The sequence below is a fragment of the Heterocephalus glaber genome, unplaced genomic scaffold (genome assembly GCF_053883595.1).
Source record: "Heterocephalus glaber isolate CG9 unplaced genomic scaffold, H.glaber_assembly_v1.0 deba00001463, whole genome shotgun sequence".
Taxonomy (NCBI): domain Eukaryota; kingdom Metazoa; phylum Chordata; class Mammalia; order Rodentia; family Bathyergidae; genus Heterocephalus; species Heterocephalus glaber.
In genome coordinates, this window is record NW_028258310.1 from 14704537 (window position 1) to 14848715 (window position 144179).

Consider the following 144179-nt stretch of genomic DNA (forward strand, 5'->3'; position numbering starts at 1 on the left):
GCCAACAATTGGCCATTTAACAAAAGCAGTGGAAACCCAAGGCTAATCATTGCCAATTTAGCATGGGCCACTTTAACAAGTGCTCTCCAGATGACAGAAGCAACACATTCTATCTGTATTCACACCTATACACCCCCAACCTCTCCTTGCCCTTCCCCCTCTGGTTTCCAAGTTGTGCTCTGACTTCTTGGAAGTAGGTATAATAGTAATTATCTCACTTCCTCCTCATCCTTAGCACATTCAGTTTACAAAATTTCATTTCTGCAATCACATCTTAACATAACATGACTAAAGTTTTCTCCTCAGGGTTTTATGTAAGAGATATTTTCTAGTAAGTGCAGTTGCAAACCTACTATATAAGAACCATCATAATTCCAGAGTCATGTGTTTTTGGAAAGATCAATCTATTGCTTGCAAATTTTGCTGTTTATCTCACTATTGATCCTTTTGAATAATAGATTCTTAGGCCCAAGACACCTCCTAATTCAGGATTAAAACACCACCTAAGATCTAAACCATGGTTTTATCCTGGTTTTACTAAAAAGTCATTGTGGGCAAAACAAGCTGCCATAAACTTATGAACCAAGAAGTGGTGAATATATTTTTTTAAATTTTTAAATTTTTTAATTTTTTCCCCATTAACTTTATTGGTACATTTTAGGTATACAATACAGTTACACTCATCATTCGGATCTTGTACCATTACATGAGTCTCTTGGTTCTTATTTTTTTTCCCCTTCCCTTGCCCTCCCTTCACCCCCTCCACCCTTCCCTATTTGCAAAGACCTTGTTTCCATTTTTTCCCTCTTCTCATATTTTTTCCTTTCCCTTTTTTCCCTTCCCCTACCCCTCCCAATTCCCCTGCTCTTTTAGACCTTTTCTTCCTGTTACACAATATCAGTTATACATTTTTAAAATTACAATATTAAGATCTAGGAGACATTACCACAGATTTTACAGAATTTAAAAGGATATAGACAGCATATTACAAAAATCTTTTTAAAAATAAATTTGACAACTTCTAAGAAGTAACTTAGAAGACAAATTAATGAAACTAACTCTGGAGGAAATATAAAATTTGAATAGCACCTATTAAAGAAAGTATATTCCTAGCTTGAAAACCTGCCTATATGGCAACAGTAGGCTCATAAACATTTTAACTGATAAATTATATCAAACATTTAAAGCAGAAAAAAGAAGGAACACTTCTACCCTCATTTTAGGAAATCAACATTGTGCTAATCCTAAAACTGGATAAAGATAATAGAAGAAAAAAGTATGAACATAGATAGAAATTTGTTTAACAAAACAAACTCTTAGAAGTCAGATCTGGCAGGATGTAGAAAGTGGTTTTATTATAGGGATGGCAGTGTTGGTTCAGCATTGGAAGATCCACCCCCAAAAGTCATCGTTTTAACAGAGGAAAGGAGAAAGCCATATGATCCTGTCACTAGTTGGAGAAAGAGTGTTGGACTAAATTCTACAGCTGTTCATGGTAAAAGCTATCAGGAGAATAGAAGTAGAACAGAACCTTCTCAACAGATTAAAGACATGTACTCCATACTTCCAGCGAGAATGCCTTATATGAATGGAGAAGATACAATGTTTTTTCCTTAAGGTGGGGAACAAGGGCAGATATGATTACTCTTCATCTGTCCATTAAACTTTGAAACCTAGGCCCCACCAAAATAGTCTGGCAATAAAATGACACAATTAGGATAGGATTGGCAAGGTAGAAGCAAAATCTTTCTATGTAGATGAAATGATCACCTACAGAGAAAATACTAAGAAATCTCTAGGAGCCCCTAGAACTTGTACTTGAATTTAGCAGGATTAGAAAACACAAGGTATATATAAAAATTCAGGTGTGTGTATACTTGCTATAAATGAAGAACTGGATATTGAAATTTAAAAGTTATATAGGAGTACAAAGGACCTAGGAAAATTAAAAACAAAAACAGTGTTGGAAGATGTTTAGCACCCAATTTTAAGACTTCAAGAAGTGGTGAATATTAAGCAATGTACACATTTATTTTCATCACAGAACATTCTAGGAGATAAGGTCAGGACTCTTCTCATTTCTGCTTCCTGGTTGCCAAGAAGGTGTATATTACTTATAAGCTTTATTTATTAAAAGTCTGATGCCATACGTTTAATTGTATATAAAAATATGTACATGGTTCTCCCACCTTTGCTGCTGTTGCTATAGAATCTATCTTACTCCAGACAGATCTTTTAAAAAGGTAACACTATTCATGCACTTAAACGAATTCATGTCACTGATACCTTCTCACTCAATAAGCATTTTGAAAGCTCAGGAGATATAGTGACACCCATGACAGATATGACTCATGCGTTCTGAGACCTTACATTATATAGCATGTGGAGGGGATTGATAGAAAACAATTAAGTACATTTAGATAATGATACCTGATTGAAAGAAAATTCAACAAGGGACTGGGCAGAGGGTTTCTGTATATATGTGATAGAGGGATGATGAAGACCCTGTTGCCATAAACACTGTCTTGAAAATGCTGTAGTCATGCATTCCATCATTATATAAAAATTGCCAGCATGCATCTTCATGCCTACTTAGTGGGAAACACAGTGAAACAACTGAAGCCAAGTATCTCCTAGGCTTTCCAATGAAGTCACAGTAATTGGATCACTACTACTGGTACTAATAGTGTAACTATGAGTACTAATGCTAGCAGTGATAATACTGACCGTCGTGAGTACTTCAAGAATGCTATCATATTTTTGTCACTAAAGTAACTTTGAGACCTTGAAAATGTCATGTTCTTTCTTCTCATTAGTTCAAAGAGGCAGTTGGAACTAATCCGCTTTTCCTTCCATTCTCTTTTTAAAAGAGAAGAGTGTTAAATCTTTTAGATCCTGATGTGCCTTCTGCTTATTAGATTGGCTTTCTCTTCCAATTGATTATTCATTATTCATTTCATCTTCAGAAATTTTTCTTCGAATAGTTAAGTATGCAATTCAGTTCTGAGAACTACTTTCCTTGGCAAAGAGAAGTCCTCATTCTGGGCAAGACCCTAGAACTTTTCCAGGAAGAAAATATAGCACTGAAAATGTATGGGAATAGTATAGAATACAAATAAGGGATGAGGATTTAGAGTCTGAGATACTTGGTTTTGAGTCCTGCTTCCACCATTTGGTAGGCATGGGGCACAGAAAAGGAGCTTGAACTTTTTGAGTTTCTATTTGGTTACTTGTAAAATGGTGGCAATAGTAGTAACTACCTCAATGGATTTTAATGAGGTTTTGATGAGATAATGCATATAAAATATCTGTTATATAGTACCCAATAAGTGTTAGTTCCTCTTATTATCATTTCAGTACATACAAAGACCTTCAGAGCCAATTATCTTTTCATGGTCGGCTTTTGGTCTGAATTGAATGGGAAACATACTAGTTGGAAGCATCTTTATGTCTAATCTTCGAGACTATTGGCCTTTATTTAGACTCCATAAGTGATAGAAGTTCATTCTTTGCATGATTATTTCCTGCGTTGAGCAGCTAACTTTTTCCTTCTATTGCTAGAATAACTTTTAATAAAAAGATAAAACTTAAAAATAGTAAAAATGGCTTAGAAAGGGAGAAAGCATGATAATTTCATTTCCAAAAGAATTATTTGCTTTTAAAAATGTAGTAATTCCAAAGTTCTCTAAGGCTACAGTTTGATCTCTGAGTTAATCTTTTAAAAGTGCTTATGTTCAAAATTTGAAACCTTTGTCCCCCAAAAGAACTAACTCCCAGGCAATTTTCTGTTGTTTTAAGTTGTGAAAGTCTGAAAGAATATTTTAATTCCCTTTAGATATGTATTTACCTCTTCTGGTGTATAGAAACAGCTGTTTAATGGCTGCCTAGCAACATTGTTTAGTGGCTGAGGACAGGCTGTGGGGTGGTTTCATTTAGCAGAACACCCAAGGGCAATTAGAAAAACAATGTGATTACACAAGTTGGAAATAGGTCAGGATTTGGGACAAACACCCAGATGCTTGGGAAAGCAGCTTTGGAACTTGAAGGACCCTGGGAAGAGAAGTTATTTGACTTGGTGTGCCTGGGGGCTCTCTTTGTTTTGTTCTATGCTCTTATGCAGAAAGATCAATTCTAAGCATACTCCTTAGAAATGAGCTCAGGCAATGCTTGTCAGTGTAGATATCTAAATATTAGAAGAAGTATATTATAATTATTATGAGTTTGAGCTAAGGAGTTAGACAGATATTTCTTTGATTACAGCTCTTCTACTTCTTAGCAATACTGTTTAACAACTCTGTCAGTGTTCCCACCTCTACACTGGATACAATAACAGCACTTATCATGTAAAGTTTTAAGGATTAAATAGGATAAAGAAGTGAAGTGATGAGCCTAGTGCTAGGCAACTGGAAAATAATTTAAGAAGGTGTGATAAACTGCCAAGCCTCACACCTCAAATGCTATTACATTGCCTAGTGTGGCCCTTTCCTTTTTTTCCTTGGCTTTTCCTTGCAAAGAACTCATACTCATGGTTCAGTTGCTGTGAGTCCAGAGGGATTAGTTTTACAATAGGTTTTGGAAATGTACACATCAGATATAAGACTGTAGAGTTGTCCCGTTTATGGATACCATCCATGGGCATATGCACTAGGAAGTGAACTCTCTGTAACAGACCATTGATAACTTGTGGTCTGCCAGCCAGAGTTGGATGACCCTGATCCTAGAAAAGATTTTGTGAAACTTTGTACATCTGATTCATTTCAATCACAAAAGAACCATGTGGGAAAAGAAAAGCCTAGCTTCACTTTAGAGACTTAAGACATTGAAATGATACAAGCATTCAAAGTCATATTGTAAGCTAGAGACCAAAGACAGAGTATTAATGGAACAGGCTCAGGGACTTGGGCCAGACAGGCTTAAGCCAAAACTTGAGTCTTCCACTTGGTCACTATGTGATCTCTCTCCACATGTAGGTTAATCTTGACTGCCAATTTGACTGGATTAAGACCTGCTGGGAGGGTAATAGGATTCTGAAGTCACTAACCTGGTCAGTGGGGTACCCACTGATGAGTTCATAGCTGAGTGGGTTATAGGAGGTGGGTCCTGGAGGAAGTTGGTCATGGGGTGTCACCCTTAAGACTATATCTGAACCCTGGTACCCTCTTCTTAGGCTGTTTTTTTACTCTCTGCATTCCAGATGCCATAAATTGAACAGTTTTTCCTTCACCATATCCTTCCACCATGATGTTTCTTCACTGGAGCCTGACAACCATGGATTAGAACCTCTGAAACCATGAGCCAAACCAACTTTTGTTCCTTTAAATTGCAGATATTAGGTATTTTGTTTCAGCAATAGAAAGCTGACCAATACAGTCAGGTTCTATAAATTAATTTTCAGTTTCCTCATCTCCACATGTAGATATCAATATCCACCATGCAATTTTGAATATCATATGTAATTAACATAAGGTATTAAACCAAAGCTTGTTGTATTTTGTGTCTAGCCATTATTATATCATTATATTATCATCATTTAAAATTAATATTATTATTGCTATTGTACATGTAGTTCAAAAACCACACAATTACCTTGCCTAAAGTGATCTTTACATTGTGTAATACTATAAATATTTATTGAGAACCATTTCAGATTCCGTGATGACTAAAATGTTGTTGTCTTTAGGGAATTTATTCTTCAGTTGAAGAGACAGACACATAAACAATTCAAGACCAAATCTCTAAAGTGCTAAATAGAAGGCACACACGTCATGCTGTAAGGACAGGAGGAAACAAATGAATTCCGTATCAGGGGAATCAAGCAAGTATTTATAGATGAAATGTCTTTCAAGTAGAGTTCTGGTGTGTAGACATTCTTGGTGAGGGAGCAGTGTGAACTAGGCTGAAAGGTAGAATTCTATGGAGAACAAATAGAAAATAATGGATATCTCAGTCTTACTATATATTACAGAGTGTTGTGGGTATTATATAGGAGGATGAAGAAAGTTGCATTAATACTTCATTCTGGAAGGCCTTGAGTATGCAAATATAATTTTTGCAAAAGTACTTTAGTAAAGAAAGACTTCATTCACTTATCCCTTTCTTCTTTTACTTAACAATATTTATTTATTGCTTTCTGCCAGCAACCATTTTGATGCTAAAGCTCTGTTGGATAGAGCCAGTTAGTTTCCAGCTTAACAAAGGAGAGACCCATATATAAGCAATTCCGCTAGTGTGTGGACTGAGTACCATAATAACCAGGGAGGAAGGAAGGCATCTTGCAAAGTGAACTAGCCAACCCTGGGTGAGTCAGAGAGAGCTTTTATATGAAAGGACTGGGATCTGTGGGAATGATTCCAGGTTAAAAAAGGCGAAAGAGGTGGAAAGAAAATATTTTCACTGGAAAAATAGAATGCTTTATAGCTTATGAGCAAGCCAATTGTGGAAGGTCTCCAGACTTGCAAGAAATTTGAATGCTGGTGCAGAGCTGAATGCAAGGTTCCAGAGATTGGAGGGTTTATGGAGATCATTCTGGTAGAACCTTATAACTCATTCTGGACTGTCCAGGTTTTATCTAAAACTTGGAAAGAATTGGAAGCAGTGTTTGCTTTGGGTGTAGAGGGGCAAAGTGTGTACAGGATCAAATTATATTTGAATTTTAGAATGATAATTCTCAGTAGATTAAAATATGGGAATTGGAAGCAGAAACATCAACTTTGGGGCTCTGGCAGTCATCTTTGCAAATGGGTCTGTGTTTTACTTTCCCCCAAAATGTACCATAATGTAAGGGAAAGGAAGGGCAATCTGGATCATCTCTGCATGCTGACGATGGTGTACAATGAACTTGGTAAGTGAGGGAGGCAGCACTGAGTATCTATCGTGTCAGGCAATGTTTCTAATGATTGTAGGGAGGGAACCTGATGGATCTCTCTCCCAGTGGGAGGAGAAAAGGATCCTATCTTCTGCTAGGAAGAGTCTGGAAACATGGGCTTTGCATCTTATGGCAATGTTTGCTGGATATCACTGTCTTGAAAAATTGCTCTATGTGTGCTAGATTGCTTTCTGAAAGACCCTCATTTGCCTATAGATTTGACAAATGAGAAGCAGTGCCCTTTTGCTCTAATGAGACCTAAAGCCAGCAGGAGCTGCTACAGAGATATAAGTAGGGCAGCTGATTTGACAGCAATTGTGTGCACTTGTGAACTTTTTCTTTTTCCCCTAGGAAATCAGAATAGCAAACAGTATGGTATTGGATTGTGTGATGCAAAACTTCCTGACTTAGAGCTTGTCTGACACCCTTGTCAAGTGGAGCAGTCCTATAGATTCATTTGAGAAGATGGAAGTTGCTTTTCTTGGTCCTGCAGACATGTAGCTGATCCTTTGTGTTGCTGGCTATTTGTTTTGGCTGTAGTTAAAAAGACAGGGAAGGGGAAGTGTACATTAGTGCTTGTATTTATGCTAAGACTGACTCAAATGTTAGAACAGGAGAATTGAAATAGGGCATGAAATGTACTGGACTTGAAAATTAGTCACTAGCTAGTAAGTAACTTGATTCTGGAATATGTTACATCATTGTATGAGTTTTTTATTGCGGAGTAAAACGTTACTGTACACTTAATAACTTGCAATAGCATGAATTTATCTGAAAGTGTCCACGGGTCGGGAGTCTGAGGATGGGTTATCAAATCCTCAGCTCAGGGTCTCATAAGGTTAAAATAAGTCTTAGGCAGCTGTGCCCTCATCTGGAGGTTCAACTTAGGAAATGCCCACTTCCAAATTCCCTCATTTATGTTGGCAAAATTCATTTTCTTGAACCTTTAGGGCTAAGGTAACTTCTTTCTTGATAGCTTCCAAGTAGAAGCTGATCTCAGCTCCTAGAGGCCACCTGCCATACCTTGTCACACAGTCCACTCTATACCATGGCAATTTCCTCCTTTGTGGGCAGGATTTCTTGGTCACTTTGAATTTTTCAAACTGCTTTTAAGGATTCACTTGATTAGGTCAAGCCAATCCAGAATAATCTCCTTTTTGATGAATTCAAAGCTAACTGATGAGGGACCTTAATTCAATTTGCAACATCCCTTCTGCCATATAATGCACATAATCATGGCAACATCTTGTCAGTCACATGTCCTGTTCCCACTGAAAGGGCAATGATTATGAAGAATGTGCCTAATGGGGCATGGGACTCTTGTGGCCTGTCTTAGACTTTTGACTACCACAATTACCAACCAGGATTGTCCACAGGCAGAACCCTTAAACTTAAGGAGCATACTCCCTAATTTGCAAAATGAGTGTGTTCTGTTTTACCTACTTTTGTGCAGGTAGAGTGTCAAGTGACATGTAATGTTTATGGGTTCTAAGTTAAGTTTAATGGATACAATATATGAAGAATAGTGTCCATTGAGACCAAGTAACCTTCTAGATGTGATTTTTCCCCTAATATTCACCATTTAAGAATAAGCAGCCTTCAAAATTATCAACTTTTTATTACTGGACATTTAGATACTTATAATGTTTTATTATTATATTTAATGAGGATGATAGGGTATGAACAATTTTAAGGTTTTTTTTGTTTATTTAGGGTTTTGCTTTACCCTTTTCTTGAGATGAGATCTTGGAAAGTTAACTAGGCTGGCTTTGAACTTGCAATCCTTTCGTCTGAGCCTCTTAAATAGCTAGAATGACAGGTACACACCATTGCAGCAGCTTAGGCTTATTTTATTTATTTATTTATTTATTTATTTATTTATTTATTTATTGTACCGGGGCCAGAGCTCAGGTCCTTTTGCTTGCAGGGCAGGTGGCGGCACCACTGAGCTAAATCCCCGGCCCAGGCTTACTTATTTTTAATAGATATTAATTACTTATACTACAGGAAGGGTGTTAATGGTGAATAGATCTAAGCATTCGAAATTTACCCTAAATAAGAGAAAGGTGCAGGTCTGTGGGTCACATGTTTACCCAAGAATGAGAGTGACTTCTCAGAATGATTTGAGGCCAGTAAGAAAGGGAGGGTTTCGTGAACTAGCACAAACAATCAAGTGGGATCTCTTCTTATTAAAAGACTTCTGCACAGCAAGAGAAACCACCAGCAGTGTGAAGAGACAACCCACAATGTGGGAAAAAATCTTCACCTGCTCTTCCTCAGACAAAGGTCTACTATCTTGAATCTATAAAGAACTTAAAAAGATCAGATCTCCCAAATTTAAAGACCCAATCTGAAAATGGGCATCTGAAATGAACAGACATTTCTCAGACAAAGAAGTAGAAATAACAAATAAATACATGAAGAAATGTTCAACATCACTGGTCATTCGAGAGATGCAAATGAAAACAACGCTGAGATTCCACTTCACTCCTGAAAGAATGGCTGCTATCATGAAATCAACCAATAACAAATGCTGGCGGGGGTGTGGGGAAAGAGGAACCCTGCTCCACTGCTGGTGGGAGTGTAGACTGGTGCATCCACTGTGGAAATCAGTATGGAGATACCTCAAAGAACTAGGACTGGAAGTCCCATTTGACCCAGCTATTCCCCTGCTGGAATACAGCACAGTTTGTAATAGCTAAAACTTGGCAGCAGCCCAGTTGCCCATCAACTGGAGACTGGATAAAGAAAATGTGGTTTTTTAAAATAAAATGGACTACTCAGTCATAAAAAATGAGAAATTAGAGACTTTTATCCCTAAATGGATGCACATTGAGGCAATACTCTTAAGTAAAATAAATAGGACATGTGCAAATACCAAATAGTTTCTCTAGTGTGAGAAACTGAAAGTGTAAATAAGGACTAAAAGGTATAACAGATAATGTGAAATAGGAAGAAAAGGGGCAAAGGGGAAGGGGAAGTGGGAGGGGTAGGGGAAAGGAAAGAAGGGAAACGAATTAATATGAGAAAATGAAAAACTGGAAACAAAGTCTTTGTAAATAGGGAGGGATGGAGCGGTTGAAGGAAGGGAAGGGGAATGGGGAAAAAATAAGGACCAAGAGAGATTACGTAAAGGTACAAATTTCCAATCATGAATATTATTATATAGTATACCTAAAATGTACCAATGAAATTAATTAAAAAAAAAAAGAAAGGGAAGGTTTAGACAGAATTTTAAAAAGCTCACATCTCAGTTCCTGCCTAAGCAGCATCTAATATTTAAAAAATTACCATCTGTCATATTATTGGATTAGATGTTATTTTTAAATAGCAAAATTAGTTAATTAGTTAATTAGTTCAGGGAATATCTACAGACAAATGACCAAAGACTGGGTCGGAGATTTAGCTCAGTGATGCTGCTGCCTGCCTCAAAAGCACAAGGTCCTGAGTTTGATCCTGGGTACCAAAAAAAAGACAGACTTTTTTAAAAAAAATGTTCTGTTTCTTTTCTGTGTTTAAGAGAAAAATTGCTCTCTAATGTGTAATGAAAATTGAGGGATAAAAATTACATATTAATGAGAATATACACAAAATGGGTGCTTTAAGTTTTAGACCTTAAGTTTTACAGGAACACTCAGAAGAATAATATAGATGACAATGTACAGTTCTTGTATTTATTTTTTATTTTTAAACAAATGTCTATTGAAAGCCAACCTTGTTATAGGCATTATTGTAAATGCTGTAATACATCAAAAAATAAAACAACTAAAACTCTCTCCCTAATGGTGCTTACATTTCCATAATGAGAAACAAGATAGGGAATGATAAAGTTTTCAGTCTTTAGTGTTTTTGAAGTGCTCTGCCATGCTGTCTTATTGATCCGTACAATACAAGCCTGTGGATAAGGAAGGGGAGCATTGCTATCCCCATTTTGTAATTATGAAATTGAGCATTGGACAGGCCACAGGATTCACAAAAATTCACATGGTGCATAACTGGGAGAGACAATGATGGACATACAGGACAGGGAACAAGGCAGGCACACAGCCACTCAGATCCTTGGGTACTTGAGAATAGTGACTTACCAATTGGTAAGGTCTTCTAGGTGCTTGAATTCTTTGGAAGAGATTTTGTTCCTGGATAATATTCCATAGACCGCAGTACAGCGGAAAGAACATTGGGCTGAAATCTTCTGGAGTAGCTCCGTAAATGGAAGCTGGGTGTACATTAGGAAAACACGAATTGTGCCTTTACATTTGTGTATGGAGCTTTATTTATAATGTACAGTCACAGTTAACTTCTATTCGTCTCCATGACCCTGTAAAATGCTGACTTTGAGATTTTTCCTTTTTCACATATAAGAAAAATTGAGTCAGAGAAATTGAGTGAATTGGTCCAAACTGCACGGTAATCAGTGGCAGAACATGGGGTAATGGAGGTGGGTAAACTTCATATTGTCTGTTTGTATTTTTTTCTTTGAAAATTCATCGGACTTTAGAATTTTAGTAATCATAGGAATAATGAGAGAATGCTGGGACAATTATGTATACAATGTGTATATGGTGACCTAAAATGAGCACCAGCCCCTTCTGCAGTTTTAGGCCAACCTTTAAATGAGGCAACCAATTGAACCACACCCTCCGCTATGGACTCATGGTGGTTTTTCACCATCCATTTCTTTCAGATGGCCTTGCATACTGAAATTTATTTGAATCTCAGTTTCTCTTATTCAAGCTAATAAACAGAACAATGAAAGAACAAGTTGCTAGAAAAAGCTGTTTTTATGGAGTGGGATGTTGTTGTTACACTCTAGTCAGACTTACGGGAAAGGTGTGAAATGGAGAATATTTTTCTTGTGTGTTTTTACTTGTCCTTTTATGTACCAACTTGAAACATTAGTTTTTGGAATAGGCAAGTCATGCCTAAAGACACGAAATCTGAAAGGCACAAAAAGTGATGTTAAAAAAGGTGATTTTTCCCTTACTGCTTTTACCACTTACCCTTTCATAGGCAGCCAGTGCTCTTTCTTCCTAATTTGGAATGACCCTTATTGCTACATTGCCCTCCTTTTGCCCACTGACTACTCATGGAAACTGTCTTTAGAGAGCACAGTCCATCCATCCATCCATCCATCCATCCATCCATCCGTCTGTCCATCCATCTGTCCATCCTGTAAAAATTTGTAGTGCTTTCTTGACATTTAGCAATATGTGAGAGTCTGAAGATGCTAAGATAAAAGTCATTGTCCTTGGCCCCAAAGAGCAGGCATTTTTCAGAAATGTCTTGAATTTTTCATTCTCTTAAAGTTTAAATGGTTTATCTTGCTCTTAATTAAGGTTCTGTTCTTTGCTAGCTAATCTGATAAAATAATTCATATTAAGATTTTAATGGATGATAATACACTATAATTTCTAGATAATATCTTCAGTTAATAGGGCTTTTCAATTAAAAGAGTTTATTTAATGTAAGAATTTGGAAAAACGTTATGAAAGAGCCATTTTTTAAAAAAGATGGAGCAAGACGGCCTTATATCTTTAAGACAGCAGCAGAGAAATAATTATCTTCTCTATGCCTCAATTTCCTTATCTGCAAAATAAAGACCATAATAATACATATAAGCAATAAGTATCTGAGTTTTTATGAATTTCAAACTTACATATTTTCTAACAGTAATTTAGCAAAGTGCCTGGCACATATTAAGCTTCCCTAATTGTTATTATTGTTAACATTAGCATCATTATTGGTTATCACATAGTTGTTTTTCAGATCTGCCTATCACAGGCTGGCCTGTTAAGCCATCCTCTTTTTTTTTCGCCCCTTAAATTCTTTTATCGGTACATTTTAGGTATACAGTATGTTTACATTTATCTTTGGGAACTTGTGGCTTTTCATGATGTATCTTGGTTCTTATTTTTTCCCCATTCCCAGCCCTCACTTCACCCCCTCCACCCTTCCCTATTTACAAAGACTTTGTTTCCATTTTTTCCATTTCTCATAATTTTTCCTTTCGCTTCTTTCCTTTCCCCTTCCCCTCCCACTTCCCCTATCCCTCTGGACCTTTTCTTCCTATTTTGCAGTATCAATTATTCATTTCAATCACTGGTGCATTTTAGGTATACAATATAATGACATTCATCATTAGAAATTTGCACCTTTACATAATCTCTCCTGGTTCTTATTTTTCCCCCTTCCCCTGCCTTCCTTTCAACCCTTCCACTCCTCCCTATTTACAAAGATTTTGTTTCCATTTTTAAAATTTTCTCATAGTAATTCCATTCCCTTCTTTCCTTTCCCCTACCCCTCCTACTTCCCCATCGCCTTTGCCCCTTTTCTTCTTATTTCACATTATCTATTATACCTTTTAGTCCTTATTTAAACTTTCAGTTTCTCACACTAGAGAAACTATTTGGTATTTACACATGTCCTATTTATTTCACTTGCCTGCTGCACAAGTGCAAGGACCCAAGTTCAAGCCCCAGTACCAAAAAAAAAAAAAAAAAAAAAAGAGTATAGCCTCAATGTGCATCCATTTAGTGATAAATGTCTCTAATTTCTCATTTTTTATGACTAAGTAGTCCATTTTATTAAAAAAACCATATTTTCTTGATCCAGTCTCCAGTTGATGGGCATTTGGGCTGCTTCCAAGTTTTAGTAATTACAAACTGTGCTGCTATGAACATAGGAGCACATATATCACTGTGGTATGATTCTTTTAATTCTTTGGGGAAGATCCCCAGCAGGGGAATAGCTGGGTCAAATTGGACTTCCAGTCCTAGTTCTTTGAGGTAGCTCCATACTGATTTCCACAGTGGTTGCACCAGTCTACACTCCTACCAGCAGTGGAGCAGTGTTCCTCTTTCCTTACAGCCCTGCCAGCATTTGTTCTTAGTTGATTTCATGATAGCCATTCTTTCTGGAGTGAGGTGGAATCTCAGCGTTGTTTTCATTTGCATCTCTCAAATGACTAGTGATGTTGAACATTTTTTCATGTATGTATTTGCTATTTCTGCTTCTTTGTCTAAGAAATGTCTGTTCATTTTCAGATGCCCATTTTTGGATTGGGTCTTTAAATTTAGGAAGTCTGATTTTTAAAAGTTCTTTATAGATTCAAAATAGTAGGCCTTTGACTGAGGAACAGTAGGTGAAGATTTTTTCCCACATTGTGGGTTGTCTCTTCACACTATTGGTTGTTTCTGTTGCCATGTAGAAGCTTTTTAAAGAGAAGAGATCCCACTTGTCGATTGTTTATGCTACTTTAAGGGCAACTGAGGTTTTGTTCAAAAAATCTTTTCCTATAGCAATGTCCTCAAGAGTTCTGCTTAACCTCTGTTCCAGTCAATTCAGCATTTTTATTTTAATATTTAGATCTTTAATCCATTTCAATTTTAGTTTAGTGCATGGTGAAAGACATAGGTCTAGTTTCAATCTTTAACAAGTTGAAACCCAATTTTTTCAGCACCATTTATTAAAGAGGCTATCTTTCCTCCAGTGAGAGTGGTTGGCTCCTTTATTGAAGAAGACATGGCTGAGTGTGTTTGGAGTTGTTTCAGGATCTTCTAATCTGTTCCACTGGTCCTCAGGTCTGTTTCTTTGCCAGTACCATGCCATTTTTATCACAGTAGCTTTGTAGTATAGTTTCAAGTTGGGGATTGTGTTGCCCCCTGCCATGTCTCTGTTACCTAGAATTGCTTTTGCTATTCTTGGTCTCTTCTTGTTCCAAATGAATTTTTGGATTGTTTTCTCAATGTCCATGAAGTATGCTGCTGGGATTTCAATTGGGTTTGCATTGAATCTATATAGCAGTTTTGGAAGTATGGCCATTTTCACTATGTTGATCCTTCCTATCTAGGAGCAGGGGATGTCTATCCATTTTCTGATATCATCTTCAATCTCTCTTTTCAGAGTGCTATAGTTTTCAGAGAAAAGGTCTTTGATTTCTCTCATTAGGTTGATTCCTAGGTATTTCAGTTTTTTGGATTCTATTGTGAAAGGAATTATTTGTCCTATTTCTCTCTCAGTGACTCTGTTGTTCGTGTAGAGGAAAGCTATTGATTTTCATGTGTTGATCTTCTATCCAGCTACTCTACTCAATTGGGTTATTAAGTCTAGAAGACTTTTGGTGGCATTCTTGGGGTCTTCTGTATAGAGTATCATGTCATCTGCAAATTATGACAATTTGACTTCTTCATTTCCCATTTTTATTCCTTTCATTGCTTTCTCTTGTCTAATTGCCATGGCTAATGTTTCTAAAACTATATGGAACAAGAGTTGTGATAGTGGACATCCTTGTTTTGTTACTGATTTTAGTGTGAAGGATTTCAGTTTTTGACCATTTAGTATGATATTGGCTGTTCGTTTTTCATACATGGCTTTTATCAGATTGAGGTAGAGAATATTCCAATTTTTTTAGGGTTTTTATCATAAATGCATGTTGGATTTTGCCAAATGCTTTTTCTTCATCTATGCAGATAATCATATGGTTTTTGTCCTTGGCTGTATTGATATAATGTATTACATTGATTGATTTGCATATATTGAACCATCCCTGCATCCCTGGGATGAATCTCACTTGGTTAGGGTGTGTGATCTACTTGATGATCTGCATTCTATTTGCCAGTATCTTATTAAGGATTGTTGCATCTATGTTCATTAGTGAGATTGGCCTATAGTTCTCTTTTTTGTTTGGATCTTTCTCTGCTTTGGGGATCAAAGTGATGCTTGCTTCCAGGAATGAATTTGGGAGTATTGCTTCCCTTTCAATTTCATTGAAGAGTTTAAACAGTAGTGGCAGTAGTTCCTCTCTAAATATCTTGTAGAATTCAGCAGTGAAGCCATCAGGACCCGGGCTTTTCTTAGTTGATAAGTTTTTAATTACATTTTCAATTTCATAGGTTGATATTGAGTTGTTTAGAATTTTTAGGTCTTCTTCATTCAACTTTGGTAATTCATATGTATCTAGCAATCTGTTCATTTCTTCTGTCTTTTCCATCTTATTGGTGTATAGGTTCTGGAAGTAGGTATTGATGATCCTCTGGATTTCAGCTGGGTCTGTTGTCATTTCACCCTTTGCATTCCTAATTGCAAGGATTTGGGACTTTTCTTTTCTTTTTCTGATAAGGTTGGCTAAAAGTTTGTCAGTTTTGTTTATTCTTTTGAAGAGCCAATTCTTGGCTTCATTGATTTTTTGTATTGTTCTCTTAGGCTCCATTGAATTGATTTCTGCTGTGATCTTTATAATTTCCCCCTTTGTATTAGTTTTGGGTTTGTCCTGCTATTCTTTTTCTAGAAACTTGAGTTTCAGCATCAGGTTATTTAATTGGGCTCACTCTGTTTTCCTAATATGTGTATTCACTGCTATGAATTTCCCCTGTAAGACATTTTTTATTGTGTCCCATAGATTCTGATATGTTGTAATGTCATTGTCATTTAAATGAAGGATCTGTCTGATTTCTTCTTTAATTTCCTCTGTGACCCATTGGTTATTCAGAAGTGTGTTGTTCAATTTCCATATGTTTATGAAGGTTTTGTGGTTTCTTTTGCTATGCATCTCCAATTTCATCGCACTATGGTCTGATAATATACAGGGGATAACTTCACTTCCTTTGCACTTACTTAAACATGTTCTATGTGTGAGTATGTGGTCTATTTTGGAGAATGACCTATGTGCAGCTGAGAAGAATGTGTATTCTGATTTTGTGGGGTGGAAGACTCTGTAAACATCTGTTAAGTTCATTTGTTCAAGAGTTCGATTGAGTTCTAGTATTTCATTACTTATTTTTAGTCTAGTTGATCTATCTATTTGTGACAGTGGGGTGTTGAGGTCCCCCACTACAATTGTATTGGTGCATATATGGCTTTTCATGTCTGTTAGTATTTGTTTTATATAGTTGGGTGCCCTAGTGTTTGGTGCATAAATATTTATGATTGTCATCTCTTCCTCTTGGATTCTTCCCTTTACAAGGATGTAGTGTCCTTCTTCATCTCTCTTAATCAGTGTTGATTTGAAATCTACTTGATCTGCAAAGAAGATAGTGACTCCTGCTTCTTTTTGGGTTCCTGTCACATGGAGTATTGTTTTCCACCCTTTACCTTTCAGTCTATGAGTTTATTTTTGAATTAAGTTTGTTTCATTTATGAAGCATATTGTTGAATTTTGCTTCTTGACCCATTCTGCCAGTGTATTTCTTTTGATTGGTGAATTGATACCATTAACATTGATGATTATAAATAATACATACTGACTTATCATTGTCATGACTTTTTCTTTTGTTGGATTCTCCCCCTTTACATTTAATTTCTTGTCATGCCCAATGGGTTCAGTCTGCTATGGTTCCTGGGTTTGTGATCCTCAATGTCTGTTCCTAGGATATTGTCTAAATTTTTTTGGAGTGCTGGTTTGGTATTCATGAAGTTCCTATGGTGCTCTTTTTCTTGAAAGTATTTTATTTCTCCATCAATTATGAAAGATTGTTTTGCACGGTACATCAATCTGGGTTGGAGGTTGTTTTCTTTTAGGGCTTGGAATATGTCACTCCAAGCTCTTCTTGCCTTGAGGGTTTGCGTTAAGAAGTCTGCTGTGATTATGATGGGCTTTCCTTTGTGTGTGATTTTTTTCTTTAACTGCTTGCAGATCTGTTCTTCTGAGTTTCTGGAATCTTAACAATTATATGCCTATGTGAAGATTTTTTTTGATCAAGGCTATTTGGAGTCCTATATGCCTCACTTATCTGTATGTCAATTTCTTTCCCCTGCTTGTGAAATTTTCTGCCATTACTTCTGTGAACAGTTTTTCTTGTCATCTACACTCTCTTGTGTCTTCTTTGACTCCAGTCAGTCTTATGTTATTCTTCTTTGCATCATCTAGCAGCTGCTGAATTGATTTCTCATGTTCCCTTACAATTTTGAAGCAATTTTTCTTTTCCTGTTCACTAATTGCAGTCTTATCTTCTGTATGTGAAATTCTGTCCTAACATTGGCTCATTCTCCCGTGTATACTTTCAATGGAGTTTTTGATCTCCTGGAAATCTTTTTGCATCTGTTTTATGGATTCCATTTGTTTCCTATGTTGAGATACCATCATGTTTCTCAGATCCTCTCTAGATTTATTAATCATGCCTTGTGCTAAGAGCACAATCTGCTGTTATCTAAGACATTATTTCTGATTTCATTTTTTCCAGATCCTCTTTTGTTTCCAGTTCAGGGAGTTCAGGTGGTTGAGTATCAGAGTGTTCCATCTCATTTCCCTTTGGTGTTGCTATAGGTGATCTGGAAGTCTGGTTTTTGAGACTTGTTTATGTTTCTTCTCATTTCGTCCCGGGTGGGGGGTGGTGTTGACATCTGCGGGGCTCACTTACTCAGAGCTCGGAGTGGTGGGATGGTGTCTCAGAAGCCCTTTCCTGTGGGCCAGGAGCAGTGGGATAGATGGCAGCCTGGAAGCCCCTTCGTCTGGGCCGGGAGCGTAAGCCATCCTCTTTACCTCCACATAAAAGCAGACACACTTTTCACATAGGTGCTAAAACCACCAAGGAAGGTTGGGACCCTGCATTCTTTATCTGTCATTATGTAAAAACCACAAAGATTGCCAAAATGTCAAGATGTCTCTGGAAAAGTGCAAAAACTTGGATGAATTTGCTTTGGGGCTGGAAGACACATGTCAATGTGTACATCGTACTACACAGCTCTCTCTCTTCATAATGTTGTTCTTTCCACTCCACAGTCTCTCACTGATACTGTTTCAAGGACCTTAAACTCAGCCACAGCTCTTCTTTCTTGAATCTGCAGGCGCAGGGAGCAGGTGTTAGGACCTCTTGCTGAGCTCCCACTGTCTTTTTTAGCAGCCATGTGGAGCTGAAGCCATCAAGGCCCAGCTGACTAAGAGGTTCTGGTAGATTAAACTTGAGAGCATTATTTTTTACTCTTATACTGGGAATAAATTCCAGTCACCACATGCAAAGCAAATTTCCAAGCTGCCTTTGTTCTTTATTCCAACTCCTTCCTTTTTTCCCCCCTCATTTTTGGTGGTACCAGGGGTACTGGGGATTGAACCCAGGACTTTCACACTGATCTACATCCCCAGCTTTTAAAATTTGTTATTTATTTTTATCTTGAGATAGGGTCTCACTAATTTACTCTGGCTAGGCTTAAATTTGTAATCCTTCTGCCTCAGCCTCCAAGAGTGCTGGGTTTACAGGAATGAATTACCATGCCCAGGTTCTGATTCTTTTTTAAACTTTCTGTGTATGTTACAAGCTGTGCTGAACTAAAAACATCTTTTGTGTTATTTTCTGTGAAGGAAGTTCACTCATGCAACCATTTTACACATGGGTCGTGGTGGAGGACTATACTGCTTTTAAAAATTATTATTATTATTATTATTATTATTATTATTATTAGTACCAGGGATTGAACTTGGGTCCTTGTGCTTGCACAGCAGGAGGCAAAACCAATGAGCTAAATCCCAGGCTCTAAAAATTATTTTAATTAAGAAGCAAGAGGATAACTTAAATTGCGACCTCCTGTCTTCAATTTCCATTTTCTGCCCATAAAACATTCAGAAAATAGCCAAAATCATAGTTCTTCCTGAAAGAACAGGAGATGGCGATGATAAAGGAGTTATTCCTCCAAGTTCATGTGATCATTGAAAATCTCATTAAAAATACATTTCTCAAAACTCCTTCAAATTTCTTGAAGGAAAGTAATAAAGAAAACACATTTCTTCATGGTGGGGGTTTGTGAATGAATTGGAATTTGAAGGTAGTGATGAAAGGATGACATATGTATATTTAATAGAATCTCTGCAGACTGCCTAATTGCTATAGAGACAGTATTTTTTTTAAACAATTAGATAATCTGGGTTAAAAATAATGTGTAAGTAGCTTCTATGTCATATGTGTAAAATATTCCTAAAAAATTCTTCAAAAAGAAGATACTGCCTCTTTCACCTCAGGGCATGAAAGAGTTTTCTTTTACTGGATTATGAGTGTATAAAACTGGATAAATCATAAACATTGGATTGTGGGACTTTTTGATCATTTCTTCATCTAGGACCAATTTATATTTAGTTATCCACTTAACAGTAGGTACTAAGGACTTGAGGTGGCACATAGAAGGTACCAAGGCCCAGCTTAGAAGGAAGTGCAAAGAGGACACTGGCTAGAGTAGTCAGTATTACAAGATGAAGCCAAAGAGGTAACCCAAGGCCACAGTTCTGTGGGATTTGGATTTTATTGTATGTGAGATGTGAAGACACTGGCGGTTTTGGATATGTTGTGGCTGCAATATTTTACATTTTCTCTAGCATTGCATGGGGGATCTGACTTCATATTCTTGTGAATACCTATTGTTGTAATAGCTATCCTAGTCAATGTGACGGGTTCAATTTGATTTGCATTTGCCCTCATGACTAACAATGTCGAACAACTTTTAATGTGCATATTGGCTATCTGTATACCTGAAGTGTCTATTCACGTCCTTAGCTAAACTTTTAAATTAGATCAAATGTCTTTTTGTTGAGTTGTCAGAATTCTCCATATATTCTGGATATAAGTCCTTTGTCAGATATATCCCATCACTCTCATTCAAGGAAGTTAGAGAACTCTAGATTGACAATTATTTTCTAAACAATGAAGATATTATTTAAATGTCTTCTGGCTCTCACTGATGCATTTGAGAAGTCACATGTCTGTGTAAATACCTTATTAGTTATTTATTTTCCTCTCACTGATTTTTAAGACTGATTTTTAGAACACTTTTAGATTCACAGAAAAATTGAGAGGTACAGAGATCTCCCATATACTCTTAGGCCCCACATGTGCATGGCTTCAATGTTTTAGTGACTTTCTCATTGCTGGACTCAATGCTCTGTACCCGCAACTCAAAGGAGGAGATGTTTATTTTGGCTCATGTTTCAAAAGTTTCAATCCATGTTCAAAAGGTATAAACACATAAATGGCATGGTAGCAGGGTATGGGCAGAAGAAAGCTGTTGACATTATGGTGGCCAGAGGGCCGGGGATTTAGCTTAGTGGTTCCAGTTCCTGCCTCGAAAGTGGAAGGATCTGAGTTAGATCCCTGGTACCAAAAAACAACAACAACAACAAAAAACAAACAGCAACAACAACAACAAAACCCAGAATAAGTGAGCACATTATGGTGGCCAGGGAGCAAAGACAGAAAGGAGGAGCCAGAAGGGAGATGAACTGTCCCAGGTCACAGCCCCAGTAACCTGCCTCTTCTGATCAGACCCAACCTCCTAATAGCAAGTCAGCTAGACTCCCACTCCTGTGATTCAGTCACCTTCCAAAAGCCCTGCCTATGAGCACAGGAGGTCTTGGTGGGCATTCTTCATCTAAACCATAACATTCTGCCCTTGATCCCAAAAGACTGCATATCTTTATGTAAAATAACTTTATTCCATCTCTAAGAGTTACCAAAATACCAACAGTTTCAACAATGCAGAAAAGTCAAAGTCCAATGTCTCCTCTGACACCCAAAGGAAACACTTAGCTGTGAGCCTTTGTAAAAATAAACAGGAAAGTTAGACATTCCCAACACACAATAGCACAAGGTAAACATTCTCACTCCAAGAGGAAGGAATAGAGGGATAAAAAAGAATGAGACCAAAGCAGGACCAAGATGCAGCAGGACAAACATTACATCCTGTAGCTCCATGTCCAATACCTGGGGCAAAATGTGAATGCAAACAGCTTGGGTGTTCTTGCCCTTATGGCCTTGCTAGTTTCATTCGGCATGGTTTCTCTCTTAGGATCACTTTGTTCAGTACACATGGCTTTCCTCTGTGGACATTCCATATTCCTGTCTTGCCCAACTTCCTGGGGTCTCTACCGCACTTTTGGTTTCACTCTAATAGCTTCATGCATTGCACTCTCAGGGGTATACTGCTTGGCTTCCCAGGTATTCTTCTGAAATCTGGGTGAAAGTCTCCCTGAAACCATACCCTTTCATTTTGCATACTTGTAGAGCCAGCACTATGTGAACAGTGTCACAGTCTGCCCCCGCTTAATCAAGAGCAGGGCCCCTTTGTACAATGGCTGCAGTGGCCTCAGAGTGAACCAAATTTTATAGGTCTCAACTGTACAGGTGCTTTCTGGAGAAACTGAAAACTTTAAAATGAGTTCTTTGCTCCTGATTTTCAGCATAAACCTGGCTGAAAGCTGCCAATAATGCTCACGTCACAGCCTGAATGTTGGGCTGCCTTGAAATTTCCTCCACCAGATTAATTAGTCCACTACCCTTAATCTTAGTTTTTTGCAAAGTCTCAGGACATGAACACAATGTAGACAAAATATTCAGCCACAGCGTAACACCCGTTACTTTGAGTCCAACTACCCATGGAATCCTTGTTATCAAGTGGAACCTCCTGAACCTGGCCTTTACCATCTGCATTTATTTCTATCTACATTCTGTTCTTCTAAGCCCCAAACAGAATCTTCCATTAAGCTCAGTTTACATCATTCTAGGGCTTCTCTAGCTGGCATCTTTACACCTTGCAAAAACCCTTCTGTGAACCAGTTCCAAAGGCTTCTAAACCTCATGGTCAGGTAGTTACAGCAATAACTCCAGTTCTCTGGTACCAAAAATCTGTCTTAGTTATTTTTTTAATCACTAAGACACTAACCATTTTTATGATTCCTCCGTGAAGTTCATTTTACTAACCCATTTATCTGCTCAGCTTCCCCCCAGTATTTACTGAGCACTTGTTAAGTAGTGGTGTGGGCATCAGAGCTAGTGAGACATAGCTTCAAGTTTATGATCTATATGTTAGATGTAAGGATGCAAATGCTCATGCATTGGAGAAAACATTCAATACTGAAAAGAGAGTACACCTGGAAATTCCTCCAGCAATCATTAAGGCTGTTGGCCAAGCTACACAGTTGATATCTTCATGAATATCAAAAATCATAAGAAAAAATTCAAGCAAAGGATAGAAAAAGTCTGTTAAAGCCATGGGGTCAGCTGAACAGAGAGTCAGTGAACATAAAAAAGGGTTTTCCTTCTGCTGACTTAACCAGATGTTTGAATTCTCTGAAAGTGAGAGTATATCAATCTACTTTGTCTTCTAGACTTTGCTAAATAGCTGCTAAAAATAGACTCAGCCTTGAAAGGCTGTGTGGTAATAGAACCGTCATGGCGGAACTATGACTTCCTATCAATAAATATTTACTACTAAGGTCTAGATTTATGACAGCAATTACTATCTCCATATTGATTCTCTGCTAGTGAGTTTATGACTGCCTCAGCAACAATTTCTGTCCCATACCTATTTGGCTCCATCATTAGTTGGAAAGGGTAACAACCTATGGGTTGCAGCAAACTCTGACATAGAGCTGGAAACAGACAGGGAAGGGAAATTATGTTGCCTTTAAGATATATAGTTGCAGTATATTTGCAGTTGTGAAACTGGGACTGTAATAATTCTTTCAGGTTGAAGTTTAATAGTCATCTCTTTGGTGAACTCTTTCTTAGTATTTTCATGAAGATCTCTGTTATTTTCTATCACTGCTCCCAGTTTATTTGCTCTGTAACACTTATTACAAGTTGTGATTGTATATTTTTCTTGTTTAATTTTTACCATCTCACTAGAATGTAGCTCTATAAGTCCATAAATCATGTGTACTTAGTTCATCCTTTTATCCCTAGAGGCTAGAAATGCCAAAAACAGAGTGCTCATTAAATATCTGTAGAACAAATGAAGTGCTAATGGCCTAAAACAGAAAGCAATTGTGACTCTCTGGGGAATTCATACCAAAGTTCCTTGTTGTTTCATTTCCCTTCATAATAATCTTTCATACTTTTAGGATATAATTTAGTAAACACTTTACTTATATTTATTCTTTGTTATGGCAGGAAATTCATCTCTTAGCTGATTTCCTGTTATTTCTGTCTGCAATACACCATAAACATGTATCCTAAATCAGTTTTTCTAGAATATCTATTCCATAGTACCTTTACTCAAAGTTTTCAGTAGTGTCCTATTACTTACTGAATATTATTGTATTGATTTGACTGCTTCTTCTGTTTTCATTTCAGCTTTCTTTTTCAACTTTATTTCTCATCCTCCCTTGCTAAAATTCTACTTGATGGATACTGGTCTACTTATAAACCTTTCTTCTCCCACTACCTTCTGCGTCATTCAATTATATCTTGCACATTGCCCCTGGTTCTGAGGGTTTTTTTTCATTGAACAAACTGTTCTTTTTTTTTCAGCCTTTCTATTAAATTGTATCTATCTAAAGATTCAACTTTTTAAAACATTCATTTTTTTGCCATTAAGTTTATTCGTACATTTTAGGTATAAAATACAGTTACATTCATCATTGGGATCTTGTACCATTGCATGAGTATCTTGGTTCTCATTGTTTTTCCCTTCCCCTGCCTTCCCTTCACCTTCTCCACCCTTCCCTAAAAACATTTATTTTTTAAATGAAGGCTTCCACATCTATGAAGCTCATGGAATTGTTATTTCCTTCTAGTTGTCCAACAGCTCAAATACCCCTTTTGTCCCCGTATCACCATATGTTTATTACCTGATTTTAATATGTAAATTTTTTTCTGTATAAATTCTGCACATAAAAGCAACTTGCAAGTTTCCAGATATAGACTCTTCACATTTCCCATAGCTTCTCATTCAGTACTATTTATAGGATAAAAACTAAAACAGTAACTACTTAATAAGTAAATCTTGCTGGAACAGTATGTTAGCAGAAGAATCTAGATATGGGACATTGGATATGTTTTGTCCTTATGATAGTGACTAATATTTGATATTGGATATCTTAAGTATGTAGTTGAGAATTCTTGGCTCAGAAGGAAGAATGCTATATCTTCCTGGGCAAGGCAAAGGAAGTGGTGGGATGCACGCTATAAATTCATTTGAAATATACAAAATGGTCTTGTATGTCAACTTGTATGTGAGAGAGAGAAATGCCAGTAAGTTTTATGTTGTTCAACCAAATACTCATTAATCTTAAATTTTAGATTATTCCTGAGTTATTGTTTTGTGCCATGTGAAATGTCTTGATATTATTTTTGTCAGAATTAATGTCAATGAATTAGATCCATACATATCTATCATCAAATAGTTTGCAAAATATTTTGATCAGTTAGGTGTCGTTGCTCTGAATGGACAAGCTCAACAGATAAGATTGAATTTTAGTCTCAGTACTAGTTTCTAAACAGAATAAATTAAAAATAAATATGCTAATAGCAAATATTTATTACATTCAATTGTTAATGCATAGGATGATTTGTGTATTTTTATCTTATTTGTAAGAGCTTTGTAAGTTGTAAGTTAATGAAATGTTGTTATGAATTTTCTCAGATCTAGAAATCTTTGACCAAAATTCAGCTATTTAATTTTCATGTCAATATTTGAGCTTGTAGTAGTAACAGTTTCTAATTACTTATGTTCAGCAAGGTTAACTCTACTAATGTGTGCATGTTTTTTGCTATTTAGTATTTTTTGACCATATGGAGCCCCTATTTAATTTGCATTTAGTTTTTGCCATCCATCTTCTCAAAGGACTACAGAACAGTGACAAACGACTAATCGCCAAGGGAAGAAATGTTGGGGCTCAATTCAGGGTAAGCCATTAGTGAGCAGATTGTTTAGCATCCAACATTTTAATTCTGCTTCTCCAACTATACTTAAGATATACAAATTCATACATTGCCCAGCCACTGCAAATATTTTTTGAATCTACATTTTGAAAACTTCTCTAAAGATTAACTCCGAAAGGGGGCCGGGGATTTAGTTCAGTGGTTCCAGCGCCTGCCTCACAAGCCCAAGGATCCGAGTTCGATCCCCGGTACCAAAAAAAGAAAAAGATTCACTCAGAAAGTAGAGCTGGGTGTGGTAGCTCATGCCTGTAATCCCAGTATTCTTGGAGGCTGAGGCAGGGGAATTGCAAGTTTGAGCCCAGCCCAGGGAATTTAACATTTTAGTGAGACCCTGTTTCAAAATAAAATACTCTGAAAAGGGCTTGGTTATAGCACAGTGTAAAAGCCTTGGGTTCAAGGCCAAATACTGGAGGAAAAAAAAAGACTCAGAGTAGATTTATCTCATGCCCTGCCTGTGGTGCTGAGGTTCTGGCTGTCTAGCAGTTCATGCTGGGGGTTTGTCTGGAGGGAATGCCCTGTGTTGGTTAATCCTGATCAACAGTTAGTGACTTTTGGCAGGGAGAAAGGCTTGCTTTTAAAGTTATTTAAGGGGAGCAAGAACTTGGTTTTAAAATGGGAAGAATTTGGTTTAGTGTTAGAAGAACAAGAATCTCCCATTGTTTCAGTTGAGTTTTGTTTCAGTGGAGCTCCCCATACTGTGGCTCTGAGGCTTCAGTTTTGGGATAAATGCTGTGTCTAATCTTCTATGCTTCCTGTCTGCAAAACAGAAAAAAACATGTTCCCTTTTTTTTTATATAATGATAACCTCCCCTCGGGTAAATTGAAACAGAGACAAGAGCCAAAATCACTTAAATAAAGTGATTTAGACTGGGGAATTATATTTGCCATCTTTTTATAATTTAACTTGTGATTTTTTTCATCTCCATCCCTCCCTTCCCCTTCTTATTTTCTTGTTCTTTCTTATTCATTTTGTTTTTCTCAGAGTCCAAATGAACTTCTGAATTGATAACAAGAAAAGGAATATTGTTGAAGTGTAACTATTGGCTTCATTTATCTGAAATCATCTTTTAGACACATTGAATAACATGAATAACCTGACAGAAGTAACCTGAAAAGTAGCTGTGTGGGTGCTCTACAAAACAGGGGTGGATGGGCTCAAACAATCTATTGAAATATAAATGACAATTTTTTTTATTATTGTGAAAGAGAAACACAACTCTCAATGATGGCACTTTTCTAGGGCAAGCACAGACACTTGATGGATTTGACTTATAGTTTACACTAGGAGAACTGGCCCAATAACGGATAAAACCTGAGGGTGCAAGCAGGTTCAGTAATCTCAAGTTTTATTCTCTCCTGGATTCTGAGCTCCTTCAAGGACAAGGATGACATACATTATAACACTGCATCTATCCAGTAGTTGGCCCAGGGAGGCATTAAATGAGTTTGTTGAATTAATCAATGGGTACAGGAATATATGGAACTGGCCAAGGTGGAGCTTTGCTGGCTTTTGCAATTTCATTCCTACAGTCTGTGTTGACTTACAGCTTTTTGATGTGCTGTGTCTAACTTACAAACTACCTTGACCTGTTCCTTTGGAACATAAGGGCTTAAAAGCTTTTGCTTTCTCTTTCGGTGTCACTATTGATTAACCTGCCCTACAAAGGCTGTGTTTAAGAAATAAATGGTTGGGGTAATCTACAGTAAGTGATATAACTGAGTTATGATGTATCTCTTACTGAGTCTTGGTTGTGAAATGACGTGTGTGTGTGTGCACGCATGTGTGTGTGTGTATGTGCATATTATGACTCTTCTTCAACTTTACTACTTATTAAACTAATATGTGTTCATCATTTAAAAATGACAAAATATAATAAGCAAAACGTCAAATTACTTATTATCCTATCATTTAGAGACATTCATTCAAATTTTGTAATTTAAAAAATAGAAATGGACTGATAATGTTTCATAATTTTTTTAACCCCTTGAGGCATAAATACTTATGTCAATAAAGATACATCTGTATAGTCACATTTGTAGATACGTAAGTTGGAAATTTAGATAATTTTCAGTTTTTACTTTTATTATAATATTTATTAATATCTTCATATGTACATCAGTGAGCATGTTACAGAATACATCATTTTAATACATTTTAAGTAAGCACAGTTCTTCAAAGTAAACTGGGCTGAAAGTTAGGAAGGATCATAAAAACAATAAAATATAAACTACATTTTTATAATTAGTAAGAAAAATGCTAATGTTAATTATTATTCATGGATCATGGACTAGATACACACTGACTCAAAAGAAAACGTAAAATACTTATCAGTAAATAGAGATGAAAAAAAATTCATTGTTTGTATCAGTGTGAGGAAACAGGCATACCAAACCTCTATTTGTGGTGCTATACACTGGTGCAACTTTTATTTAACTTAAGAAATTATTCTTAATGTATGTATTCAATTTTCATGAGAGAAATTTCAAACACATACAAAAGTAGAAAGAACATCAGAGTTAGCCTCTGTATATTTATTACTCAGGCTCAAAAATTCAAAACACAGCTAATTTTGTTTTATATACACCCCATTCACTAATCAACATCTACAAATATTTTGAAACAAATTTGATATCATAATTTTATTTCAAATATTTAAGTATTATATCCCAAAAGTAATCATTGCTTAAAAAGTATTTTCACAATATCATTTTCAAATGCAAACATTTTAGCAGTAATTTTTTAGTATCACTAATTTTCAAATTTCCCAGATTATCTTATTTTTTTTCTATGGTTTATTTTTGCCTGGCCCAAATAAGAACATATATCGTAATTAGATAATATATTTCCTATGTCTCTTCTTAAAAATTGATACATAATAATTGTACATATATGGGATACTGTGTGGTTTTGAAACATGTGGTGACCAAACAGATAATTAACATATCTATTATCTCAAGCGTTAATAATTTCTTTGTATTTAAAATCTTCTATTCTACCTATTTCAAAATATATAGTAAATTATTAACTATAGTTATCCCTTTCTTCTATAAAACACTAAATCTAATTTTTTACCCCTTAGCCAATCTCTCCTTGTCTTTCTTTTCTGTACCCTTCTTTCAGTATTTTTAATGAATGAGTTAATTTGTCATTCCTTTTTTTTCTTGTAATTTTTTGGTTGAAGAAATTGGATGTTTTTTCTATAAAGTTTTTATATTTTAAATTTTGCTAATTCCGACCCCAATTGTTTTACTACTTGATCACTCTGAGCTATAATTCATATGGGAAAGGCAAAGTGTATGTTTTTTTATATATATTTTTTAAAAATTAACTTTATTGGTACATTTTAGTTATACAATTCGTTTACATTTATCATTGGGTGTTTGTACCTGTACATGATATATCTTGGTTCTTATTTTTTTCCCCATTACCTGTGCACCCTTCACCCACTCCGCCCTTCCCTATTTACATAGATTTCATTTCTAGTTTTTTTCTTTTCTCATAGTTTTTCCTTTCCCTCTTTTCCTTTCCCCTTCCCCTCCCTTCACTCCTTTGTCTTTGGACCTTTTTTCCTATTTCAAATTATCAATTATTCATTTTAATCATTTTAACCCTTGTTTACACTATCAGTTTCTCACACTAGTGAAACTATTCAGTATTTACATGTGTGTCCTATTTATTTCACTTAAGAGAATGGCCTCTATATGCATCCATTTTGGCTATAAATGACTCTTGTTTTCTTCTTGCTTTTTTCTTTCTCCTTCCCTCCTTTCATTCTGAGATAGGGTCTCACTAGATTGCCCAAGTGGGACTTGAATTTGTGATCCCCCCTGCTTCAACCTCCAGAGGGCTGGGCTTACAGGCATGTGCCATCCCATCTTCTTTTTTAATTAGTTTCAGTTTAATGAGTTGATTTCTTAGCATCTAAATGTGGACCATGATTTTCTTTACTTTAGTAAATTCATGGATTAAAATTACTAGGTACTAATAAGAATGAATAAAAAACTACTAGGTATTTTATTGTTAAAATGTTACAATTCAAAATGGTCCAATTTTCGCCAATGGCTGTGTTATGATTGGCCCCAGGGTGGTTTTGAGATGAATTTAGCAGTCCTTTATAGATTTCTTCATCCAAGACTTACAGGATCGTTTTATTGATTTCCAGCTATAGACTTGTGTGTAGCTCTCCTCCACAGAGCTTTGATTCCTTCACATGGGAAATAGTATTTCAAGCCCACAATTTTTGTATTAGAGGTATCCTTTGCTATTAGATCCATCCTTGTTTCCGGGCCTTTTCAATAAAATATATCAAGTGTTTTACTGATACTTCCAAACCATATTTGAGACCATGGGCTTTTTATTTTACCTTAGTAATTGTATTATTTATTTCTTTTCTACTATCCTGGACATTTCAGCTCTCAAGAACTGTAACATAATTAAATTTTTTGCTTAATCATTCAATACATACATTCACAACAGTCTTAGAATAAGAATATTGACATTATTTCAAACCACATGACTACTAAAAATAATTTTTGATTTCAACTCTTTTCTTCTTACAATGTCTCTCACTAGGAAGATATAGTCAAATTGTTTTAATAGGCCATTGTCATTATACAGTTAGCTTAATATATTTTACTTTGCTTTTAATGTTTATAGGTTGCATTTTTATATTAATTTGATTTTATAGTTATTCAAACACATTTTTGATGTGAAGGCTATTAAACAAAGTAATTAAGACTCATAATCTATCCTGCAACTCTATTTACTTCTTATGAGAGCCAATTCAAAATTTTTATCATTTGATTTTCAATTTTAAGAAAATATAAGCAATGATGTAGATGTGTTTATGTTTTTCTTAGATGTATGTTACCAAGCTTTAGCCACTTGTCTCTGACTTGTTTTGTTTTGTTTATTTTTGACTTTGTATTTCATTGTGGTGATTACTTCATAACAGTATTATAGATAGTTCTTATTTCTTTTTTAGAGCTTCATAGTACCCTGTATTTGATCTAACAAGTCTTCTACTGATGAGTAATATGATTGCTTCAAGTCTTTTGCTATAACTCATGCTGGGTTTAATTTATGAGCTACCTTTGAACCTTATGAATGTGTTTCTTCAGAGAGAACTGTCCCTGTAGAAACTTCCCTCTGAGCATATTCAGGGCAATACACACAATGCAGAATGAGATAGAGATGAGATAACGTTTATCAATCAATCAGATGGCATAGCAAGTACCGCTAGATCATAGCATAGTGATATTGGATACCATGTGGTCTGAACTGTCAGGCTGTCTTTATTTTAGAGGCAAAGGAGACCCTGAATGTGAAGTCATATGCTCATCTGAGCACTTGTAATGTAAGTCTGTGGCTTCAGTTCAATTACTTCGGTAAGGAACAAGTTTCTAGGAGGGTGCCTCTCATAGCAGGCTTAGTATATTTAGTTGTTTTTTTTTTTAACGATTTTGTATGGAGTATTTGTGATTTTTCTATGAAACAAAAATTCTCCAGAGTGTTTGAGTAATCAGTGAGGCCTGAGCACTTTGTCAGCTAAAGTGCCCTGAAATCAATGCCACGGTGCTGCCATGAACATACTAATTTCATTTAAACATTCAAATTACACAGATTATGACTCTCCATAGTCCACTTCATCTGGAAACTGATGAATTTTCACTTCCTTTGTACTATGAAATGGTTTCTCCTCCAGTGTAGGAAAACATTGCAAATTGTGCTTTATTATCTTATTCTTAGATTTTGGAATAGATATTTTTCTTCCTTTTTAAAAGCCAGTGCCAACTGTGATGTTATGGCCAAGTCAATGTGAATCTCAAACTCCTATTTGGAAAAGAAGCAAGTCAGTCTTTTCAGAGTGAGCCAGCCACAATTCTGTGAGCCTGGCCATCAGGTCTTTTTCCATGTTCTTCTGAGAACACCAAATAACTCAATGTACTGGTCCTTGTGAATGGTCGTTCCCTTTGTGCATACGTTTCAGTTAATATCAGGGTTTTTCTCTGGGTGGGGCATAAAATGGGATATACAGAGGCAGGAAGCCTTCCAAAATGATTCCAAAGTTTGTCTGAAATAATAAAGAAAGGTAATTTTGAAAAGAATATCATAAGAATTTGCCTAAAAACACTAAGATGTAGAGTTCTAATAATTTAGGAAGATTAGTACTCATATAAGAATAGATTGAGATCTTTATGAAATTCCTGAAATTATTTATTTATTCTTTTAATAGATATTTGTTGATTATCTACATGTTTTAGACATGTTATAGGCTCAAATAGTACAGTAGTGAACAAGAGAGTCAAGATTTCAGCTTTCCTTGAGGTTACATATTAGTGGGGGAGATAAATAATAAATAAGTAAACACACATAAGTAATAAGAAAATATTAGATTTTGATAAATTCTGTGGAGAAAATAAAATAGTGTGAGAAAATAAGAATACATGAGAACACGAGGGGTAATTCTTACTGGTGATCAGAAGCAATCTCTTGCAGAAGTGGTTTTTAGAACAAACATCAGAATGAAGGGAAGAAATCATGTGATAATCCAGCAACATGAGCAAACCAGGAAGCAGCAACACAGAGACTAAAATGTGGAATCACCAAGATGCTGATCAATGAATGAATGGATAAAAAAGTTTTACACATATATTATATATATATAATATATAAAAATATATATGAATATTATTGAGCCATAAAGAAGTATGGAATCTTGTTACTTGTAGGAAAATGTATGAAACTGGAGCACATTAAGTGAAATAAGCCAGGAACAGAAAGACAAGTACAATACCACATGTCCTCTCTTACATGTGAAAGTTAAAGTAGAGGTTGGGGAGGGAGTGATGGAGACTGGATTTGATCATACACATTGTGTGTCTGTATTAAAATATCACACTGAACCCCCAAATGGACAATTAATACACATTTAAAAAATTAAAAATAAAAAGCACTGAGACTAGAAATCATTTAGCTTTTAAAAATACATAAAACAAAACAAAGTAAACCCAGTGATCCTAAACGTAGAGTTCAAGAGGTGAAGGGAGAAAGATAGGTAGGGAAAAATGTGGGGTTTTAGAAAGTTATTAAGTGCAATTCAAAACTTCCACCATAATCCTAGCATGTATAAAAATTTCATGCATCTCAAACCAATGAGGAGCTGGTAAACCATATCAAAAAGTGGTGCTAGATATATGCTTTTTTTATACCAAAAATCTAATACCCATATGTGAAACCATACAACTGAATAAATTACAAATGAATTTAAAGTTTTAAAATAAAAATAAATCTATAAAATTCTAGAGAACATGAATAAATGTGTATATGATTTTAGAGAAGAAAATAATTTTGTAAATATAAAATTAACACAGGAAATCAAAAAGGAAAATGTTGTTAGAAAAATGTCTCTAACAAATATGACAATGCATTTAAAGCTCATACAATAAACCAGAAATCTACTAACACCTAAGTTAGTAAGAAGACAAAAGACAGGCCATTCACATACGAATAAGTACAAAGACCTCCTGAACTTATTTAAAAAATTCAAATTTAGTAGAAATAAAATAAATTTTATTGAAAATAAAAGTAGTAACTTTTGTCTATTTTAACGGCAAAGAAAAATGGTAGTATTCAACACTGCTAATGGTGTGGTGATCTGGACAGGTTCAGGACTTTTCTTGTAAATAATACTCCTGTAAACTTTAATCTTTTCTCTTTAGAAATAAATATCATAAATTAAAATTAAAATTCCCTTGGGTATAATAATTTGTCTTCTAAGGGTCTTTTCAAAATCAATAGAGATGTGGAATGAAAGTTTGAATGCAAGTACACATACCACAACCTAAATGCTGAACAGTAGGGGAAGGAAACAGAAATAGGATTGTGCAACCATTGAAAATTAAGCTTTTACAGATTTTTAAAGGATAAAAGAAAATTCTTGTTTTATAGTGCTAGGCATAAAAACAAAATTTTAAATGGTTCAGGTAGTAGGTATTTTGTGTGAAGAGTAATAATCCTGTGTTTATACAGCCAGCCACAGCTCATTTCCTCTAGCTTTCTGTCTGGAAGAAAATATAATCAACAGTTGACATGAAAATAAACTAGAGATAAGGTTAGAGATGATTTTTATTTTCTTATTTTCTATAGTTTGAATGTTTTACAATAAGCATAAATTACTTTTACAGTCAGGAGAAAATACCTATTATCTTAAAAATGAAAGCTATCTCCTGAAACACGAGTATGTCTATTTTAGCACCCCTTGTATAACAATTATGTATCTCTCCACACTTGGGTTCTACTGATACTGCCTTGCAAGGGAGGATGCGAAGGAATCATGTGCCAAGTCAGTCCACTAACCTCACTTGCTGCCATTTCTTAATGTCGCCTTATTGCAATACATAAAATGCTATCAGTGATTCATTTGGTATAATAATCTCCTACATGTAAATGTTAGCATGCATATAACAAGAACAATTTTTGAATAAATGAGGATTCTATGAAGCCATCCATAATTCAGTATGATTTAGAACAAAAACAGTAAGACCGAGCTCATTTTAGGGAATAGGAGTTTTCTTCATGAAAAAGGAAAGGCAGAGCTTTGGCATTTGGGTCTTTTTTTTTTTTTTTTTTTTGCTTTGTTTTGTTTTTGTTTTTTGAGACAGGGTCTCACTATGTAGTTCAGGCTGGACTTGAACTCATAGCGATCCTTCTGCCTCAGCGTCAGAGCTTTGGCATTTAGTGTTCTTTGCCAAGTAGAAGCCAGGTGGGAGATGTACTGTCCAGGAGGACTTAGTGCAATATGGACTCTGAATAGTTCTTAATGTCTCTAAGGTTGAATTTCCTTACTTTTGCCATGGAAAAAATATATACCTATAGGACAAATATATCTATAGGTTAAATAAGATAATGCCTGGCATATTATAGCATTAAATAAATAGATGATGATGATGTTCATAACATTAATGGTGACATCAAATGGAGGATCAGCCTGCTGGAAAAGAAATGGAAGTTTACTCTTTCTCCACCTGGCAGCTTGAATTTCCTTGTACCTAAAACTTAGAAACCAAGCAAAAAATAATCAGTCTCAGAAATTCTCTACTCTCTCTAAGCTGGTGGCTGCCAGCAAGACAGAAACAAAATCTTCAAGTGTTACTCATTTGCTATCATACTTCAAAGTAAATTACTCAATGGTACCCCAGTGGCCTGAAAAAATTAATTTATCTTCAAAGTTTGTTCTCATCCAGGGAGTAGCTGAGTCATCCAGGGAAAATCTGAGTTAATTAGGGAATCAAGGAAATGGAAATCACGTTTGAGTTAGGTTGCAACTGAATAAGGAGGACATGATTGGGCTTTTGTAAAGTTTGCCTGGTGTACCTTATTATAATGTAATAGGAAGCCATAAGGAATAGATAATAAAATTCAGGGTAAAGTATTACGCTTTTCCAGAGTGCTTTAGAAAAGCTAAATTTTACTATTTATGATCTGATGTAAACATCGTTAAGACTAGATTCTTTATTGTCCCAAGAGATATATTTTAGAATCTCCTGCAGAATTAGAGCTGAATTTTATGACTTTCTTTTCATGGATGTATGCTCTGTCAGCAGATGTTAACTGAAGATGCATGAAGAGGAGAAAGTCAGTTTGACACTGGCCTTTTTCTAATGCTTGCTGATACCAGTCACTAGAGTTGGAAGGCTAGAAGTAAAGTGCACTGTCATCTAGGACAACAGAAATCTCTGTAGTCTCCTAAGGTTGAGAAGAGCTATTTCCACAAAAGCATCACACAAAATGGTAAACTATTTAACACTCCTTTCCCAACTCTGTGGGATCAAGAAGCGGCCAAGTTTAACCAGTCAAGAGTAAAGCTGCTTGCTTGGGACCATGATAAATGCTGTTGCGGCTAGACCTGTGTATTTCCCAGGTGCTCCTCTCTCCATGCTGTATTTTCCTGTTATTGACCGTAATTACTCAATTGTGAGTCATCACTGTGTGGTTATTCATAAAATGTATTAACCTGATGCCAGGCCAGATCAGACCCTAGGATTATTCATCATTTACAATAACCAATGACTTTAACAGAATAGTACATGTGTGTGGGGTGTGTAATATAAAGTGCATATTCAGTTCCTCCCCATCTCCTTTCTTCTTTTTCCTTCCTTCCTCCCCTCTTTTCTCCTCTCTCTTCTTCTCTCCTCTTCCTTCTCCTCCTCTTCTTGCTCTTCTTTTGTGGCACTGGGGATTTTGTGGCACAGGGCTTTCACAGTGAGCTATATCCCTAGAGCTTTTTCAAAATTTTTACTTTGAGAAAGAGCCTTGCTAAATCATTAAAATGCCCAAGTCAGGACCAAATTTGCCACCCTCCTGCCTCATGCCCTGAGAGTGCTGGGATTATATGTGTGCTCTGACACATCTAGCTCCGCCCCTATCTTTTCTTTTTTTGTTACAGTTTCTTTCTTTGGGACTAGAGATAACACAGATAGTGGGTCAGAAAGTTTGCCTGGTTTGTAACCATCTGCCTATCTGAAGTTGAACAAGGTATTAATAATGTTCTCTGCACCTGAGATTTCTCATCAGTTTTATTAGTGGGTTGACTTTAATAATGTCCAACTTTCTTTCCTTTTCTAAAGTGTAGTTTTTCTGACCTATCACATGCTCAGAGAAGTAACATATGTGAGAATTTATAGTGGATGGAAATCTATGCCCAAAGGAGTTTCATTCTTCTGGAGGAAGGGACAGATTAAATAACAATGAGCTGGTACATGGTAAAAAGAATGGGGAGTTAATGAGAGACAAACAAGAAATGACATGTTAGACATTGAGTCATAAGCTCTTCAAGAAACACTACTAATGTATATTGAGTAGTCAGGGATGGGCATGGTATTGTGAACTGTAGGAATGGAGGAAATATGCAAAGTAGGCTTTGCACAGGGGAATATATCTGGGATGGACATGTAGGGACAGCAACAAGGGGCCTTTCTGGCAGGATACTCAGCAGGAACAAAATTGAGAACATCAGATGGGGTTGGCTTCTGTTTACCATTCTATCTCCTGTGTTTTTCAATACAGTCTGGTTCACGACAATTCTCTGCAGGTCAAATCTTATTTTTCTTTCTCTGCCTTCAGAGTTATAAGAAAGGGTTATCAAGACTTTGGAAAAAGGGGCTTGGAATCTCTACATGAGCTGGGCCAATGAGCACAGAGTTATGGTACCATCCAAAGTAGTGATTGATTCACTACTAGGAGGATGCCAGGGGGAGGAGTTCACATAGATGATGTTCTTTTCTCATGGGTGTATCAAGGCTTTCAGTGTCCCACCCCACACCTTCCTACTGAGGAAGTATACTAGAGTGGGAGGAGAAGATGTGACATTGTCAGAGGCATTAAAGATGGAGTCTCTTGTAGATTTAGGTAATCAAGGCTTTTAAAGTTAAGGGTAATGATAAAATTCATTTATTGAGTGTTGAATATGTGTCAGACATGCCAAGAACTTTAGAAACTGTCACTTAAGCATCACAATCACCCTATGAGGAAGGGAAAATTATTATGCTCATCTCTATGGGACTGGTATGTATATGGATTAGCTTATTTAATTTTTAACCACAGAACTACAGAATGTTTAGCTTTTTACAGATGAGAAAGCAGACTCTGACAGGATTTGTACAAGTCTTTCCTAGCCAGTAAGTAGTAGAGTTGGGATCTGAACCTAATTTTTGTGATTCTAGAGAGTGTGTTCTTAACCATAATAATCTGAATGAAAAATTATCTGCAGCATCTCTCATAATTGATCATGACCCAAAAGTAAGGCTATGGCTGTGGTTGAGAAATACTTACGTGCAAGCTTGTTTTCTGTGATTTCTTTTAAGTTGCAGTGAATACAGCTAATTTGAATTAGGCAATTTAAGGAGAAAAAAATAACTGGTAACACTAGGACACTCATGCCTTGCTGGGGAGCAGCATTTGCTGTTTAGAATAATGACTAGAATAATGATGTTTTCTCCATCTATGTGGTGCATGACTGGCCCACAGTTGATCTTGTGGAGAACACAGGTGATGCACTCAGGTTTTCTGGGCACTCTTGAGCTAGTGTGAAATCATAAGAGGACTGCTCCCCAGTGACCCTCATCCTCCAACATTTGGCTAGGAGTCCTGGTCCATGCAGTCGGAATAATTAAAACAGCTTTTGACTCAGCCCATTTGTCCTAAATGTTGGGGTGTGGTGTTGCATGGATAGAATTAATAATTTCAACATCTAGTGATTCATAAATTTAGACAGGGAAAAATATGTGACCCAGAAGGCAGGTTGTACAATAAAGGAGTCACAAAACAGATTTGAGATGAAAAGGCTGCAAAGGGATTGTCTCATTAAACTAATTCAAGTCTGTAATTATCTATGATGAAGACGGACACCAACAAGGGATAGAGCTGACTTACATATCTAAGATAAGATTAAATAAGTAAACAAAATATTAATCTAGGGTTTCGCCAGTGTGAGACATTGTGCTAGACACTGGAAAAAAGTGGACAAGAAGCCATGGAGAGTGCCTGGCTGCTTCAGGGTTGTGGTGTGACTTGGATAAATGGGTGACATTATTGACAATGTACATTGGCTAGGAAAAAGGAAGGACACAGGGTTTTATGCAGCACCTAGTGGAGTGGAGGTGGGGCTTGGAAAGCCAGTCTCAGAAAGGGACTGAAACTTGAATAGGAGTTGGCCAAGTAAGAGAGTTGTGCGTATACACAATTAGGTAGAGGGAAGAGCTGTTCAGTGATTAGGAGGTACAAAAGTCTGGTGTTGTCCCGGTGGTGGAGGTGGGTGTCTGGAAGGGAAGAGAAAGGGGAGAGGAAGGACAACAGATGAAATGGGTGAGACAGGAAGAGGTGGATTATAGAGAGTTTTGCAATTTTTCTAGGAGCACGGGGATTTTATTCTAATGGGAAGTCCCTGAAAGGTTTTAAGCAGGCACCTTGCTAGGCAAAGTTCAGCTGGTGGTAGGATAGCATGGTAAGGGTAATGGCCAGCTCCAATAATTCAGTAATGTCCAGCATCAGTCATCTTTCAGTGGATTTCATGGGTTACCTGCCTCCATTCGCTTCCCACTGCAATTGCAGAATACTCTGTGTTTGACTGTACCAGTGTGCACAGGACATTCTTCCCAGGGACCCAGACTACTTCAGGTGATAAGAACACGAAGTAAGATTGTGAGTGCTTGATTCACACAAGGTCTGCATATATTCAACTTGGTCTTTTGATCACTGAGTTAGCAGTCTTACAAATGCATTCTCTTGTTCTTAACACAGGAAAGATGAGAGTGTGACATGGCATAAGTGTGCACTGAATAAAGGCAGGTCAGCTGAGCATGAAAAGCCTCTAAGTTTAGTTTAGGCCTCAGGGCCACGCACTGGGGAGTACTGCATAAGTGTTAGTGATCTAGAATTGAGGATACTAGCTACATCAGGCTTTTTGTCTAAATGTCTCTGATTAATTTACACATACCCACGGACAGTGAAGTGGGTGTCACAGCTTCTGACAGGTAAGGCAGTTTAACACTGACCTCAAGATTAGGGGGTGGTTTTTGTTCACTATACAACTCTTCTCTTGACAATATTTTATAACTTTGACTTTTTCTTCCCTGATTGCTTTTGGTTATCTGTAGTCCACTGTGACATTTTCAAAGAATGTAGGGCCTTGGTGTTAACATTAGTTAAGACAATATAAGCTATTGTAACAGATTCATGGAGTCCTTCAGTCTTGGTCTGGAAGCTTACTAGAATCTTAAATTAATTCTCAGCCTACCTTAAAATGTTTAGGGATGGTCAGTAGATTTAATTATGTAGAGAAATAAGGACAAATGTTCTTATTGGAAAGTGCTCATCTTGATTAATTATTAATGATTTACCACATGTACCTAGTTTATATAAAGCTGACTGTTAGGTAAAATATAAAACTGGAGATGAACCAGGGAAAGGTCCCCTGAGCTGGGGGAGCCAAAGGGAGACAACGCAAAACGGATGACATACTGTTAAAATATGAATATATTTTTATTTCTTTCCTGTCAGATAAGACTCAGTAACTTATAAAAATGTTTAGCAACACTCATAAAACAAAAGAAAATTTGGCTGAGACTCTGTTCCAATATGCAATATATGCGATTTTGAGAAGTTATTTTTAATTGAGTTAAAAGATGATATGCAGGTAAGGCAATGATTCATTGTACCCAGGGACCACAGACAATCTGTTTGCTTTTTCTGATCTTAAGTAGATGCAGGCCACATAGTTAAATGATATATTCAATAAACCTGATACTTGACTCCTCTTGTCATGGCTTGACAGTATCCTTAAACTTCAATGGACCAGAAAATACAATTGCACAATTATTGCTCTGACTGAGAGCAATAAAACTGATAGATGAAATGATGAGGATTAGCTAAAATGACATACCAAGCACTATGTAGCATTTGTGAGTTTTACGTTTTTCCTGCAACCCCTTGCCGTACAAGCTAATAACTTACAAGGATCATGTATGTGCATTAATGTGCACATGAATTTTTTTCTCTAAGAAGTGTATTAATTAGTGAAGGCTTTATGGGTGACAGTTATCATATTACATACCTTTCCATAGATACCTCTGGATGTTCCACACTTTTTATATTCCTCTGAAATGCTTTATTGTCAGCCTGATCTTCATACGCCTGTAAGACTGAACAGGACTTAATTCTTCCATTTTATAAATAAAAAATGGAAGCACAGAGTTACTAGATGAGTAGCTCACAGTCCATACAACAGGTGAAGATGACTCCTTAAAGTAGGGCCCACTATTCTAACACATGTTTAGCATGGTGATTAAGAACATGGGTCTAGTCCCAGCTCTAGCACACCATTGCAAACTTGTTCAAAGTCCATAATTTCTCTCTCTGCTTCCTCATTTATAAAATGGGGTTAATTATAAAATATATTTCATAGCATCATTGTGAAAGTCCAGCAAGCTGACCTTCTCATTACTGTGCCTGTCACATCATAAGCACATGAAAATGGTTAGGTGTCACTAAGACTAAATCCTAATCTGCATTGCACACCATTCTGTACAGTGGTCAGTATAGTAAATATGAAGTGTTGGAACTTCAGCAAATACAAAGCTTAGTGAAACATCTCTGTCATATAACTGTCTGCATTGAGCAAAATGCAACTGTCATTCACTCAAACTGCTTTTCCTAGCAGGAATGGCTCTGGACAGTCTGTTTCTTCTTTTCTTCTGGCAAAGGTTTCGCTTTTCACACGTCTTTCACCCCAGCAGGCTGTGGTGATGCTCCAAAGTTGGCCACATTTTCCTTTGACCCCAGAGGAAAAATGAGAGCTAGATAAATCTGAGCACACCTGAGAAACTGGCAGACTGAGACTCAAATTGTACTTTCTTTGTACTCCCACCACTTGCAGCTCTACCATGCTGTTATTTAAGAGGCTTCACACATTTTCCCAGTGAAAGCTGGGACATTGGGGAACATGTTTGTGTAGGAGGTAGAAGAATGGTTCTGATACCTATTTCCTTGCCGGTACTTGGAGTCAGCAGAGATGGGCTTGCAATGCCTGATTTTAGTACGTGACAAGGCGGGGCATCTCTTCCTCAGGATCCTGTTCTCCTTGGATGAGGCATCTAATGGCAGTAAAGTCAAGTTGTCCAAACATTGCCTAGGCTGATGTGCCCAGCTATGTTGTGTCTAAAGGGGAAAATGTAGAATGTGGGGGCAATTTTAGTGAGATTTCCTGATAGACAGGAAGATCCACATACTGAGCAGAAAAGTCATGTCCCATTGGTTGCTCCCAGTTTTTGTTTAGCCTCCTACACTTCATTCATTCATTCATACATTCTTTTATTCAAGTAATATTTTTGCTAATGGGGATACAATAATGAGCAAGTAACAGATGTAATACATACTCGCCTTTAAGAGGCTACTTGCTAGACCAAAAGGCAGACATTAAAAAAAAATCACATAAATATATAGTTACTATCTGTTAAATTCTAAGGTCTACATGGATGAATGAATAAAATATAGCATATTAATACCATGGCATATTATTGGAAATAAAAAAGAATGAAGTACTGATACATGCTTTAATATGAATGAGCCTTGAGGGCATTATACTAAGTGAAAGGTTTTATGGTTTGGAACTAATAGAGAGAGTCAGAGGGGGGCTCTCAGAAGATGATTAGAGCATGGGGGAGCTATATTCATCAGTGTATTGATCCAGTGATGAGTTCATAGGTGAATATGCTATAAGGAGGTAGGGCCTTTTGGGGGGAAGTAGGTCACTAAGAATGTGACTGGGAAGAGCATATTCTTGATTCAGCATTTTCCCCTGTCTCTCTTGGTTTCTCTCTCTGCTTCTGACCACTATAAGGTGAACACCTTTCCTCTGTCAGGCCCTTCTGCTACTATGTTTTGCCTGGGAGCCCGCTCATCATGGGCTGAACCTTATGAAACCATGAGCCAAGATAAATCTCTCCTCCTTAAATTGTACATGTCAGCTATTTTGTCCCTGAGGCAGGAAAGTAACTAATACAGAGCCAAACACAAAATAGCACACACTATTTGATATTATTCACAGGAAATGTCCAGAATAGGCAAATCTATAAGAGACAGAAAGCAGGTTAGTGGTTGTTACCAGCTAGAGTAGTTGGAGGAAATGAGGAATGACTCTTGATGAGTATGGGGTTTTCTAGTGTGGTGGTGAAAATATTTTAAAATGGAATGTGTGAATAGTTGCAAATTTCTGTAATGTACCAAAAATGATTAATTCACATACTTTAAATGATTACATTGAATGTTATATGAATTATGTCTCAGCAAAGCTACTACAGTGATAAAAAGGCCTTTGAGAAGACAATGTATTCTGCAGATCAAGAGAAGGTTTCCTGGAGGAAGTGATGTTGAGTGGAGGTCTTCAGGATGGGTGGGAATTACCTAAGAAAAGGGTGGTTGGGAGGATGGGGAAACTGTTCCCAACAAAAAGGGTCTGGGGAGCACAAGAGGTACATAAAGAAGTCCAGGACTGCTGGTGCCTTAAAAGAAGAAGAGAAGTGTTGCAAAGTGAACCAGAAAGGTAGTCAGACACTCACTGTGAGCAGACACACTTCAAGAAGCAATTTATGTAACATCAAATGTAATCTTCCCCAGGAGCCTAGTAAGTATGGATAGCCATAGGCAAGAGAAGATAATGTAGAGCTTTATAGACAATGTTTAAAATATTTTCTTGGTCCTAATAGAAATATAAAGAGAACATGGGTAGGATGTGACCATGTTTGAGTTTTAAAGATCCCTCAGGCTGGTTTTGTGAAGCATTGCTAGGACCAAAGAGATCATATATTCTAAGGCTTGGATAAGGAGACTACAGAAAGATCCCTCTACACACTAATTTCCTCTATCCATATTCTGTTCATTTTTGCAGAATCAGTGTAAGGACAGCCTGGGGAAATGGAACTATTCTGAAAACCTGGCACAGTGTCCTGCACACAATCTAAGAACTACTCAAATAATGCATGTGCCAAAGCTCCTCTATCCAATCCATTTTAGATAAATTAGCTGTCTCCAGTGGGACAGAGCATTGAGTCCCTCAGGTATCTCCCTTTTCACAGCAAGTTGACAAGAAAAGACTTGTATCATTTGACTTTATTATCTGGGTACTAAGCAGTAGTAGAGTGTAGGACTTCATGGGATGGGTATTGGAGTCAGTTTCTCATTCTGCAATAATCAAGCAGGCATTTGTCCTGATCCAGGCCTGATGAGCAGCAGCAAAAAAGAGCTCAAGGACTGGCTAGGAGGATCTCTACAGGAGGTGTTTCATAGCATTTATGATCTACAGGTCTCAGTCACTAAGCATGAGATTCATCATAATTTACTACCAGTATAGCACGGTGGCATTAGTTGAAGAGTCTTGGCATTGATGGAGGAGGCACTGTGTCGAGAAGAAATTTAGTGAAGTTCCTACAACTTGCATTCAGAGAACTGTCTGTTGTTGAGGGGTAACTACCTTCCCATCCTTCTATGGACAGGGCCCATGCCTGCAGCACCAGTAATATCAGGGGGAATAGCAAGGTATACAAAGGGTTATATTTGGAGCACATGTAAGTTTTCCATGGATGATTAACAACAGCCTTAGTTTTATCTGCAATCTTAATTGTTCCTTGCTATATAATATAATATACTCAAAGTTTTTATACGTATGACATAAATATCTTTAATGAGACCATTTTTCTGCCTACCACAGAAAGAATGCAAAGCTGACAGAAAAGTAGTTATGTGTACAATCTCTGCTCCTCCTGGAGGTAAAAATGTGATGTGTATCCTTCTACTCTCCTTCTAAAAGATTTAGGGTGCCTAAAACATTCTCTTCTTCAATTATGTGTGGACTGGCTATTACCTTTAGTTTGAATGTTGTCACAAGTTAGTAGTGTCTGAGGCTCGAAGAGTATGGATTAAAATTGTGGTAGATGCTTGCTTGACATTGGGCTCAAAAAATGTGGTAAAGAGATGGTAGAGTGGTATAGAGAGAAATGTGTGTATAAAGGAGTAAGGGGTAAAGAGATGCCAGCTCCCATTTCACTATTTAACGTAGAAGAATATATAAATTTTCCTTGGACTGACAAGATCTCAAAAAACAGCTTTCTCTTCCATCTCTGTCCCCTTGACCAACAGGGGTAACCAGTTGAGCTACCAGAGGGATAATCACAAAGTGTTACCCAAGAGAGCTTGAATTCTTGTTACAGAGAGGAATCTGACTTTCAGATAGAGACCAGCAATCAACCAGAACGAGGAGACTTTGTTCAGAGAAATTGTAGTAGGAGACTTATTCAGAGAATTGTACCTCTTGCAGAGGTAAGATCTGTATTCCACCCCACCCCCTAAGGTTTAGGACTCAGACAGGAGGAAGTTACAGGAACAGACTGCAGCTTTTCTTACATACCAAACCAGAAGAGCCATGAAAGCTTTTAGCCCTGGGAATGATAAGGAAGGGGGAGAAGAGTTTTGATAGATCACAGTTGGTAACAGTTATGGCACAAAATAAATTCACTTAATGTTGAGTTGATCCAAGTGGAGACCTCTTGTAGCAAAAATAATTATGATAATGATAGCTAGCACTTATGTAGCAATCAGATACTATGCTGTAAGTATATCAATTCAGTTAATACTTTAAAAATCCTGTAAGTCAACTTGTATATGAGGAATTCAAGGCACAAAGACAGTAAGCAATGTGCCTAGCATCATACAGATATAAATGTTAGAACTGGTATTTGGATTTAGGAAATGAGGCTAAAATAGTAATGTTTTCAAATAATTATTTTAAAAAGTAACATCAGAATACATTTATCGATAATTAATACAAAAAGCTTTTGCCAATCACTTGAATTCTGTTCTATCATTTTGGTTTATTGATTCAGCAAACATTATCATGAGCCTGATATATTTAAGAAATGGTTGGAGCAGAATAAGCAAGAGGAAGAGAGAGGGGGGGAGGGAGAAAGGAGAGAGAGGCAGAGAGAGAGAGAGGAGAGAGAGGTAGAGAGAGAGAGAGGGGCAGAGAGAGACAGAGACACAGAGAGAAGTTAAGGAAGAGAGGAAGGGGGGATAGATTATACAATGTCTTGGACTTTCTGCAAGTTTCTTAGTTTTCCTCTTAATACAGTGAAGGAAGTTTAGGGAGGGTGTTTAGCAGAGGAGTGATATAACTTGATTTGTGTCTTAAGAGACTTTGGGGGGCATTGTTATTAAAATAGCCTGGTGGTATCTGAGGATGGTGTAGAAGGATGACCAGTGAGGAAGCTGTTGTAAAGGTCCACAAAAAGGATAGTGACAGCTGGACCAGTGAGTAGCAGAAGAGGGGATGAGACATGGAGAAGTTGAGGATACAGTTTGAAAGTAGAGCTAATGTGATATATTGGTGAATTGGTTCTGAATCCTGAAATAGAAGAAAGAAAATTACTGCCAATTCTAAGAATTACTTGTAACCCGAGGCTCAGCTCATCAGCACCAGAGTTTCTAATAGCTGAGGCTGTGCTCATTATCACAATGCCTATGAGATGCAGTTCCACTGTGTTTGAAAACATTACTTATGCAACATTTTTGATAAGAGAGAGGGAAAAGATAGAGTGAAAGTGAATGAAAATGAACTTTGTCACAATATCCCACAGGAGAGTGCTCCTCCTATGAATATCATCATAACCACATGTCTTAGTGGGAAAATGGTAGGAGCATCCAGAGCAGTTATGGGTTAGACATATGTTAGAGTCATAACTCTCAGTACCTTAGATTGTGACCTGTCTTGATGATAAAGTTAACATGGGGTTATTAAGGTGGGTTTTAATCAATATGATATGTTCTTATGAAAAGGAGAAATTTGGACACAGACATGCACACAGGAGGAAGGAACAATATGTAGACAGAAAACAGAGATCTAGATGACGATTCTTTAGGCCAATGAATGCTGATGCAAAACACTAGAAGCTGGAAGAGAGTCTTGGAACAGATGTCTCTTACAGCCCTCAGGAGGAATCCACTCCGCTAACACCTTGATCTTGGACCTCAAGACTGCCGAACTATAAAAGGATACATTGCTGTTGCTTAAGCAGCCCAGTTTGTGGTATTCTTCTATAGCAGCCCCTTAAAACTAATATAAGGTTTCTGAGAAAAGACTTTTAAAAGTAAACAATGAGCTGTGATAGGGGACTGCAGAAAGAACTGGAAGTTTCCCATGACCAAGATGCTGAGATGAACACCAAGCTATCTGCCTGCTGAGGACCAAGTAGATATGGTTACAATAACACCTAGTAATGTCTCAGGCACACAAACAATAATTATTAAACACTGATTGCCTCACAGAATGTTTAGCGTATGAAAACTTAATACATGGTAGGTACCAAACAAATGCTTGGGCCCTGAAAATCATTGCAAACTGTGTTAGTTAGCTGTCTGTTGCTATCACAAAGTACTTTATATAATTAACTTATAAAGAATAAAGGTTTATTTTGGCTTACCGTTTTGAAGGGTTAAATCTGGGGTCAATTGGACCCATTTGCTTTAGGCTTGTCATAAGGTGGCACACCACCGCAGGAACATGTGGAGAAACAAAGTCACTCACTTCATGGCTGGTAAATGGAAAAAGACAGAGGGAAGAAGAGACAGGGGTCCTATAAGCCCCTTTGAAGCCATGGCCTTAATGGCCTGAAGGGGTCCCTCTAGGCTCCACCTTCTGTTCCCTCTCAATAGACTAGGCTGGAGACCAAACACTTAACACGTGTGTCTTTAAGGGACAGCCCACATCCAGACTATAACAAATTCTGAAATATATTTTTTGAGATCTTCCAAAGGAAAGCAGAAACTACTGTCAGCCTGGCCAGAGCTTATTGCCAAAAGGGCTCTGGTCTTCTCTCATGCCATATTACTGGACCAAGATGCTATAACCTAGCAAGATTTTAGTGGCTTTTTGAAAGTTAAAAGCTAAGCTTCTGTCTTCATAGACCATGATAATAAGAAGAACAGAGAATATAGAAATGGAAAATAAAAATCCTATAACAACATAATTATAGCCTTTAGAAGTCATAATAAAGGGCTGGATCTACCTGGATGTGTTATGTTAAAAAACAGTTTAAGTTGGAAACTTTTCCAGCAGAGCTAAGTGTTCTTATGACCTCCAATCAATTAGAACACTCCCCCTTCATTAACTCAGATGTGAGACTGAGGTGAACATTTTTGGCAAATTCAATTTTTTTGTCTTGTCTCTGAGTTACTGCAAATGTCAATTCATCAGCTTTCATTGGTTAGGTGAAAACTATTCTCAACATTTTTTCAGTCTGCTTTTCATCACTCAATGGGCTATAACTGGTGAGGATGCTATTTGGCGTTCTACGTGATGATGTAATTGATAACTTTTAAAATCTTTACGGTGTTTCTTTAAAACTGCACGAAGGTAGCATGCAAATAGGAAAAGTTCCAAATAGCCATAGACCAGAGGTGCAGAATGCCATGCCTCTTTATGATAGCAGCAATGAAATACATGCAAATTCCGGTGAGCTGAATAAATCTTTGCTCTGAAATGGTGGTGGTGGCAGCACAGTGTGTAACAGGCTGCCCTAGGTTTTTCCAGTGACCTGATGCTTCCTCTTTCAGAGTATTATTGTGCTAGCATGCAGATAATGATTGGCTACCCATGTCGTTCATAAATAAAAGCAGCTGGCTGCAACAAAAGTCTAAGTAGATAAGGCTTTATTATTATTTATAAGGCACTTCATAGAGAAAAAGAAGGCTTTGAAAGCATAGTAGCAGGTACTCCCTTTCCCCTGAGAAAATGGTTGGTTTAGGGGAGGAGAACCTTAAAAGGAAAAAGAAGCCAATGTGACTGTCATTTTCTTGATATCCTCTCCTTTTTTTTGGTATTTACATAGAAGTCCATTTTTATTCAATTTACAAAAGCAATAAATAAGAAACATTAATTTGAACAAAACCTGTTCTATTTCATGATCACTGGGAGCATTTCTATTACTTTATGACTGAACCACTGAATCTGTGTTCTATTATGAAGGCTGCTCATTTCTGGAAAGAAGTGCAAGCCCTGTCTTTATTCCAAGAGTACGCTGGGCCGGGGATTTAGCTCAGTGGTTTCGCCGCCTGCTGCGCAAGCTCAAGGACCAAGTTCGATCCCCAGTTCCAAAAAAAAAAAAAAAAAAAAAAAATCCAAGAGTACGCATCTAGACCCATGCAGAATCCAGTAACCCTCTTGATTTTTTTAAAAAATTTTATTTTATTGGTACATTTTAGATATACAATATAATGACATTCATCATTGGAAATTTGCAGCTTTACATAATCTCTCTTAGCTCTTATTTTTCCCCCTTCCCCTCCCCTCCTGTCAACCCCTCAATCTCTCCCTATTTACAAAGACTTTCTTTCCATTTTTCATTTTCTCCATTAATTCCATTCCCTTCTTTCCTTTTCCCTACCCCTCCCACTTCCCCTTCCCCTTTGCCTCTTTTCTTCCTATTTCACATTATCTATAATACTTTTTAGTCCTTATTTACACTTTCAGTTTCTCACACTAGAGAAACTATTTGGTATTTACACATGTGTGTCCTATTTATTTCACTTAACAGTACCGCCTCAATGTGCATCTATTTAGCTATAAATGTCTCTAATTTCTTATTTTTTATGGCTGAGTAGTATTCCATTTTATTTAAAAGACCCACATTTTCTTTATCCAGTCTCCAGTTGATGGGCATTTGGGCTGCTTCCAAGTTTTAGCTATTACAAATTGGGCTGCTATGAACATGGGTGCACATATATTACTGTGGTATGATTCTTTTAATTCTTTGGGGAAGATACCCAGCAGGGGAATAGCTGAGGCAAATGGGACTTCCAGTCCTAGTTCTTTGAGGTATCTCCATACTGATTTCCACAGTGGTTGCACCAGGCGACACTCTCACCAGCAGTGGAGCAGGGTTCCTCTTTCCCCACAGCCCCGCCAGCATTTGTTATTGGTTGATTTCATGATAGCAGCCATTATTTCTGGGGTGAGGTGGAATCTCAGCATTGTTTTCATTTGCATCTCTCAAATGACCAGGGATGTTGAACATTTTTTCATATGTTTATTTGTTATTTCCACTTCTTTGTGTGAGAAATGTCTGTTCATTTTCAGATGCTCATTTTTGGATTGGGTCTTTAAATTTGGGAGGTCTGATTTCTTTTAAGTTCTTTATAGATTCGAGATAGTACACCTTTGTCTGAGGAACAGCTGGTGAAAAATTTTTCTGACATTATAGGTTGTCTCTTCACATTGCTGGTGGTTTCTCTTGCTCTGCAGAAGCTTTTTAATAAGAAGACATCCCACTTGTTGATTGTTTGTGCTAGTTCACAGGCAACTGAAGTTTTATTCATAAAATCTTTTCCTACATCAATGTCTTCTAGAGTTCTACCTAACCTATGTTCCAGCCAGTTGAGTATTTCTATTTTAATATTTAGATCTTTAATCCATTTTGATCTTAGTTTAGTGCATGGTGAGAGATATAGGCCTAGTTTTAATCTTTGGCAAGTTGAAACCCAGTTTTTCCAGCACCGTTTATTAAAGAGGCTATCTTTCCTCTAGTGAGAGTGTTTAGCTCCTTTGTCGAAGATGAGGTGGCTGAGTGTGTCTGGAGTTGTTTTGGCATCTAATCTGTTCCACTGGTCCTCAGATCTGTTTCTTTGCCATTACCATGCTGTTTTTATCACAGTAGCATTGTAGTATAGTTTTAAGTTGGGGATTGTGTTACCCCCTGACATGTCTCTATTGCCTAGAATTGCTTTTGCTATTCTGAGTCTCTTCTTGTTCCAAATGAATTTTTGGATTGTTTTCTCAAGGTCTGAAGTATGCTGCTGGGATTTCAATTGGTATTGCATTGAATCTATATAGCAGTTTTGGAAGTATGGAGTAACCCCCTTCTTAATCTTAGAGATAGTAAATATTATAAAGTCATCATCACATTGCAGGCCTTGCAATTTCCCCCTGAAAGAAATTTATCTGTTATGATTGCTAGTATATTTTGTTGGTGGATTTAGAGAAAAGTCACCTTATTGACTGCCAGTCAGTGAGAATAAGCATGGATGACCAAATCTCAAATAACATTTCCTTTATCCCAATTCCACTGACAGGAATAATAGTCTCTGATTCTGCCTTACAGTAGTCCATGGCACCTGCTGGAAGCATTCTGTGCCCTGGTGGTATGTGTCAAGAGGAGGGATCTCTGTTAGGGTGCATTTGCCTCTTCCTGACTCCATCAAATTTGACTGGTGAGTCTGGGGAAAGCAACCATGGCTTAGCTCTTTCCCTGCTTCTTTGACTTGGAAGGAACTCCACCAGCAGCAAGTGTTTTTGACTGTGCTTCTCCTTTCTGCCAAAAGCACCACAGCAGCAGAGCTCCAAAGGGGAAAGAAGGTTTGATAGTGCCAAGAATTATCAGTATCTATGATGGGATAAGTCTGTCTAAGTGAGTGGCTGAAGTATCTCAAAACCATTAGTCAGGCTGTCTCAAAAACTTGGTACTTGGACACTTGGCAGTTGCTTGCAACATTGCTAGAATGTTTCCGAGTGACTTGAGTTGTACAACAGAAGTCTATTGCTTTCATTCATCTTTCATCTGACCCCCCGCAGCCCAGAGGAATGATTTGCATTCCTTATTTTTAAAGCATGGCCTCAAGTGAAGTTGACTCTAGAGTGGCCATTACTTGTGCCTATGTATTCAGACAATTATATTCCTCTAAGGAATAGTAATTGGCCTTTAAAGAGACAATATGAGGCATAGAAGTGTTTGCTGAGGCTTCTAAGTGCTAGTGTGTCAACCCAGGGCTGCAACCAGCACTGTTGTCACTGTGAGGAGCCAGTGAATAAAGCTTGTGAATGAGCAGAGCTAAGGATGACATCATCTGAAATTTTAAATTCAAGATTAGATTTGCTCTTGAAGTTTTCAGTTAAATGACCCCATACTTTTTATTTTTGTTTGAAGCATTTATTTTTGAACATTACAGCTAAAAAAATCATAACAAAGTCTGCATGAACTGAAGAACTGATGTATCTGCCAGTTGACTAGAAGTGCCCAAGCTTCCTGGCTTACAGTTGCTCATGTTAGAGTTTTAACAATGGCCTGCCATACACATGAGGCTAAATATACCTTTTCTCAAGGCATAGCTTTTTAGATTTCCAGTTGAATTGGACTAAAATATAATGTTTAGTTATTCAAGTTGGCAGCAGGAACACTTGGTTTGATGTAGTGAGCAGTGCCTATGTCAGAATTAATAAAAAGTTTCTGTGTCATAAAAATGGCAGGGCAAATCACCTGGAAGGGCAATTCACTCATTTAGGCCTCATCGCCACTGGTAAGTGGAGCCCTGAGCCACCTGCCCAAACACAGGTTTGGGTATAACTGAACTGCCAACCCATTGAGGGCTATAAATGGCTTTGTAAAATTAGTGCTGTCTAAATGGCAAAAATGCTTTGGTAATGGTTTTCTAAGACTTAATGGAAGTACCTTGAAGTCTTTGGGTATTGGGGATAAAGAAGAGAAAGGCCTGCTTGGGATGAAGCCATGAGCTTAAATTAGGAAGGGGGATCTTCCTTTGTTTCTTTCTCCCACAAATTTGAATATTTCTTAAATGCATTCTAAGTGCAAGTGCAAGGTACTCAGGTTTAACAGAGGTCTATGGAGATGTGTCTCTGCTCATATCAAGTCCAGGAGGAAGGCAGAAAATGAACATAAATAAAATAGTAATGAATAAAATTTAAAGCAAGGTTCTGAATTAAGAGTTATAAAGGGAGATATTTTTCTTTGCTTGAAAACTGCCCTGACTGGGGCCTGGAGGGGGTGAGGTTGAGACCTATAGGTCGGAAGGTGCCAGCTGTTCATTGTACATGACAAGCATCTAAGCCAGAAGGAGGAGCACACTTAAAGGCCAGTGGGACAAGAGCAAGGGATGTTTGAGGATCTGAAAGAAAGCTGGGGATGGCTGCGGTTCAGTGGCAGGGGGAGAGAGCACCATGTGATGTGGTTCCAAGAGAGTCAGGTACAGATCAGTTAGGTGTGCAAAGACTACAGAAAGGGATTCGAGTTGGATTCCAACAGCAGTGCAATGTCATTGGATGTTTGCTGACCTGTGATGCTTTTTCGATGCTCTAAGAAAAAATATATAATGTTCAGAGGCAATTCACCAATTTAAAAGCTTTTTGATACTTAAAATGTGATATTTAAAAGCTCTTGCTTATAGTTGCCATCTCAACTTTGCATATCTAATTATTTCCAAATGAGTCATTTTTAAAGTAAAAAATACCCATTTATGTTTTCTTTTAAAATAAAAATTATATATATTTAAGGTGCATAACACGATATTTTGAGATATATTAATAATCAAGTACATAGTGAAATTATTGCTACAGAGAAGCAAGTTAACATATTCATTATTTCACATAGCTATGTTTTTGTTTTTGTAAGAATACTTAAAATTTGCTTCATAAATTTCTGATGTACACTGCAGAATTAATTGTGTCATTATGTTGTACAATATATGTCTGTGCTTATTCATTCTATATTACTGGAAATTTGTACTCTTTGACCAAAAATCTCCTATTATTCCCACTTCTCTACCTCCAGAAATAACCATTATAGTCTCTGCTTGTATGTATTTGACTTTTTTAAGGTTTCACATTAAGTGCAATCATACAGTGTTTTTCTTTCTGTGTCTGTCTTATTTCACTTACCATAATGAGGCTTTAGTGATAGTATAGGAAAAAGGAGCTAGACTGAAACCCAAGGTACCTACATTTGTGCCTGGATTTCACCAGTGACAACTGCAGTTTTAAGCTATTTCTTATCCCTCTCAAGAACTCATTTTCTTATCCAGAAACTTATAAGGTTGTGTTGGATGTTACATTTATCATGACTTTTTATTGGAAGTGATAGAAACTCATCTCAAAATGACTATACAGAAAGAAATGTATTTTTTCATTTTTCTGAACAATTTAAGGACAGTAACTGCTGGATTGCATGGATTTAAGAATCTGGTGGGAATGCATGAAGTTGCCAGGAATCAGATCTCCATCTCTTGGCTCTGTATGGACTTCTTCTCCAGAAGGTCCTTTCTACAGATGGTACCTAGAATTTCCTGGTGAACATCACTGGTAGAGTTAGAAATCTTTTTCAAAAGGATCTTTGTCTCCTAAACAGTCTTCTCTAAAGCTCCAGAATTGCATGTTCCTTTTGAGAATATGCTGATGACTGAGCTGTGGCTAGGGGATTAGGAAATAAGATCAGTGGCCAAACCTAGATCAGGTGCCTATTCCTGGAGTTAGTGAAAAACACATAGTCAAATACAGGGGTGCTATGGTTCCTCACATGAAATGGAGAAACAGAGGGAATGAATTCTGGATAGGCATGGAAAATACATGTTTGAATGCTTTTTTGATTTTTAACAATTCCTCAAATCCTACAATGGATCCAGACCTTTGCAGCCTTTTCCCAATTGAAATTAGCTATTGAGTCTACAAATAAAACTCACTTTGGCCTAAAATACCAGATTGTGTTTAATATTTTATAAGTTTACAGTGTAATAACCAAACCTCTCCTTCAGTTTTTGCTGTGTGTGTCTAAACTCAAAACACACTTGGAGTATCTCCTATAATTCTTTATCAAGATTCACGAAATTGTATATTTGAAAGGTCTTACTTTGGTGCTCCCATTGTCTTTCTGGCTGGAAAGGTGCCTGGAATCAAAATTTGTTTCCTTATTTGTATTTTTCAAATTGAAGTACTTGTTGAGTTGCTGGATAAAAATTATAATTGTCTTTTTTATTGTTGTTCATTTATTGTGTGTTTGTTAGCTTTCTATTATTGTAACAAATGTCCGAGTCAGTAAACTTACTCAGAGAAAAGGTTTAGTGTAGCTTGAAGTTTTGGAGGTTTCAGTCCATGGTTCATTGGCTCTGTTGCTTGGATCTGTGGTGAGGCAGCAGTTCACCATAGAGAGTGTGTGATGGAGCCAGCCGTTCATCTCACGGAGGTGGGGAATCAGCGAGAGGGAAAGGAAACCCCTTTGAGGGCATGCTCCCCAACTACACACCCCAACCTCTGACTAATCCCATCTTTTAAAGTTTCCACCACTTACCAATAGTGTCACAGGCTGGGAACCGTGACTTTAAGATGTGGGATTTTGAGAGAACTTCCAGAGCCAAATTACAGCAATTTAATTTTAACAAAACTTGAAAATGCTTAAAGAACACCTCAACCAGTAACGTATTTCTTACTATAGTACATTTTCCCACAAAGAATGTGAATGAAGTCAACCCTCTAACATAACTTATCTTTCTTCTGAAAGTATCTCTATTACATTTTTCTACATTCCCGTCTTTGTTCCTGTTATTATCACCAAGCAAAACGTCACATTCTTTTAAGTTCTTGATAGTCCTTGAAATATTTGACACCTATCAGGTAGCTTTTCTGATTTCCACATAGGACCACAAGCTGTCTTTTATGTGGCCCATTGTTAACTACTTGAAGTGCATGACTTTTAAAAAATAAGTTATAATTCTTCTGTCATTTGATCTGAAATGTCTCCCAAAGGCCCCTGAGTTAAAGACTTGGCCCTCAGTCTGGCACTATTGGAAGGCAGTGGACCCTTAGATGTGGGGCCCAGTAAAGAGGTTCTAGGTCATTGGGAGCATGCACTTGAAGGGTTCTGTGGGATGCCAGACTCTTTCTCTTTTTGTGTCCTGACCATGAAGTTGACAGGGTTTCCTTCACCATGTGCTGCTGCCATAATGTGCTGCATCCTCTCAAGCCCCAAAACAATGGGCTAGTTTATCATGATCTGAAGCCTCAAAATGGAGCCAAAATAAATCTTTTCTTTTTATAAGTTGATTATCTCATGTATTTGGAACAGTAACAGAAAGCTAACATAAATTCACTTATACAATTTGCCCTTTGAAAGTGTGTTTTCAGTGCATTTGCAAAGCTACACAACCATCACAACTAATTCCAGAATGTTTTAATCACCATGAAAGGGTACAGTCATTACAGCCACTTCCAATCTGGCCCTCAGAAATGTGTACCTTTGTTTCTGAAGTTAGCTTCCTGAACGCAGTGGCTGAGATCTAGACTTTTTGGATGTCTCTCCCAGAAGTCTAGCTCAATTCTGAGGCCTTAAGAAGCACTAATAGAAATACACTGAATTGATATTTCATTATGTTGATTGCCATTTCAATTCCAGTCAAGACTAAGAGGCCATGTGCTATTATAGAAAGAATACTGAGCAGGAAGTCAGTTTTAGGTTTTCTTTCTTCTCTACCACCAGCTGTGACCTTAGGTAACTTTTTTTTCTCTCTTTAGGACTAATTTTCCTCTTCTGGAAATGAGGGGCATGGACTTCATGATTTCTGTGGTCCTTTCCTGTTAAAACTCACACCAGGCATTGTTAATTTTGAGGTCAAGGCTGATTTGAGGCATAAGACAATTTATTGATTGAAATGGCAGGGCTTCTTTCCCTTTTCATTGGGGTTTATAGAATATGTGAAATAACAGAGCTCCTTTAAAGGGGGGCTCTGTGTGGGGATATAATGTGGCCTGGCTCAGTCATGTCCATATGCAATTGAAACAAGTTGTTATGCATTAAATTAAATGCATTACTTATGAATGTGCTATTTTTTTTATGATCTCAACTTTAGCTTTAGGATTTTTTTTTTTGAGGTTTTTGTTTATTTGCTTGCTTTTTGGAAGTTAACATCTGTTTGCATTCAAGAGCATCTCTCTATAGAGTATGAACCAAAACACCACATAGAAGTAATGGCACAAAAAGGAGTGTAGATTGTGCTCTGTGCTTAATTTATAACTTGGAGACTAAACATCTTTCCATTTCCACCTAACTAATATTTGCGGCCACATAATTTTAATGATCTTTAAACTCACCAAGGGCTTAGTCTTCAAGAATATCTTAGGATAAAAAGAAAGTCAACCATATTTTTCATGTTTCCCAAATGAGTGGTTCAATGCCATAGAAATGAGGTCAGAAACAAACAGGCAAACAAGCAGCTGTTGTGTCTCTCTCCTTCCAGGGAGATGAAGGTCAAATACACTTTCCTTCTGCTTAACAGATCCCTCCCCATGGGTTGTAAACAAGTGTACAGCACAGCTCCAGGCACACTGGAAAGAAGAGAAGCATCTTGGAGCAGCCCGTGAAAGTGTTGAACATGCATATCTTTGATTCTGTTTTCTCACCTCTTTGCGGTGTCTTTCTTTCACAACATGAAGCCACTGATTGAATGAAGTTAGAACAACTTTTGACATATCTAACCAAAATAGACAGCAAAGGGACTGGTTGCTAAGAGCAGCTCTGCTGGATTCCTTAGCTGACAGCCTGTATTAGCATGCAGGGTTCTGCAGAAATAAGTTCTTAGTAACTGGTGACTGGTTGTTTAAAACGGCTATTGCCTCTCAGGTAAAATTGCCTCTCAGGTATCAGTGGTAAATGTGATATGAAGGAGGAATTACTTGATTTCACTAATTATAAGCTTTCCTAAACAGTATAAGTGGCTTGAGGGTATGATTTGTTCAAATTTATATTTAACAAACATTATTGAGCGTCTACTATGTGTTGTGTGTGTGATAGACTATAGGAATATAATGATGAAACCATAGGTCCTGTTTTCATGGAATTCAGACACTGGAAGTGAGAGACAGATAGGGAGGGAGGAAAAGAGAGAATATGATGGCTCCTCTGCTTCCAGGACAGTAAGCACCACACTTCTGTCATGTATATGTTATTTAGCTTAAGATAATTTGTTATAGCAGCCCAAAAGGATTATGATAATTGCTGTGCATTTTGCTTATCTTTCATGGTTTTCAGGATAACCAAATTTGTTTATTGTTAAAAATTCAAACAATGCCAGACAATAGAATGAAAATAAAAGCTACCTGACTGTCTTAGTTACCTTTCTTGTTGCTGAGACAAAATACCCAACATCCAGAATTAAAGAGGGAAAGATTTATTTGGCTCAAAATTTGTAGAGGTTTCATTCCATTGTTAGCTGGCTCCAAGGCAGGGTGGCATGGCAGAGGGGGAACGCAGAGGAGAGACAGTCCATGGTAGGCAAGCAGACTTAGCCCTCTTTCTGTCCTTCCCTAGGGCAGATGTAGCACTCACACCCTTAAATCTAGCCAGAATTATGCCAAACCATTAGTGGACTGATTTAGTAGTGACACAACCTTGATCCCAGCACCACACACTCAAGATCCAGCCAGCTCTGAAAAGCCCTCCCTATGACTGCATGAGGCTTTGGGGGAACATCTAGACACAGCCATAACACTGACCCTGTTCCATTTTCTCAAGCCATTTGGAAAACCTATTGTTCCAGAAGTAAACACCATTAATACTAGTTTATAGTACTTGAAAATTAGAAATAAATAAAATTTGATATTATATAAATATTAATTTAATGTTTGCAAGTGTATATGATATATACTTTAAACAGAAAGACCATTATGTATTGTAATATTCTTCAACATTTTAAATATAACTATATTCAAATATACTATACACTTTCACGCCAGTAGACATATTTCATTCTAATTTTTTAAATTAACCCTATAGCTCTTTTTTTTGGTACTGGGGGTCAAACTCAGGTCCTTGAACTTGTGAAGCAGGCATGGCACCACTGAGCTAAATCCCCAGCCCAACCCTATAGCTTTTTACTTAACTGAGATACTCTAGTTCCAGTTTATGAAATTACATCTCTAGTCATGGACATTAATTACAAAACTTCCAAGAATATATCTTCACTTACATCTTCACATGTTGGTGCAAACATTTTTGTAGAGTAGTTTGCAGAAGTTGGTTTGCTGGATCATAGGGAATGTACATTAAACTCTTCTAATAGACTTTGGCACATTTTCCTCCAAGAAAGTGTTGTGTTTCTTTATGAAAGGGTTTTGAGAATGAATGTTTTTCATATACTTCTTGACTCCATTTTTAAAGTCAAGTATTACAATGTCACTGATTAATTTGCCTCAAAATTCTCAAATTCCTTAGTTTTTTTTTTTTTTTTTTGGTACGGGGGATTGAACTCGGGACCTTGGACTTTCAAGGCGGGCGGCAGAACCACTGAGCTAAATCCCTGGCCCCTTAGTTTTATTTTTTAAAGATGGGTACAATAATCTTGCAAAGCCACATTCAATGCTTTATGGAGAGCAACTCATATGAGTGTGCTCTAAGACATGCCTTGGAAATGAAAGCACTAAAGCTTTTGATTCAGAAATATTTCTAAAGCCAACTCTAAAGTTGGTTAGAGAGTTAGCACACAAGCTGAGCTCACTTTAGCTGTCAGCATTTCTTAGGGCAAAATGTATCTTCAGAGTTATAAGCTTCATTCAACAGCTTTCATTAGGGAATTTTTAGTCTCCCCACAGGAGACATTTAGCTAATAAGACTATCCATGCACATATATGTATCTGTCAAGTCTGTGGTAATGAACCATTTGGTCCATAGATAAAACAACAAAACAGTTCCTTATTCCTCTTCCTTCACCTATGTCAACTCTAATATCTCAGCTTTGAAAAATCTCTTTTGTGATTAATTATTGAGTACAGAATTATTTTTTCTGAACTAAGGACTTACAAATACATTATCTTTTAATCCTGTAAGCAACATTATGAGCTAGATATTCTTATTCCCATTAAGGGCAGAAATCAAATGCCAGAGAGCTTAAATAACATTCACACAGCCAGGTTGTGGCAAAGTCATTAGCTTAAACCATATCCATCTGATTCCATATTATTAACAGCTATGACTTACTGCTCATTAAATGATATGGCATTAAATAATGACATTTTCTCATTTGTTTCAGGGCATCTGATTCCATTTTGTAAGAAGCTTCCCCCATCATACTCTGAGTCTCACTAATTTGTTCCTTTTCTGATCTCATTTTGTGGCTAAAACAAGAACCAACTTCATTAACCAGACATTTTGGTCCCTAATCTCATAGTCATGGTAGTAGTTAAAAGTGTGGTCAGTATCCTCAAGTTAAAACTGTGGTGCAACATCTTATTTACTGATTTTAGGCAAATCTCAAGGTTTTTTCATTTGTAAAATTGCTATAATAAACTTACATACCTCATTGAATTATTTTGAGAATTAAATGAAATAACGCATAAATCATTTAGAAGCTTACCTGGCATGTAGTAAGTATAAGTTGAGTCAATACTTGCACTGTTACTCTGTTCCACTTTTCTTGTCTTCTTTCACCAGCAACATCTCCTCTTGGTGCTCTGTCTGGCTTCTTGATCATTCACTTTAGCCACTTCATGCTTTCTCAGTTATCATCTAGAATGGTTCTCTAGTCTTGTTGTATTCCTGCTTTGGCTCCTGACTCAGATTACTTGTTTTGTGGATTTTCATCAGTTTACTGCTTTGTCTCAAGTTAGCTTATGTACATTACTTAACCAAAACCCAACCAGCTCAAGCTTTCTACTGACTCTACCTGCCTTGTATCAGAACCTTTCATAAATAGACATGGCTTCACCAACTTCTGCTTTTTCCCATCTGGTCTCTAGCTTGGGAAAACCTATGCTATGGTCAAAGAGAAATTTTGTTTCCATGCACTGTTTGATTTTTTTCTTACTAATACTGGTCAGTCAATGTTTATTTAACAAATATTTAAGAGAACCGACTACATGTTTGGTACAGGTATAGATGCTGAGGAAAGTGAGCACATCAGACACAAAATTTACCTGTAGGTAGTCATCAGATGATCATACAATGGTACCCATTTAAAGCTACAATTGTGATAAATATTATAAAGATAAATACCACACAGTGTTGTAAGAGTCTATATTGCAGGAGTATTAAACCTCATCCAGGAGATCAGGACAAGCTTCCCTAAGAGAATGATGCCTGAGATGAAGTCCAAAGGGTGGGTGCCAGAACTAGGAAAATGGAGGGAGAAAAGTGTTGTAGGCTGAGAGAGGACCATTTCCCATGCTGTCCTGAAAAGGAGCTGGGGAAATGTTATTTACCAGAAGGCCAGTGAACTCTGGCAGGGACCAAGAGAATACAAGGTCCAACATCGGAGTAAGAAGGCTGTTAAAGATTTTGGTCTTTATGCCAAGTGCAGTGGGAAGCTATTGGATGGGAAACTATAGCAGTAGAGGAATGGGGATGTGATTCGATTTTCAGGTATAATCTCCCTGGGCAGGACAAACAATGAGTTATGAGCATACTAGTTAGATTTGTAGAAATAAATAGAACCTGTTAAGAGATATTAGAGATAAAATTAGCAAGGTTTGATGATATTAGATGGAATAGATGAGGGAATGGAATGACTTCAAGGTTACTGGCTTACACAATGGCCAGAAAGTGATTTCCTTTACTGAGATGGGGAAGAAGGGAATTGTGTGCATTAGATTTGTGCATCTATAAATTAATTGTTCTAAATAAGGCTCTTATAAGCTCTGATTGGAGCAGAAACCCACTCAAACTAGCTCAAGTATGTTTTTATGTAAGGATTTAGGCAATCTCATAGAAGCCATAGCAGAAGGGCCTTGGGGAAACTGGAAAAATGTCAAGAATTAGGTGTCTTTTTCTGACTCTCTAGGTCCATTAGCCTCCACCTCTCTCTGAGACTTTCCACCCTTCTGTTTTTCTTGACTGGATACTTTATTAGCTTTCCATGCATGTGGCTCACCATGGCCACCACCCAAAAATCTAATCCTGACTGATATGCTTCAGCATTCATCACTGTCTATAGTTGCTGAATCCTATTTCAAATTATTGATGGATATATATATATAGAGAAAGAATGGTTGACCAGCTTCCCAGACTGTGTCTCTGCTCCAGTCAGCTGAGATATTGATTATTTATTGCTGTTCTAAGTTTAGAGGGTCTAAAAAAAAGAAAGTAGTTTTCAAGTCTAATAAAACTATTTCAGGGTAGTAGAAGTGTTGCATTTATAAGTTTTACTTGGAATGAATACCAAATAACTGACAGTAGATACTCAATAAACATGTCCTTGTTGAGCCATTGAGAGCGTGTCAATATATTTGAAATGTTGTTACATAAGAATCTTCCTTGACACTTTTCAAAACTCAGAGTTCAAGCCTACCTTCAAACAAATAAATCAGCTGATAAGGCCTAGAAATATACATTTCTAAAAAAGTATACAATATAAATTTGATACAAGTGAGTCAAAAACCATACTTTGATAGACATTGTTCTAATGTACTAAAGCACATCCAGAAATCTCTATTGTGTACTCTGGAGATGGGAGTTTGTTTTGGATCTTGGACCTCTATTTCTCCATTTAAACAATAGGTCAAGTATTTATATCTTTCTTATATTTAAAGGTGAATTTGAAGGTTAGTAAGATAACTTTGGGAATAAACTTTGACCTCTTTTCATAGAGCCATAAATATGAAAGATGATATTAATATATATCTTGACAGTTTCTATATTGTTTGAATTATATCAAATTCTTCTTAGCATTCACTATTTCCTGATGATGATCTAGGCATGAATAAGGCCTCATCAGTGTTTTATTGCCTGCTTTCACACACTGAAAATGCAACTCTTAAATCACTGGTACTTGTCCTGAGTAAAGTTCTTACAAAGGTAATAGAGGAAAATTCTTGGAAAGTCAAATAAAATGCTGCCTGTAACTGTCTGGCTTTTAAACAACAAGCATTTCTGATTATACAAGATCCATTTTGAAGCACGACACCTAACAAGACAGAGCCCCATTGCACACATTGTGTAGCTACAATAGAGTTTGACTCTAAGGCCAGTGGAATTTCCAAGCAATAGAAGTCTGGGAGAGTTGTCAATGAACTCTGAAAAAGTGGGCCATTCAGACTGGTTCCTAAGCCTCACTGTTTGCCCTGGTCACTGCAATCTTGATGTTGCTTCTGTCACCTCTGTAAAACCTCTCTTTGGGGTTGAAAATGATTCTAGTTTTCCAAGTGCAGTAGTATGCTTGGAATCATTATGTATTGTAAGGGTTGTGTCTCTGAGCCCTTCATTACTAAAGCCTGCTTCTTGAAGGTCTTTGCTCTGTTGGCATTGAGATCTCTACCCTGTTTTATTTCCTGTTCAACCACACTGTTAGTTTGCGGAAGTTTCTTTTGCTACCACCCTCTTTTATTGGTGTGCAGGTCTTATTGTTGATCACTCTCATTATCTCTCTTTCTTTAGTTATATTTTCAGTTGATCATCATATACCTGCCTCTAGTCCATGACTTTGTCTTAAATTCGTATTTCCAACAGTTTTCAGAATCTCTCTAAATATGGACCAGCCACATTTAGCAGGTCCAGAATATGGTCTTATTGTTTCCATCCCCAGCCTTATTCCTACTTTTCTTTATTTTATTTATTTTTTCAAGGTATCAGTATCCACCAGAAATTTTGCAATCATCCCTGGTCCCTCACGCTTATATTTCTGTTATTTTTTATCCACTTTTCCTATCACAGTCCAAGTTCAGTGACTAATACTTTAATCGTTTCTTGTAAGGACAGTTACAATATCTTAGTCTCTCTCCTTTCAATTTCTTTTTATTACAATTCAAGAGTCATGCTCTTGTCACAGTTGTTATGGTTTATATTTAGATGTTCAATGCCTCATGTGCTCATAGGCAGGGCTTTTAAAAGGTGATTGGATCTTTAGGTTTCTGTTAAAAGGTGATTGAAGCTAAAGCTAAATGTGATATTGGGAGGTAGGGTCTGGTTGAAAGGGATAGGTCACTGAGGGAGTGACCTGGTAGGGCATATCTCTCTTCCCAGCTCCTCCCTTCCCTGTTTCCTGGCCACCATGAAGTAAGCATCTTTTCCTATGCTATGCCCCTCTCCCATGCCATTCTACTTTGGAATGAACTGACCATGAACTGCAAATGTGAGCCAAAAATAAATCTCTCTTCCTTTAAGCTGCAGGTGTCAGGTATTTTGTCTCAGCAATGAGAAAGTAGCTAAGATAACAGGTATTCTTCTAAAATACAAACCCATTCATGCCTACTTAAAACTTTTGATGTTTGATGCATATTACCTACATTGTACAAAATCCATTATTTAGCAGAGCTTATAGGATTTTCAGTCTGGAATTAGTTTGCATTTCCAGCCTAAACAATGATCTTTCTCTTAATAAATAACACTTTTTGAGTGATGGGTATTTTATATGGAATAGGACTTTCATGAACAATGTGTCAATTATGAGCAAGGTACTAATATTTGTCTTGTTTTACACAGGAGGAAAATAACAACAAGAAAAGTCAAGTAACTCATCCAATATTTCATAGCTGAAAAAGAACAGTAGCAGGGTCTTTAAGAAGCCAAGTGGCATCTATATGTATAAATGTTTCTTTATTCATTCTGCCTTCTTAGTCTGTCTTGTCCTCCTTCCTTGTTGAAGATCCAGTTCATCATCAAGGACTTGTTTTAAAAAAGCTATGTCTATAAAGTTTTATCAGACTTATTGCATCATAGTAGAATTAATGGCGCCTTTTAAGTTCCACAATTTTGTGTATATTTTCATTTATATATATCACTTTATATGAGATGAGCTTTTTGACAAAGCTTGATCAAAAACTTTAGCTTTGATAGTCTGATAAACTCAAGTGTGAACTAGTTGGTGACTCCTGTGCCTTAGTCATTTTTAGATCTCCAAAGTCTAGTACATAGTAAATTCTTAGAAAGTATCTGAAAAATTTAGGAGTATTTTGTAATATCATTAAATTGTTATTAGCTAATCTAAACATTTCTTTTAATTAAAATGAGTTTAAAAGCAATCATATCCTTAACACATAAACATTAATAGTTCTCAATAGGATGCTCACAATTTAACAACAGGCTATGAGCAGGTGTTTTTAACATTAGTTGAGACTGCCTAGAAAGGAGTATTGAGGAGCCTTAACAGAGGTTTGTTAGTCGTTTTGATAGTCAATAAGAAAATTCCTAGTAATAAGAGAAAACCTGACTCAAACAATGAAAGACATTTATTACTTCATGTTGTTGGAAAGAACAGCTGCAGGGCAAAATTTGATTTGGTAAGATTAAAATCCTGTTCCTTTAGGGGGCTCCAATTCCTTGGTGTTGCTTCTATATTCAGCAAGCATCCCTTTTTTGGGACCTTAGGCTACATACTTGCTCATTCATACTGGGAAAGATGTGTGCTTGCCTTCTTAAGAGTCAACTGATTTAATCTGTTTAGATCAATTTAGGTGAAGCTTATTCCTAAAAGTCAATGGTAGTTGAAGAGTGTGTTGGTACTGATCGGGCAGTTGTGTGCTACACTCCACTTGTAAGTCTGGTGTGGCACTAGATTTCTCAAACAAATTAGCCACAGGGAGAAAGAGTTGGCTTTAACCAGAGGACAAATGGATGATGGACAAAGAAAGCCAGTAAAGTTATCTGTAAATTATCTCAAAACCATATAGAAAACAGGAAATCTGGAGACATTGCTATGCCTTCCATGAGATTTGGCACTTAGTCTTTGGGGAGGAGGGTATGGGGCACCGTGTAACATATTGTTTTTCTATATCCTTTTGATAATTGAAAAGGCACATTTATTGGATATTCGCACTCTCTGCTGGTGAAGACTGACCTGCATTGTTTGCATCGATGAACTCTTCTTAGAATATGTATGGCCATGGTGAGACTCGAAGGCAGGAGGAGAATTTGTGCTTCTGGCCTTCTCCCTGGGGGGCCTTGAGCTGGCTGTGTCCGTGCTCTCTCAGGCAGATTCTCCACACATCTCGCTCTGGCTTCTAAACCACTGCCTCCCTTTGCCTTCTCAGGTCTTGACGTTGGTGTTGTTACTGGAATCTGCACTGCTGATTTCTCTAAACTCTGCTCACACTCTTGTAAAGATTCATTTTATTAAGCTCATCTCAAATTACCCAGTTGGAGAGTACCATCTGTTTTCTGCCAAGACCCTTACTGATACAGTGGGTAATCATTTCTCTCCTAACATATTTTCAATCACTGCAGTAACACTTTTCTAAAATAGAATGATTATGATACCAGCAGAAGGTAAATTTTCTTTAATTGGAAGAATATAACCCTCAACTTGCATCATTTGTGATTCAGTTGCCACATGGAAGGATTCTCAACCCCAGGACAAAACACCAACCATGAGGGCCAAAGTGTTTTTATAACAGTTTTTAAATAGGTGCCTCCTTTTAGTTTTCATGTTCACTTGCAAATTGCTTCAAATTTCTTTTGACTCCTTTAACCACAAATGATATATTCAAACTAATGCGGCTTACTATCTTTCTGTTTTACAATGGTTCAGTGGGAACATGTATTCTCAATAGTATTAGTGCAGTTTTTAACTACTAAAAGAAGAGTATATGTATGGTTTTACAATCATGACAATGGTATTTATCAGTCAAATTACTGATAGAAACTTTCTTGTCTTTACAGTTTAGTTTAAATGGCAACATCAAGAGGATATTATTTAAAATTATGTTAATAGTCTTTTAAAAATAGTAAACACCTGATTTCTTTTGTGCTGGGATTCAGGTCTTTGACAATGTCTCTAGAAATGAGGGTACCAATGTTTAAGAATCATCAACTGGCGCTGTTCCATTTTGTGCTGACTGGATTCAATTTTGTTCCTTTGGGTTGGTAGTTTCTTATTTAGATGTATTTTTATGTCATTGAAATTGGTGATAGTAATTATGTTAATATTTTAGAGTCTTTAGTATAGAAAGCTTAAATTTTTGAGTGCTTAAACATAATTTGGGAAGTAGATTCAGATTTTATTGTTTCCTGCTCTCTGTTTTATTCATTATGTTCTAACTACAACAAGTCTCCTGTTGTTCCTCAAACATGTGAAGTGGCTCCTTTTTCCAGACTCTTGTACTGAAAACCATGAGGTCATACTGGTATTTCCATTCCCATTCCCATTATAGAGTTTATTCTAATCCTCTCTCTTGTTTTCCATACTTGCACTTCTTCACCAAAAATTGACTCATCATCCTTACCATATTCACTCATTTACTAATTCCTAGGCAAACTTCTGATCCCCATTGGTCCTTTGTCCCATTTGTGTTTGAGTCCTCTTTTATGCTTTCCTTATGTTAGAGCTTCTTGACTGAATTGGTACAGAGGAGGGCAAGAAGGAAGGAAATAAGTTCATCTTTTAAAATAAATTTACAAAAATCACTTATTTTCAAGATAGGTTTTAGAATTAAGGAATAAAGTGCTTTATAAGCACTAAAGTTATATCCAATAGTTATTTGTACCCTTACTCCTAATATAATATTCACTGAATATATTAATATTCTGAAATAGTCACTGAATATAATATTCACTGAAATAACAAAATGCTCTAAAGTTTAATAGAGCAGAAACACTGGTCTGGTATCTAGACCTAAATATGTTGTCTAGTTCACTAAGAATTTGAGCAACTAGTTAAATTCATTCATAGTCAAGAAATAGAGTTTAAACCCCTTTTGGGGGGTTGTTATTCCAGAACCTACCCTAAGAACTAGGGATATAAATATTAGCAAGATAGGCTTGGTGCCTGGTGTCATAATGCCTGTGATCTAGCAAAGAACCAAACACCCAATGAGCAATAGCAATAAAGTAAGGCACATACTTTGCCACAGATGTAGAGAATTCTGAGACCACATATGACAGGGTGGTCAGGAGGGTTTTATAGGAAGATGACCATTAAAGTGTAACCTCATGATGAGTATGAACTAGCAAGGTGAAGAGGAGGGAAAATCATATTTGGGATAGAAGAAAAGAAAGTGAAAGAAAGCATGTTACATTTGAACAATTAAGTGAAATTTGAGCTGATGGGTGCAAAAAGAGTGGAGGGCATGGCAAGGATGTGGCTGGAGGTGTAATCACAGATATTCAAATTTGGCTTGGGCCACTGGACATTATTTTAGAGTGTATCAAAAAATCACTAAAGCATGTAACACAGCAGTGATGCAGTTAGCTCTTTTTTTCCCTTAAATTCTTTTATTGGTACATTTTAGGTATACAATTCACTTACATTTATCATTGGGTGCTTGCACCTGTACATGATGAATCTTGGTTCTTATTTTTTCCCCATTCCCTGCCCTCCCTTCACCCCCTTCACCCTTCCCTATTTACAAAGACTTTGTTTCCATTTTTTCCTTTTCTCATAATTTTTCCTTTCCCTTCTTTCCTTTCCCCTTCCCCTCCCATTTCCCCTACCCCTTTAGACCTTTTCTTCCCTTTCAAATTATCAATTATTGATTTTAATCATTTTAGTCCTTATTTACACTTTCAGTTTCTCACACCAGAGAAACTATTTGGTATTTACACATGTGTGTCCTATTTATTTCACTTGAGTATGGCCTAAATGTGCATCCATTTAGCTATAAATGTCTCTAGTTTGTCATTCTTTATGGCTAAGTAGTACTCCATTTACAAAAAAAAGACATCTTCTTTATCCAGTTTCTAGTTGATGGGCACTTGGGCTGTTTCCAAGCTTTAGCTATTACAAACTGTGCCGCTATAAACATGGGTGCACATATATTGCTGTGGTATGACTCTTTCAGTTCTTTTGGGAAGATACCCAGCAGGTGAATAGCTGGGTCAAATGGGACCTCTAGTACTAGATCTTTGAGGTTTCCCCATACTGATTTCCAGAGTGGTTGTACCAGTCTGCACTCCCACCAACAATGGAGAAGAGTTCCTTTGTCCCCACACCCCCGCCAACATTTATTATTGGTTGATTTCGTGATAGCAGCTGTTCTTTCTGGGGTGAGTTGGAATCTCAGTATTGTTTTTTTTTTTCTTTTCTTTTCTTTCCTTTTTTTTTTTTTGCACCAGGGATAGAACTTGGGACCTTGCGCTTGTGAGGCAGGCAGCTAAACCACTGAGCTAAATCCATGGCGTCAGTGTTGTTTTCATCTGCATCACTCGAATGACCAGTGATGTTGAACATTTTTTCATGTTTTTTTGCTGCTTTTAATTCTTCGTCTGAGAAATGTCTGTTCATTTCAGATGCCCATTTTTGAATTGGGTCTTTAAATTTGGGGGGGGGTCTGATTTTTTTGAGTTCTTTATATATTCTAGATAGTAGTCCTTTGTCTGAGGTATAGCTGCTAAAATTTGTTTCCAAATTGTAGGTTGTCTCTTAGCTCTGTTAGTGGTTTCTCTTGCAGTGCAGAAGCTTTTTAATAAGATAAGATCCCAGTTATGGATTCTTTGTGCTAGTTCCTGTGCTACTGAGGATTTGTTCATAAAGTCTTTACCTAGGCCAATGTCTTCAAGAGTTCTACCTAACTTATCTTCCAACAAGTTTAGTGTTTCTGTCTTAATATTTAGATCTTTAATCCACTTCAATCTTAGTTTAGTGCATGGTGATAAATATGGGTCTAGTTTTAATCTTTGGCAGGTTGAAATCCAGTTTTTCCAACACTATTTATTAAATAGGCTAACTTTCCTCCAGTGAGGGTGGTTGGCTCCTTTGTCAAAGATGTGGTGGCTGAGTATGTCTGGAGTTGTTTCTGCATCTTTTAATCTATTCTACTGATCCTTGGGTCTGTTTCTTTGCCAGTACCATGTTGTTTTTATCACAATAGCTTTGTAGTCTAGTTGGGGATTGTGATACCCTCTGCCATGTCTCTGTTGCTTAGAATTGCTTTTGCTATTCTAGGTCTCTTCTGGTTCCAAATGAATTTTTGGATTGTTTTCTCTATTTTGTGAAATATATTGTTGGAATTTCAATTGGCATTGCATTAAGTCTAATAGCAGTTTTGGAAGTATGGCCATTTTCACTATATTGGTTCTTCTTATCCAGGAACAAGGGATGTCTCTCCATTTTCTTATATCCTTTTCAATCTCTTTTTTCAGAGTGCTGTAGTTTTCAGTGTAGAAGTCTTTTGCTTCCTTTGTTAGATTGAGTCCTAGATATTTCATTCTTTGGATGCTATTGTAAAAAGAATTGTTTCCCTAATTTCTCTGTCAGTGAGTCTGTTATTTGTGTACAAGAAGGCTATTGTTTTTTGAGCAGTTCGCTCTTTATAGCAATGTTCTAGCTTCCTGACTGAGGAGGGCAGGAAGATTAGGGCAAAAATAAAGGGCTGGAGGAAGAGGAAGCACTCTGATGCTGTCATAGCCAGCAGGAGACAGATGAGGAAGTTGAGACACGGGCAGAAACCATGAGGACCAGATGGAAATAGGTATTAGTAAAAGAGACTTATAAGCGGACCCAAAAGAAATGAGATCAGATCTCTGATGTAGGGAAATGCTCTTCATTAAAATTGGGAACATGAGTAGGTTGAGGTTGATTGGGAGTAGTAGGGAAGATACTGAAGGGGAGGTGAAATTATTTCTCCATCTGCAAAATGAGAGAGTTAAATTCAGCGATTAAATTCTATAGTTTTCTTTTTTTGTCTTCATATGGCGAGACTCAGCAATTTTAGAGCTATTAGGGGAATTCTCTAAATATTTGCCTTTTCCTTCTGCATCTCAGGCATCTAACCAGTGTAGCTTTTAGTTATTAACCAAGCTCAGGGTAAAGGAAATATTTGTATTCTTCAGTATTTAAATTGAAACAAAAAACAAGGAGGGGGAGCTGGCATAAGGTGGTAAATATGTTAGCTTTCATAAGCATGTAATAACACAAAATTTATTATTCCACATTTTACAACTTGGTTGATTTTAGATCTTCTGTGGCCAGGCTGATTTTATTGTCCTATAATTCTCAATTCTGTGATTTGCGTTTTCTCTAGGCTTAAACAACTCTCCCAATTGCTTATGACTTTTCGGTTGCTACAAGGGAGTCGTTATACACAGATGGCTTTTAGGAGGGGAGTCAATTTAGTAGGTATTTTTCCTTGATTATGATGTGTTCTCTCTGCACTGATTGTTATAAAAGTGAAGATTCTTGCATGTCAAATGGTAAAAATGTTTCCAGGATCTGAAAAAAGGAAGAAACATTGCATTTGGCAGAAGATCTCTGTATGACTACACTCTGATGAAAAAGCTGCCTGTTTCCTTTAATTTATTCAGGTAAATTTTTATAAGCAATGATAAAACCAAACCAACATGAGGCACCAAAGGGAAAAGACTGAGCAGAATTTGCAGCTGTGAGTAGATATTGATTTGAGCATATAATTACATCCACCTTGTTACATGGTCTCATTTTCTTCTCCTGCAACCTTGCAAATAAGTATAAAAATCTTACCTGACATACCTTGCACCCATTTTTTATACTCAATCAGTGATCTTTCCAGGAGAACACAGTCATGAAAAGAAATAAATACTTTTTATTTGAAGCTGATTTTATTTCCTTTCTTATGTTAACTTTTAAATCAACATTTTGTTTCACTATTATGCAAGCTTCTCATGGAACTATGAGAGAATAAAACCAATATTTTTCACTTAAATTTGCCTGAGATAAGACCTTATTTATCCAGAAGACCTTTAGTACAGACCTATTTGAAATAAAAGAGATGGGAGACCAAGACTGTTATTTTACATTCAGATATTTTTGTGATCTATATCAGGAAAGTTATGTCACTGTATTTGGATGGACTTCTTCCTTAGGATTAAGGGGGGAAGTAGGTTATAATGGATGATTTCTCCAGTTTAATTCCAATTGAGCAAGGTTTTCTAATCAGCTGTTAGAAGTAGCCTTTGTCTCCAAATTTTGAGAACCTGAAGTAAAGCAAACTGTGTTCCTGCTTGAAAAAGTCTCGTCCCAGAGGTCTACAAATAATACTCAACAGTTGTTGAGTATTTACGGTGTGTCAGACATTATGATAAGTATTTCTCATGTATTTTGTTTAATCCTTATACAAAGCTCAGATTGAATTACTCCTTCTTCGATGGCAAGGAAATTTAAGAACAGAAAGATAAACTTGTTCCAGGCAGCAAAGCTTGGTCATTTAACAATGTTGTTTTCCCTTTCTCTTTTCCCCTGTGTTATTCTTCTGTCCAGCTAGTTTCACCTCAGGTAAATTCAAGTAAGTAGTTCTTCAAACATTAGTGAAAAATAGTTGAACAAAAAAGACATCTTCTTCCTGATCACCTTCATATCACTGCTGATGGAACCTGTAGTAGAGGAATTGCAGTGGTGGTAGTGGTGGTGGTGTTGGTGTTGGTGGTGGTGGGGTGTGTGTGTGTGTGCATGTGTGTTAAAGCTATGTCTTTGCTCTACCTTAGCTGAAGCCATTTTGGGGGAGCGTCTGGAGCACACCATTTATTTTGTGTTGGTCAGACAGTCTGTAGTATACTTATGTAACAGATCCTTTCTACTTGCCTGGCTTTCCACTTACTCCTCAGTGTGATTCTGCCTTGTTTGGATTGTGTCTAGATGTCCCCCCAAAGCCTCACGCAGTCATAGATGGGTCTTTTTGAGGTGCCTGAATCTAGAGTGTGACACTGGAATTGATTCATAATGCAATGCTAGGATCAAGATGATAGGATTAAGGTGTGAGTGTTATCGGCCCTAAGTAGCCTGGAAAAGATAAAAGGGATAGAAAGAGCTGTGATCGGCCCTTGTTGATTTGTTACCTTCTGCTCTCCATGAACAGTTTCTCCTCTGTAATGCCTGTCTGCTGTGCCACCCTGCCTTGGAGCCAGATGATTATGGATGGAAACTCCTACAAACTATAAGATAAATAAACCTTTTCTCTTTAAACTTTGGGTGTCAGGCATTTTGTCTCAGCAATGAGAGAAAAGTAACTAAGACATACCACAAGTTCATGAATTCCTATGTGATTACTCTTCATTTCCCTCTTCACAATTTTACCTCTTGAAAATGGATACATAAACACATAAACCCTTCCATCTCTCCATCGCTATATATAGTGCTCTTCCTCCAAATCTTGGAGTTTCTATTTACTCACCTGTATTTTAATTGTGAGGATTCTCTAATAATTAACCCATTTTTACATCTGTTAGAGATATTAAATATCAAAATAATTGTTTTCAGCTAAATTAGCTTCTCAATTATTAAAGAAATCATTTTTCTTTTGATGCTATGTTATTTCATTCATACTATGCTAACAATTGTAAAATGGCTTCAAAATTGGAAATATAATGATAGAAATACCGTTCTGCATTTTACATGCTTTTTATTTTATGAAACACTAAAAATTTAATACAATGTTATTCTCAATTTATATGTAGGGAAAAGGAGTCTGAACAGGATTGGCAGCAACATGGTATTTTATTCCCAGGTCCTCATCTGCCTCTCACAGTGTCCTTTGTCTGTTAAACCTGCTGCTGCTGTGGTATGGATATTTACTGGGATGCTTTTTCTTCTTTCACTTCCATGTTTAGTTCAAAATCTATTTGATTAGCTGAACTTTGTTTTCTTCTTCTCTAAATGAAGACAGCTTTTTAGATCTACCTATCACATATAGTTTTGAATTAAATTTGAGCTTGTATTTGCTTTTTATGTAAGCCTTATTAATGTAAATGTTATGGTGTTATTTCAACATTCCCTGCCCTCTCATATCTAGTATATAAGGTATAGTTTTCCTACTTCAGAGCATGTAAGGTTTCCTGGAGGGAGTTAGGTAACCAATAGATTCCTGGGTCTAGTTTTCAAAAGTTTCCAAAGAGTAAGTAGTATGAGGCTCAGTGCTATGGTTTGAATATGGTTTGTCCCCCAAAGTTTCATGTGCTGAAGGCTTGGAGTTAGGGTTTAGATCTAATATGTTACCCAGAAGTCTCCTGTTTGTAGATGGTGATTGAATCATGGAGGCATTTATACATGTGAGTGGATTTATCTATTATTGAGTTCAGTAGCTAAATCTGCTGTTAGGAGGTTGGAGGTGGGTCACTGAGTGTATGGCCTGCAAGGTTGTGTTCTTTTCCCCAGATCCTCTTTTCTTTTTGCTTCCTGGTTGTCATACACTGAACAGCTTTCCTGTGCTGTGAATTCTGATGTGCTGTTTCTGCCTTGGAGCTGTTACAGAAATCTTGGAAAGAAATACACAGAGACACAGAATTTGGATAAAATAATAAAATTCCTTCTTGAGAGTGGACTGGAATGCCAGAAACCAGTCTGGTCAATATCCACCCCCTTTGTCCAGCATTTCCCTTTTTATATCCTTTTTAGCCATTATCTCATCCCTAGTGGTCTTTGATGTATAAATGCAATTCCAGTTCCTATTTACAAGTCACAGACACAAGTTAGGCCATATACATTGTAAATTCACCCTGGCATGGTAACTTTGTTAGGTTAATGAAGTTACTAGTTAGAGTCAGATAATCCTCACCTTTAACAAGGAGTTACAGGAAAAGCAAATCTTAAAAGAACACATTACTTATTTTGCTTCTACAACTACCTTAATATTCAATCTATTAAGTTATCTAAAACTTTTCCGTATCAGAGCCAGTTGACCATGGACTGAATATAATGAAACTGTGAACATAAATAAACCTTTCCTATTTTAAATTGTTGGTACCAGTGACAGGTAAATGATGAAGACACCTGGTCCCCAGTCTCACATTTTAAAATGTGGGGCCTAGTGGGAGGTAATTAGGTCATTTGGTGAGGGAGATTAATGCCTGTCTGTCTTGTGCCTTACAGAAGGGCATTAGTTCTCATGAGAATAGGTTGTTATAAAAAAATAAAAAAGCAAGCCTGCCCCCATCTAGTCTCTTGCTTTCTTTCTTGCTCTCCCACCCCTTGCACGTACTCCTCCTGATTTATGATGCTATACATCATGAGGTCTGCACCAGAATGCTTTTGGACCTCCCAGACTGTGGGTTAAATAAACTTCTTTATAAAGTACTCAGTCTCAGGTATTTTGTTATAGCAATCAAAATGGCTAATACTGACCTAGGAGATTTGTGGACTATATTTTGGGAAACACTGTTCTGATAGACTCATTTTACAAAATGACTTCCCTCTCATTTAGAATCTGGATATCTTTATATCTGTGTGTTCATTTTATGTTTTTATGTCTGAATAATGTTAAGCAAGTTTAAGGAGCAGAAGAGCCACTGAGTATGCGTAAAAAGTTATTTATCATGACATTGAAGCTTATTTTCCTCAAAGCAAATAGCCAATCATCTGGAGGGAGGATATCTTTTGGGGGTAAAAGCTGAACGAACATGAAGTAGCTGCTGAATTCCAGAAACAAACTGATGGACTATGAAAAAAACTTTGGAATGACTAAATCTCAATCTTGATTCTGTTACTTATGCTGGCTGGGCCAAAATTCTTTCTTCCTCTGGCCTGTTTGAAACACTACTAGCTTGGTGTTTTGTATACTTTCACCTAAATTGAAGCATATGTTTAAGTCCTCAAAGAATTTTGACCTTAGCTGGAAGTACCCTGCCACTGTGTTAAGTTTCGTTGAAGCATTATATCTTACTTTTAAAATTAAGGTGATTTTTCTTGCCTTCTATTCCATCACATATGTACATTAACTTTACTATAAAAGTAATGCTTAAAACTAAATACCCCATAGCATTGCTCCCATAGCATTGCTTCCTGCTGTCTCTCCTCTCAGAGGTCTCTCTATTCTTGAGTCTGAAATAGGCAAGATGATTCTAAAGATTCCTAACAGTTCATTGACCTATGATTTAACAAAGGTGTTTAAGTAAATTAGTCTTTTGATGTACTAACCTCTGCCTCTGAATCACATTTTTCTGATGTCTAGGGATTGAGCAAGTATTTTGAAACAACAACAACCAACCAAACAAGAAGAAAACCTCACCTAAAAGGTAACTACTATTTTAATGTAAACGATGTAGTGGTAAATTATTGACCTAGTTCATAAAAGATTTTGTGATTCTCTAAACTCTCTGAGCTCTGTATGAATTCACTGGCCTCAAATTAAACTTGTGCTTATCAGAGTGTAGTCTGGAAGAAAAAAAAATCCAACTTGACATAAAAACCCATGATGGGATTTCATGCAACTAAAGTTGGTTGAGGGCACTTTGTTACCCTGGTAAAATGTATTGATCTTTGTGTGTCTCACATCAACTCCATGTGAGCCCCTGGGCCTTGAATGAGCTCTCCAAATTGGATATTTCTTGACCTCTTTGCTCTTAGAACAAAAGACAATTTGACAAAAATTCTAAACAATTTGAATTCTGTTATCTTCCATAATAAGTCCTCACTGTGGTTCCAGTGTAGAGTCAGTGAACTTAAAATAAATTCTATGTAATTCAGTAAGGAGTGGGAGAGATACAAACTACCTTGAAGAAATACGGTTCAATTTCATGAAACCAGGGGGTCTCTCAGACGCTTTTCAAAAGGTGGCAGTTACTGTCTAGTGCCATAAACCAAGTCCTAGTGAGACTCCAGAATGGACTCCATTCAACTGAATTCAGAAGGAACTGATGTCAGACAATACATTAATTTGCACTAGGAAATATAATTAATAAGGAGGATAAATTTGTATTTTTTTTGATAAGCAGATCTGTACCACATCATGCAAGTAGACACATCAAAAACATGTAATCATCATTAATAGTTTACTTGGTGAACACAGAATTAGGACACAAAATTTAATTGCAGACCTTGATGGTTTTAGGGCAATAAATTATGTCAGTGTGATGGATCCATCTCTGCCATAGGCAGATAGTAAGCTAACTTCATGTACTGAAGCAGGTTCTTGTCATAGTGACATTGGGCCTGAACTCTGCACACAGGCTACTTTGGATCAAAATCTCACTCACCAACTTACAGCTTTGTGACTTTTGATACCTTTCTTATTCATTGACCCTCACCTTCCCCTCTGTAAAATTCAGCACTACTCTGTTCTATTCTTTTTATAGACTAACTTGTGGCAGAAAATCCAATTTTCCTTATTTCCTGGTTTTTGGAGTGCATCTCAATGTCACCCCCCTGCAGCCACTCAGACTTCAAATTGAAATTTCACTGCCCTACCTATTCACAGAAAAGAAAGTTGGTTGAAAGAAAATTCTTATCTCATAAAAGAACTCAATGACCAACTTTATGAACTGTTAAACTTCTGAAAGAAAAGTGAAGCCTTATTGTCCCTTTTCTTTCTAGATGGCCTCCAAATGTGACAGTTACTGATAGTCAAGGTTTCATAAAGAAAGCTTGCAGAAGAGAAAAAAATGTCAGTTTAAACTCAGCGGCTGTTTTCAATACCTCATTAATCTCTTCATGTTTCTCACATATGCTACATGAAGCCATTGGCACGTTAAATTCAAATTTTACTGGCTATCATTCTTTTTCAGAGAAATATAGTTTAAGAAGAAAACAATCAGTTTCATCCAGTTATCCTAGTGGATCACTTAAATTTTAATAAGACAATGAAAGTCACTGACAAGCAAACAGATCTTGCTAAATATTCAAGGAATCAAAGAAGAAACTGCTAGCTAGTAACTATACCACAGGGATAAAGAGTCACAATTCAAAGCCCATAAACAATATATTAATTGATTAAGTTTGCTTAGGCCCAGACAGAACACACTAAAATTTATAAAGAAGCAGATGATTAGAATAAATGCCCCAGTTACCCTAAGAATTCAACAAATATTTATGAAATAGATTCTAAGTTCTGATCTTATGGTAGACACTGAGATACAATGGTGAGCAGAAATTAACTGGTCCTCAAGGAGAGTAGTGTAAGGGGAGACTTTGGTGTTATTCAAATAATCACACAATCAATGTGAAATTTCAAATGGGTTATGCCTTATGAGGGAGGGCTCTTGTAGGAAAATTTGACCTAGAAAGGTAGGTTAAGGAAAGCTCTCTCTGAGGAAGCATGAAATGAGCTGAGATATGAAACATGAATGGATGTGAATTAAATGAACAGTGGGAAGTGAAAGCTAGTACCCCATACAGAGCTCACATAGCAAGAAGGATAACATGAGTTTAAAAGACCATATCAGTGAGTAAAAATGGGAGCCAGGGACCTTAGTGTATAATCTGATAGGATTCACACCGCCAATACAGGCACAACAAAAAGGGTGCATCAACAAAAACATACGAGTGTAAAAGAGACTGAAAGAAAGAAAAAGATGAAAGAAAGCATGTAGAAAACTTGCAATGTGTATTTATTATTTATATAGTGTTAGCATTTACTGGAGGAGAGGAAAAATGGTTTAAAACTGTAGAAGACATCAATTTCAGCAAAGCAGAAATGTTCAGCATTCTTTTTTCCTGTAAGAGGCTTCCTTTTATTCTTCATATGATTCGTAGTCAAAGCTATCAAGATCTTTACTCATTTTCTGATTTCCAAAGACTGAGGAATGGAGAAATCATTTCTTTTTTCAACAGTGGAATTGAGAATACTGTAAAAACAATGGCAAGATCAGTTTCATTCATTAGCAAATCCCCTATTTCTATTGAGTTCCTAGGACACAGTAGGTGATCAATATATTTGTTGAATAAAAGATGTGAAAAACATAGACTTTATTTTTCTGTTTCAATCTTCAACACTTTTTACTTTCTTTCATTTTCTTTCATTTGTTCTTTTTTTTTTTTTTTTTTGTGACATGTTTGCTCATATTGCCCAGGCTGGGCTGGCCTTGAATGCCTAGGCTTAAATGATCCTTCTACCCTGGACTACAAGTATGTAGCACCACATCTGGCTCCATTTTGTGATTTTAAACTGGAAACAGAAATGGGACAAAGAGATTCCCTTCCCTTCATCTGCCACTGCAGAGCATGTAGTGCCAGCCTGTGATAGTTAAGGTGGATTGTGAAGTTGGTTGGCTCGAGAGGCACCTAGGGAGCTAGTGGGGAACAGTTCTCTGTATGTCTGGGTTGGGCCATCAGAAACATGGTCCCTAGCCCTTCCCTCTCTTGCAGTGTTCCATTGGTTGGTTTCATGGCTACAATGAAATGAGGAATTTTGCTCTGCCGAGTCCTGCCATCATGATGTCTCTGCTTTGGAGGCAGTTGAACATGGACTGACACCTCTCAAAGCGTGAGCCAAAATAAACCTCTCCTCCTTTACATTACTGGTGCTGGTCATTTTGTCCCAGCAACTGGAAAGCTGACTAATACCCAGTCCTCATGAGATTATGTCTGCTGACATTGCACAGTGAACAGGGTGGCCACATTGATGTGTTGTTTTGCAAAAGAAGACAGCAGAGAGCTCACAGATGGTGAGCCAGGTGCAGTCTATTTTTTTGTAGGAACAGAGGGAGCAGGTTGGGGGTCTAAAGCAAGAACAATTCCTTTCATGTGTAACCACCATTACCCACTTGGTGTATATTATTCTAGACTATTTTTTAAAATGTATAAGTTTTATATTAATTTGTATGTTGATTTCTAAAACACAACAAAATATATTATATTTTTACTTCTCATGGATTTCCTCTAATGCATATCATAAAAATCTGTCACATTCTACTTTTCTCTTGCATACAGCTATGTATACTTTAAAAATTTTGTTTACTTATAAATACTGGTATAATATTATAGTTGTTCTTTTCTTTTTACTTTTTAGTTAGAAAACCATAAACAACAGAGCTGAAATGGCTCATTATTTCAAAACTTAAATTATTCTTTTTGACATAAAAAGGCATTCATGTACGTGGTGAAAAAATTAAATAACTACCAATAAGATTTCATAAAAAGTAAATATCAGCTAACCTTATTTTCTTTTCTCAAATTGAACTGCTGTTATAGTATCCTGTGCATATTTCTAGAAATAAAGCTGCACAATTCATGATGGTGTATACGCAGCTAAAGGTGAAGCATACTATATGGAATATTGTGTACCTTGCTTATTCTCTTTAACAAAATATCCCAGGAAACCTTTTGCCCATTTCTCAGGCCATTTTCTATGCACATTGTTTCTAAAATGCTCTAATAAGACTTCCTAATATTCAGAGTTCACCTTAGTGTTCCTGAGTACAAATTCAGCTCACACAAATCCACCAATGTAAAAAACACAACATCACCTTGATGTTGGATTTTGACTAAGGTGTGTTTGTTGTAGAAACGGATGATTTACATTGAAAATTTGTACCTTAGTCTCAGCGTCATAGCCACAGACCCAAGTTTTATCCCCCATGATCAGATTTCTTAAAAAGCTACAGTCTGAAGCTGAAGGACTGCACAACTTCAATGAAACAGACAAGTGCTATTTTTTTTGTTCCACAGTGAAAAGACATGAAACACATTTTGTAGTTATTTGGCTCATGTTCAAATCTGTTAAAATGTTTTAACAGAGCCTTATGAAGAGTCATAAGGGATATTCAGATCCTCAGAAACTTCTTTAATAGTCAATCATCTGTTTGATTGAACAATATTGTTGAACAATATTTCAACATTCTCTCTCTCTCTCTCTCTTTTATGTTGAAGGAAGTCCCAATCTCTCCTTGTCTGTAACTGATTCACAGCTACTGCAAAATAACTCGAACCAATGTAAATTGTCTTTCTGGTCACTGCAGCATCACCATAAACTAATTTTAACATTTTATGTGTTCCTTTAGTATATTTTTGCAGTTTGAAACAAAATTTTATATTAATGTGTTGTTTGTGATCTACAATCTTGGCACAATTTACAACACACTTTCTCTCAATTGTAGCTCACAATCAATGGACTATACTGAACAGGTTGAAACTTACAAGCACTGCTACTAAGGTTTGATTCCTGCTTCTTGTATGGAAAAATCCCCGTCTTTTTATTGAATGGTACTCAGCAACAGCATTCACCGTGTTTGTTTTTTGATCATACCTCATGTATAGTCTGTGTTTAAATCCCAGCTCTATTACTTACTAATTCTATGACCTTCAGTGATTTATTTAACTTATGAGTGCCTCAATGTCCTTATCTCTAAAATGAGGATGTAAAAATACCTATCTTATTTTGTTGCAAAGATTAAGTGAGCTAGTCCACACATTATATTTGCCACAGTGCTTTGCACAGTGTTCGCTAGCTGGTAATGTTAGATCAGCACTTAGTACTATTAAATTATATAATTTTCTTGTATCTCTGTAATGATATTATTATTTTGTCAACACGTAGAAGTCTATATCATTCATTTTTATTTTGCTTTTAATACACTTTTTTTTTGTACTGGGGATCGAACTCAGGACCTTACACTTGCGAGGTGGGTGGGGGCACCACTGAGGTAAATCCCTGGCCCTTTAATAAACGTTTTATAATGGAAAATTTTAAATGGACAAGAATGAAGAGAATATCATGACACATTACCCCACACCTGTCACTTAGCTTTAGAAATTATCACCACGTTTACAAACTTGTTTCATATATCTCCTCCATTTTAAAATGGTCATCTTAAAACCTATTTTAAGAATCATGTATTTTACACGTAAGTACTTTTCAGTTTAAAACTGAAATGTTTTAAAAATGTAACTTTTTTCCCATTATCACATCATTCTTTAATATTTAAAAAATCTTATCTATATTCAAATTTCTCTAGTTGGCTCAAAAATGTTTTCTTATAACTGATTTATTCGGGTCAGTTTCAAGTGCAATCCATACACTGCATAGGTTGCTATGCATTTTTATTTTTTTCCTATAGCAGTCTCCCCTTCCTTGTCCTCATTTTTGCCATTGACTTGGAGAAACATGGTTTTATATGATGCCCCATATTTTGACTTGGCTGGTTGTTTCTTCATTGTGTCATGTAATGTGTTCCTCTATTTCCCATATTTGTCATATTTGGTGGTTCAATCTAGAATCTTGAGCACATGTACTTTCTAGGTGTCACAAATTGCCATTTCATGGGTAAGAGTTATCTTTCTAAAAGTTGCACTGTGTTCCTCTGGATGGATGTGCCATAATGGATTTAGTCATTCTATGGATAGCACTACACAGAACTGCTGTGTACAAGTGTCTTTGTACATTTGCATGAATATTACTGGTGTGGGAATTCTGTGTCAAATGGTAGACTCCAGATACTGCTTAAACATCAAATTCAAGTCTCTTATTGTTCTTTTTTTAAAAATTAATTTCATTTGTACATTTTAGGGATACAATATAATGACATTCATCTTTGGAAATTTGCACCTTTACATAATCTCTCTTGGTTCTTATTTTTTCCCCTTTCCCCTGCCCTCCCTTCAACCTCTCCATCCCTCCCTATTTACAAAGACTTTCTTTCCATTTTTTCATTGTCTCATATTAATTCCATTCCCTTCTTTCCTTTCCCCTACCCCTCTCACTTCCCCTGCCCCTTTGCCCCTTTTCTTCCTATTTCACATTATCTGGTATGCCTTTTAGTCCTGATTTATACTTTCAGTTTCTCATACTAGAGAAACTATGTGGTATTTGCACGTGTGTCCTATTTATTTCACTTAAGAGTATCATTTCAGTGTACATCCATTTACCTAAAAATGTCTCTAATTTCTCATTTTTTTTATGGCTGAGTAGTAGTCCATTTTATACAAAAAACCCAAATTTTCTTTATCCAGTCTCCAGTTGATGGGCAATTGGGCTGCTCCCAAGTTTTAGCTATTACAAATTGTGTTGCTATGAAAATGGGTGCACATATATCACTGTGGTATGATTCTTTTAATTCTTTGGGGAAGATACCCAGCAAGGGAATAGCTGGGTCAAATGGAACTTCCAGTCTTAGTTCTTTGAGGTATCTCCATACTGATTTCCACAGTGGTTACACCAGTCGACATTCCCACCAGCAGTGGAGCAGGATTCCTCTTTCCCCACAGCCCCGAAGCATTTGTTCTTGGTTGATTTCATGATATCACCCTTTCTTTCTAGGGTGAGGTGGAATCTCAGCATTGTTTTCATTTGCATCTCTCGAATGACCAGTGATGTTGAACATTTTTTCATATGTTTATTTGCTATTACTACTTATTTTTCTGAGAAATGTCTGTTCATTTTCAGATGCCCAATTTTGGATTGGATCTTTAAATTTGGGAGGTCTGATTTTTTTAAAGATCTTTATAGATCTTTGTCTGAGGAACAGCTGGTGAAAACTTTTTCCCACATTGTGGGTTGTCTCTTCACAGTGTTGGTGGTTTCTCTTGCTGTGCAGAAGCTTTTTAGTAAGAAGAGATCCCACTTGTTGATTGTATGTGCTAGTTCACAGGCAACTGAGGTTTTTTTCATAAAATCTGTTCCTACACCAATGTCTTCAAGAGTTCTACCTAACCTCCGTTCTAGCTGGTTCAGCATTTCTGTTTTATTTTACTTTTTAATGTTTCATTTAATTTTATTAAATTCTTTTATTGGTACATTGTAGGTATACAACACAATTATATTTCTCATTGGGAATTATACCTTTACATGATGCATCTTGGTACTTATTTTTTCCCCATTCCTAGCCCTCCCTTCATGCCCTCCACCCTTCCCTATTTACAAAGACTTTATTTCCATTTTTTCCATTTCTCATCATTTTTCCCTTCCCTTCTTTCCTTTCCCCTGCTCCTTCCACTACCCCTATCCCTTTGGACCATTTCTTCCCATTTTGCATTATCAATTATTCATTCTAATCATTGGTACATTTTAGGTATACAATATAATGATATTCATCATTGGAAATTTGCACCTTTACATAATCTCTCTTGGTTCTTGTTTTTCACCCTTGCCCAGCCCTCCTTTCAACCCCTCCAGTCCTCCTTATTTACAAAGATTTTGTTCCTATTTTTCCATTTTCTCATATTAATCCCATTCCCTTCTATCCTTTCCTCTAGTGCTCCCATTTCCTTCCCCTTTGCCCCTTTTCTTCCTATTTCACATTGCCTATTATACATTTAGTCCTTATTTACACTTCCAGTTTCTCACACCAGAGAAACTGTTCGGTATTTATACCTGTGTGTCCTATTTATTTCACTTAAGAGTATGGCCTCAATGTGCATCCACTTAGCTATAAATGTCTCTAATTTCTCATTTTTTATGGCTGAGTAGTACTCCATTTTATAAAAAAACCACATTTTCTTTATCCAGTCTCCAGTTGATGGGCATTTGGGCTGTTTCCAAGTTTTAGCTATTACGAACTGCACTGCTATGAACATGGGTGCACATATATCACTGTGGTATGATTGGGTCCTTGTGCTTGCAGGGTGGTCGGCGGAAATACTGAGCTAAATCCCTGGCCCATCAGGTTGTTTACTTGAGCTCACTCTGCTTTCCTAGTAGTAGTATTCACTGCTATGAATTTTCCTCATGAGACAGCTTTCATTGTGTTCCATAGATTTCAAAATGTATTGACATTGTCATTGAATTGTAGATAGTGTCTGATTTCTTCTTTAATTTGCCCTGTTACTCATTGGTTATTCAGAAGTATGTTGTGTATTTTCCATGTGTTTATGAAATTCTTGTGGTTTCTATTGTTATTGATCTCCAATTTCAATGTATTTTGGTCTGATAATATACAGGGGATAACTTAAATTCCTTTGCACTTACTTGTTCTATGAGCAAGTATGTGGTCTATTTTGGAGAACGACCCGTGTTCAGCTGAAAAGAATGTGTATTCTCATTTTGTGGGGTGGAACACTCTGTAAACATCTGTTAAGTTCATTTTGTTCAAGAGTTTGATTGATTTCTAGTATTTTGTTGCTTATTTTTTGTCTAATTGATCGATCTATTTGTGCCAGTGGGTTATTGAGGTCCCCCTCTATGATTTCATTAGTGCTTATTTGATTTTTCATGTCCGTTATTATTTGTTTTATGTAGTTGGGCACACTAGTGTTTGGTGGATATATATTGATGATTGTCATCTCTTCCTGTTGGATTGTTCCCTTTACAAGAATGTAGTGTTCTTCTTTGTCTGTCTTAATCAGTGTTGGTTTGAAATCCACTTGGTCTGCAAAGAGGATAGCTACTCTTGATTGTTTTTGGGTTCCTGTTGCATGGAATATTGTTTTCCACTCTTTAACTTTCAGTCTATGAGGTTCTTTTTGAATTAAGTGTGTTTCTTGTATGCAGCATATTTCTGTTTCTTGCTTTTCAACCCATTCTGCCAGGCTATTTCTTTTCATTGGTGAATTGAGACCATTAACATCGATGGTTATAACTGATACGTATTGACTTATCATTGTCATGACTTTTTCTTTTTTGTTGGATTCTCCTCCTTTGTGTTTAATTTCTTGTCATACCTGATGGATTCATTCTGCTGGGCTTCCTGGTGTTGTGATCTTCATTGCCTTTTCCTAGGATATTGTCTAAAGTTTTTGAGGGCTGGTTTGATATTTATGAAGTTCCTAAGGTGCTCTTTGTCATGAAAATATCTTATTTCTCCATCAATTTTGAAAGATAGTTTTGCAGGGTACTTCAATCTGGGTTGAAGTCTGTTGTCCTTAGGGCTTGAGATATACCACTCCATGCTCTTCTTGCCTTGATGGTTTGTGTTGAGAAGTCGGCTGTGATTCTGATGGGCTTTCCTTTGTATGTGATTTGTTTCTTTTCTCTAACTGCTTGTAGAATTTTGTTCTTCTATTGGGTTTCTGGAATCTTAACTATTATATGCCTATCTGTAGATTTTTTTTGATCAAGGCTAGTTACAGTCCTATATGCCTCACTTATCTGTATGTCAAGTTCTTTTCCCCTGCTTGGGAAGTTTTCCACCATTACTTCTGTGAACAGTTTTTTTTTATGTCATTTGCACTCTTCTGTTCCTTCATTGACTCTGATCAGTCTTATGTTATTCTTCTTTGCATCATCTAGTGGCTGCTGGATTGATTTTTCATGGTTCCTTACTATTTTAAAGAAATTTTTCTTTTCCTGGTGATTAATTGCAATCTTATCTTTTATATCTGAATTTCTGTCCTTACATTGGCTCATTCGGCTGCGTAAACTTTCAATGGGGTTTTTAATCTCCTGGAAATCCATTTGTATCTGTTTTATGGATTCCATTTGTTTCCTATGTTGGGATTCCATCATGTTCCTCAGCTCCTCCATTTTTTTATCTGTGCCCTCTCTAGATTTATTAATCCTGTCTTGTGCTATGGGCAAATCTCTGCTGTTATCCGAGAAATTATTTCTGATTTCATTTTTTCCAGATCCTCTTTTGTTGCCATTTCAGGGAGTCCAGGTCATTGAGTATCAGATTGCTCCATTTTGTTTCCCTTTTGGGTTGCCTTAGGTGATCTGGAAGTCTGGTTTTGAGACTTGTTTATGTGTCTTCTCATTTCAACAGATGCAGCCTGCTGTGCCTTTGTTGAAGCAACTTTTTGCTCACCAAGTGGTCTACAATTCTCAGCAAGCCACTGAGCAGCCTTTTCACTGCTGCTTACCAGTATTCTAGTTCCTTGGTTCAGAAAAATGTCCTTCTCGATCCCTAGCTGACCTGTTGTCTGGGCGGGCTTCTGGCTGGGGCCTTTGCACACTTGGGATGGTATCTAGATGTGCCTCTGCCTAGGGCCCCTATGTACCTGTTGTCCAGGAGGGACTTTGGCTGGGGGATGTGCACCCTAGCTCCTGTTGTGTGAGCAAGCTTCTGGCTAGGGTCTTGCACACTTACTGATTGTATCAGGGTGAACTTCTTGCTGTTGCTTGTATGCCTGTGCAACTCTTTTCTAGGTGGGACCCTGGCTTGGGCTGGTGTGCCTGAGTCTCTGGGGTTGCTGTGGAGCCCCAGTTGGGATCTGCTTGCAGCTGTGCCACTCTGGTCCACACTGCTGCTCCCCCAACTAAGGTGGTCTGGTATGACTTTATTGCAGAGATTTTCTTCACTTTTCCAGTGGGCTTCAATGTTCATGAAGGAGCCTCAGAGAGGCCCTCTTTCTGTTGTTCACTTGTGCTCTATCTTCTGGAGCTTAGAACAATGTCCTTTATGACCTTGCAACTCTGGGATGTGGATCCAGGTAATGGCTGGGCACAGATTTGGGGTGTGGGGTGTGTGGTGCTGGTGCAAGCATGGCTCACCTCCTCAGCACTGGGTTGGGCTCTGCTCCTCAGTGCCTGTGGGCAGTTTCTTATTTTTCTTTTATTAAGTTCCTAAACCTTTTTCAGTTATAGATGATTGGAGGACAATGTAGACAACATCAGCTAAACATTTCATGTACAACTCAAATTGTAGAATATTAAAGCTAGGACTCTAATACTAATAATCACAAATAGGGAACATGGAAGTAGATAGAAGAGTAACAACAGAGATTCAAGTCAATGTGGCCCAAGTAAACAACACAATCAAAATAAAGACATTGCAAGCACCAAAATTGATTTTATCATCATTTTTTTCTAACTATAATTTTATATGCTAATTTATCAATTGGAAATAGAGAAAAATAGAAATAATACAACAATCATATATTTACTTAAAGGTAGCTGCTTTAACATTTTGATTTTTTTTCTTTGTAATGCTTTTTGTGTAATATTAACTTTTTTATATTTCTGTTCATATCTTATAAATAATAAAATAAAATGTTCTTTTTTCACTTAACAGTATATTTACTCCCAAGTTATTATGAACTTTCTGCAAATATAATACTTGACAAATATATCTAGTATAGTAGAATGCATTTATTATAATTAAATATTTCTATTATGAGGTATTTATTTACTATCTACTAAATATTCAGTATTATAAGTATTTTATGAATATAATTATGATTCAATAAATATTTATTTTGCTTTAATTTCTACCATGTGTTTACACCAGATATAAAACTATACATATATTTTTAGATGTTCTTCATAAGCCAAGGAAAGGAAAAAGGAAAAAGAGGTAGAGGTGGAAGAAGGATGAGCTGTATGTAGTAGGAAAAGACAAATTAATCTGCTGGTCCAGTGGTCCTCAAATTTCACTGTAAGAATCACCCAGAAGCCTTAAAAAAAGCTGACTCTTGGGCTTCACTCCCCTATTCTATGGTAACATGTCTGAATGAATCCAAAGTCTGATGGTATTCAAACAAATTTCTGACTGTTTGTGACACACACTGGGAAAAGTTGCCAAATCACTTCTTCAGGCACAAGTGAGCTGGAGATCATGGGCTATATGTGTTTACTTACCACGGAGCTTGGTTAAGGTCTAGTAATGAATGATCCAAGGCTAATGCAGCCTGGTGCTGTTGGCTCCTCACATCCATGTGTTATAAAAGCACTGCTGACCTGTAGGGGCAGTTGGCTCAGTTGTACCCTAGTGTCTGAGGAGCACTTCTTTTTCAGCCATCTCAAATTTTCTCCTCTTGCTGCCTTGATTCTGTGTACAAGACCAGCATTCAGCTGGTCAGACTCCTGCAGGTAAGGCTGCCATTTGCCTCTCTGGAGGATTCGTCTATGATTTGTCCAGATGATTTGTGGTGACACTGTCATATATACTGAGTTATGCCATGAGGCTTTCTGCTGATGGAGTGTGTGCTTTTGAGCAGAACATGCCCTTTATAAATCTTTTTTTTAACAAAAGCTTCAAAAATTTGTTTCATTCATTGAAGCTCATAGCAGTGTCCTCATATCAATAAACTTTGTGCAGGAAAGAGGGGTTGCTTGATGTACTCCTCTGTCTTTGAAAACCACTGAGCATAGGGCCATCTATCCATCCAGTAAAGAGCTTTAATATTTTTTCAGGCAACTCTATAAATTATAAAAGGATAAATGAAAGTAGCAATAATCCAACATCCACTATTTCCAGAATTAAAAAGGCTCATGAATGATGGCAGTCAGGTAACATAGAACTTGCCACTCTCCTCTGCTACCATGGGCATTTTGATTGTTGAAAGCTTTATGCTAGCGCCATCCAATAGAACCTTCAGGAATGATGGAAAATATTCCATAATCTGTAAATCCATTGTTTTCCACAAGCAGCTATAGAGAACTTAGTATGTGGCTGGTGTGACTTAGGAATTAAAAGATTATTCAATTAAATTTAAATTTAAATGGCTATGTAGTTAGTAGCTACTATATGAGGCAGTGTATCTTTTAACTATCCAGCAGATATTCCTTAAAGGTTTGAGTTAGTTTTTAAGAAGCCCAGCCAGGTTGAGTTTACAAAAGTGGTCTTATTTATTATAAATATAATTCCTTTCTTCTAATCATGCTCCCAAAACTTGAAAAAATTATCACAATTGCAACTAGGTATTCATACTTTGAGTCTAAAAGATGGTTCTAATTTGTTTTTCATGTTTTCTTTTTAATCATCCACTGTTCTATAGTATTGGTACTCTGTTTCCTCTCTTTCTTTATTTTCCCCCAAGTTTCTTCAGCACTTTAATGCCTTTCTGTTCCCATAGGTTCAAGATATATTATTGAGTGAAGCATGAAGTTCACAAAATCATATGTATTGTTTCATTGGATATGGTAAAAATTCCCTTTTTACTAGGTGGGATTACTGTTGATTTTTATTTTCTTCTTTTAACTTTGTTTTATCAATTCTCTACAGTATTTATGTAATATTGCTATTATTTCATAATTTTAAATTATTAAAGTAAAACTTTTAAATTTTTAATTCTCTCCTTCATAACAAAGTTCTTGTAACTTCTACTTTCTTTTTCATTTAGTCTTCTTGTGAATATGCTCAGGAGCTCTCCATGGACCCAAGGCCTCATAAAATACAAAACAAAAAGAACTGGATGGTGGGAGGGGAAGGAGAAAGGAAAGAAGGGAAAGGAAAAATTATGAGAAAAGAAAAAGATGGAAACGAAATCTATGTAAATAGGGAAGGGTGGAGGGGGTGAAGGGCACACAGGTAATGGGAAAAAAAATAAGAATCAAGATACATCATGTAAAAGTACAAGCACCCAATGATAAATGTAAATGTTATATACCTAAAATGTACCATTAAAAGAATTTAAAAAAAAAGAACTGGAAAAGAGATACAAAGTACATTAAATTTTCTTTTATTCACACATTGAGTCATTTTATTATCTTTTAGGTCTTGAAAAAATAGCTGTGTCTTTCTTTTCATATGGGCATTACAATATGTATTTTATTACAGCCTCTATAGGGCCAGGCCAAGTAAATTGCCTTGAACTGCACAGAAGTATCTTGGACTCTAAACCTCTAAAAGAGGGGGGATAAGGCACCTTTTCCTCTATACCCAAATGTTTTCAAGAGGCAGAACACAAACTGTAGCTCCCTCCACCAACCACATATGAAATAAGCAAGAGAATTCCTAGAACATTTTGCAAAATCATGAAGAAATAAAGACCTTTATGCATCAGTGAAACCAGCGCTGGTGAGGGTGAGAGTTCTAGGCTGCTGCATTTTTGAACTCACTGCACTAAGTCCATGAAATGATTTACTTCCTGTTGTATATAAATGAGCAAAATCACACTTAATTTTACATGCCTCACAGTGATATCATTTCTATGCTAGTTCTACTGCTTGCAATTTAAGATGGAGAAGGCTTATCTGAATTCATTTCTTAGATCATTGCTTTGGTGCTTTCAAGATTTTATCCAAGCATGACTTTTATAACCTTGTGGAAATTGCAGTGATAAAGGATGTATCAGCAATTTTCAAACCCATTTCTTTCTGTGAAGCCATCTCTTAGCCTCCCTTACTAACAGAGCAATGGAGAAAACCACAGGTCTTTTTCACTGTCTTCATTTTTAAGGAGCTGTGTTTTGGTCAATGAAACACACACTATGGAAAAAAGGCCAACACAAACTTTGTGCTGTCTTTTCACTGCACAGCTAACTAACCTTGATTAGATATAAAGTAAGAGGCTGGTCTGCCATTTTATCCCATAAAATTGTTTTCAGAGGAATTGGTTGTAATGGAAATGTCAGACCCTTTAAATGCTAAACCTTTAAATACTGCACAGGCATATGGATATGAACATAACTTTGCCCATGCGTACATTTTTCTGTGCCATGTGTCAGAACTAAAGAAAATGAGATAGGGAAATAAGCTAATGTTCTGGAAAAAATGACTGAAATAATTCGATATGATGAATGGATGGACCCCAACTGCTTCATCTTTTTTTTCTTCTTCTTCATCTTTTTGGTAAGGTCTACTCTTACAGCTGGGAGGCCTTAGATAAGTCATATAATTCTGTCAAGCCTCAGACACACATGTAATTAGCAATTAGATATTCCTCTTAGAATTGTGGTTAGGAATATATGAGGTGATGCATTGAGCAAAGTCTAGTAAAGTGTCTAATAAAGGTTCCATTTCTAGTCTTCTCAAAGTCAATTATTCTACCCACTATTCAATCCTTTACTTTTACTCTTCAAAATGTCAGGCAAAAAAAATCAACAATAACTTTGATATTTTCTCTTGTAGTTCTGAGTTTTTATGTGGAATTTCCATCTGTCCTTAAGCTCCTGGATTCAAATTTGATATATGTCTTCTTTTGTCGTATGATGGTATTAGAGCTGAGAACTGGGACTCTCTTCGGTCCCAGATTTATCCAGTCCTTAGGGACAGAGGTCCTAAAAAGTCATTTGTAATGTAGGAATGATGTCTTTTATGTTGTTCTGATCTGACACCTCATATTATGAAGCATGTCACCTGTGTGACACTGTGTACCTCACTTCAGCAGTGGTATTACTGAAAATAGTGATGATGATGATTATAATACTTTAAAAACATATATTGAACATGTATTATATGTCAAGATCCATTCTAAGAACCATAATGGAAAACAGGATGGAGGTTTCTCAAATAAAAACAAAATCTGTATGATCTAGCAATGTTGCTTCCGGGTATATATCCAAAGAAAACGAATCAGTATGTTGAAGAGATCTCTGCACTTCTAGTCTCATGGAAGTGTTATTCACAATAGTTAAGATATGAAATCAACGTAAGTGTCCACCAACAGATGAATGGATACAGAAATTGTTACACATAAACACACACATATGCACACTGGAAAATGATTCAGCTTTAAAAAAGAAATAAATCTGTCATTTGCAAAAATATGGGTGAACCTGGAATGCATTATGTTTAGTGAAATAATCCAGAAACAAAAAGATGAATGGTAGAGGATCTCATTTCTACCTGAAATTTTTTTAAAAAATGAAATTATAAAAGCGGGAAGCAGAATAGTGCTTACCAGGGCCTGGGGGTGGAATAGGAAATGTGAAGATTTTGGTCAGATGATATAAAATTTCAGTTAAGTGAAATGAATTCTGAAGATCTATTCCACATCATGGGGGCTGTTATGGCTTGTGTCTAGATGTCCCCCCAAAGCCTCACGAAGTTGTGAGGTGGGGCTAATCTGGAGGTTGCTGAACCTAGAGTGTATGGTGCTGGGATTAAGAGCCTGTGATTACTAAACCACTACACATGACTGAGTGGTTGGTTTGGCACCACCCTAATCCTGGTAGTCTGAGTAGGATAAAAGGGGCAAAAAGATGCTGTTAAGGTCTCTTGTTGCTTTTGTTACTGTGTGGGTGCCATGAACTGTTTCTCCTCTGCGACACTTCTCTGCCATGAGCCACTTGGCCTTGGAGCCAGCCAATTACAGACTGAAACATCTACAAACTGTGAGCTAAATAAACTCTTTCCCTTTTTAACTTTTGGTGTGAGGTATCTCTTCTCAGAAACAAGAGAAAAGTAACTAACACAGGGACTGTCATTAGTATTAAGATGTATGTTTGCAAATTGCTAAGACAGTAGATTTTAAATATTCTTATAAAATGCTAAGAATGTGAGGTGATAGATTTATTAATTAGGTTCATTTAATCATTCCACTATGTATATACATATCAAAATATCACATTATAGCACAAATACATATAATTTTCATTTGTCAGCTATGTTACAATAAATCTGAGAAAAAAGATTTATTATACTATAACATTATTATGTTATTCAGTGCTTCCACAAACCCTATAATTATTGATTTTTTCTTTCATATTGGGGGGGGATCCATTTCAGATCCTTGAAAACACTAAGTTTATGCTCAAACATTGAACTAAAGCCCAGGATTGTAAGTATTGGCACTAACATCTGTAATTTGTTGATGAGGAAGAAGACTGATTACAAAGCTAGTGAATAATCTAGATAGGATTAGAATGCTCATCCCTTTAACTTCAGCTCCTGTAATTTTAACCACCACACCTGAGGCCTCAGGCAAGACAGGGAAGGATAATTATGATTATGATGATGATGATGGTGGTGGTGGTGGTGGTGATGATGATCATATCAGCAGACATTCATTGAGTACTTATGGTGCTAGACATTGTACTAAGTACTTTCCATTTATTTTGTCGTCTAACTTCTACAATACTTCAGTGTGGTGGTTTCTATTACTATAATCATTTAACTTAGGAAAAAACTTACTTAAATACACTAAATAAATGCCTAAAGGCCACAGGGCTAGCAAGTAATGGAGCTAAGATTTGAATCTAAGTCCTGTATGGATTAAGCCAGTTTTTGTCATATAAAAAATTGAATAATAGAACCTGGACAGCAGGTGTTGATTAAAAAGTAGGGCTAGTATTTATCTGCACTTGTTCTATATTGAAATAAACAATTGTTGACACACTCCCCATTGATTTATGGTCTTTGTCAGAGAAAGGAATCTCTGTTTCCAAACGAGCACTGAGGATGCATTAAGCCTAGAGAGTAGAAGCTCTTTATCACTAGTGAGACTTCTAGATTCTTCAGTCTTCTCTTTCTCTTGGCCTAAGCTAAATGCTTTGAAGTGGGTCATGTTTCCCATGTAGGATGAGATGATGTCCACTTGCTAACTGTTTTCCACCCTTGCTTCAATTATCAAGGTGAGAGGTCTGAACCTTCACTCTTTAATGGAAGTGACCTAGCTACATGTGTTCAGCAAAATGAGGCTTTTGACACTTGCCAGATGTTAACAATAATTACTCATCACTTGTCAAGCTACTCTTTTTCAGGGAAAAGACAGTAAAGGAAGCGCATAATGCTTTTCAACCTGTAGCAAATGTTCTAAGGCTAGGGATTCAGCTCAACAACTCAAAGTGGGACTGTGGATGTGTCCTACGCAGATCTCCTCAACATACACAGGATTACGTGATGCACATGTTTGAGCTGCAGGGAAAGTCTTCACTTGGCCCATATTCTCAACACTAGGACAAAATGTCCAACACCTGTAAGTTAAAGGAGGAAATGATTTTTAGCTCAAAGTTTCAGAAGTTTCTGTCCATGGTTAATTCCCTCCAAGGCAGAAACGGTATGGTGGAAGGGCCAGATGAGGAAAAGCTGCTCTTCCCATGGCAGCCAGGAAGCAGAGAGTGAAGGGAGGAGCCAGGGACAAGAATACACCCAGGTCACAACTCAGTGACCCACCTGCAACCAGGCTCCACCGCCTCACAGAACATTCAGCCATGAATTCATGGAGGGATTTATCTTCTTGTAGCACTCCCATGATGCAATCACCTTATAAAAGCCCCATCTCAAAAATACCTGAGACTGGACAGGGGATTTAGCTCAGTGATTTGACCGCTTGCTGCACAAGCACAAGGACCCGCGTTTGATCCCCAGTACCAACCCCCCCCCCCCAAAAAAAAACCTGAGACCTTTTTTTTTTTTGGTACTGGGGACCAAACTTGGGTCCTTGCACTTGTGCAGCAGGTGAAACTTGAGACTTTTGAGGGACATTTTAGATTAAAACTGTATGGGCCAAGGTTGTAGCTCAGTGGCGATGCATCTGCCTCGTGAGCACAAGGTTCTGAGTTCAATCCCTGGTACCAAAAAACAAACAAACAAAACAAAAAACAACAATCTCCCAAAAAACTAAAACTGTAATAATTATCATCTGCATAGATAGATCAAAGAGCTCTCTTAGGGGATTTTAGACAATAGGAGAATTAATGCTTCACACTTCAATTATATTTGGAGCATTTACTCCCAATTGAAGTATACACCAAAATCAAAACAAATAAGCAAACAAAAAACATTATGAGACAATTCAAAGGCCAGAGGAGAGCTTTGATTAATTATTTAAATGTTATCCCAGTTAGGCTGGAGTTTTCAAAAGGTCAAAGATCATATCCTTCTCACACTGAGTAATCTCATCAACTGGTAATGAAAAACATAACACATGTCAAGCAAGTTGAATGGAATTTTCTACAGTGTAAGTTTATCCTGGAAAAGGAATTGAATGAGATGTCAGTAGTCTTGAGTTCGAGTTAATCGTTTTTGGTATATCCTGAGTCACTCAACAATTTCCTCACCTAAAAAGCAGGGATAACAATATGCATTTCTCAGAATCAAAGGAAAAATAGATGTGAAGATATTTAAGGATCAAAGTAAAAACATGAATTAGGATATGCCATGTACATGTACCTCCTCTGCACAAGAAATGTAAACATTATATATGGCAAATAAAAAGAAAGAGGGTCGAGGGATAGGTGGAGGTGGGGGGAGAAAGGAAAAGAAATGGGACGAAAAAAGGAATTAAGATGTGTTATGTACATCTACCAAATTCCCACAAGGAATGTAAACATTATGTACTACACAAGTATACTAATAAACTAAAATTTTTAAAAAGTAATATTGTAGTACAAATGATCACTTTTTAGTAAAGCGGATTAGCACTTGCTCTGGTCAAGGTGTGAGGAGGAAAAAGCTGAAATAAATGGGAAGTTTTGGTATTTATTATTTGTGACATAAAACATATGCCAACATATGCCAATAGTTTAATAAAGTAAGAACTAAGCATGTTAGAATGAGAGGTTTCTCAGTCATAAAAAACAAGTGGGCTTGTGTGAAAATATTGACTCCTCAGTAAGTTCTTTGAAGTGGACATGCAATTATTACATATCAAAATATTATTTTGTTTTCTTTATAACTCACTCGTTCATTGTTCCTGGAATGCTAGAAGGGGGAGCATTGTCTTGCTCACTGATGTACCCTAGGCCTTAGGGCAATATCTGAGATATAGTATAGCAGGCAAGAAATCAATATTCACTATATAAATGATTTATCTTTGAAGACAAGGGACAAAATGGTTAAATTTCATATGTAATCATAATTTTTAAGAAAATTCAAATGAGATAATGCACATTACATTACTTCTAAAATATTAAATTGTAAAAACTGATTGATAACTGTGGTCCATTGAAAAACCTTGTTCTGACGATTCATCACATTAACTCAAGGAAAATAACACAGACTGAATGAGTTATCAGCGTAGTGTTTGGTTATATGTTCCTATTTCTTTGAAATTAGAAAGAAACTTTAGAACTAGTTTAAATACTTTGAGAAATTTGGTATGATTGCCTCTGGTTAGCACAGAGTAGTAATTAAGTCTGCAATTATATGTTCAGATTTTCAGTTTTCCTGTATGTGCATTTTGACAGTAATTGAATAAGGCAGTATTTGGAATATCCATTCTGAAATTGTTTCACAATATTTTATTATATGCCAGATTAATTTGTTAAACTCACATAGCAAATAAAAACTTAAGCACTGATCCAATTAATCCACCTGTGGAAACTTTCTGCAAAGATACCTTAGCACAGAAAACTGAAGATGATGGCAAAGTGTCTCGAAAGATTAAGGATAAAAATAGGGGATGGAGGAGAGCCTGATGGTAAGCCTTGGTTTTCCTTCTTCCAAGTTAGTCTTTATTTCTCTCATTAAATATCATTTACATCAGGACAGTAGAAAGATGAATAAACATTGTCTGAATCTTGAAAAGGTCTTGGGAAAATAAATTTTCCCTATGGGTTTCTCTTGTGTGTTGGTAACTGGCTCAGTGGTGTGTGTGTGTGTGTGTGTGTGTGTGTAGTTTAAGTGGCATGGCCCAAAGCAGAATGACATTTAAATAGGCTATAGCTCTCTTATTTTTATGTATTCCAGTGTGCTTTACAAAAAGTAAATGAATTAGAGTCTCCTTCACTCTGATAGAAACTTGAGATGAGAGGTATAGAAATACTAGACAGAATACAAAATCCTCTTGAGTATAAGTACTCTCTCTTGTGAACTAACAGAAGGGTAAAAACTTGCTCTTTTGGGGTGAACAGCCTCTTTATAAAGCACTGTATGTCTGTTAGCTTTTATTACTATAGGTTAATTCATTCATTTATGTATTGTCACTCAACAAATACTCACTGATACTTATAAAATGGCCCACAACTGTGGTAAGTGCTGAGGACAACATGGAGAGCAAAATTAGAACTGATTTTAATCTCATAGAATATAAAATCTAGTGGAGAGGCCTATGTCAACCACATAGCTCTCAAGGTATGTAATGAAACTCCATCTAAGATAAATATTGTGAATTGCTGAGCTGCATAAGAGCTTGCCAAAGGAATATTTGGCCTTGTCAGTGAGGTCAGAGAATCTTCCCTGAGGAAATTTTGGGATTGAAAGCAGGATAGAAAAACTGAGGAGTTGGAATGTTGAATGAGATTAGTGAGTGTGGATTAGGAGAGGGGGAAGCATATGCAAAGGTTCTGAAGTGGGAAGAATTAAGGTTGAAGCAGAACTTGGGAATGAGAACACAGGAGAAGCTGGAGAGGTTGAAAGAAATGGATGCATGGCAGCTCTATACAAGAAAGCACCATTTTTGGGGTGCTGATTATGTGCTAGGTACTCTGTTAAGTTCCTTATTACATTAATTATCCGAATTGTCATAAAGCCCCATAAGCCATGTACAATTATAAATTTCACTTTACTGACTTGGAAACTGAGGCATAGAGAAGGCAAGACTGGGGCTAGTGGTAGCATTCTGGAAGTGGTAGAGTCAGGATTTGAAAGCACTCCTGCTCTAAAGTTACTAATACACACTAGCCATGGAAGGGCAAAGCATGGCATTTCCAGATGTTGGTGTCAGGACTTGTATCATGGCAACATGTAGGGATTCAGATGAGTTTTAGAAACTTCATGAATTTTATAAAATTACATGAAAAATTCTGCACATGCAGTGCTATGGGAAAAGAGTCTAACAGTTTTCTCTAGATTCTCAAAGGGATTCAGAACACCCTATACATTGAAAACAATTGATCTAGATTATTTAATTTTTTAATTTCCCAATTATGGTAGATTCACATATAATCACAAGAAATAATACAGAGATTCTGTGCACCCTCCACTCAGTTTCCTTTAATAGTAAAATTTATGTAAATTTAGAACAATATCACAACCAGGAAACTGATATTGACAAAGTCCAACAACTTTATTCTGATTTTATCAGTCTTCGTGCAGTCATTTGTATGTGAATTTTGTTCTGTATGATTTTATCCTGTGTAAGTTTATTTAACCACCATCACAGTCCAGACCTGGGACAGTTCTATCACAAGGACTGTTTGTGCTATTCTTTAATCAAACATATCCAAGCCCCTCCTCACCGATATGTTTAGATAATCTTCAAGGAAAAGAGTTTATATATTATTCTGTCATTATTTGTCATATACCTCTTGAAGTTCTTTTTAACCCTTGACACTTTTCAATATTAAGTGATTTATTTATATACAAAGAGTGTTTAATGAACAAGATATCTCTTTTGGCTTTTGGTTAGCTATTTCAAAATAAAATGCATACTGCAAAACATAGGTAAAGTCTTCTCCAAATGAGAAAATTATATTTTTAAAGTAAGAGATGACATTTTTTGTGACCCGACTATTTACTATCTGATCACTACAATTTGAATGACTTCAATCTCTCATCACTTCTTAAATCATTGCAACACTGAATGCTAGCTGCCATTATTAACATTGGTATTGTTTTTCATTTTTGATATGTCTATCATGAGCCAGTTTTGCCATGTTCAGATACATTTCCTCCAGAGAAGTTAGAATAATCTTTATAAAAATAAAACCCAGACATATAATTTCGGTATTGATTAGAGTTCTCTAGAGGAATAGAATCAATTGAAGATATTTGTATAATTTGCAAGGGGATTTGTTAGGTATCCTTACAGGATCAGAGGTGGGAGAATCCATAATAGCTGTTTGTGCACTGGAGAACTGGAGGATTGAGTAGCTGCTCAGCCCAAGAAGATGGAAGCTGCAGAAAAATAGGGATCAGGGATGCAGCACCAGTTGAAGATCAAAGAGCTGAAAGCTCACTGGAGAATTGCTGGTATGAATCCGACTTGGAAGACTGAAGAAACTGGAGACTGATATCCACAGGCAATGTCAACAAAAGATACAACCACTCTGGAGCTTTTTGAAAATATCATGCACTTCCTTCTTCTTTCCCTTTCTGTGTTCTATCCAAGCTACAGGCCTACTGGTGCATGCTAACCACAGCTGAGGTGGGTCTTTCACCCCCAGTTTGCTGGACAGCACGCCAATCAAATCTACAGACACTTCCAGTACTGTGCTTTACTAATCTGCTAAGCATTTGTTAATCCAGTTAAGTTGCTGTATCATGATTAATAATCACAGTTTCCTTGCTTGAGACCCCTTCATGGCTCCCCTTGGCTTTCCAAACCAACTCCATCTCCTGCACCTGCCAAACCAGGCCTGGCCCGGGTTCCCTCTATCCTCTACAGGTCCAGCTCCAGGAAAGAACTCATCTCCCTTGGTCCATTGTGTATGCCACCCAGATGCTTCATTGTGCTCTCTTTACAGCACTGCAGAATATTTAAGTAGTTGGGTTGTGGGATCAGGTTGATCTAAAACTAGCCCAGTCTGTGCCAATTAGTAAATGTGTGACATTGGACGAGTGAGGACATCCTAATTTCCATTTTGATATTTGTAATAATGAGGATCACATGAAGTTGTAAGGATAGAAGAAAATAACAGGGGTAAAGCACAGGGCATGTCACGGAGCATCTTTATTCCTGTAATGGCTCTTTCTGCTTCCCTGTGGCACAACATTAGTCATGCTTGCCGCAGACCAGCTGCAGTCCATGCAGGGTAGGAAGGGGAGAGGTCCCGGGCCGGCGAGTGAGAAAAGAACCTTCACAAGCAATGTTCAGTTTCCCTCTGATAAGTCTCAGGGTCTGATTTATTTTTATATCTTTAAGCAATAGCTAGGAGGCATTGGGCGGAACATGTTTACATTGTAGGTTGCCTTAGCAATTTCTATAGAAGTAAAGGTTATTTTTTGCTAAACAGAGTATATTTTTCCTAAGCTGATTCATTTCATTGAACATCATGAATACATTTTAAAAATTACAATTGTCCCCTTATTTACCCACACCTAAGCAGAACAGAAGGTAACTTAATCAAAATCTCTATATCAGCAGGGGTACAAGCAAGATTTAATTAATTAAATGTCAAACTTGTGGTCGTCAGCTGGCCCTTGAGAAACTACACAATGGTTAATATAGTTTGCTATTAGCTCTCTTTTTCTATACCTCTATTCATCTTACTTAAGTGTTATTTGGGTTCATGGTCCATGAGCAGGAGATGTTTACAGTACTTTGAGAAAAACTGAGTAACTTGCCTCCTTAATGTATTTATCTGTCTTAACTTTCTTTCTATTTCCCATTTCCCACTGTTTCTTACATCTAAAATCTGTCCTTTCAGTCTCTTTATAAGACCCCTTTAGTAAAAAGAAAGTCATCAATAGAAGAAAGGAGTTATAGTAGCGGGAAAACAGAGGGAGTTTTAGGAGAGGTTTCTTTAGAAGTGAGTATGGCAATAGAACTAAGAGAAACAGGAATTTGGGACTCTTGAGCCAGATCAGATTTCAATACATCATTGCCAATTTGCCTCATGGAGAATATGTTGTTAGTCACAAACACAATGATTCCTGTGACCAGCGTAACAATTGTAAACATTAGGGCAAGAAAAAATAAAACATGAGGGTACGATGTGTTCCCTTCTTTTCCCCAAGCTGAAACTTTGTCAAGCAGCATTGGAGGTCAGTCGGGCTTCGCCACATGCTATCTAGTGAATGATAACTGCTCCTAAGGACTATGCCTCAATTCCCTCAACTCCCAGTGCCTTCCACAGTGTAGGGCTTTAGAGGTAGATAAATGAAAGAAATAATCCAAAAGAGGAAAGAAAATCAGGTCTCCCATTACTCCAATGTTTAATCTTTTTGGAGTCTGTCCTTCACTGTCCAGTCTTGAGACATTTGTAGAATGACAGACATATTCACCTTTAAATGCATTCATTTCAAATCCACTAGAAATGATCATGATTTCTTACAGTTTTTCTATATTTACATGTTTGTCCTTCAACCATGGAGAGTAAACTGAATCTTTGAATAAAAGCTTGATTTTTGCCTGAGTGAAGAGGCACGGGGGCAGGGAAAAGGGAGAGACTATGTCACGTGGCATCTGCCAATCTGATTTGGAGGCTGTGCCATCGTGTATGAGAATGAGAGTTCACAGTGGGCTTCCCCAGATGCATTTGCAGAGGCAAAGTGAGGAAATGAGGTGAATCAATTGGTTAGAGATTTTAAGATGAGAAAAACCCTTAACTCTACTTTAGAAATTTAAAAGCCAATCCTATTAGGGACTTTAAAGTTTGTCCCACTATTGAGGAGCAGGTGCATGTCTACATATCAGAATCTCCCAGAGATTATTTTCACTCCAGTTTACCTACAGTGGAAGATGTTTTGTAAGATGATCTATCATGGTCAAGAAAGGGGCTATGAAACTGACCTCATTTAGTTTGAGTTCAGTTTCTCCCACTCATTCATTGTCTGATTTTGGGAAAATTACTTAACCTTCCAAATCATGGCTTTCTCCTTCATAAAATGAACATGAAATAATATTCATATCCTGATTGTGAAGGTTGAATGAGATGATTTGGCCTAATGGTTTAGGAAAAAATGTTCAATGACCAATATTACTAATATTAAAAATATCAGCATTAGTATTAGTTCTGGCTATGTTTAACCACTTATGAGTCCAATTATTTAAATACAAGATGATCAAGCATTGCATATTTTTCATTAATTTTTATAAGATAGTAGAACAGGAAATATAAAAATAACAATTTTTTCAAATTTATTCAGTACAAGAGTCAACTGGTTGAAATGACACCTGCTCCAGTAAATGCTTCAAATAGTACATAAACAAACATACTGCCTGAGTGATGCTTGGAGTAAACTAAGTGATTAAAATGAAAAGAAGAAAATGTAATAACTAACTTGTATCAAATACTTCTTGTGTAATAGAGAAAATACTGTACTAGGTGTTTCTGAAACTACTAGACATTAACATTATGACATTATGATATTTACTCCTTTCAGTAATTCCATGACATGAACATTATTATTCCTATATTGTAGATGAGGAAACTAAGGCTCAGAGTTTAGGTAACTTGTTCCATGGCTATTCAGATGTAGAATGTTACTTAAATTGTACGATTGCAACCAGCAACGGTTGATTGCCCTTCAGGTTTTCTCCAACCTTGGATTTGGGCTATTTTATTGGGGGGACACTTAATTTTGTGAGATTATGTACTTTACATCACACTGAATAAAGTCACTGGAATTTCAAATACATCATTTTTGAGCTTGCACGTTTACAAGGGACAAATGGAAGGAAATATTTCCTACAGAGAGAACAGAGCCAGGGTTTCTCTTTTTGCTTTGCTTCTGGATCTGCTGTTTCTCTGAGTTACCTTTGACTTCTAGTCTTTATCAAATCCCCAGTTAGTTTCACCTTTCAACCTAATTAATGGTGGATTTCCTTCTTCTGGGGACTTTTAGCCTCTCTGGGCCCTTCTGTATTCTGTAAATGGCCAAGACCTTGCACTCCGGGTAGAGTGTCCAGAGGCCACACATAGATTCTTGTTCTGGACTCTGTGTTCCATACTAATGAAGAGGGATGCCAGTGCTGTAGATGGGCTGAAAGCAAGTGGCAGAATTTCTTTTGGTCACCTGTGACCTATTCCTGTTAATGCCACTTTGAGACTATGAGTGTAGACAGTTCCTAATTCACAAATGGTAGGCAAGGGAGCCAGCCAGTGAGGATAATTCCACCTGGCACAGAGTCTTGTGTTTTGAAGGGATCTGTTGTTGAGAGACTTCTGAGAGGAAGTGACCTGGGATTTCAGGCTGTATCTTGGTGGCTCTTTGATCGCTGGAAAAAAGAAAGTCCTTTAAGAAGTAGTAAGAATTTTAAAGGCATTACAGAGTAAGAAAGTGATGTGCCACTTCTCCTAAGCATACACACAAGAGAAATTCTCATTAGTGGCCAAGTGCAGGAGCAATCAAGCATGAGGATGTTCAAGGGTGTGTTGTTTGTAATAAGAATTAGAAACCACCCCACTGGTTGTAGACAGGCAGGTCTGCCCACACCCTACCAAGGTCCTGAGTCACACAGAACAGGCCAAATCACCCTGCTGCACACAGGCAGCCACCTTGTTCCACACTACAAAGATGCAGAGGACACCAGACCACCAGACCACGGTACTGAGTCCCACTGCTCCCGGCCCAGAGGCAGGGGCTTCTGAGCCACCGTCCCACTGCTCATGGTCCAGAGGAAGGGGCTTCCTGGACAACATCCCTCCCACTGCTCCCAGCCCAGAGGAAAGGGCTTTTGGGCCACCTTCTGTCCCACTGCTCCTGGCCCAGAGGAAGGGGCTTCTGGGCCACCATCCCTCTCACCACTCCCGGCCCAGAGGTAGGGGGTTCTTAGCCACTATCCCACTGCTCATGGTCCAGAGGAAGGGGCTTCCTGGACAACATCCCTCCCACTGCTCCCAGCCCAGAGGAAAGGGCTTTTGGGCCACCTTCTGTCCCACTGCTCCTGGCCCAGAGGAAGGGGCTTCTGGGCCACCATCCCTCTCACCACTCCCGGCCCAGAGGTAGGGGGTTCTTAGCCACTATCCCACTGCTCCTGGTCCAGAGGAAGGAGCTTCCCAGCCACCATCCCTCCCACTGTTCCCAGCCCACAGGAAAGGGCTTTTGGGTCACCATGCCTACCTCTGCTTCCGGCCCCTGTTCCACCTCTCCCAGATCAGAGGAGGTAATCCGTGCAGGCACTAACAGCCCTCCACCCTAGTCAAAATGAGAAAACAAGTAAATAAGTCTCAAAACCAGACTTTCAGATCACCTACAGCAACCCCAAAGGGAAATGAGATGGAACACTCTGATACTCAACCACCTGGACCCACTGAACTGGCAGCAAAAGGAGATCTGGAAAAAATGAAATCAGAAATAATTTCTCAGATAACAGGAGAATTTGTGCCCCTAGTGCAAGACATGATTAATAAATCTAGAGAGGAGCTCAGGAATATGATGGAATCCCAACATAAGAAACAAATGGAATCCATAAAACAGATGCAAATAGATTTCCAGGACATGAAAAACTCCATTGAAAGTCTACACAGCAGAATGAGCCAATGTGAGGACAGAATTTCAGATATAGAAGATAAGATTGCAATTAGTGACAGGAAAAGAAAAATTGCTTCAAAATTATAAGGGAACATGAGAAATCAATCCAGCAGCTGCTAGATGATGCAAAGAAGAATAAGATAAGAATGATTGGGCTCAATGAAGAAACAAGAGAGAGTGCAGATGACATAAAAAAATCTCTTCACAGAAATAATGGCAGAAAACTTCCCAAGCATGGGAAAAGAGCTTGACATAGAGATAAATGAGCCATATAGGACTCCAAATAGCCTTGATCAAAAAAAATCTACACATAGGTATATAATTGTTAAGATTCCAGAAACACAACAGAAGAACAAAGTTCTCCAAGCAGTCAGAGAAAAGAAACAAATCACATACAAAGGAAAGCCCATCACAATCACAGCAGACTTCTCAACACAAACCATCAAGGCAAGAAGAGCTTGGAGTGACATATTCCAAGCCCTAAAAGAAAACAGCCTCCAACCCAGATTGATATACCCTGCAAAACTATCTTTCAAAATGAATAGAGAAATAAGATACTTTCATGACAAAGAGCCCGTAGGAACTTCATGAATACCAACCAGCACTCCAAAGAATTTTACACAATATCCTAGGAACAGACATTGAGGATCACAACCCCAGGAAGCAAAGCAGAATGAACCCATCTGGCATGGCAAGAAATTAAATGTAAAGGAGGAGAACCCCCCCAAAAGAGAAAAAGTCATGGCAATGACAAGTCAATACATTTTAGTTATAACCATCAATGTTAATGGTCTCAATTCACCAATCAAAAGAAATAGACTGGCAGAATGGGTCAAGAAACAAAACCCAACAATATGTTGCATACAAGAAACACACTTAATTCAAAAGGAAACTCATAGAATGAAAGTTAAAGGGTGGAAAACAATACTGCATGCTACAGGAACCCAAGAAAAAGCAGGAGTAGCTATCCTCTTTGCAGATCAAGTAGATTTCAAGCCAACACTGTTTAAGAGAGACGAAGGACACTACATCCTTGTAAAGGGAAGAATCCAAAAGGAAGAGATGACAATCATAAATATCTATGCACCAAACACTAGTGGACCCAACTATATAAAACAAATACTAACGGACATGGAAAGTCATATATGCACTAATGCAATTGGAGTGTGGGACTTCAATACCCCACTGTCACGAATAGATCAACTAGACTAAAAATAAGTAATGAAATACTAGAACTCAGTTGAACTCTTGAACAAATGAACTTAACAGATGTTTACAGAGTCTTCTACCCCACAAAATCAGAATACACATTCTTCTCAGCTGCACATGGGTAATTCTCAAAAATAGACCACATACTCATATATAGAACATGTTTAAGTAAGTGCAAAGGAATTGAAGTTATCCCCCGTATATTATCAGATCATAGTGCGATGAAATTGGAGATCCAGAGCAAAAGAAACTCAAAAAATTTCATAAACACGTGGAAATTGAATAACACACTTCTGAATGACTAATGGGTCACAGAGGAAATTAAAGAAGAAATCAGACAGTTCCTTCAATTAAATGATAATGACAATACAACATATCGGAATCTATGGGACACAATGAAAGCAGTCTTATGAGGGAAATTCATAGCAGTGAATACGCATATTAGGAAAACAGAATGAGCCCAATTAAATAACCTGATGCTGAACCTCAAGCTTCTAGAAAAAGAAGAGAAGGACAACCCCAGAGCTCATACAAGGGAGGAAATTATAAAGATCAGAGGAGAAATCAATGCAATGGAGACTAAGAGAATGATACAAAAAATCAATGAAGCCAAGACTTGGTTCTTCGAAATAATCAACAAAATTGACAAACCCTTAGCCAATCTTCTCAGAAAAAGGAAAGAAAAGGTCCAAATCCATGCAATTAGGAATGAAAAGGGTGAAATGACAACAGACCCAGCAGAAATCCAGAGGATCATCAATACCTACTTCCAGAACCTATACACCAATAAGATGGACAATACAGAAGAAATGGACAGATTCCTAGATACATATGAATTACCAAAGTTGAACAAAGAAGACCTAAAAATTCTGAACAAGCCAATATCAACCAATGAAATTGAAAATGTAATTAAAAACTTATCAACTAAGAAAAGCCCGGGCCCTGATGGCTTCACTGCTGAATTCTACAAGACAGTTACAGAGGAACTATTGCTACTACTGTTTAAACTCTTCAATGAAATTGAAAGGGAAGCAATACTCCCAAATTCATTCCTGGAAGCAAGCATCACTTTGATCCCCAAAGCAGAGAAAGACCCAACCAAAAAGGAGAACTTATAGTTCCAATATAAGGCCACTTATAGGCCAATCTCACTAAGGAACATAGATGCAAAAATCCTTAATAAGACACTGGCAAATAGAATGCAGAAGATCATCAAGAAGATCATACACCCTGATCAAGTGGGATTCATCCCAGGGATGCAGGGATGGTTCAATATATACTAATCAATCAATGTAATACACTATATCAATAGTGCCAAGGACGAAAACCATATGATTACCTCCATAGATGCAGAAAAAGCATTTGACAAAATCCAACATGGATTTATGATAAAAACCCTATAAAAAATTGGAATAGATGGTCTCTACCTCAAACTGATAGAAGCCATCTATGAAAAACCAACAGCCAATATCATACTAAATGGTCAAAAACTGAAATCCTTCAAACTAAAATCAGGAACAAGACAAGGACGTCCACTATCACCACTCTTGTTCAATATAGTTCTGGAAACATTAGCCACAGCAGTTAGACAAGAGAAAGAAATAAAAGGAATAAAGATAGGTAATGAAGAAGTCAAATTGTCATTATTTGCAGATGACATGATACTCTATATAGAAGATCCCAAGAACTCCACCAAAAGTCTTCTGGACTTAATAACCAAATTCACTCAAGTAGCTGGTTACAAGGTCAACACACAAAAATCAATAGCTTTCCTCTTCACCAAGAGAAAGAAATAGGGCCAATAATTCCTTTCACCATAGCATCTCAAAAACTGAAATACCTAGGAATCATCCTAACAAAAGAAATCAAAGACCTCTTCTCTGATAACTATGGCACTCTGAAAAGAGAGATAGAAGATGATATCAGAAAATGGACAGACATCCCCTGCTCCTGGGTAGGAAGGATTAATAAAGTGAAAATGGCCATACTTCCAAAACTGCTGTATAGATTTAATGCAATTCCAATTGCGATCCCAGCAGCATGCTTCACGGACCTTGAGAAAACAATCCAAAAATTCGTTTGGAACAAGAAGAGGCCCAGAATAGCAAAAGCAATTCTAGGTAACAGAGACATGGCAGGGGGTATCACAATCCCCAACCTGCAACTCTACTACAAAGCTACTGTGATAAAAACAGCATGGTTCTGGCAAAGAAACAGACCTGAGGAACAGTGGAACAGATTAGAAGATGCAGAAACAACGCCAGACACACTCAGCCATCTCTTCTTCCACAAAGGAGCCAAACACCCTCACTGGAGGAAAGATAGCCTCTTTAATAAATGGTGCTGGAAAAATTGGGCTTCAACTTGCCAAAGATTAAGACTAGACCTGTATCTCTCACCATGGACTAAACTGAAATCGAAATGGATTAAAGATCTAAATATTAAAATAGAAACTCTGAACCAGTTGGAACAGAGGTTAGGTAGAACCCTTGAAGACATTGGTGTAGGAAAAGAATTTATGAACAAAACCTCAGTTACCTGTGAACTAGCACAAACAATCAACAAGTGGGATCTCTTCTTATTAAAAGGCTTCTGCACAGCAAGAGAAACCACCAGCAGTGTGAAGAGACAACCCACAATGTGGGAAAAAATCTTCACCTGCTCTTCCTCAGACAAAAGTCTGCTATCTCCAATCTATAAAGAACTTAAAAAGATCAGACCTCCCAAATTTAAAGACCCAATCCAAAAATGGGCATCTGAAATGAACAGACATTTCTCAGACAAAGAAATAGAAGTTGCAAATAAATATGTGAAAAAATGTTCAACATCACTGGTCATTCAAGAGATGCAAATGAATACAACGCTGAGATTCCACCTCACTCCAGAAAGAATGGCTGCTATCATGAAATCAACCAATAACAAATGCTGGTGGGGCTGTGAGGAAAGAGGAACCCTGCTCCACTGCTGGTGGGAGTGTAGACTGGTGCAAGCACTGTGGAAATCAGGATGGAGATACCTCAAAGAACTAGGACTGGAAGTCCCATTTGACCCTGCTATTCCACAGGTGGGGATCTTCCCCGAAGAATTAAAAGAATCATACCACAGTGATATATGTTCACCCATGTTCATAGCAGCACAGTTTGTAATAGCTAAAACTTGGAAATAGCCCAAATGCCCATCAACTGGAGACTTGATAAAGAAAATGTGGTTATTTTTTAATAAAATGGAGTACTACTCAGCCATAAAAAATGAGAAATTAGAGCCATTTATAGCTAAGTGGATGCACATTGAGGTGATACCCTTAAGTGAAATAAATAGGACACACATGTAAATACCAAATAGTTTCTCTGGTGTGAGAAACTGAAAGTGTAAATAAGGACTAAATGTATAATAGGTCATGTGAAATAGGAAGAAAAGGGGCAAAGGGGAAGGAAGTGGGAGGGCTAGAGGAAAGGATAGAAGGGAATAGGATTAATACGAGAAAATGGAAAAATAGGAACAAAATCTTTGTAAATAGGAATGGGGGGTTGAAGTGAGGGCCGGGCAAGGGTGGAAAATAAGAACCAAGAGAGACTATGTAAAGGTGCAAATTTCCAATGATGAATGTCATTATATTGTATACCTAAAATGTACCAATGATTAGAATGAATAATCAATAATGTAAAACGGGAAGAAAAGGTCCAAAGGGGTAGGGGTAGTGGGAGGGGCAGGGGAAAGGAAAGAAAGGAAAGGAAAAATGCTGAGAAATGGAAAAAAATGGAAATAAAGTCTTTGTAAATAGGGAAGGGTGGAGGGCATGAAGGGAGGGCTAGGAATGGGGAAAAAATAAGAACCAAGATACATTATGTAAAGGTACAATTCTCAATATGAAATGTAATTGTGTTGTATACCTACAATGTATCAATAAAAGAATTAAAAAAAAAGAATTAGAAACCATATTTCTAAACAGAACACCACTTCAAATAAACAGTGGTACTCTACTATGGACTGAAAATTTTGACCTTTCAAAATTCACATGCTGAAGCTCTAACTCCAAATGTTTCTGTATTTGGAGGTAGATACTTTATGGAAATACTCAGATTATGTCAATCACAAGGTTGCCCCCACATATACACATAAAGGAGAGGTCAGTGTGACTACACAATGAAGTGGTGGCCACCTACACACTCAGAGAAGTCTTCAGGTGAAACCATCTTGCTGAAACCTTGATCTTGGACTTCCTGGCTCTCAGAATTGTAATAAATTAATTTTTGCTGTTAAGCTACCAGTATTTGTGTGTGTGTGTGTGTGTGTGTGTGTGTGGGTGGGTGTTTTGTTGGTGATCAAACCCAAGACCTTGTGCATGTTAAGTGGATTTTCTATCACAGAACTACATCCATAGCCCTGTGTTACTTTTTTCTTTAAATGAAGCCTGAGCTAACCAATACACCTTCCTCACTTTTTAAAATGAGAGGATTAAGAAAGATGATCAAATTGAATGTATAAACTTTTAGAAATGTAAAAAAGTCAACTATTTAAGATGTTAAACATACCTATGCAAAGCTATAGAATATGTAAAACAATAACTTGGAAATGTTATTCTTTTTCTCCAGTTACAATTTCAGAAAGTGATTTGAAAAATTTCTTCATGTATGTTTGATATCAGGTTTGTCATCTATCAATAACTATTTCATAAGTAGTTATTTTCTTAACTAGTATCCCAGTGCATGTTCCTCAGCAATTTATGAATCAGTCTATGACATTTTCTCTGCAAAATTTAACCCTACTACAGAGATTCATATGCCTTAACATTAAGATGGTTGACTCATTCATTTGTCCTATAGTTATTATATATTTGTTCTTTGCGATATAACAACATTGTATTGTTTCAATGTGATCTTCAAGGAATTTATGGATAATGGCACACAACATTTACATCTATGATGTATCACATTCATAAATAATTACTACCTGGTTTGTGTTAAATTTCTTCTCTTCTCTCTCTCTTTCCTTTTCCTCCTCTTTTCTTCCTCCTTTTGAAGCTAACATTGTTACAGTTATTTCTAATTATCACTAATTATTTCTGAATAATATGTCTTTCCCAATGATGTTATATGTCTTGAAATAAAGTATTTAAAAGACTGCACAATAATTTCAAAGTCTGTAAAAATCTCATGTATTCTTTTGAATAGTAATTTTGGGGAAAATGCTATGTATGTTCTGGTATATGTGCATCATTTGGGAAAGAAAAATAGGTATATTCATTTAGTAGAGTACAATATGTAAGTTGAAAGGAATGAACTCATTCTCTCTCATTCTCTCTCATTCTCTCTCTCTCTCTTTCTCTCTCCACCTCTATGTATAGATTTCAAATAGTGATGATGTAAAAACAGTTGCAGAATTTACATGTAGTGTGATGACATCTATTCACAGACATCTATATAGCTGCTTGCTGATATATGTATGTGCATAAAAATGTAAAAGGGATTGGATAATACAGTTCAAGAACATGGTCTTGAGGAAAGTGTTTCAAAGGTTGAAGGGACTGGGAATTGGGAAAAATAAATTTTAACTTTATTTGTAGTATTTTATTACATTTATTTGAAGAACAGACTTGAAACAAATATGGCAACATTTCCACACTTTTTACTTCTTGGTGGTGCACACATGTCTTACTTTAAAAACTGTCTCAGCATATATGAATGGGATAACAAAAATGAAAAAAAAAGCAACATAGCAATTTTTTCTTTTCTGGTCAAGACAGGCTGTATTGGAGGGGAATAAATTGAATGAGGCTGATATTTTCTCTGGCAGGGGACTTCTGTATGGTTAAATAAAAATTGGAATGAGTGGGTTTTTTTTCCACTTTGGTCTTTATTGTAAATGAAGATTGCTGATTGCTGCCAACTTGGGGAGGGGAGAGAGAGAGAGAAAGAAAGAGAGAGAGAGAGAGACTGCCAAATTGTTGGCAGAGGAGACTGCCAAATTGTTGGCAGTGGAGAAGTGAAGCAGTTTTCTTTGAACTCTGAGGCAAGAAGATACAGTACCTAGTGAGACTATACAGTGTAGTGGGTCTGCACCAGGCATTTCTGGCCACAGCCAACTCCTGGCCAAAAGTAGGTATTGACAACCAGGTGGCCTTTGCCACCAGTCCATCTGGATGGCTATGCATTTGCATCTATCTACATCTGTATCTATAGCTATCTTGCCTTTGCCATAGTTTACACAGGGACTATAGTTTACAAGCACTTTGGGACCTCATGTTTTACATGGCAGCAAGCCATAGTGGAATCTGCTCCTTCTGATGGGGTATGAGTTCTCCATGTTCTTGTAGATCCCTTTTCTGAACCAGTTTCACTCAGGCATTAACTGGCCACTGTAGAAATCTGAGCATGTTACCCTTAGGTAGAGTCACTATGTGACAGGCAATAGCTGAGACTTGCAGTAGACAGTGCTAATTTTTTTTACAGAAATCGTGGCAAAGCATTACACAGGAAAGTTCATTTTAGTTCCCCACAGTGCCTAATTATAAATAAATGGTTGGAACATTTAAACATGCCACAGATGAATGACTAGAATCTCAGCAGCTAGCAATTCTTCTTTCTCTCTGAGCTGGAATTAACTAACTGATATTCCTCATCTTTAATTTCCATGAAATAAACACTGTCCTTACCCTCAAAGGCTTTATCTTTGTTAACTCCTTGTCAGTTTAGAACCTATATGCTTATTAGCTAATTATGTCCTGTGGGAAATATCTGGAGGGACTCCCTTGACTGACTGTCAAATGGGACCTCCTTTAATGCAAACTGTGTTCAATTATATATATTCAGAAAAGAAACACATGAACCCAATAATGGTAACATTAAGACTAATGCAAATTTGTAGGTTTTTTTTCTCTTTTTGTGATATTAGGGTTTGGCCTAGAGCTGTGTGCATGCTAGGCAAGCACTCTACCATTGGGCTATATCTCTGGCCTAAACTTAACTCCAACTCATGTATTCAATGTATGTTGAGTACTGTGTTTTGGGAATTGTGCTAATTTCTAGGAAGAAAATGATAATATAAAATACATAACTTTTGTCTGCTTGAGATTTAAATTCTAGTAGATGAATGTATTAAAACAGATTTATGTAATTAATTAATTACATTTGTACGATGTGAGCCAGAAGGCTAAGGGAGATTGCACTTTTAAGTCCTAACCTCTTGTGAGCATGATGCCTTGGGTTCAATCCCTAGCATCACCGCCCCCCCCCCAAAAAAAACCTGACCCAAACTAACCAAACAAGCATACAAAACCCCAAATGAATAAAAAAAAATCAACCTGTTGTGATGCATCTAGGAATGCTCTTGAGAAGGGACAGTGATGTTGAATGGGAAGCTAGCTACGTGAAGCAAGCAAAGGACAGGAGCATTCATGTTTTGAGAATTGCAGGTAAACATATGAAGTGTTGTCTATTAGGGAAACTGAGGAAGGCTCATGCATTTGTATCACAGTGTGGGAGGGAGAAAGAGGTATAAGAGGAGGGCTAACGGGTAGACTGAGGTAGACTTCTCAAGTACAAGGATTTAAACTTGTCATTTCACCTCTTTGCAGATTTTGTTTATGTAGAAAAAATTTCTCTCTCTTTCCTGCATGAACCTTTAGTTAAGAAGACACAGGAAAGGCTGAAATGCCTCTGAATTTTCTATCTCTCTGCTACATGGACTGCACTGCAAAGGTCTTCTTGTGTTTCTTGGTGTGGGTGCAAAATACAACAAAATAATACAATTTTGGTTTGGGAAAAACATTTTCCCTTTATAGATGTCTTATACTCTTAAAATAAAAAACAAAACAAAACAAAAAGCTCACTTAAATATAGTGGTGTGCTGCTTACCAATAGGACATATTCTGAGAAATATGTACTTAGGTTGTTTCATCATTGTGCAAACATCAGAATGTGCTTACACAAAGCTACAGTGAATAGCGTACTACACACCTAGGACATATGGTATATATCAGTGGTGGCAAACCTATGGCACACATACACAGCTCTCCATTGAAAGCTCTATGTTTCTCCATCTCTGATCTATGCCATCACATATGTGACCATAATCGACTCAAACACTGTCTAGTGGTGCATGACTGCAGAAAGCTTTGTACGTGTGAAATGTCCCAGGTTCTCCTTATGTGCTCAACTTGATAAGAATCCTTGATATTCACTCTGCTGTTGAAATCCAAGTTATCTCTAAATGAGAGTAGTACGGTATTTAAATTACAAAGAGCATCAGTGTAATTTGGAAATTTAATATATATCTTAATGAGTTTTATAATAATTTCATTTGAGACATTTCAGTTGTAATTTTAGACTAATTCTTTAGGGCAGGGCTAACCTAGCACCTCTCATTTTATTGAATTTTTAAAATATAAAACTAATCAATCTTGAAATGGTTCAGCACTTTCAATTAATTTTAGTGGCTTACTGGTCTTCAAATCATTATATCAGAGCCGATGAATTCAGACATGTAGTTGAGCTTTTTAATAAGTCCTTAAGAATTATACATAGACTCTATTAGATTCATACTAAAAAAGAGTTCCTACTCACTCCATTTATCCTGGCAGCATGTCTATAAAGTTCATGTGGTTAATAAAGCCTCATTGGAAGCAGCATACTGCTTTTATAAGCAAAGCAACCTAAGTCTTTTTTAAGTGGATGATTTAAAAAGGGTAAGAAAATGTCCATTAGAGAGAAACCAAGTAGTGGTACATGGGACATGTGGCTGTTTACACCAGCCTGAAAAAGTTAGAAATGTAGCCAAAGTATCTCTAGATTTTCTACTATAAACCCATCAATGCTAATTTATCTGTATCTTTAACATAGATTGCTTTTTGGGACAATACAGTAGCAATTTTTTTGACATAAAAGTTACCTTCAACTCATTTAAGATGCCTCTTAAATTCAGAATCTATGAGTAATGATTTTACTCTTTAATTTATACGAAGAACATGTCATAAAATTATAATGTTTGAGAGACTCTTAAATTATAAATTATAAGCCAAGTCAGGTTCCTGATTCTAAGGATGACTTTAAATGTAACTTTAGTAAACAATAGTACTTGTCTACATTAGCATCACTGGAGAAGTCTTTTGCTAAGAATTGGTCTGAAAAGCCTTTGTAGAAAGCTACCATGACAAGTTTAAAGACAAGAGTAATGCCAGAGGTATAGAGGCATTATGGGATCCACAGAAATGGAAGATTTAGGAAATTTGTGGGTCACAGAAATGCCAAGGTCAGCAATGAGCTTACCATAGAACTGACCTCTGCACTATTGGGAATTTAGATTAGATGTGTCTGCATGTACCCCCACCCCCACCCCAGGATTGTCTGAATGTGTTGTAGAATATTTAACAGTGTCCCTGCCCTCTACCCACTAGATGGCAAGAGAGCTACACCCCTTAAGTTATGACATCAACAGTGTCTCTAGACATTGCCAGATACTTCCTGGAAGGCTAGATTGTGTCTGCTTGAGAACTATTGTGATCAAGATACCATGAGAGCAGAAATATCAGGAAAGGAGAGTCCCAATGTTATGCAAATAATTGAGCACCATGAATCTGAATCTTCCATATCTCTAGCTCCTCTGACTTTCAAATTTTATATTTAATTGGAAACATTTCCTTATACATGTTTCAGAAAAATTTTATACAGCACTCATGACTTCCTATTTCCAAAATTTATTCCTTTTTCATGATTCCAGATTCCATTGAATATACCAAGTTAGAGGCCTGTGTTCATTTTTTACTCCTTCTTTTTCCTCATCCCTCACATATAGTCAATCTGCAAAATCTGTCCCATGAATTTTTACTATCACATAGCTCTTGAGGCTCTCTGCCTCTCACCAATTTCACCATCACTGCCACTTTTGTTCAAGTTAGTATGATTTCTCTCTTGTGTAGCTTCAGTATCAAAGTTAGAAAGAGTAAATACTTATCTTCCTTCCTGGCAGCTAGAGGGTGGCCATGTAACTTATGTCTAACTAATGCAATGTTACTAGGGCATCTGCAGAGAGGTCTCAGAACATATGGTTTTCCTAACAGAAAATACAGAGATTCTTGACTTGATGCCCAAAGCTGAAGCATTCTAAAACCATGAGGAGATACCACTATGATCCTCAAAGATAACCTTGTTAAACCACCAAATCCACAGCCATAGCAGCCTGTTTACAATCATTCTGTTATATGATGGCTTTAGTTGCACTGTCTTAGGCTGCTTTGACGTCTTTAATTGACATAAAATATCTATCTTCTACAGACATTTTGGCTGGGGAATCACCAGAAGTTGTATGGTGCTAGATGAGGACACAGTGTAATATTTTTAAGAGCCTCCTTTTCCATTGGCTATCACTCAACAGCAGCACTGACTGTCTTTTTGATCACATCTCATAAAGACACTCATGAAAGAGAACTTTCAGAATTGTTTCAGAAAATGGCAAGAACTATGGTATTAGTCTCTTTAAAATGAGGGGAAGTATTCTGAGGGGGATTAAAGGCAATGCATTTTTTACTGTAATAATTTTTAAAATTTAAATATTCACCATATATTTCAATCATCTCTTGTATAAGAAGCATAATCCTCACTTGTGGAAGCCATTGTCTGTTGAATTCTCTAGGCTTTATCAAAACTTTTCTAACTGACTGACTGGCTTTGTGAGCTTAAACATGTGTTTAAAGATGAATCCACATTCTTTAATTTTTCCATCTGTAAAATGAAGATTTATAGTATTTGGCTGATGGGACAATATAAGGTTTCTAAAAGTTCTGGACAATTTATAAATATACAATAGAATAATGTTTTATTAGAGCATTTGAACTCTTTGGTCTGTTTAGAATCTTGCTAGATCTGTGCATATGCATTTCATGAGGATATCTATATCAAAAATAGCAGATGGGAAAAAATCCCCGTGTTCCCATGAAGAGAGGCACAGGTGTGTGATGTCAGTGATGACCTCTACTAAACTGCCTCTCAGGACAGAGGTTAGAAGGTGAAACCATTGCCTTTCTAATTCAAGGGGCTGCGTGGGTGAAACTGACTTTGATTTTCCAGTTTCCTGGGAGCATCGCTCACATGTATCTTGTACCACACAACCCAACTGGACAGCTTTGCCTCGCTTTGAGGTGCCTCTGAACTGTCTTGTTTCTGGACCAATCTGACATATTTTATGTGGACCTGCTGAGTTCCAAGCCTGGGCACCTGAAGGCTGAACTGGAGGGAACAGGTCTGCTGATTAGGAGACTTTGCGAAGGACAGCTACAACCTCAGGCTAAAGATTGGATGACTGGCCACCCAGAGTTTTCCTATTTTAATTTGTGAGGGCTTCCCTAGCATGCACAGAAGAAAAAATAGAAAGAAAATGCATGAAATTGGCTTTCAGGAGACTGCTGGTTTATCAACTGTTTCAGGAGATAGTTGGCATCACCTTTGCTTTGCCTCCAGCCTTCTGAAATTATTTTTAGCTGTAGGTGAGAGGGATTCTTTCCTCCTCTCTTTCATATCAAATGCTGTGCTGGAAACCCATCAAGCATGTGGTCAGAGCCAAGAATTGCATTAGCAGTGTTTCAGAATAAGATCCACACCAAAATGCAGCCTTCTCTCAGGTATCTTGCTGTAGGTCACTGGGAAGAGCCCTCTGTGACTTGGAGGATGAGAAAACACTAAGGCATGTTGTATGGCTGTCTAGTCCTATTAAAAGCAATGTGAAGGGAGAAGAAAAATTTTCCATTTAGTATTTCATGTTCTCCTAAGCAGTCTGAGGAAGAGTGATTGAGGGAAGGGTGAAGAGAGGGGGCATGTTGTTTTCATACATGGCAGATTAAATTCATGAAGTCATATGAATGATCACATATCAACAGCATTCTTTTTTGAGGGAGACAATTATTCATTGAAGTTTGAGTGTAAGTTAGTTATTGTAGCTGTTTTATGTACAGTACTTATTCCATTTAGTCCTCAGATAGCCCTGAAAGTGGGGTGATAATATCCCCACTGGATAAATGTTTAGAGAAGTTATGTAACTTGCGCAGAGTCCTTCAGGTTATACATAGCTCCATAGATCAACAAAGTGTGATACAATTGCTTAACAATGAGAGCAGGTGCAGTTTATGTGCTCAGAACTTTCTAGATGTGATTTCAACCAGTGTAGGGGTTGGACAGTATTATGTCCAATTTACCAATGAGGAAACTAAGACTCTGAGAGTTTAAGCGATTAATTAACTCTGGACAAGGTGCCATGGCATCGTCTCATAGACTTTGTTTCCTCAACTATATAAGGGAGAAAACAGTACCTCCTTTATTTTGTTATGTTGTTTTGAAGAATAAAATGAAAAACAATGAAGAAAAACAAAAGTTGGGTTTCTGTGCTGAGAGCTTGGAAAAACCAATGTAGCTTGGAAAATGACCAACGCAATGATGCTTGTGCACTTTGCAGGTAGTTATTACTTATGGTTGTGGCAGAAATCCTTTTTCCAAGTGAGCAAAGGGCAAGCAGCATGACTCCTGCCCTGAGACTGGGTCTGGATCACCAAGATAATGGGTGTTCAGACATGTGAACTTGCCTGCTGTTGTTCAGAGCATTTGGGATGAACTTGCTTCTCTAAAAAGCCACTGAGAATGCCAAGGCAGAAATAAAAGCATCTTGTCACACAGTAGTTGGAAGCATGGTCTTGGGAAATCAGCATAATGTAGTGGTTTTTTTTTGTACTGGGGATTGAACTCTGGACCTTGCACTTGCAAGGCAGGTGCTGGAACCACTGAGCTAAATCCCCAGCCCCAAGGACAATGTAGTTTTATTCTTGTCTCTACCACTTATACCTATAGGAAAAATATTTAATCTGTGAGGAAAACACAATAAATTCACTGTGAAGTTTCTATGAACAAGCATATGTAGCACATACAGCATCATGACTGGCCCAGAGTACATATTCAACACAGAGCCATTGTCATTTTTGTTAATTCATATCATAAATATGCAGAGCCAATTTTCCTAAATTATGTACACACTTTTCCCAGTGCAGGATAGAAGTGTCTACTCCATCTCATCTCTTTTTTTTTCCCTTAAATTCTTTTATTGGTACATTTTAGGTATACGATACATTTACATTTATCATTGGGAACTTGTACCTTTACATGATGTATCTTGGTTCTTATTTTTTCCCTATTCCCTGCCTTTGCTTCACCCTTTCCACCCTTTCCTATTTACAAAGACTTTGTTTCCATCCTTTCCTTTTCTCCTAATTTTGCCTTTCCCTTCTTTCCTTTCCCCTACTCCTCCCACTTCCCCTGCCCCTTTAGACCTTTTCTTCCTATTTCACATTATCAGTTATTCAATTTAATCATTTTAGTCCTTATTTACACTTTCAGTTTCTCACACCAGAGAAACTATTTGGTATTTACACATGTGTGTCCTATTTATTTCACTTAAGAGTATGGCCTCAATGTGCATCCATTTAGCTATAAATGACTCTAGTTTCTCATTCTTTTCCATCTCATCTCTTGCATGGACACTTGCAGCTGAAACAACTCAATCCTGGTGCAGTATGTGATTTTAACAGGACAGTCTTCATTTTACCTTGGCTGTGGACTACAGCTATGAATTGGATGCACTAAAGCAGACATTCCAATCATATATATATATTTTTTTGGTTCCTGGGCATCGAACTCGGGACCTTGAGCTTTCGAGGCAGGCAGTGGAACCACTGAGCTAAATCCCCAGCCCAATTATACTTTAATACTTCCAGTGTGAAGAAACAAATCTCAGCTCAAAAAGAATCCAGTAAACATCTCTCTCTCCCATGGGATGACATCAGATGACATAGTCCTAACACATGCCTGATTCTGCCAGTCCAGGCATTTCCTGTCTACTCTTCCATTCCAACCTCTCAAACCAGGGACTCTATGCTGGATTGTTTTGTTCTTTGCATAACTTGAAGGTGAGCTCTTGAAATGACGAAGTCAATGCTCTTTTGTTTTTTAATTCTTTTATTGGTACAATTTAGGTATACAATACATTTACATTTATCATTGGGTGCCTGTACCTGTACATGATGTATCTCAGTTCTTACTTTTTTCCCATATTTTTGTGTGCCCTTCACCTCCTCCACCCTTCCCTATTTACATAGATTTCATTTCCATTTTTTTATTTTCTCATAATTTTTCCTTTCCCTTCTTCCCTTTCCTCTTCCTCTCCCACCACCCCTACACCTTTGGACCTTTTCCTATTTCAAATTATGAATTATGCATTTTAATCATTTTAATCCTTATTTACACTTTCAGTTTCTCAAACAAGAGAAACTATTCAGCATTTACACATGTGTGTCCTATTTATTTCCCTTAAGAGTATGGCCTCAATATGCATCCATTTAGCTATAAATGTCTCTAGTTTCTCATTCTTTACAGCTGAGTAGTACTCCCATTTTATTAAAAACTGCATCTTCTTTATCCAGTTTCCAGTTGATGGGCACTTGGGCTGCTTCCAAGCTTTAGCTATTACGAACTGTGCTGGTATAAAGAGGGGTGCACATATATCGCTGTGGTATGATTCTTTTAATTCTTTGAGGAAGATACCCAGCAGGGGAATAGCTGGGTCAAATAGGACCTCTAGCCCTAGTTCTTTGAGGTATCTCCATATTGATTTCCACAGGGGTTGCACCAGTCTGCACTCCCACCAACAATGGAGAAGGGTTACTTTCTCTCCACACCCTCATCAGCATTTATTATTGGTTGATTTCTTGATAGCAGCCATTTTTTTCTGGGGTGAGGTGGAATCTCAGTGTTGTTTTCATCTGCATCTCTCCAATGACCAGTGATGTTGAACATTTTTTCATATATTTATTTGCTTCTTTTACTTCTCTGTGTGAGAAATGCCAGTTCATTTCAGATGCCCATTTTTGAATTGGGTATTTGAATTTGGGGGGGGTCTGATTTTTTTCAATTCTTTATATAATCTAGATAGAAGACCTTTGTCTGAGTTACAGCTGCTAAATTTTTTTCCCATATTGTAGGTTGTCTCTTAGCTCTGTTGGTGGTTTCTCTTGCAGAGAGGAAGCTTTTTAATAAGATGAGATCCCAGTTGTTGATTCGTTGTGCTAGCTCCCATGCTACTGAGGTTTTGCTCATAAAGTCTTTTCCTATTCTAATGTCTTCAAGAGTTCTACCTAACTTATCTTCCAGAAAGATTAGTGTTTCTGTCTTAATATTTAGATCTTTAATCCTCTTCAATCTTAGTTTAGTGCACGGTGAGAGATATAGGTCTAGTTTTAATCTTTGGCAGGTTGAAATACAGTTTTTCCAACACCATTTATTAAATAGGCTATCTTTCTTCCAATGAAGGTGTGTGGCTCCTTTGTCAAAGATGAGGTGGCTGAATATGTCTGGAGTTGTTTCTGCGTCTTCTAATCTATTCTGCTGATCCTTGGGTCTGTTTCTTTGCCACTACCATGCTGCTTTGATCATAGTAGTTTTGTAGTATATGTTCAAGCTGGGGAATGTGATACCCCCAGCCATGTCTCTGTTGCCTAGAATTGCTTTTGCTACTCTAGGTCTCTTCTTATTCCAAATGAATTTTTGTATTGTTTTCTCTAGTTTTATGAAGTATATTGTTGGAATTTCAATCGGCATTGCATTGAATCTACAGAGTAGTTTTGGAATTATGGCCATTTTCCCTATATTGGTTCTTCCTACCCAGGAACAAGGGATGTCTTTCCATTTTCTTATATCCTGTTCAATATCCTTTTTCAGAGTGCTGTAGTTTTCAGTGTAGAGGTCTTTTGCTTCCTTTGTGAGGTTGATTCCTAGATATTTCATTTTTTGGATACTATTGTAAAAGGAATTGTTTCCTGAATTTTGCTCTCAATGAGTCTGCTATTTGTGTATAAGAAGGGTATTGGTTTTTGAGTGTTGACCTTATATCCAGCTACTCTACTGACTGAATCTGTCAGTTAGGTCTAGAATACTTTTGGCTGAGCTTTTTGGGTCTTCTATTTAAAGTACCATATCATCAGCAAATGATGACAGTTTAACTTCTTCCTTTCCTATCTTTATCCCTTTTATTTTTTTCTCTTTTCTAATTGCTATGGCTAATGTTCCAGAACAATATTGAACAGGAGTGGTGATAGTGGGCATCCTTGTCTTGTTCCTGATTTTAGCATGAAAGTTTTCAGTTTTTGACCATTTAGTGTGATGTTGGCTGTTGGTTTTTCATAGATAGCCTTAATCAGGTTGAGATAAAGACTTTCTATTCCAATTTTCTGTACCATTTTTATCATGAATATGTGTTGGATTTTGTCAAATGCCTTTTCTGCATCTATTGAGATGATCATATGGATTTTGTCCTTGACTCTGTTAATATAATGTATTACATTTATTGATTTACATTTGCTGAACCATCCTTGCATCCCTGGGATAAATCTGACTTGGTCATGGTGTATCATCTTCTTGATGACTTTCTGTATTCTGTTTGCCAATATCTTGTTGAGGATTTTTGCATCTATGTTCATTAGGGAGATTGTTCTGTCATTCTATATTTGGGTTGGGTCTTTCCCTGGTTTTGGAATCAAAGTAACACTTGCTTCCAGGAATGAATTTGCTTCCCTTTCAATTTCCTTGATGAGTTTAAAGAGCAATGGCAATAGTTCTTCTTTAAATGTCTTGTAGAATTCAGCTGTGAAGCCATCAGTACCTGGGCTTTTCTTTGTTGGTAAATTTTTTATTTCATTTTCAATTTCACTCATTGTAATTGGGGTATTTTGAATTTCTATATCTTCTTCATTTAACTTTGGTAATTCATATGTTTCTAGGAATCTGTCCATTTCTTCTGTGTTTTCCATTTCATTAGAGTATAGGTTCTCAAAGTAGGTATTGATGATCCTCTGGATTTCTGCTGGTTCTATTGTGACTTCACCTTTTTCATTCTTCATTGCATGAATTTCAGCCTTTTCTTTCCTTTTTTTGATAAGGTTGGCTAAAGGTTTACTGATTTTATTTATTCTTTCCAAAAACCAACTCTTTGATTCATTAATTTTTTTTATCTTTCTCTTAGTTTCCATTGCATTGATTTCTCCTCTGATCTTTATAATTTTCTTTCTTATACGAGCTTTGGGTTTGTTATGCTCTTCTTTTTCTAGGAGCTTGAAGTTCTGCATTAGGTTGTTTAACTGAGTTCTCTCTGTTTTCCTAATATGGGCATTCACTGCTATGAATTTCCCTCATAGAATTGCTTTCATGTTGTGCTGTAGATTCCTGTATGTTGTACTGGCATTATCATTTACTTGTAAAAACTGTCTAATTCCTTCTTTAATTTCCTCTGTGACCCATTGGTTGTTCAGGAGGGTCTTATTCAATTTCCCTGTGTTTGTGGGAATTTTGCAGTTTCTGATGTTATTGACCTCCAATTTTATTGCACTATGGTCTAATAATATCCAGGGGATAACTTCAGTTCTTTTACATTTACTTAGACATGTCCTATGAGCTAGCATGTGGTCTATTTTTGAGAATGACTCGTGTGCAGCTGAAAAGTATGTGTATTCTGATTTTGTGGGGCGGAACACTCTGTAAACATCTGCTAAGTCCATTTGTTTGATAGCTTGGTTCTGTTCTCAAATTTCGTTTTTAATTTTTGGTCTAGATGATCTGTCTATTTGTGATAGTGGAGCATTGAATTTCTCCACTACAATTGTATTAGTGCTTGTTTGGTTTTTCATGTCCATTAATATTTGTTTTGTATAGTTGGGGACATTCATATTTGGTGCATATATATTTAAGATTGTCATCTCTTCCTCTTGAATTGTTCCCTTTACAAGATTGAAGTGACCATCTTTGTCTCTCTTAATTAGTTTTGGTTTGAAATCTACTTTGTCTGCAAATGAGATTGCTACCTCTGCTTTTTTCTGGGTTCCTGTTGCATGGAGAACTGTTTTCCATCCTTTTACTTTCAGTCTATGAATTTCCTTTTGAGTTAGGTGTGTTTCTTGTATACAGCATATTGCTGGATTTTGCTTCTTAATCCATTCTGTCAGTGTATTTCTTTTGATTGGTGAATTGAGGTCATTAACATTGATAGTTATAATTGATAGATAGTTGAAGTCAATTCTTATTTTTTGGAAGAAAGCATGTCTTATCCCTGATATGAGCACGTATGAGCCAGGAACCTGAACAATAAGAAAAGTTAAGTATCCTTCTATGTCTGCTTCTAATAATCCTATGGGGACAGATACAACATTTCTTTATTTTGCATTTTATTAGATATTCAAAAACAAAATTAAAACATTTCTGTTTAACAAATTTAGTTATTTTCTCATAAATAAAAAATAAAATTTTATATTTTTACCTGGTGCTTCACATCCCTCTATTGCTTTGGCTTTCCTACCTTCATTTGCTATTCTCAGTAGTTCCTTGGCAGTCTTCCAAAATTTTTGTAAGCATATACAAATAATGGGTACCTTTTTGTTTATTTTAATTTCAAATAATGCTGAGAAAAAGTTATCAAATAATTTATCTATCTACCTAAATCTATTTATATCTATTGGTGCAAGAGTAACTATAGACTAAATTCCTAGAAATGAAATTTCTCAGCCATAGTAAATGTGCATTTTAAATTTGAATATAATTGCCAAATTATTCTTGAGAAAGATTGTAGACTTACACTATCAGTAAATAAAAGTGACTGTTTTCTTATACCCTTGCCACAAATGCATTATTAAACTACAAAATTTTGGTAATCTTTATAAAAATGGGAAGATTGACTATTTAGTGGGTTAATAGAAGTAGGAAATCAATTCTAAAGAAAGAGAATTAACTTCATATTGACTCTGTTTCTGGAGTGTGTACTTGCTCTATGCTTTAATTTACTTTTCTTCCAAAATAAGCTGTCGACTTCCTTTTTTACACACTTTATGGAAAAGTTAATTCATTAATACATAAACACTGCTCTTCAAGAAGCAAACAATTAAAAAATGCTGGATATAGAATTCTCTAAAAATCCAAACAATTACTCAACTTGGCTCCATAATCCCCAAATTAAAAAAAATTTAGAGTCTACTGAAAAATTATGACCAGAATATTTAGAATTAATTTGGAGTTAGACTCTTAGCCCTAAAGCAATGTCTGGGTAGATGAAAACCAGTGAAAAAAGGTCATCGAGAGTCTCTCAACACTGAAATTCCTAGCCAGAGCAATTAGGCAAGAGAGAGAAGTAAAGGACATCCAAACTGGAAAGAAGGAAGTCAAATTATTCCTGTTGGCTGTTAACACAATATATGAAAAGCCTCCCCAAATAACTCCCCAAAATGGATACATTTAGTCAAGTTGCAAGACATAAGATGAATGTATAAAAATCAGTAACATTTCTATAAACCAATAGTGAGCAAACTGAAAAAAGAAATCGAGGAAGCAATCAGATACAGTCTGGTAGATCATGTCAACAATTTTTAAAACTTTTTATTGAAGTAGGAACATTTAACACGAGGTCTACTCTCAAGGCAAAATTTTAAGTGTGCAGCATGGCATTGTTAGCTATAGGCAGAATGTTAAGCAACAGATCTCTAGACAGCATTAATAGCACCCCACTTCCTCCGCCTCTCAGTCAGTGGCAACCCCCATTCCTTCTGTTTCTATGAGCTTGGTGTTTTTAGATGTCTGATATAAACAGAGTTATACAATATTTATCCTTCAGTGGTTGGTTTGTTTCATTAAATATAACATCCTCCAGGTTCATCCGTGTTGTTGTATTTTGCCAGATTTTCTTGTTTTTGAGGCTGAGTAGTATCCCGTTGTTTTATCTTTTCTTCCGTCAAAGGAAATTTATACATTTGTAAGATTTTCATATCTTGTCTGTTGTGAATATCGCTGCAATGAACATGGAAGTACATGTATAGCTCCAAGTTCCTGACTTCAATTCTTTTGGATGAATATCCAGAAATAGGATTACTGGATCACATGGTAGTCCTTGCATTTTATTCCAAGTATGGATTCTGAGTAGAAAGGTCATATGATTTGGTTCACATTTTGAAAATATCAATCAAAGTGCTAAGTTAAGAGTGGGATAAAAGTCGTCAAGAACAAGAAGGGAGACCAGAGAAGGAGTTATTATAGTAATGAAAGAAAAGATAATCAGGGTCCTCATGTAAAGATATTTAGAATCTATACCTTTGAGAGTTTTCTAAAAAGTGTGAAAGTAAGAGTTGAAGTCAAACCAAACTTTTTCTACTGTTCTTTTTCTCATGAAGCTGTAGCTTCCTGGAGAAAGTGCATTTTCCTAATTTGTAAAAAAGCACCATGGAAACTCATGGTGGCTTTAGCATGAATGGTAGCTTGCATTTGGGAGGAAGTAAATTTCTTCCGTTTCTTTCTCTTTGCTGGTTATTCAATGGGTATATTGATCAGAAGGGAAAGCTACTGCAGCAGAGGAGGAAATGTATGGGATTAAATAGATGTATAAGAAATATAGATTTAAGTAGATAATATGTATGAAGTGTGATCAAAATATAGGGTAAATGTTTAAAAATTATTGTAATAAAAGAAACATTGTCATCAACCCTCTTCAAAATATTTCCCTTCATTTCAAACACACTTTTCCCATCATTCTTGCCACCTTCTAAAGTAGTTTTGGAAGTCTTCTTCCATGAATGTCTTTAAGAGATGTGATCCAAACTACAGTGAATACTGCTGCCCAGTGCCATCCAATGTGAAAGGAGGTTCATAAAAAAAATTACAGTGTGTCCTCCCCCTCTTTATTCATGGATTCTGACTCTTCTCTGAAGTCAAAATGGTCATGAAAAGTAAACATTTTGAATAGATTCAGGACATCAAGGCAACTACGACAGCATAACTAAAGACATTCAGCAAAGAGGAAATCCAGAATTGCTTCAGAAAGTGGCAAGAATGATGGGATAAGTATGTCTGAAGCAGAGGGGAGGATTATTATTGGGATTAATTATAATGTATCTTTTTCTGTAATAAATTGTAAACATTCACAGTATTTTTAGATCATATCTTATATAGAATGACAGCATTTTCAAAAGTATACTTGTGTATGCTTAGAAACATTCTGTACATTATATATATTTTCTTTCTTTCCTTCTTTCTTTCTTTCTTTCTTTCTTTCTTTCTTTCTTTCTTTCTTTCTTTCTTTCTTTCTTTCTTTCTTTCTTTCTTGGTACCGGGGATAAACTCAGGTCCTTGGGCTTGCGCAGCAGGCGGCGAAACTACTGAGCTAAATCCCCGGCCTGTACATTATATTATTGAAAGAAAATATATAAAATGAATAGAGTGGGGGAGTATATGGTGTTTTTGTTCAAATACATAAACACAGAGGCTGGATATGGCCAAACAGACTGCAGCATATTTATAGTACATTTGGACACTTTGAGATTTAACCATCTGGAGAAATTCTGGGTGGTTCTCAGGTTACAGAAACCCTACTAGGTATATAATTAGGTAAGCATAGGCAAAGGATGTAACCAACAATCAAGAGTGGAATGGAATATGCATGAAGAGAGCCACTTCTTTGAGAGCAGATTCAAACAGAATTCTGATGGGGTGATTGTAGAACAGCAGATAAAATCATATGAGGAAGGGCTCATACTAAATAAGAGGATGTACTGAGCTGGTATGTTCAGGTGCATCTCCTTTAGGCAATTATCCCAACCAGACAAATGAAAGAAGTGTTTGTGAATCCATGTTGCCCTACCTGTCCTGTTTATTTTCACCTGTGCATTGAAACAAATTTTAGGGGAGACATAAACATATCTTGAAAAATAAAATACTCCTAGAAAATGTTCAACACTATCTCTGGAATTAAGGGAATGATTAGTTTGTGTTTATTAAGCATCTACTGTGGGCCAGTTACTGTACTGAGTCATCTACATACCTTATCTACTTCAATTTCTATATTAACCTCTGAATATTACTGCTGCCATTTTTCTCCCTCCATTTATAGATGGGAAAGGTCAGGTTTGGTCACATTAAGTGGGTCCAGCTCAACGTCGCATCCAGGTTCTGTCCTTACAGGATGTGCTGTTGCCATGGTAGCAGGCTACTCAGAGACTCTTGGTAGTTCATACTTCTGAGGAGCATTCTAGCCCAACAGTTCAACCCATCACTTCTGATGTCAGTCCGCTTGTAATTTAATTCTGACTCTACCACTTGGGTTAGTTGGGGAAGCCTCTCTCAGCCTCAGTTTCTTCATTTCAAAAAAAGAATCACAATTGCTATAGAGTGTGATTCACAGTAAATAGCAGGCTATTTTTCTTATTTGCCATGATGAGCTGTGAGACTCCCAGTTTCTTCTTTAGAAATATCAAATAGCTTTGTGGAGAGTTGAAAGCCAAGGTGGAAACTAAATTATGCCATGTTTCCCAAAATGTTTTGTGATGAAATGAGTTTACATAATAAGCCTTACCAAATTGCAATGCAAAGTAGTATGTCAGAAAACTGCAAGGTCCAGTTGTAAGGGAATGTTGTTTAGTTCATTGGTTTTTAAATGTATATGATCACAGCAGTAGTTAATATGGTGGTTCAGTACACAGGGCCTCGGCCTATTTTGTTTCTACTTTGTTGAAGTCTTTTAACCTTTCTAGTCCTTAGTTTTCTGATTGTAAAATGGGAATAATAAGAGTGATTTGTTCACAAGATAGTTTGGGGGATGGAATGCATGAAAAATGACTGTTATCTAGAAGAACCTTAAAAATGTGAGCTCATTATTATTATTACCATTATTCTATTAAAGCATGAACACTAATAGCATCTGCTATATATTATTTTGGGGTCCGAGTATTTGCTCCCTTAACAGTATTGTGACAGTGTGCAGAGTTTTACTGTATGTAGCTTTAAACTGTGGAAGTAAATGGATGGGGGAGGGATACATAAGAATTGGAAAGAACATCACAATTACTCAGAGGGTTAAATGGATTCATAAACTGGAAAGTAGAATGTACCACATGAGTGAAATAGTTGCTATCACTCACATAGCAGCTTTCAAGCATTAGATGATGGGAGAGCTGGGTCTGTAATTGTGCCTGGCAAGAGGCTTGCTGTCACTAAACTCCCTGCTTTGACAACCCCGCCATCTTCGCCCCATGTGGACTCTTTTCCAGACATTCATTCTAGCACTTCTAAAAGCTACTGCAAGAAGCAAGGAAATTAAAGCTCATTTTAAAAAAAAGAGTGTACTCTGTGAGTCATATGTGCACCTTTCAGGAAAAGATCGAAACAAATTTGGGGATCCTAGTAGTAAGTCTTTCTGTCAGACAGATCTCATTTATTAGGAGAGCTTATTAATGATATCTACACAGAGATACCGCAGAAATAGAACTCCCAGGGATCAAGAGCTAGAAAATCATTAATTTGCTTCCTTGAATCACTATTGGAGAGCACAACCATGGCTCCTGAAGGCCTGCAGAGTCTTGTTAATTAATCAACTAATTAATGTCCTTATTAATTCATTATTTAAATATTGAGTGGTTGCTGTATATCAGGTACCAGATTAACTCCTCTGAGGGAAAAAGAGATGAATGAGATGATCTATGCCCTTGAAAATCTGAAAATTCAGCTGGGAAGAAAATGCACAGGAACAAATAATTTTAATTCAAGGCGATTTTTCAATTGGCTAATGGATGTGTGGCAGGATGCGATTTATTAACCTGGCATTTGTGGCCCCTACTCCACTTTCAAACAGCTTCCTTTTATGTCTAGCCTAATTTCTGTCCTCCCATCCCATGGAGATAGATCCTGCCTCAGCTACATGGTTTCTAGGTGTGTGTGTGTGTGTGTGTGTGTGTGTGTGTGTGTGTGTGTGAGAGAGAGAGAGAGAGAGAGAGAGAGAGAGAGAGAGAGAGAGAGAGAGAGAATCAGCAAAGGACAGAGAAAGACAAGAGACACAAGAAAAGTTTAAGTCTTATTCACATAATAAAGATAGGGGAGGGGAAATAGAGTAATAAAGAACTGGGGTGTGGAGTGAAGCCAGAGATGTTTAGTGACAGAGTGGGTGTTTAGGTATGAGAGAATTTCTTGCCTGAGTGTGTCTGGGGGTGCTTTTCCCCATTCTGAACCAAATCAGTCATGGCTTTCAAAGAATTTTGAACCTGGGGATTCATGGGAATTCAGAGGAGGCAAAGAGCCACTCCAAAAGGAATGGCCAGAGACAGTGTCATGGAATTGATATTTTTGCATTGGACACTAAAGAATAGACAGATTTTGATATATAGTAAAAGAGAAGAGATAGTATATTCTGGGCAGAGACATCTTTTAAATAAAGCAGGAGAGAGAGTGATGCCTTCAGGACATACAGTTGCAAGTAGTCTGGCTTTATAGGTCAGTATAATGAAATAAGACCAGAAATGCTGGTTGAGGTCAGGATTTGTGAACCAGCCCCTAACACAACATTGATTTTTCTCACAATATTTCTTTCCATTGAATTGATGGCGGGGAGGCCTGGGCTAGTTCTTTGGCTTTTCATGGACATTGATGTGAGAAAGAGATGCACTCAGATATAGGGGAATTCCCTTTCCCCCACCTCACAGGAGCCTGTCAGAAGGTAATTTCAGAGAACCAACTTGCACCGCAGCAAGATCCTCCTTCGTCCTGTCTTCATAAAATCATCAAACAGGTACATGATCTGTGTTCTGCCACCTGAAGCACTGTAACTTGAGTGAATGACCCCAGGATAAGAGGAATGTTAGAAATGATTTATTGCGGCAGCAGTGATGGAAGCATGAGCAGCAGTAGTGGAATTAGCCTCACCTCATATCTGTTCTGGTTATAAGGCAGTTGTCACCCTTCTGACATCCAGACTTAACATAGTCCCTGCTTCTTCTGACACTTGGTGCCTCTGCCACTTCCTTCTTTTTTCTATACTGATAATTTCCCAGCAAATCCTGTTTATCTTAAAGGAACCAAAATCAATTTTGGTTACTCCCGATAAAGAATCTTAAGTGACCCTGGGACTAAAAGCTCTCCTCTGTCATTCTGTGAGCAGAGAAACTCCAGCTCAATGGTGTAGATCCACAGCAAGTCTTTCCTTGCATGGCCCAAAATGTTGACTAGGCTTCAGGGAGTCTACCTTATGCAATTGTGTTTTTCACCTTTTCACATAACCTCCCTGAGAGCAAAGGCAGGATAATTGTCATACTTTTTCCAAAAGCCACAATGGGAAGCACTGGGAGGTTAAGTGACCAGACCAAGAGACCGGAGCGCATCAATTCTTAATCCAAGATTAAAACCAAGTGTCAATAGCTATGTGTGTACAGAGAGTTCAGCTCCTGGAATTTCATATTTGTTAGTGGAACAAAAGCACAAAGCCTTTGGTTATGTTTTTAAAGGAATGAATCTCCTTTATTCTGAAAAAAAAAATGGTAGGGGAGCTGCCTAGAATCTTTCTCTGATGTACTTGTATTGTGAGGTCAAGAATTTACACAGGTTCCCTTTAGCAGCTTTGTTTTTTCTCCTAACCTGGAAGGTGCCTCATAATCCTTTACATCTGCCATTAATTCTCTTACTGCTGAGTAGAGTAACCACAGCTTCCCTCAGACCCTGCAGACATCAGGATACGGGATGAAATAAAAAAATGAAAACCCTTTCTTTTGGCTGCACCAGTTTAGGCCCAATACCCAGCTCCTGGCCTCATTCCACCTCATCTTGATTAAAGTAATGTCAGTTGTCTTTAGGGCATATTGAGAATTTTTCTCTTTTTCTAAACTAATATTTATCCATCTTTACTTCCTGGTGTGGGAGGAGAAAATCATACTTATTGGCAAAAAATTGTAAATGAGAAAAATGTGTAGAAATGATTAGTAATGTTACAACTTGGAAATAATCATTGGCAATAATCTTGTAATTTTTTTCTCTGTATGTAGATATGATATGGAAAAGTTTTAGATAACTTAATAGATTGAATATTAAGGTAGTTGTAGAAACAAAATAAGTAATGTGTTCTTTTTTTGCTTTTCTCATAACTCCTTGTTTAAGGTGACGACTATCTGACTCAAACCAGTAACTTCATTAACCTAAAGAAGTTACCATGCCAGGGTGAATTTACAATGTATATGGCCTATCTTGTGTCTGTGACTTGTAAATAGGAACTGGAATTGTATTTATGTATCAAAGACCACTAGGGATGAGATAATGACTAAAAAAGGATATAAAAAGGGAAATGCTGAACAAAGGGGGGACGGAAACTGACCAGACTGGTTTCTGCAATTCCAGTCCACTCACAAGAAGAAATTTTATTATTTTATCTGAATTCTGTGTCTCTGTGCATTTCTTTCCGAGATTTCTGCAACAGATGTGTAAAAGCAGATATATATTCATTATCTCTGTATAATATACTTTAAAGTAATTTCCTCAGAACTCTACTTATATCTTGTAATTTTCTTTCTGTCAATAGTATATCATAAACATTCCTTTATGAGTTTCAGTTACTATATAGTATTTTAATTATGTGGTTTCACCATAATTCAGTTAATATATACCATATTGTTAAGCAATTAGATTGACCTTTCTTGATTTATAAATAATATTTCCTTGCTTATTTTTCTTTTAGATGAATTCTTAGCAGTAGAATTACTGGACCCTTGAGAAGATTTAACTTTCTAGTTAAGTTCCTTGATTTTTGAAATTGCTGTGTAGTTTAGTAAGGAACCCAAGAGGAAGCCAGGTGGTGTGAGGAAGTTCTCTCTAGAGAATGTATTATGCAGAGTTGAAACTCTGGACATACAGAATTGTCAGTAGTGCTAAAGGAAGGAGACTTTTAAGTCTTAGTTTAGCCTAACAATGGTTTGGAAATATTCATGAAGGATAAGTGTAGACAAGTGGGAATACAAGATCTAAGGCAAAAGCCAAAACTTTCAGAAGCAAGGGACTGCCATGATGCCTTGTGAGAAGGTTGTAACAACACTCAATGCTTTGACAACAGTAATGACCCTCTTGATCTATGCCCAGCTGTCCAAAGCTTCCATCCAGATGTACACTCCAGCATTTGGCTCACTTGTGAAGCATCTTCCCATTAACTGAACAGTCTCTGCCTGTAAACAAACCCCAGAATATTCAGCCATCTGTCCTGCAAATGGCTCTTGGGAATGGGAACATGAAAATCCTGTACACTGTCTGAGTGAACAAAGGTAGCTACATGGCCATGTGGGTCAGTGGCTATTAGTAATTTCCATCTGCCTGCTCAGTGGCTAATATATGGGAATTTCTACTTACCTGGAACACCAAAAACAATAATACCCCTAAGTTACTGCTGGGAATACTTTGCATATATTGATCATTGTGCTCCATATAAGGTTCATTTTAGTATAGATTTCCCCAGAAACAAAGCATCATATACAAAGATTTATTGGAAGGCACATGAGGAATGGATAATTAATATAGAAATGATACAAGAAAGGGAAGATGATGACTGAAGACTGTGTTATTAGGCCAGGAGTACAGTCAATGACTAGAAATTAACTCCTTGGAAAAACTCTTGAAATGTAATGAAAACACAAGCCTCAGAATTATTCTGGTCTCAAAAACACACACTATATCTGGATCAGAGAAGCAGGTGGCTTATGGGAAGCAACACCTGTGACAAGAATTAGGGTAAGCAGCAGGGAAGAAAATAAAAATTTGTGACCATGAGGTGGGTCTGGCACTTTTGAAAGGTGAAAAGGAAGGAGGACTGTGTAGGGAGAGCTGCAGACCACAACACCATCCTGAGAAGATCCCTAGCCAGGCTGATGGCGAGTCCTCAACCAAATGTATCCCATTTAGGTAGGATGGGTATCATACTGACACCTTAATCATGCCCAGACAGAGATTGGCTTTAGCTAGGCATATATTTTTCCTCCTAACTTTCTGGCTACATCTTCTCATCTTCTTTTGCTGGTTTGTCTTTTGCTTCCAGACTTGAAAGTGCTGGAGGTTCCAGACCATTTCTCTTTTTTTTTCTCCTGTATACTCACTCATTAAGTTTCCTTCTAGTATTGTGGCATTAAATATCAATTAAGGGAGAGGTGAAGCTTCTGGGCTGCCCTACTACCACACCCAGCGCCAAGGAGCACAACTTCCCCCAGTCCAATGGTGAGCCTTCCAAGCTGCCTTACCATTGCCCTTGGCACAGAGAAGTAGAGGTGCTCCCAGCAAAGAGGAGGTGAACCTTCTGGGCCACCATACCACCAATCCCAGTGCCGAGGAGAGGAGGTGAGCCTTGGGGAGGCAGCAGCACACAATACTCCCCCCATTCAAAGGAGAAGACACATAAACAAGCCTCAAAACCAGACTTCCAGATCACCTAAAGCAACCCCAAAGGGAAATGAGATGGAAAAATCTGATACTCCACCATCTGTACTCCCTGAACAGGCAACAAAAGAGGATCTGGAAAAAATGAAATCAGAAATAATTTCTCAGATAACAGCAGAGATTGTGCCCATAGTGCAAGGCATGATTAATAAATCTAGAGAGGACACAGATAAAAAAATAGAGGAGCTGAGGAACATGATGGAATCCTAACATAGGAAACAAATGGAATCCATAAAACAGATACAGATTTCTAGGAGATGAAAAACTCCATTGAAGGATGCATATTGAAGCCATAGTCTTAAGTGAAATAAATAGGACATACATGTGTAAATACAGAATAGTATCTCTAGTGTGAGAAACTGAAAGTGTAAATAAGGATGAAAATGATTAAAATGAATAATTGATAATTTGAGATAGGAAAAGGTCCAAAGGGGTAGGGGTGGTGGGAGGGGAAGGGGAAAGGGAAGGAGGGAAAGGAAAAATTATGAGAAAGAAAAAAAAATAGAAACAAAGCCTAGGTAAACAGGGAAGGATGGTGGGGATGAAGGACGCATAGGTAATGGGGGAAAAATAAGAACTAAGATACATCATGTTCAGGTACAAATACCCAAAGAGAAATATAAATGTATTGTATACCTAAAATGTACCAATTTATATATATATATATATACATATATAATAAAAAAACTCCTTTGAAAGCTTATGCAGCAGAATGAGCCAATGTGAGGACAGAATTTCAGATATAGAAGACAAAATTGCAATTAGTGACCAGGAAAAGAAAAATTTCTTTAAAATAGTAAGGGATCATGAGAAATCAATCGAGCAGCTGTTAGATGATGCAAAGAAGAATAACATAAGACTGATTGGAGTCAATGAAAAACAGGAGTGAGTGCAGACAACATAAAAAAAAGTGTTCACAGAAGTAATGGCAGAAAACTTCCCAAGCTGGGGGGAGGGGAGAACTTGACATACAGATAAGGGAGGCATATAGTACTCCAACATGCCTTGATCAAAATAAATCTATGCACAGGCATATAATACTTAAGATTCCAGAAACCCAACAGAAGAACAAAATTCTACAAGTAGTTAGAGAAAAGAAACAAATCATGTACAAAGGAAAGCCCTTGAGAATCACAGCCAACTTCTCAATGCAAACTCTCAAGGCAAGAAGAGCTTGGAGTGACATATTCCAAGCCCCCAAAGGTAAACAGCCTCCAACCCAGATTGATGCACCCTGCAAAACTATCTTTCAAAATTGATGGAGAAATAAGATACTTTCATGACAAAGAGCACCCTAGGAACTGCATGAATACCAAATCAGCATTCCAGAAAACTTTACACAATATCCTCAAAAAGAAAATGAGGATCACAACCACAGGAAGCCCAGCAGAATGAATCCATCAGGCATGACAAGAAATTAAACACAAAGGGGGAAAATCCAACAAAAAGAAAAAGTCATGACAATGATAAATCAATATGCATCAGTTATAACCATCAATGTTAATGGTCTCAGTTCACCAATCAAAAGAAATACACTAGCAGAATGGGTCAAGAAGCAAGATCCAACAATATGCTGCATACAAGAAAAACATGTATTTCAAAAAGAAACTCATAGACTGAAAGTTAGCGGGTGGAAAACGATACTCCATGCAACAGAAACCTGAAAAAAAGCAGAAATAGCTATCCTCTTTGCAGAGCACGTGGATTTCAAACCATCACTGATTAAGAGAAACAAAGAAGGCCACTATATCCTTGTAAAGGGAATAATCCAACAGGAAGAGATGATAATCATAAACATATATGCACCAAACACTAGTGTGACCAACTATATAAAACAAATACTAACAAACATGAAAAATCAAATAACCAATAATACATTAGTAGTGGGGAACCTCAATACCCCACTGTCACAAATAGGTAGATCAACTAGACAAAAAAAAGCAACAAAATAATAGAACTCAAAATCTTGAACAAATGAATTTAACAGATGTTTACAGAGTGTTCCACCCCACAAAATCAGAATACACATTCTTTTCAGCAGCACATGGGTTGTTCTCCAAAATAGACCACATACTTGCTCATAGAACATGTTTAAATAAGTGCAAAGGAACTGAAGTTATCCTCTGTATATTATCAGACCATACTGAGATGAAATTGGACATCAATAGCAAAAGAAACTGGAAAAATTTCATAAACACGTGCAAATTGAACAACACACTTCTGAATAACCAATGGGTCACAGAGGAAATTAAAGAAGAAATCAGACAGTTCCTTGAATTAAATGACAATGACAATACAACATATTGGAATCTATGGGACACAGTGAAAGCAGTCTTATGAGGGAAATTCATAGCAGTGAATACTCATATTGGGAAAACAGAGTGAGCCCACTTAAACAACCTGATGCTGAAGCTCAAGCTTCTAGAAAAAGAAGAGCAGGAAAAACTGAAAGCTCACAGAAGAGTTGAAATTATAGAGATTAAAGCAGAAATCAATGTAATGGAGACCAAGAGAATGATACAAAAAAATCAATGAAACCAACAGTTGGTTCTTCAAAAGAATAAACAAAATTGACAAACCCTTAGCCAGCCTTATCAGAAAAAGGAAAGAAAAGGCCCAAATCCATGCAATTAGGAATGAAATGGATGAAATTACAGTGGACCCAGCAGAAATCCAGAGGATCATCAATACATACTTTGAGAACCTATATGCCAATAAGATGGAAAACACAGAAGAAATGGACAGATTCCTAGATATGTATGAATTACCAAAGTTCAACAAAGAATACCTAAAAATTCTGAACAACCCAATATCAATCAATGAAATTGAAATCATAATTAAAAACTTACCAACTAAGAAAAGCCTGGTTCCTAATGGCTTTACTGTTGAAATCTACAAGACATTTAGAGAGGAACTACTACCACTACTATTTAAACTCTTCAATGAAATTGAAAGGGAAACAATACTCCCAAATTCATTCCTGGAAGCAAGCATCACCTTGATCCCCAAAGCAGAGAAAGACCCAACTGAAAATAGAATTATAAAACAATCTCACTGATGAACATAGATGCAAAAATCTGTAATAAGATACTGGCAAATAGAATGCAGAAGATCATCAAGAAGATCATACACCCTGACCAAGTGGGATTCATCCCAAGGATGCACGGATAGTTCAACATATGCAAATCAATAAATGTAATACACTATATCAATAGAGCCAAGGACAAAAACCATATGATCATCTCAATAGATGCAACAAAAGCATTTGACAAAATCCAACAAGCATTTATGATAAAAACCCTCCAAAAAATTGGAATAGATGGTCTCTACCTCAATCTGATAAAAGACATCTATGAAAAACCAACAGCCAATATCATACTAAATGGTCAAAAACTGAAATCCTTCACACTAAAATCAGGAACAAGACAAGGATGTCCACTATCACCACTGCTGTTCAATGTAGTCTTGGAAACATTAGCCCCAGCAATTAGACAAGAGAAAGAAATAAAAAGAATAAAGATAGGAAATGAAGAAGTTAAATAGTCATTATTTGCAGGTGACATGATAGTCTATATAAAGACCTGAAGAACTCCACCAAAAGTCTTCTACATTTAATAACCAAATTCAGAAAAGGAGCCGGATACAAGGTCAACACCCAAAAATCAATAGCTTTCCTCTACAGAAACAACAGACTCTTTGAGACAGAAATAGGGCATACAATTCCTTTCACAGTAATATTCAAGAAACTGAAATAACTAGGTACCAACCTAACAAAATAAATCTAAGACGTCTTCTCTGAAAACTATAGCACTCTGAAAAGAGAGATTGAAGATGATATCAGAAAATGGAAAGACATCCCTTGCACCTGGGTAGGAAAAGTCAACATAGTGAAAATGGCCATACTTCCAAAACTGCAATATAGATTCAATGCAATCCCAACTGAAATTCCAGCAGCATACTTCACGGACCTTAAGAAAACAATCCAAAAATTCATTTGGAACAATAAGAGACTTAGAATAGCAAAAGCAATTCTAGGCAACAGAGACATGGCAGGGGGTTTCACAACCCCCAACTTGAAGCTATACTATAAAATCACTATGATAAAAAGATCATGGTACTGGCAAAGAAATAGACCTGAAGACCAGTGGAACAGATTAGAAGATGTGGAAACAACTCCAGGCACACTTAGTCACCTCATCTTTGACAAAGGAGCCAAACTCCCTCATTGGAGGAAAGATAGCCTCTTTAATAAATGGTGCTGGAAAAATTGACTTTCAACTTGCCAAAGATTAAAACTAGACCTGTATCTCTCACCATGCACTAAACTAAAATCAAAATGGATTAAAGATCTAAATATTAAAATAGAAACACTGAACCAGCTGGAACAGAGGTTAGGTAGAACTCTTGAGGACATTGGTGTAGGAAAAGATTTTATGAACAAAACCTCAGTTGCCTATGAACTAGTACAAACAATCACCAAGTGGGATCTCTTCTTATTAAAAAGCTTCTGCACAGCAAGAGAAACCACCAGCAGTGTCAAGAGACAACCCACAATGTGGGAAAAAATTTTCACCTGCACTTCCTCAGACAAAGGTCTACTATCTTAAATCTATAAAGAACTTAAAATAATCAGACCTAATTTAAAGACCCAATCTGAAAATGGGTATCTGAAATGAACAGACATTTCTTAAAGAATTAGAAAGAGGCAATAAACATATAAAAAATGTTCAACATCACTGGTCATTCGAGAGATGCAAATGAAAACAGCACTGAGATTCCACCTCACTCCAGGAAGAAGGGCTGCTATTATGAAATAAACCAATAACAAATGCTGGCGAGGGTATAGGGAAAGAGGGACACTGCTCCAATGCTGCTAGGACTGTAGACTGGTCCAACCACTGTGGAAATCAGCATGGAGATACCTCAAAGAACTAGGACTGGAAGTCCCATTTGACTCAGCTATTCCCCTGCTGGGGATCTTCCCCAGAGAATTAAGAGTCATACCACAGTGATATATGTGCACCCATATTCATACCAGCACAATTTGTAATAGCTAAAACTTGGAAGCAGCCCAAATGCCCATCAACTGGAGACAGGATAAAGAAAATGTGGTTTTTTAATAAAATGGAGTACTACTCAGCCATAAAAAATAAGAAATTCGAGACATTTTCAGCTAAATTGATGCATATTGAGGGGAAACTCTTAAGTGAAACAAATTGGTCACACATGTGTAAATACCAAATAGTTTGTCTAGTGTGAAAAACTGAAAGTGTAAATAAGGACTAAAAGGTATAATAGAGAATGTGAAATAGGAAGAAAATGGGCAAAAGGGAATGGGCAGTGGGAAGCATAGGGGAAAGGACAGAAGGGAATGGAATTATTATGAGAAAATGAAAAAATGAGGGATGGAGGGGTTGAAGGGAGGGCCAGGGAAGCGGGAAAAAATAAGAACCAAGAGAGATTATGTAAAAGTGCAAATTTCTAATGATGATGCCATTACATTGTATAACTAAAATGTACCAATAAAATTAATTTTAAAAAATTAAAATAAAAAAAAAAATATCAATTAAACACTTCTGTGACTTACAAGTTTATGTCTTTGTTTTAAGACCACCTTCTGACCATATAGCCAGATGTCTAATGGTATTCCAAATTTAAAAAGACTAAAATAATGCCTAACATAACTCTTACTGTAATATAGAACTGATTTGTGTTTTTAATTGTCTCTACATGAATGTAAACTTTTTATTTTTGTTTATCTTTTTATCGGTACATTTTATGTGTAAAATACAATGACATTCATCATTGGAAATTTGCACCTTTACATAATCTGTCTTGGTTCTTATTTTTTCCCCATTCCCCTGCCCTACCTTCAACCCCTCCATCCCTCCCTATTTACAAAGAGTTTGTTTATTTTTTTTCATTTTCTCATACTAATTCCATTCCCTTCTTTCCTTTCCCCTATCACTCCCTCTGCCATTTCCCCTTTGCCCCCTTTCTTCCTATTTCACAGTATCTATTATACATTTTAATCCTTATTTACACTTTTAGTTTTTCACACCAGAGAAACTATTTACACATGTGTGTCTTATTTATTTCACTCAAGACTATCACCTCAATGTGCATCCATTTAGCAATAAATATTTCTAATATCTCATTTTTTTGGCTGAGTAATACTCCATTTTATAAAATAATCACATTTTCTTTATCCAGTCTCCAGTTGATGGGCATTTGGACTGTTTCCAAGTTTTTGCTATTATGAATGTAAACTTTTTAAAAGATACAAAGACATGAATTTTGATTGTCTGACTCCACACTTCTATCCCCAAAATACATGTCATATGTCAAAGAATATATGCACATGTTATATATGATATGTATGATATTCCTTAGCCCTCAGGACAGACTTGTGAAATTGACAACCAGGTCTGGGTTAAAACTGTGATGTACTCAGCAGTATCTAAAGGATAAATAGAAACTGAATACTTGATTCATGAACTAAGCTAATAGGCACACACAATTTGTTAAGTAAGGAAAAATGAAGAACTAGTATAAAATGCAACAGAACTAAAGAGTTTAGAGCTTTAAAAAAACACATATTGTCTTAAAAGAGGTATTTAACCCACCATCCTAGTAAAGTCTAATAAGCACAATTAAATCTAAAATACACTGCACTAAGAATTTTATATAAATCATTCAGCATAACCTTCACAACAGCCTTATGAAAGAGACACTAATATTATCCTTGCTTTATAGCTGAAGAAACTAGGGCTGTAAGAATTTCTAACATCTTCTGACATGCAGATAAAAATTCAGGGGGTTAATCAGAAACATTTTAAATCCAGAAAGTGAGACTGAGTCTATTCATAATGGAATAGTTTCCCTGAGGGGAGCCAAGAAAAAGTCAGTATTCAGGTTATTTAATGATAAAATGAGACAAAATAAGAGATGTTGGGCTCTGAGCAGTTTTGTGTCGGGAGAGTTTGAGTGAACTAAATGTGGAATTCAGTGCCCTTTAGCCTGAACAGTCTTCCCCCAAAATGGGTCTAGCAGATTCCATCAGTACCTTGGCAATGTTCTCATGCCCGTTGGCCTGGTTTTCAATGTGCACACTGCCAGAATGCAGACCAGAGTGTCTGATAATGAGGACTTTGATAGGCCTACCTGAGTTCAAGAAGGCCCAGTAAGCTAAGGAGGGAGAAGTGACTGCTGGATTCAGCAACATAATTTTGGTCGACTGGTGGAGGCAAAAATGTGATTGAAATGTATTAAGGGGAGAATGGGAAAGGGGAAACCAGAGCCAGTAAATAGAGACAACTTCTCTGAATGATTGAATAGTGATCTTCACCACCAAAAACAGCAAATAGCTCGTATCATGTATTTTTCTGATAGTGAGGAAAAACTGTAGTCATACTCAACACTTTAGACTATCAGAGAAGAGCAGCAGTGTGGCCTCTAAGAATCAGGAAACCTTCATTAAAGGCCCAACTTCAAATGTGACTGGATTTTGGGGTCTGAGTAAAGAAAGAGCTCTCATTTTCTCAGTGCCTTGTTTGTACAATGATGATTTTTTTTAGCTTCTGCCATCTATGATTTAATTATTTCCCAAAGAAATTCATTTGAATTTTCTTAAGTAAGATCTAACATTCTTCTTTCCTTCTCATAGTACACGCCTATTGCCAATATTTTAAGAAGAATATATTTAAAAAATATTCTGTTCTTCCTCTTTCATTTTTTTTCACTTACTCACCAAATCTTTTCTATAATGGCTCCTAGGGTACTTAATGGACTAACTTCGTTATTTCTTGGATATAACTTGTCAGTTATCATTAATTCATTTGTGTAGTCCTGTCAGGATTTATATCCTCAGGATAGTCTTTCATTTAAGCCAAATTAACTAATTATGACATACATGTTGACACTGAAACTGAGGTTGGATTTATTACTCCTGCATTTTTCAGTTAGAAAACTGGTCAATATTTTGAAATATTTCCCCTGAAAATGTTTCAGGGAAGTCTTCTTTAAATATTGCATATGCTCTGTGCCTTTTTTCACACTCTTAACAGGCACAAGGTATTTGAAAACTCGACTAGGGTTTTGTTTATTTATTTAAAAACCGAATATGTTTTTAAGGCATAACATTGAGTAAAATTTAGTAGGGCACAGCTTTAGAAGAATAGAACCACCTGTTTTTCAGTCTCAGTTCTGCCACCTGCTAGTGTTAGGACCTTCTGCTAGTTGCTACACCTCTCTATGTCCCATTTCCGTTTTCTGTAAGGTAAGAGACTCTGAGCCTTGTGAAGGATAAAGGAGATATGCTTGTAGAATGTTAGGCACAGTGTGTGAAACTAAGTAAACGTTCAGAAATTTATTATCACTATGAACAAGCAACTTACCAAGTTTTAAAAGAGTTTTTTAAATGTTATGACATGGTGCCTAACCTGAAGGAATTTATGCTCCAATGAAATAATTTGACACATACTTTGAGTACAAGGGGATTTATAAGAGCTACTTGGAAGTATAAAAGCCAAGAGCTATGGTATGCGAATCAGAAAGGAGTACTTCCAACTTGGGACATTAATAAGTGATTCATCTTCATACTCTTGAGAGAGAGAGAGAGAGAGAGAGAGAGAGAGAGAGAGTTTTGCATATTAAGGAAGAAAGTTGAAGGGAGATGAAATGGAGGAGGGAGAGAAGGAGCAGAAATGACAGACTTTCTGGACAGAGAGGGCAGGTAAAGCAACATAAGCAAGGAATGGTAAATACCTCTTCACAGTTTGGGACCACGTGAGTGTAGTGAATTGGGAGGTGAGAGTTGGTTAAGGAGACAAAGTAGAGATGTGTATTTGTGTGTTACTGGGAACAGAATTCAGGGCTTCCTGTAGGCCAGGTAAGCACTCTACCACTGAGCTATATCCCCAGTTCTTTAAAAACTTTATTTTGAGACAGAGTCTTAGTAAATTGCCCAGGCTGGCCTCCTGCTTCAACCTTCCAAGAAGCTGAAGCCATGTTACAATGTTCAGACTTATTATGAGCAATGGTGGAATCAACAAGAAAATCATATGATCAGGACACTGAAGCAATAGGTTGGAGATTGCAAGGGAACCTGGAAGTCTCTAGTTTGGTCAGCAGTTTGTGAGAGAATTTCAGATGAGCAACATGGAAAAAAAACTGGATTGAAGGCTTTGGAAGTTACAGGAAGGACATAAATAGAGAAGTGTTTTAGAGGGGCACCTGCAAGGACAAAATCTAATGATCGTGTGAACAAGGATAGTTATGGAGAAGGAAATATGAAAGCTAACATCAGGTTTCATGATACACATGATGCATGAGATGTTTTTAAGATGAATTTTGGTAGGAGTGGATATAGGCTAGGAGCTGAAAAACCTCAGGCCTGTATCCTGTCAGGCAAGTAAAGGGGAGAAGTGAAGTAGGCCAGATGGAGGAGATGATAAGGTGGGGTGGACTTTGTGGAATCTGCTTGACATACTAGTGGGAGCAGCTCCACTCAGAGTCAGCCTGTCAGTATACCAGATATTTTTGTCTTGTTTTTAAGAGAAATTAAAACTTTAAAATAGTTTACTTACTTCTGATTTATTTCCTTTATATTTAATTATTTTTTAAACATTGCCTAGGTCAAACAAACCAAGGTGAGAGTTGAAGGCTTATGATGCATTTGTAATTTTTCCTGATTGTTATTCTCATATATACATTTAAATTACTGTTTATGTTTCTATTTAGTGTTTACATGTATGTTTTTGGTTCCTTTAGGATGGATGTGATGCACACTTGACTAATTACTAATACTACATAACCCAAGTACATAGCTCATTTGTGCCCTTTTTTTCCTAGTAATTTCTTCCACAAAATACCATAGCAATTAGTTTCAAGAGATATTGGGAAGTTCACTCAAATTATGGACTCTGAAGTAAATGAATGGTTTTTCTGACAAGGATCTCTGTGTGTCTTTGTGTTGTTTATGTGGTTTCAGATACAAACAGGGTATGAACCATTTTATGCACATTTAAAAATAGACCAAACTTGGGCTGGGGATTTAGCTCAGTGGTTTCGCCGCCTGCTGCGCAAGTACAAGGACCCGAGTTCGATCCTCAGTACGGAAAAAAAAAAATAGACTGAACTATTGGAACTTGAAATATGAAAATACAATTTTTTTTCTCGGAATGGTAAAGGAAAACCACAAAGAAATAAGATATTGATTTAAGTGGATATTAACAACCCAATCATAAGAAAAGCTTGTGCCACATGTGGTAGCACACTCCTGTAGCCCCAACACTTGGGAGGCTGCGATAGGAGGATCACCGAGAGTTCAAGGCAAGCCTGAACTACATAGTGAGACCCTGTCTCAAAAAACCAAAAAACAAAAAAGCAAAAAAAGAAAAAAGGAAAAATTGTATCTTCTCTACGGAGGTGTGATGATAGCTCAGCTAGTTTTATTTTAATCTGTGCCTTTTAAGAAATATGGAGCAAAAAATGGGGTAAAGTAGCATAATCTACAAAAATTCAAACTGCTATTTCACAAAACATATAGCAAACCTTGACACCATAGAAATAATGGATAAATATTTTTGAAGGAAATATAATCTAGTAAAGTTTTAGAAAAATAAATACCATTTCTTTCATTACTGAGAGAAAATTAATGACAGACTAGAGTCTAAGACAATTCTGAAGATAAAATGGATCAATTATTCCTCTTAATTATTTCATCTTCTCAATGTGCTATTCACTTATAGCCATTTCTTGGTGAATTGGAGATGATCATGGAATGTCAACATTGAAGGCACATGTGATTTTTGCAAGTGATTCCTGCCCTCTTTTAGGCTGAGGAGATAATCATGGGAAGCTCTCAGATCCCAGAAAAAGGGCTTTGTTGGTAGTGGGAAATAATGCTAGACATAAAACAGCAATTCTGTCTCTACCATGTATGCCTCTTGGAAAAGTGATTTGACTTCAGAGAGCTTTAATTCCTTCACTTGTATACTGGAGAAAACTTTAGGTCTCACCTCTCAAAGTTGTCATGAATCTTATATGATGTCATATTTGAAAAACATGTAAACGTTAGATACAATTATTTTTAAGATCGACAGCATTACTACTATCATTAAAGTGGTCAGGGTTTGCTGTTGGTGAAGGTTCATTAAAAAAACCTGATGTTATTGGTTACTAGAAATTTAACCCCCCCAAAATCTAACAACAATACTTTGTGAATCAAATGGAATTGTACAGTTGAAAGTAAGACAAACTAACTCTGGCTAATTAAAACCCAAAATAATTTTTTGAAAGGATATTCATGGTGTATTTATTCAGGAGTGGCTGGTGAACTAGGTTTGAGAATTGGCAAGAGAATGATATCATCACTCATAGATGGTCCTATCAGCCAGCTAACTAGCAGGCCTCCATCTTTTTGGAAGTCTCTTTGTCTCACTATTTTAAAATTTTATATTAGTCCATGTTTGTAGTGTATACTGTTTACATTCCTTGTGTGGAGCTGGTGCCTGTATGTAACACATCTTAATTCCTTTCTTCATCCCCTTTCCCTCCCTTTTTTGCCCCCTCCCTCTCTTGATCCCCTTCCCATTTGAGAATTCTATCTTCCTTCTTCCATTATCTACCTTTCATTTTGCTCTTTCTTTATAATTTGAGTTTCTCATGTAAGAGAAATCATATTTTTAAGTTTATGTGTCCTATTTATCTCACTTAACAT

The 144179-nt window shown here is 36.9% G+C and overlaps 1 long non-coding RNA gene across 2 annotated transcripts; it reads left to right on the forward strand.

The window, feature by feature from the left end:
• The first annotated feature begins 28644 nt into the window (after positions 1-28644).
• On the forward strand, positions 28645-100482 carry LOC110351098 (uncharacterized). Of its 2 annotated transcripts, XR_002398141.2 has the most exons (4): positions 28645-74715; positions 77783-77900; positions 88082-88148; positions 88349-100482. It is a non-coding gene; the product is annotated as an uncharacterized LOC110351098 (long non-coding RNA). The 2 variants fall into 2 exon arrangements; XR_015438787.1 differs by having other exon boundaries at positions 28645-77900.
• The last annotated feature ends 43697 nt before the right edge of the window (positions 100483-144179 follow it).